The sequence below is a fragment of the Alosa alosa genome, chromosome 7 (genome assembly GCF_017589495.1).
Source record: "Alosa alosa isolate M-15738 ecotype Scorff River chromosome 7, AALO_Geno_1.1, whole genome shotgun sequence".
In the NCBI taxonomy this organism is placed as follows: domain Eukaryota; kingdom Metazoa; phylum Chordata; class Actinopteri; order Clupeiformes; family Clupeidae; genus Alosa; species Alosa alosa.
Genome location: NC_063195.1, coordinates 31,471,216 through 31,592,039, shown reverse-complemented (window position 1 = coordinate 31,592,039; position 120,824 = coordinate 31,471,216). Strand labels below are relative to the sequence as shown.

Sequence of the window (120,824 nt, the reverse complement as noted above, 5' to 3'; positions counted from 1 at the left end):
TAAGAAGTGCTTTGTACAAACAGAGCCGATAGTATTATAGCCCCAATGCGAAGAGTATAATCTGTGCTGTATTGGACATTTTAATCAGCATAAAATCAAAACCAAAAACGCTAAACAATACATTTCCTAGGCATATTTGCCAAGCTGAGTGAAAGCATATTGATTAACCACATAATGGCTGATTAAAGATGAAAATTAATGGAAATCTTTCGGCTTAGTGATCTTGACCTTCTCTTCATGAATCTCTTTTAATCAACCATCCTCGCTCTCTTCCTCTGCAGTCATTATTGACTCCCATCCATCAATATGAATGGACTCCTCTCATATGGTCTGTGTGAGGTAATGTATATGAAGAGTTCAGATGCAAAACCCTCTAAATCCGTCTGACCACATTTCTTTTAAATGAGCATTTAAAATCCGGTTCCTATAGGTTTTTGCATAGAAATCGATATTTCAGACCAGGAAGAGAGTGTTATTTGATGTGTTTTGAAGTTAAATTATTTGATTAACGTATACTATGTGAGGAGAGCATTCACTCACCATCTTTATCTCATTTTTGACGTAGGTGGCATTTAGAGGCTTTTGCATCTGAACCCTTCATATGCTCAAGTACATGGAGAAACAAGCAAGCAGACCCCACTATCTCCCCAGTCAGTGGGTGCAGCCATTGTCAGAGCAGCAAACACATCACTTTAATTAATCTCCATCTGTAATTAACGTGTTATCGTCACTTTTCTGGGAGACCATTGAGTCGGGCCTGTGTTCTTGTTAGCCAAGGCGGTGGCACACTGAGGCTGGGAAAGGCATCTCGTGGTGAGTGTTCCCTTCTCTCATGTGCTCTCCATTCAAAATGAGCTGTTGAATCAGTTAAAGAGCCACTTTTCATCAAAATACATGCAAATGCAAGAGTTGCTGGCCTACTGCTTGTCAAGGCCATGCAAGGCCACTCCAATTATGAGCAAGAGAACACACGATCACCTCAATTATAAATACTGCTATCACGCTGTCTTCATTGCTTTCAACAGAATCTAAAGAGCACTGGGTGGCCTACAGTCCTCCTAGACTCATGCCGGGTTTGTGCACAACAGGACATAGTCCAGTACGCCGACATATTGCCATGAATAGACTGGTAGGAAAAGCTCCAACCCGCTGACCCCAAGGCAACAGAGAGAATACTGGGAGAGGATAACAACCTCATTAGCTGGAGTTTTATTATTCTGATCATTTTCTACTTCAATATGCTTCATTTTCTCAGATGTATTAAAGGTGCTCTGTGGAGTTCTGTAGCTATAGAGAACATTTTATTTAATAACATTTCAATAATTTGGAACACTAGAGGATTACAATATTTCAAAACCTGTATAAACTGGACTGATTTGAACACTGAATATACATATACACATATAAATTATAAATAATCCATCTCCTACTCCATCCCCTACTCTTGCAACTTTAGTGGATGTAAATGAGTGTGTGCATGTGTGTGTTTGCTTTTGTGTATGTGTGCTTCTCTGTGTGTGTTCGCTTGTGAGTGTGTGTGTGTGTGTGGGGGGGTAATGGAGTGTTTGTGTGAGTGTGTGTGTGTGTGTGGGGGGGGGGTAATAGAGTGTTTGTGTGTGTGCTTGTGCCTGCTTGCCCACATGTGTGCTTTTATGTGTGTGTGGGTGTACATGCTTGTGTTTGTGTGTGTGTGTGTGTGTGTGTTTATGTGTGTGTTTGCGTGTGTGTTTATGTATGTGTACCTGTGTGTGTGTGTGCATGTATCTTTATTTGTGTTTGTGTGTGTGTTTATGACTGTGTGTGTGTGCGTAGTACAATCATGAAATGTACACATACTACATTACATTACATTACATTTGGCTGACGCATTTTTAACCAAAGCAACTAACAACATGGTAAATAGTTTAAGTTTTAAAGCAATTCTCTCAACAATTTTAGGACAATTTAAAAACGGTAGAGTACAGTAAGAATAAGTGCATCAGTGAGTGCTGTTTTTAAACAGTTGAGTGTCAGTTCAAGACAGGTGGTAAGTGCTAGGATCAGCAAGACTTGTTGTAAGTAGTGCTATGAGAGGAGATGTTCTCTAAAGAGCTGGGTTTTCAGGAGTTTTTTGAAAATGGAGAGGGATGTCCCTGCCCTTGTAGGAGCTGGCAGTGTGTTCTACCAACGAGGAACAACAGATGAGAAAAGTTTGGATTGTCCTGAGCAAACTGGTGGTATAGCTAGACGTCGTTCGCTTGAGGAGCGCAGCGGTCTGGAGGTATGTCTGTATGAGGGCATTCAAATAGGTGGGAGCAGAACCAGAGACTACTTTGTAGGCAAGCGTTAGAGCCATGAATTTGATGCAAGCCGTCATAGGTAGCCAGTGTAGCTGGATGAGCAGCGGGGTAACGTGCACTTTTGGGTTGGTTGTAGACCAAGCGCTGGAGGTGAAGGTGATGTGCCTTCATCCATGTAGGCTGTCCAGATTTTGCTCATGAGCGATGGCAAAAGAGTTGAGTTTATTTATCGTTATCAGTTTCAACTGCTTGATCGTTTTGTTATATTCATTGGTGCAAACAACAAGCCAGAGATGCGCCGTACTACAGAACACTGTCTTCAATAACACGGGACAGTAACCATATGGATATCAAGGGTGTTTTGTGTACATGATATAAGATTAACAAGTTAGAAGAATAAGAAGAGTGTCCTGTTAATCCACAAGTATTCTGAATTAGGCCTAGTGTAGGCGGAATGCACATTGATTGTCCATCCAATTCAATGGGACATTCTGTTGCATTCTGAGGAGTCTTTTTAATAATGTAATTAATAATGTAATTAATGAATGGGTTTGACTTACCTCTGAGCTCAACTTCACTGCTTTATCTTATCAATGTTACTGTACACAATTTATTTGCTTGAACATTGTAATCATATATCATGTACACAAAAAGACAATACATTAATAAAACAAATAGGTAATTTAAGTGTTAACTGTACTTTTGAAAAAAGCATTTATTGATAATACTGTCTGTCGTGTGTGGCGCAAAAATATGGCCCTTTCGGACCAAAGTCTACAGTTCTGTGCAAAGTGCTTATCATAATGCTATGCTGTACTATATTGTACTGTACTGTGTGGATTTTATATTGAGGCATATACTAGTGTAACCTATGCCAATGCCATTTATGAACTGTAATGCAAACATACTTACAGTAAATGAGAAACAGTAGGCTAACCACCAAGAATTAGACCGGAATTCATGATGTACAGTATCCTAGCCTGGGTTTTCCCATGCTGCCTTACGTGCGCGATTTTATTCAATGAGATGTGGTCTGACGTTAGCCAGGCTAGATGTATCCTGTTTGTAGATTGAATTCAAGATGTATGCAATTATATCTAGTTTTTGTATCTTTTTATATTTTATATTCTTTGCATTGTAACCAGCACTCAGTAACATGTCTTGGACTAGTCTTGATTCCATTGGATGACACTGTAACATGACTGGACTTGATTCTGAACACTGTGGTGGAGGCACCCTTTTTATAGAGATGTCTGTGACTTATGGTATGGGATTTGTTAGAGGAGGACTTTCCTTCCTTCTTCAACTTTTCCCGTACTTCAGGGCTTCGACTTCTTCATGTCTTCACTTTAAAGATGTAACATATGAGATGTAACCTGAACTGTGAAGAGACTAATAAGACACAAGGGAATGGTGAGGGAAGTCATTGAGAATATGATTGTGAGTTTTGAATGAAAGATGCGTCTGCTAAACATACCGCTGCTGCTATGCTTTGCTGCACTTCACAATTGCTTTGCTTTACAACACACCTCAGGCATAAGGCAAGCTTTTGTATGCAACATAATCAACTTTTGACATATAACTTTTGTTTGACATATAACTTTTGTATGACATTTGTATGACATATAACTTTTGTATGACATAACTTTTGTATGCAACATAATCAACTTTTGACATATAACTTTTGTTTGACATATAACTTTTGTATGACATTTGTATGACATATAACTTTTGTATGACATAACTTTTGTATGCAACATAATCAACTTTTGACATATAACTTTTGTATGATATATAACTTTTGTGTGCAACATATCAACTTTTGACATGTAATTTTGGTATGCAATATAATCACTTGTTGGTAGGTAAAGTTAAAGTGTTCAGATATGTTATGTAACCATGTATGAATATGGCACATAAAGTCATGCAGGTATACATGCAGGTGACTACTGCTTACTAATGTTACCACACGTAGGTGGGCTGTTTATAATGTCTCCATCTAATAAACCACAAAAGAACACTAGGTGCTTAGACAGACAATGTCTTGGGGGAGCAGTACCCAGAAAAACAGGTGGGGCAGAACCAGACATGTACATCCTGTCGGGTGGGGGGTCAGAACACGGTCAACCACCTGACTGTCGGAAAGTTGAGTAAAAATAAAATTAAAATGAAATAACAAAAGCTACCAATCAGGAGTGGGAATGGGGAACCAAACCATATATAGCTATGGGTGGCCACATAAATAGAGTTTGATAGGGGTTTGATAGCAGCCTTGTATGTTCCTTTGGCTCAAGTAAAGTGTGTTGAGGGGATTAATATTATGGATTACTGTGCTTTTCTTTATGTAAATTTTATCTGTATTTTTGAATTTATAATTTTTACTTTTTACTTTTATACCTTTTATATATTGGACACAAAAAAATCAATAAAACTACTTCCAGTGGGGAAGGGATAAAGACATTTTCTTTTGTCTGGGTGTCCCCTCCTGTTTTTCCCCTCCTGGTGTGCATGAAGGAAACCTACTCTCTCCTTTGGATATACATTCAAGTCCTTGTGAAATTATTGTGTAAGAAATATACAACAGAGTTCTGCTGGAATTTGGGGAATCTGGAAAGAGGGGGTAAGTTTTGATTGTCCTTTTTTCCTTTCCTCTGTTTGACAGAGGGGGGAGCTCTGGCTACACGGTTTAATGGGGTTGGACTCTGATGTGACATGTTGGCTTATGTGTTAGGGGTTAAGGGTTAGGGGTTAATACTTGTATTATTGTGCTTTTTTATGTTAGAATATGGGCATAATGTGTATAATGTTCTTAGATTAGGGAGTAGTAGTTTTGACGTTTTGGTATCCCATAATCTGTTGGTGGATGCTATTCAGGAAACCAGATGATTCATTTCTTCACTTTCCTATCATCCGATCTATCCCCCTCCAACATGTTCCCGACTCTCATTGTACTTCTCTTTACTCTTTTGTTTCTCATCCTCGTCGAGAGGTTCCAGCGCGCCTGCGCAAAAGCAGCCATGCCAACTCTGGGTCTGGGAGAAGGATCCCCGCAAGATCATAGCCTACAGCGTAACATGAACTTAGTATTTTATATCTCTTCCTTAAACTCTTTTTTCCAATGGTGTGTTAGTACTTAGGTCATTTAAGTTCTTGTGACTCCTCCTTTTATTCTGAAATAAATATATTCATATATAAACTTTTCACTATACATAACCGTATGCTCTGATTCCCATTTAGGCTATGGGACAAGGGGAATAGAATAGAATAGAATCTATTTTAATGTCCCCATGGGGGAATTTGTCTTGGACTCAGCACAGCATAACCCAGTGATAGACAACTTAGATAATTAGCTTTAATATGTTTGTTTATTTGCATTGGATTTTATTCAAATACAAAGAAATTTGATGTGAGAGTATGGTCTTTGTCATTTTCTGTCCTTCAGTTTATGAGTATGGTGTATGGTTGATGGTTTTACAAATGTATTTGTGCTAATGTAACATCTTAAGTCTGTTTCTGTTTATCTGGATGTTTAGCCTCAACACGCCCTTGAATTAATCAGTGCCCCACTAGGGCCACCCTTGTTAAAAAAAAAACTTTTAGAATCGCTACTGAGGTGATGATTGCTGAAAAAAAAACACATTCAATTGCTGACTGCGCCTTTAATGTTTGATTCTGTTTACTGACTGATCCGTTTGGGACCAAAATTACATCAGTCTGACCTTGTTGCTTGGTTTTCACTCTGACATACACCATCAACTGTGATGTGTGCCCCTCTTAATGTCCAGTAAATTAATTTAGGCACAGGTACTTCAATCAAGTTGTAGAAGCATCTCAAGGACCATTGATAGAAGTAGGATGCACCAGAACTCAATTGCAAGTGTCACAACAAAGGGTCTGACTCTAAATACTTGTAAATTGAATATTTTAGTCTTTTAGTTTTTATAAATTCACAAAACACTCCAAACACCTGCTTTTTTGTGGAGTGTTGGAGTATTGTGTGTAGATTGATGAGGAAGAAAAAATAATTTAATCCATTTTAAGATGAGTATAAAACATAACAAAATGTGGAAAACTTGAAAGGGTCTGAATACTTTTCCGGTTGCACTGTATGTGTAGCCTAGAAATCTAGACGCACCCTAGCGACTAGTATAGCAACTCTCCGTTGGCTTGTGAGCTCGAAAAATTAAACTTCTATCAGGCCAATCAAATCGTGTATAGAGTCGTTAGGCGGGCTTAACATAATGATTGATGGCAGAGTTGCAACGGTTGGGCTTGAATTCCCTGCTACTTGAAAACAAATAAGATGGATGTTGCTGTTGGCGAACAGTGTGACACGAGTTAAGCTTTTATTAAGTTGGCAAAAGTTTGAACTAGCCAACTACCTCCGCTGGTGGGAAATGCATGGGACTCATAGCGCTGTCCTATTGCGTGCAGAGGGAATTTGAAAGACAACCGATTATCCCGCCCCTCGGACTGAGCACTGCGAACGGTGAGTGCCCAGACCCTACATTTTAATGTGGGTCTGGCTCGCCAGGCTACTGTATGTGTGCTTCTCTATGTGTGTTCGCTTGTGAGTGTATGTGTTGGGGTAATGGTGTGTTTGTGTGGTGTGTGTGTGTGTATGTGGGGGGGGGGGTGCGTGTGCCTGCTTGCCCACATGTGTTTTTATGTGTGTGTAGATGTACATGTTTGTGTGTGTACGCTGTGTGTGTGTGTGAGACTGTGTGTGTGTATGTGTGTGTGTGTGTGTGTGTGTGTGTGTGTGTGTGTGTGTGTGTGTGTGTGTGTGTGTGTGTGTGTGTGTGTGTGTGTGTGTGTGTGTGTGTGTGCGCGCGCGCGCGCAGTGTACAGTCACGAAATGTACACATATATTCATTTATTGTATGGTCCTACACTTCAAATTATTTAATTTTGTGCAGTTTTGAACGTCAGCCAAAGATACCTGCGATTACAATGCCTCATTTTTGCTTTTTCATTTTTAACTAGGTCCAATGAATGAACTCAACTGACAACAGGTAAATCCACTGATTCGGTCATTGAGGCTCTCTATGAAAACAAACGTCTTTCCAAAGTTTATTTTTGTATTCCAGGGTACAGTAGCCTATTTGCATATACCTAATGTCTTGACAATATCTTTTTCCCTACGGATTAGCCGTTTAAACTCGAGTTAAAAGACTGGCGCTGCTCTGAACTTTCCTGCCAGTAGGCTACTGGTTTATGACGTCAGCCGCTACACCTCTGTAGTGGCAACCGGGTGATTCATTCATTCATCTTTAGATTACAATAACAATGAAATAACTAGAGATATAGTATAATAATTGTGGTAAATAAAATAAAACTAATAATATGATAACCTACATAACATTATAAAGGAGGAAAAATAAAAATACATAAAATATTAATATAGAGATGTAGCGGCTGACGTCATAAACCAGTACTGGCAGGAGCGACGCCAGTCTTTTCAATGGCACAAATGATTAAAATGTTTATGTTCATGTTTATGGTGTTCATGTTTATGGTGCATTACTTTAACAGCAAAATCTATGCACTGTACCTTTAAATAACCATCCGACGTCTCTTTTGATGGGTCAGAGGAAAATGAAAATTAACCGGGAAACGAAAGTGAATGTTTTTAAGAGGAAGCAGATTTTGAAAAGAAGTTGTTAGCTCTGCCTTCATTTTATATTGTGATTATAGAAATTCTTTGCAAAGATAGGCTTACGTCAATCAGCATGTCCAAAGACTCAGAGCAAGTTCATGATTTATTTATTTTTTTCATTTTGGTAACTTTGAAATGAGATTTGATTTAAATGTCCAGATGGTGTGAAAGTATAACAAGAAACAAGACAAGTATGATACCCATATACATAAGAAGACTTTGATTGATGAAAAAGATTTGTGAAAGACAGTAGGCTATCAAACCCTACTATCTAGGCTATCACAGAATTTAAAGTCAGATAACACAGACTATGATTTGCAACGACTAGGGATCTTGTATGGTCACTAGAGTAGCCACCCAGAAGCTTGTAGTTCTTAGTGTTAACATTTTTAATGCCTGATTCGAAACAAAAAATCTCTATAGGAAAAGGAATGGAGTTCAAATTGCTTTGGCTCTCCCGTTTGCTAAGTTGGGAAATGTTTCATACTTTGTGCATATTTTAAGTAGCCTATACATATGTAAGACTACCATTCTTTTCCACAGGAGGTCCTTCCAAGTAGGCCTACACTCTCTTGATGTCGAATGCCTCCAATCAGTTAGGCATTCTGGATTCAGTGTTAAAAATGAACCTGGACTTTGCCATGAAAGATCTAGAGGCCTAACCTGACCCTAGCCAGATGAATTTCGTTCCGCTTAGCTCCGCCTAGCTTCACGCACATCCATCTGGGACCTCTTCCATTGAGAGTGATTTCTGCAACCGATTTTATGGTACAGCCAATCAGGACGCAGGGCGGGAGTTTCATAGATGTGACATAGCGTAGAAGCGACTGTGAGACTGTTATCAGCGTTACGGGTTGGCTTCGATGTGAGTGGTTGAAGTAGCACGTCATTAGATGACGGACAAGTGGCTTATTCAATCATATGCAAGCATGTTTTGATTAGGCCCAGCCTTCTGAAGCAACACTTCAATGGATCGGTTCCAGATGGATGAGTAGAGCTAGGCGGAGCGAAATTCATCTGGCTAGGGTCCGGTTACTAGAGGCCCATGTCCAAAAAGAAAGATGCTACATTACAGGTGGAAGGAGAGCAAACTCTTATCAAGATCAATGCATTTTTTATATTTGCAAAGTGGTGTGGAATGACAATAATGATCTCAAACTGCTTCAGAAAATCAGAGTGAATGAGGCCCAGCTGACAATTGCAGTCACACTTTGTTGGACACTGTTGCAGGGATGAAATTAAGAGTTGCATGAAGCAGGCACGTGAGAAACTGGCCTCTAAAAAAGAAGGTCTTGCCGATGTGGAGCGGAAGATCATATGTGGAGAGCTGCACCTCACCTATGTTACTTTGAACCCCTCCACTACCATTGAGATCCGACCTGATCGAAGAGTAAAAATTAGCAATGTCTATCTGAACGACGTCCTGAGAGTGATGCACCAAATGGAGAAGTCTGGGGAGATGTCCCCAGGAATGTTGGCCTGCTTCCAGCACCTGATAGCTTCTAGACCTAAAGCTAAATGTGCGGGCGCTGTCCAGGTCTTGCTCATGAGTGATGGCAAAAGAGTTGAGTTTCTATATCGTGATGACCTTCAACTGCTTGATTGTTTTGTTATATTCACTGGTGCTAACAACAAGCCAGAGATGCGCCATATACGACAGAACACTGTCTTCAATAACATGGGACAGTAACCATATGAATATCAAGGGTGTTTTTGTGTACATGGTATAAGATTAGCCAGTTAGAAGAATAAGAAGAGTTAATTGTTAATTATTAGGACGTTAAGATTGACCATCCAATTCAATGGGACATTCTGTTGCATTCTGAGGAGCCTTTTTAATAATGTAATTAATGAATGGGTTTGACTTACTTCTGAGCTCAACTTCACTGCTTTATCTCACAATGTTACGCAATTTATTTTCTTGAACATTGTAATCTTTGTCAAATATTTAGTAATGTTCTAGTTGTTTTATTATTATTTTGTCCTTTAAAAGTTATATTTAGGACATTCTCCTTCATGAATCTGCATGTAACATAGATATTGTGTGTTAAATAAACGCACTAATGTCTGGTCTGAATGCTCATAGAGCCGTGTTTTTATTTATTATCTCCCCACCAAAGCCTGAGAGGCCTCACACCACATTTTGTATGTCCCTTCCCTCTCTCCTGATCTCACTCACAACTATTGTAAATGGCTTGCACCCTTTACCCTGGACACAGTACCTGTGGATTAGTTTACTATCCATAGCGCAGAACTCCCCAAAGAACTCCCCAACGCGCAGCGGAGCCCACTGCGCGTTGGGAAGTTCTTTGGGGAGTTCTGCACGTTGGGGAGTCCATTCATTCCATATAACAGGACACCTCGGTGGCCGTTATCCCTTACGTATCATACAAATAGTAGGCTATTGCACATTTGGCGTAAAGCAATTTGTGATTCTCGTGTGTGTGTGTGGGGGGGAGGGGGGGGGGGTTGCTGGGGCTGGTTCTCTGTAGACGGATAGTTGGAAATCACTTTCAGAGCGATTCTGAGAATGATTAAAAACTGGCAGCCATCAACTTTAGATATTCAGATGGGAAAGGCCCTTCATTCCTCACAGCCAGGGGAGTGCATGCGCACACAATGTGAGTAGTGATGGGCCAGATGTGGCCACTCAGCTGAGCAAGAAAGCATTCCAATTACTTCATCATTCACCCTTATTTAGTATTCACAAATAAATCTGCCCTCATTACAGTGAGCAAAGAGCAAGCAGAGCAAGCAAGTTTGTTTGTTTATGTTTAAATGTATTAGCAGACGCTTTTGTCGAAGGACCACAAACAAAACACACCAGAGAGGAGCGTCCCCCTTCAGTATTCCCAGAAAAACACGTCTTTGTTTGTTTCCAGTTTTCGGAGCCTGTGCTGCCTACAGAGACGTTTTTTTTTTTTTTTTTTTTTACAGTGTAGGCTACTTACGTAATGGGCAGCTAGTGTTTGTGACGACATGATTGCTGAATGTGATAAAAAAAAAAAAAAAAAACATACAACTGCTGACTGCACCTTTAACATTTGATTCTGTTTACTTACTGATCTGTTTGGGACCAAAATTACATCAATCTGCACAGTTTTGAGAGAGACTAGAATACGCATTTACAGCATAAATCATAGCTTATAGGGTAAACTTCGCTACTTCATAGTAAATCACTCTTTTAAGCCATTAACTGGGCAAAAACCATCACATGGCTATGCTACTGTGGAGAGACACATGACTTCAACATGTCCTCAACAGTGATTTTCAAATACACACAGGAGAGATGTTAAATTCTTTGTGCTATAGGTAGGCATTTACAGTCAAAACCAAAATCACTAACAAATAAGTAACAAAAACATCACTAACAGTTCAGCCTTCAAGAGCATTTCACCAGGGTTTTCAAGCAGGCACCTTCCTTTATACAGTAGGCGTTTTATTGAATTAGGTCATGACACCTCCAAAAGGCTTAACACTGGTATCTGGTGTCCCAGACTCACCCCCCTCTACACTCATGATGGGTCCTCTTGAAGGTAAAAGTGTAAGTTAATTATGTAATGATATTCATTAATGTTTTTCCCAGTACATTTAAATTCAGCCTGTGAAAATACTCAATTATTCAACGTTTGTTTTTGATTTTATGCGTCACAAACGGAACACAGTTACGTGCCCCCTATAAAATTGTTTTTACGCGACGCAAACTGGACTGGGCTCCAGCCAGGCTAGGTTTAAACTCAACTCTTAATACATCTGAACACTAACAAATCTGAATGGCATGTTGCCAGAATTAAATTCTGTTCTGCTACCCCAGGCTGTCAGGACAGCACTGTATGAAACTGAAGATGTTATTACCTCAATATTACTTAATTTTTTTAGGGAAAGGTGAATTTATTCATGGAAAGGTGTGTGTGTGAGAGAGAGAGAGAGAGAGCGAGAGAGAGAGAAAGACAGAGAGGGAGAAAGAGAGAGTAAATGTTCAAGGTTCAGATGTGCCTTGAATGCAGCAAGCGAACGTCCTGATGAAAAAGGAGCATTTACGAGTCTTCTGGCCCGACGCAGACACAACAGGAGTAGCCTTATTAGATGGTGTACGAGAGGCTGGACTCTCTAAATGCCCAGCTGCCAAAGAGAGGAAAAATTCGCACCACACCGAACAACATCAGCTACAGAAACACCATCATCAACAACACCACCAATAATAGTATTAAAACTTACTTGAGTCAGAAAAGGCACTAGTGGGAGCCACCTTCTTGCTGCGTCTTTTTGGCATCTGAACGAGGAATGGGGAAACACATGAGCTGTGCTACCTGTATACCTCCACATGTGAATAACCACTATATTGTTATTGTGCTCAAAACAGGACATGTGGGAAAGGTAAAGGATCACAAAGCCATATCACTGCACCTTCATACTGAACCTCAGTTTGGGCCTCTTCCTGGTGGTTTGCCCAGATGCTGCTCCAGGCACAGGTTCAAGTGGCTCAGAGGGTGCAGCAGTCGGAGTTGATGGGGCAGAAGTTGCCTCTGTGTCACAATGAGGCAGCAGCTCTTTCCTCAATGCCGTGAGCAAGATGTTATCAAAGGACACATCCTGTGTCTCCACAGCTCTCTGCAGGATGGCCTCAGGTCCAAACTCCTTCAGAAGGAACTTGTCCATGCTTCTGTAAAAAGTCTGGATTTTGGTTTTGCTTTCATATGTCAGGAAGTTCGACGTTCCTGAGGCACTGCTGAACTCAAAGAGGACTTTCTGAATCAACTCTCGGGAGCAATCCGTCATATCGGCAGAGGCAGTTTGTTGATCCAGGATTTTGGCCAGCAGTCTAAGCATCAGAACTGTGACAAGACAGCCATAGTCACTGCTGTCTGGCACAGAGGTCCCGGTGGATGGACGTGCACTCATCTGCTGCTGCACAATGGGCCCAACTTCAGTTTGGTGCCTGGTCAGTTCCACGTGTAGGATATCCATGACCTGGTGAACCGATCACCCTGGTGAACAGATCTAGTGGGTCCCCAAGTTTCTGGGATGCGTAGTTCAGTGCCATGTCTGGCTCATGCCCTGCAGTGGCAGATTTGGTGCTTTGGCTCCTGGTGGATGTGGTAGCTCTGACGTCATCCACTGCATCAGACTGAGCAGAGTCAGACACCCTCAATTCTGAAAGAAATCTCTCGATGAATCCAGAGAACCGACCACCATTGTGATCCTGGCTGGTATGAAGCAGAGGGTGTCGAGTGGAGGAACGTTCCATAGCTGTGTCATCTACGTCTCTACCAGCTGATGACAGCATCCTGGATCTATCAGACAACCGGGAAGAAGATGACTTTTGACGTTTCTCCAGCTCGGAATCAACTATATCCATGACCTGGAAGGTCATCACTCGAGTGAACAGATTGGCCACATCTTTAAATTTGCACTCAGCTTTAGAGGGCACATGGGGGATACTTCTTCCTGCATCAGAAGATTGGAAGCTTTGAATCCTGAGAAGGGGAACTCTGGCCGAGGCAGCATCCTCACTGGCGTCCTGTACCATACCAGGAAGAAAATACGGTTGAAGCAAATCCTTGATGGCTGCTTCTGCGTAGGAATAAATCACGTGAGAGGCACTTAAAGTCCGCTTTGGAGTTCCTTTGGGCAAAGTCTCAGAATCTGATGTGCTTCCACTAGCAGCCACAGGAATGGATGTCTGGCTGACGTTCTCATTCTGAAGAACATCCTGAAGGTGACTGACAAGGTTCTTGGCGATCTTGTGGATATTCCCACTGGATACGAGCCTTTCCAGGATTGTGTTGATGCAAGTCGAGTCGTGGAATGTATTTCCATGTTGCGCATCTCTCATGGCTTCAGAGACGTTGGATACAATGTGCTCACCAGTGTGAGTGGAGAGTTTGGACACAGAGCGTAGAACAGCTGTCTCAGAGACCTCAGAGGTATGAGTTCTCCTCAAGGTAGCCAGGGCAGCTTTCGTCCTGTGCATCATTTCTCTCAAAGGGCCACTTGTCATTTCAGGTGATGCAGCAGAGCCACTTCTGATTGTACTGCTCTTATCCAGGAACTCCCCATTGGTGTCCACTGACCCAGCCAGTGACCTATGGTTTGGTACAGAAAACGGAGACGTTCAGTAATGTTACAAGTACGGTGATACGTTCATATTGTTCCTTTGAGGAATATGAAATCTGTCCACATTCATGCACACGAGTCGAAACCCAAGATATTTACTGTATTTATATATAAGTACAATGTATAATGAGGTATAGCAATGTTTGTGTATTAACCCAACTGTGATGAGGAAACTACTTGTTACTTCTCACACACAAGAATACATGGTTTCTATATGTCTTGTTGCTAGATTTTACCTTTCAATTGAGGTGAGGGAAAAGATGTTGAGGTTCTGCTGACTGGAGTTCCAGCATCCTTCGCCACGGAGATGTACGCAGGTACAATCACTATCATGGAGCTAAGACTCACTACCTTCAAGATGGCCATGCAGAGTTCAGAGAACTGAGTCCTTGTCATCTGCAGTCAGCAAAAAACATAATTAATAGCAACAAACAAAAACATACCAAACAAATCTTGTTGAATGTTGAATTTTAACCAGTAAACCAGTCTGAATGACAGGAACAGCAGTACATACAGGAGTGTTCAGCAGGCTGCTGAAATCCTCCCACTCCCTGCAGAAAACAAGAGGCAGAACAGAGAACATGTCAGTGTATCAGGCAATAATTAGTTTCAATCATCAACAATATTTTAGTTCAACCATCTGATGTTAATAATATCGAATAATATTGATAAAGCATAACTCACTCTTCAGAGAAACTCAGTATACACTCCTGAAAAGAAGAAAGGTGAGTCTCTTCCAAAAAGCCAGGGGCAGATCCTGAGCTGGAGCTATGACTGCGTCCTGATGAACACTGTTCATGCTGGGAGGGACCTGCTGGCCACGGAAATATAGAGATATACTTGAAATACAAGGAATAGATATTCCACCATATGTAGAGCACCATATGTTAATTTAGAAATAAAACCTGCTCCACTCTCACTTTCAACTTTATCACGAGCCTTTTTCATTTTTTGGAAGATGATCAAAACAGTTAGAAGAGTTAAAGTCTCAACCTGTTGTCACTGAAGGGACTAAGTAAATGATACATTTGTCTGAAATCGAGGGGACAGTGTTTTACTGTTTGTGATGTCATAATTGCAAAAGCTTACAGTAATGATGTCATAAAGCAAGTTGCCATTATCAACAGTTTCTGAGTTTATAGCAGCATGGACAAAGAAAAATATCCCCATGTCAAGTGGCACAGGCAAAAAACAAACTATATAAATGTTAATGTTCATGTTATTGGCAGACCATTTTGTCCAAAGCGACTGACTTATAACACTTGTAAGAAATTACTGTCCCTGACTTAACATGAGATTCATGGTAAAGGGTAATCTCCCAAATGGTGATCTTATCAAGATAACAAGCAAAAGGTGCATGCTCTGGCCTCACCCAGATACCTTGTGCCAGGAAGCAAACTGAGGTGTGAATAACACCAGCCAATTGCAGAATAGGCATGGGGGTAGGCCACAGAATCATCCCAGGCAAGGGGGAGAGATTAACTAAAATATTATATAGCCAAAAGTTGCCAGATCGATTTGCATTATAAGCCTAAATAATTTACATCAAGAGTGGAGGATGTACCTTGAAACAGTATGGCTAGAATTTTAGATGCTTATTGTTAGATGCTTAAGACCAACACTGCTGAATCTGGGTTTCACATCCTTTGTACTAGGCTACTCTACAGGAATACGGGCTGAATGCTGGATCAATCAAAAGAAACATCCTTTATGCCTGGCAATGGCAAGCCACTCAGCGTATGGTTGTTGAAAAAAGAAAATGAGATGATGAGTAGGCCTATCCTGCCAACTTTCTACTTTTGTTTCAGAAAATACACACGTTTAAAACAACCAAGGAGATAGTTTTAAGGACCGGAAAGGGACAAAAAAGTTTCAGATTTGTGATGATAATGAAATAATCAAAATAAACTCCAAAAGGGAATGTGTCATACAAATATTCATAAATCTAATCTTTATTTAATCTAAATACAATCCTACGTGGTGATCATTCAGTATGATAAAACATATATAAACAATAAGATATCAAAAAATGTAATTGAAAAAATGAATGAGATCGCAATCGCACACAAATCAAGACAATAGACTACTTCATTAAGTGTGCTTGCAAAGCAGCACACTTATTGTTCTTCTTAAGTTTTATTATTATTTTTCCCGTCTCCCTAATTTTTTGTCAGCCCTAGCGCCTAGGCCCTTTGAGACAGAGACACCGTTCCAACTTTAAAACGTCCGGTCAGTACCGGTGTAAGTTGGTCGCGAAGATGACGTCAGCTGGGCGTGCCGTTAAAGATCCGCCATATTGGATTGAACAGAAAGCGAAACTAAATTTTCACAGGTCACAAATTTGATCCGAACGCCACGAAACTTGACGTACATTATCCTTGGACCATGCCTCACAAAAGTTACCGGAAGGATTTTTGATTTTCAAAAGCGTTTGCCCGTCACAGCCAAACGAAATCGGCGGTTAAGCTCCGAAACAGGAAGTCGTCCATATCTCAGGAACACTGTCACATATCGATACCAAATTTTGTATATGAACTGGGGACTCCAGTGTGAGGGTGCATAAGCTAAAAAAAAAAATATTCCAAAAGTTTCCATCATTCTGCAAACCACCCACGCGTATTTCAAAACCCTCACCGTTCACCTTCTATCACAATGCCTTCCAAGTCTAATCAATGTCTCTGTGCAGCCACAATGTCTGCAGGCAACCTTGCCCAGTCATGAAATCCTTGCTCTGCCATGGGATAGTATGGACTTCCGAACTGATATAGCAAGGAAAACAGTAGCTATATATAGCTTACATAATAGAATTGTTTTCACATTGACGGTATTCAAATTAAATTTTTCATTATTGTTAAATATCATGATGGGAGAGTATTATTAAAAATGTTACAAGTATGCAAATGCATATGTTTACGGGCATTTAGGTTTTACTGTGTTGTTTTGTTGTAAAGACATGCAAGGCATTCTGGGCCGTAATGAACAGTGGTCGGCAGCACTCCATAGGCTACGTATTAATATGAATAGGTGTTTCTGTAAACCTAGGGATAATAAACAGCTATCTCTGTTACAAAAACGAGCTGGTAATCGCTCATTGAAGAGGGTACTATGATAAAAAGATTGTTTTCCTAAAAGCATGGAGTTGACGAAAAGAATAAACAATCAATGTCAACGTTAATGTTAAATAGCCTAGAACTATCTGAACGCTAGGTGGCAACGTTGTATTGCATTTCACTAGTGTAGCCTACTTGAAATACGGTGTGAGATTCCCAAGTAAGGAAGGTGCAAATATTATGTAATTTATCATGGGAAATTATTGGAAATGTTATTTCTTGTTTATTCTAATTGCAAACCACACACATCCATTCGGGAATCCTGCGTACACATTTAATACTGAAAGACTATCATTTCGTTTATTTGATGTTGCCTTAACAACACAGCCTTCAGAGCAAAGATTCTAGAACAGGGCGTCAGAGAGACACGTTTTGAGTTTGTGGCCAAGAACCTAAAATATCGGTTTCCATGTGCTGGATGGTGTCGTCCTTTATGAAAGTAAGTGTTTTATACAGTTAACGTTACAGACATAATGAGTCATGTTGTAGTGGTCAACATAAATGTGCCCCTTCTGTTATTAGAATGCTAAGCGGAGAAGCATGCTAAGCAGAGATTTAGTATCATTAATTTCTTGTGTGGCTAGCTATAGGGAGGAGGAGATGTAGTGCTACTGTATGTTGCTAATTGGGATTTATGTTGTTTAGCGTAATGCCATGGTCATTTGATATGAGATGCTTGCACTCGTAACTTAACATCCGCGATGTAACTTTAGGACATATATTATTTTTTTTACTAACAGTAATTCACGAAGCACTTTAGCCCTAAAAGTAGCACCTACGTCTGTGACTGCTTAAAAGAAGTGGCAAGGACTCCTAACGCGATGTTTTGAAATGCGTCTACTATTGTCTACAGGAGCTTCCAATCGCGAGGGAACTAGCATTGTAGGCATAACTAAGGGATGCAATAACACCACCAACAACCAAAACTAGCCTACTCATTGTCAACATGTACATGAAATGTAACGTTTAATGTGGATCAAATTAAAATGTTTTCTTTGCAAACGTAGGCATAGGCATATGGTGACAGATTAATTTATTAATGCTGCTGTGTGAATCACGGTAAGCGCGAATGAAGTGGCCACTTCTTAATGGGACCCACTGTATGGAAGTGGGATAAGTAAAATAGAGATGTTTTAAATAAGATAAGGTTAATCAGAATTCTACGATATGCCCGCTTGACAACGGCAGAGATAGAACTGGCCTTTGGCCATAGCAACCATCCATTTAGAACGACTGGCCTTCATAGCAACCAAAGATCTGAGCTGTGTTGCAATGTGAGGCAAAGTATAGAACGGTGATGAAACATACAGAGACAGGTCAAGAAATATAGTGCAATGTAGACAGTAGTATACAGTTGATTTACAGACGGTGGTTTAGAGTAATATGAAGTATTCCTTTATTCTGAGATAGGCTACATCAATAGGCTCTCAAAACAACCCCAGGCTCACAAAACAATCCCAAACAGACATACGGTCTTTATAGAGCAAATCCATATACATTATTTGTCAAATAAACCAGTAAAACATAATTTGTGGGATGGAATATATAACATTCACACTCATAGCTCATATTTTTTTTAAAATAAATCAGTGAAAAAGTATCTGACAAACAAGTAGCTTTTTTAATGCCTTGGTCATATTTCATAATTTCAATTCCTCTGTAGGTTACCTGATAGCCCAGTTTGAGAGGCGCAAGACACGTGACATTATTTATTTTTGCAGCCAATCACTGCTGTCATTTTATTTTATTGATTTGATCTCAGTCATAGAAGCTAAATTCGAAGGCAGGCCAAAGGTAAAATCCAACGAATCACATTCAACCCGCAAGCCAATAGTTGAATAGCCCTCTCCTAGAGCTTTTGGGATATTGCCACTGCTCCAACACTGAAAGGCACCGTTACAATGCCTGGATCAAGCCAGGTTCAGCATAGCGTATGCCACTGTCTGCTCACGTTGCTGACCGGACCAGGGCAAGCACATTTTCGCAGTTCCCGCCGGAAATGCAGTCTAGTTCATTTTTATAATCGCACTCATAAGAAGGTAAATACTCCACTCCTGTGGTCATACACCGTAACTTCATGTAGTAGTACGTCACATGTTAATGGATAGTCATTCTACATCCCGAATGCTGCCATGCCACGAGTGAAACATAAAGCATGCAGGAGACATAAATGTAAATAACAAATACGATTGGTTATCTGCATGTGGGTCAGTAAATACAAGGGTTTAGGCAGAGAGGTTGAAGCGAGGTTTAGGGAGGGCATAAAACCATGTTCGCCTGAACGAAATAGATGACATGGCATGGTCATATTATTTGCTGCTACCATTTGCACGAGGTCGAGTCTACACACCAGAGAAACTTTCTGCATGGGTAACACAATGGTCTGCTTGGATGGAGTATTCCAGCTAAATTCTGCTACCTTTCTGCTATCCATACCAGGTGCAGTTAAAAGTTCTTGTTTTGCCTGAGAAAAGGCATGCAGGACAATTTGATTTGGTTTCAGTGTCGGCTAACAGCACCGATGTGGTGGCTAATGCTAGCTTCGGCTGTGACGACCTCTTGTTCTTCAGAATTAACATTACACCCTGTACTTTCGTCGTCTTTGTAAATTTCTTCTACCAACCTTTGTGGTTGTTGATTAACGTTAAGGAAACGCTGTATATCCATAGCCTAATTCTCTCAGTCTAGATCTTTAGTTGTTTACATTAAGCTACCTAGGGCTACTGTCAAATTGACATCCAGCACAATTCACGTTTTAACTGGATCAGTTTTGACAAACCAATCATCCATTTACTATAGCAGCTAGGGCCTGTTCGAAAAGTTCACTGACAAGGAGATGTTTGCCTTTAAGTTCCCACCGCCCAGGTCTGATTTTGAAGAGAAATTGTGGCTTAGTTCTGCCTCTATTTTTAAACCGAGATTGTATTTCAGAATTTCTTTGCACACATCACACATGACTTCAACATGTCCTTATCAGTGATTTTTAAATAATACACACAGGAAAGATGTTGGATTCTTCGTGCTATAGGGTAGACTGAGTAGTTGAGACACTTTTTGCCCACACAAAATCAAACAAAAAATAGATACTGAAAAGAAGTGATTTTCCACACAACATTCCACATGCCATTTCCTTAGCTTGTAAACTAAAATATTATCAATCAATAATACCCATAAGTAGTTTATATTTTCCACAATTAGCTCATAAACATAAGGTGCATTTTTTGTCTTGACTGTGTCTCAACTGTATGGAGTACAGTTGAGACACCTACAGTTGAGACACCCATCTTTAATGATGTATACAGTAGTTAACTAACCGTTAGTTGGAAAGTTGAATAAATAAAAACATAGCAATTGGAAAGTGTTTGTAGTTAAAATTCACCCATTTCATTTAAATTAGCGTTGGTAAAAAGGAATACATCATGAACAAAATGTGACACAGGAACAGATATGGCGAACAGTAGCCTACAAATGGAATGTTCAAGTAATAACACAATCCAATGTGTGTCTCAATTGTCCCCCGCTGACCACCTCACACATTTCTCTAGATTTTGCAACGACCTTACATGACACAATGCCATAGAATATGCCAGTTTTTAGGACACAGAATAATGTTTGTAATGATACCAGTTATGTTTAACAGTAACATAAGTGTAATGAGCTATTCATTGTCGAAGGTGCATGGTGAAGTGAAATTCTTACTTTGGAAAAAAAAAAATGCCGATATCCTTGGATGGGAGATACTTGTGTCGTTCAAATTTTCCATGATCAAAGAGGGCACTAATACGCATGTGCATAGCAAAAATCACAACTTGGGCTTGCAAGCAAGATATTTAAGGTGTCTCAACTGTACTCAGTCTACCTAGGTAGGAGATCTATAACCAAACCTATTTACCATCAAAACCAAAATCACTAACAAATCACAAATCTGTAACAAAAACATCACCAACAGAACAGCCTTCAAGAGCATTTCACCAGGGTTTTCAAGGAGGCACCTTCCTTCATAAACATTTTATTGAATTAGGCCACAACACCTCCAAAAGGCTTAACAGTGGTATCTGGCGTCCCAGACCCCATCCGCACTCATGATGGGTCCTCTTGAAGTTAAAAGTATAAGTTCATTATTTCATTTTATGTATTCCTGTTTTCCCCTGTAAATTTAAATTAAGCCTGTGAAAATACTCAATTATTCAATGTTTGTTTTGTTTTTATGCGTCACAAACGGAACACAGTTACGTGCCCCCTATAAAATTGTTTTTACGCGACGCAAACTGGACTGGGCTCCAGCCAGGCTGGGTTTAAACTCAACTCTTAATACATCTGAACACTAACAAATCTGAATGGCATGTTGCCAGAATTAAATTCTGTTCTGCTATACCAGGCTGTCAGGACAGCACTGTATGAAACTGAAGATGTTATTACCTCAATATTACTTAATTTTTAAAGTGAACAAAGAAAGAGTGGAATTTATTTAGGGGAAGGAGAATTTATTCATGGAAAGGTGTGTGTGTGTGAGAGAGAGAGAGAGAGAGAGAGAAAGAGAGAGAGAGAGAAAGACAGAGAGGGAGAAAGAGAGAGTAAATGTTCAAGGTTCAGATGTGCCTTGAATGCAGCAAGCGAACATCCTGATGAAAAAGGAGCATTTACGAGTCTTCTGGCCCGACGCAGACACAACAGGAGTAGCCTTATTAGATGGTGTACGAGAGGCTGGACTCTCTAAATGCCCAGCTGCCAAAGAGAGGAAAAATTCGCACAACACCGAACAACATCAGCTACAGAAACACCATCATCAACAACACCACCAATAATAGTATTAAAACTTACTTGAGTCAGAAAAGGCACTAGTGGGAGCCACCTTCTTGCTGCGTCTTTTTGGCATCTGAACGAGGAATGGGGAAACACATGAGCTGTGCTACCTGTATACCTCCACATGTGAATAACCACTATATTGTTATTGTGCTCAAAACAGGACACGTGAGAAAAGGTAAAGGATCACAAAGCCATATCACTGCACCTTCATACTGAACCTCAGTTTGGGCCTCTTTCTGGTGGTTTGCCCAGATGCTGCTCCAGGCACAGGTTCAAGTGGCTCAGAGGGTGCAGCAGTCGGAGTTGATGGGGCAGAAGTTGCCTCTGTGTCACAATGAGGCAGCAGCTCTTTCCTCAATGCCGTGAGCCTCAGGTCCAAACTCCTTCAGAAGGAACTTGTCCATGCTTCTGTACAAAGTCTGGATCTTGGTGTTGCTTTCATATGTCAGGAAGTTCGGCGTTCCTGAGGCACTGCTGAACTCAGAGAGGACTTTCTGAATCAACTCTCGGGAGCAATCCGTCATATCGGCAGAGGCAGTTTGTTGATCCATGATTTTGGCCAGCAGTCTGAGCATCAGAACTGTGACAAGACAGCCATAGTCACTGCTGTCTGGCACAGAGGTCCCGGTAGATGGACGTGCACTCATCTGCTGCTGCACAATGGGCCCAACTTCAGTTTGGTGCCTGGTCAGTTCCACGTGGAGGATATCCATGACCTGGTGAACCATAACCCTGGTGAACAGATCTAGTGGGATAGTTTCTGGGATGCGTAGTTCAGTGCCATGTCTGGCTCATGGCCTGCAGTGGCAGATTTGGCGCTTTGGCTCCTGGTAGAGGATGTGGTGGCTCTGACGTCATCCACTGCATCAGACTGAGCAGAGTGAATAGATTGGCCACATCTTTAAATTTGCACTCAGCTTTAGAGGGCACATGGGGGATACTTCTTCCTGCATCAGAAGATTGGAAGCTTTGAATCCTGAGAAGGGGAACTCTGGCCGAGGCAACATCCTCACTGGCGTCCTGTACCATACCAGGAAGAAAATACGGTTGAAGCAAATCCTTGATGGCTGCTTCTGCGTAGGAGTAAATCACGTGAGAGGCACTTAAAGTCCGCTTTGGAGTTCCTTTTGGCAAAGTCTCAGAATCTGATGTGCTTCCACTAGCAGCCACAGGAATGGATGTCTGGCTGACGTTCTCATTCTGAAGAACATCCTGAAAGTGACTGAACAAGGTTCTTGGCGATCTTGTGGATATTCCCACTGGATACGAGCCTTTTCAGGATTGTGTTGATGCAAGTCGAGTCGTGGAATGTATTTCCATGTTGCGCATCTCTCATGGCTTCAGAGACGTTGGATACGATGTGCTCACCAGTGTGAGTGGAGAGTATGGACACAGAGCGTAGAACAGCTGTCTCAGAGACCTCAGAGGTATGAGTTCTCCTTAAGGTAGCCAGGGCAGCTTTCATCCTGTGCATCATTTCTCTCAAAGGGCCACTTGTCATTTCAGGTGATGCAGCAGAGCCACTTCTGACTGTACTGCTCTTATCCAGGAACTCCCCATCGGTGTCCACTGACCCAGCCAGTGACCTATGGTTTGGTACAGACAACAGAGACGTTCAGTAATGTTACAAGTACGGTGATACGTTCATATTGTTCATTTGAGGAATATAAAATCTGTCAAAATTCATGCACATGAGTCTAACCCAAGATATTTACTGTATTTATATATAAGTACTATGTATAATGAGGTATAGCAATGTTTTTGTATTAACCCAACTGTGATGAGGAAACTACTTGTTACGCGAAAATTCAATTTTAATTTCAATTTATTCTGCTTATACAGTAGAGCGCCAAAACATTACACATGTATCATGGTGCTTTACAGAATGTCGGCAATCAGAGAAAAAGGAAAGAAAGGAAGAAAAGAAAAGAAAGAGAGAGGCCCATGGGTAACAGGGGCGAGGAAAAACTCCCTAGAATTGGAGATACATATAGGAAGAAACCTCGAGCAGATCCACGACTCAAGGGCCTGTAAGGTCTGTATACATGACAAATGCATATGATTGTCAGGTGTAGAGATATGGTGTTAAAAAGCACGTGGTAACCAATTGCACCAAGTCTGGCTTTGACAGATAGCAACGCGAATCCGACGCCATGGATAGCCCCGCCCCACATCCGTGGCATAAAGGATGATGCTGCGCTGCCTCTCATCAGATGACATTCGGCTTCGCTGGATTGGGCGCACCATCAATACTCTGGCGCGAGCTTCGACCCGTCATCGCTCGCTTTCATTTAACTGCCTGCAGGAGGACACATCCAGTAGCCCACCGGATCAGCCTCCGCCGGGCGTGATTGTTGACGTTTCGGTCAGTTAACGAGCTGTTAGACGAAGCTACCAGAAGCTTTCCAGCTTACTGGCTAAGAAGCCGGCCGATCCCAAGAGGAAGCGGTCTACGTGACCATCGGCTCTCTAGTCCAGGTTCCCCGGCTGCCAGCCCATTGGACTAGCACCTGAGTGTCTCCCCGCTAAAGAGGAGGAGACTCGAATTAGGTGGGGAGCGCTCCACCTCCCCGGTTTCAACGGGAATTCCAGCACCGTTCTTTGTGCTGAGAAAAGAAAGCCCGTCCTCCCCAAGCCAGAGCGCGCTCGTGGGGGGAGACTTGGGAATGTTCAGTGCACAGGCAGTGTCACCACACCGTTCGCACTACACCACTCACACATTCTCAATAAAGGCTACGGCCATGGTGTGTTTGAACATAAAGAATCAAATACCAGAACATATGAGGCTACGGCCAAGTGCAGCGCATATGAGGGCTCTCACTCCGCACGCTCATACAGGCACTCAGGGGCTGACGGCAGGGTGACTGGCTCAACACGTTGCAGCGTGGAAAGCCACGTCCGTCCCCGAGTGGGTGGTCAAGACAATCGAGAGGCTACCGCCTACAGTTCGGTATAAGGCCCCCGCGTTTCAACGGTATAGTCTTTTCTCAAACGGAAGAGGGCTCAGGCCACTTCCTAGAGGAGGAAATCAACTCTCTTTTGTTAACGGGAGCAATTCGGGAGGTTCCCCCATGCGAAGGGAATCAGGGATATTATTCCCGATATTTTTTAATTCCGAAGAAAGACGGCTCGCTCCGTCCTATTCTGGACCTGAGGGTGTTAAACAAACATTTGAGACGATATCATTTCAGGATATTAATGTTCAACACTCTATCACGCTCAATACAAAAAAACTATTTACATCGATCGATTTGACAGACGCTTTTCACCAAATTGACGTCTATCCCCCACACAGGAAGTTTCTACGCTTTGCTTATTAAGGCGAATGCTACGAATTCACAGTTCTCCCATTTGGGCTTGCCCTCAGCCCCAAAACATTTTGCCTGTGTGTAGAAGCGGGGTTAGCCCCCCTACGCATGCCTGGGATAATAATATTAACATATCTGGACGACTGGCTCATTCTGGCCAGCTCCAAGGACCAGATGTTTCGGGACACACAACGGGTGCGGGTGCACTTAAACTCCCTAGGCTTCATGGTAAACTATGCCAAGAGCAACTTCACTCCCGCCCAGAATGTCACTTTCATAGGACTGGAGCTGAACTCAGTTGCCATGCTCACGCTCTCTCATGAACTGCCTCACACTGTTCAGAGAGGGAGCGAGGGTAAAGTTTCGCACATGCCTGAGACTACAGGGCCTCATGGCTTCCGCCATACAGGTCTTGCCATTGGGGCTGCTGAGAATGAGGGAATTCATGAAATGGATTGCATCTGTCCACCTCGATCCCATGTGCGATCTCCGCCGAGATGTGAAAGTGTCGCGCAAATGCACTGCAAAGGCAAATGCAATGCCCTGCGCCATTGGAAATCCGCGGAGTTTTATTCCCACGGCACTCCCCTCGGGGCAGTGACCGCGAGGAAAGTTGTAACGACAGACGCGCATCCCTGAGGGGTTGGGGTGCGACCCAGGAGGTAGTAGAACTGGTGTGGACGAGATACGGCAGAGCAGCCGTAGATCTCTTCGCCTCGCGTGAAAACGCCCATTGTCCTTTGTACTTCTCGCTTCGGGACAAGAACGCGCCTCTCGGCGTAGATGCACTAGCCCACCCGTGGCCCAGAGTGCTCCTCTATGCCTTCCCCACTCTGAGTCTGATTATTCCCACTCTCACCCGAGTGAAAGAACAGGGGCTTACGATGATTCTGATAGCACCCAGATGGCACAAAGCCCCGTGGACGGTGGAGATAACCTCCCTGCTGTGTGCGCACCTGATGGCGCTCCCATTACGTTCGGACCTGCTATCACAGGCGAACAGGGAAATTTACCACAACCATCCAGATCGGGTGGCGCTCTGGGCTTGAGAGACTGAACCTGACTGCGCTGGGATTACCGCCCAACGGCGTGGCTACCATCCAGAGCGCAAGGGCTTTCTCCACTAGGTCTCTGTATGACTATAAGTGGCGAGTCTTTGAAAAGTAGTGTGACGTGCGTCATCTAGTGCCATATCAGTGCTCTGTCTCAGACATTCTCAGCTTTTTACAAGACCTTAAGGAGGAGGGGAAATCCTTCTCCACCATTAAGGTGTATTTGGCGGCTATATCAGCGTGTCACTTTGGTTTCAATGATGACACGGTGGGTCAGCACCCGTTAGTACGCAGGTACATGAAGGGGGTGCGACGCTCGTTGCCAATCTCGAAAAAGCTCATCCCGTCATGGGATCTCCCTTTGGTTTTGGATGCGCTGTCACGGCAGCCCTTTGAGCCTATTGGGGATATAAGCTTGAAATTGCTGTCGCTCAAGACAGCCCTATTGCTTGCGCTAGCCTCGGCTAAACGTGTTAGTGACTTGCATGCATTTTCGGTGCACGCCTCATGCCTTCAGTTCTCTTCTAATGGGGATAAGGTTTTTCTCAAACCTAACCCGACCTTTGTACCGAAATGCTTCCCTACGTTCTCTTGCGAGGTGTTGGGAGCTCATAGCCTTTCACCCGCCCCCTTTTGCATCAGCGGAAGAGCAAAGGTTAAACACTTTATGCCCCGTTCGAGCCTTGAGAACATACATGGACAGGACTAATGGCTTCTACATACCTGACGCACCCGACCGGTAGCGCGACAATGTGACGTCAAAATGACGTAGATCTCTCTGGCGCGCCAGGGTTTTGGCCGTGTAGCACGGGTACAATTTTTTTTTTTTTTTTTTTCAGACGAGCGCGACAAGGCGGAAACCGGAAGATGGACTAGTTCGAGGGCAAGCGAGTTGCAGTGTTTTGTTACAGTCGTGAATTTTTAATAGTTTGCTGGATAAGTTAACAAAGTTACCAGTGAGAGTTGCAACACATGGAATTAAGAGGAAAGAATAGAAACGATTTATTTTCAAACAAAGGATATCTATTAAGGCCTGAACAAAATCTCTTTCCACTTCAGGAAATTACACAAACTCAGCCAGCTGCTAGCTAGCTAGCCAGCTAACTAAACTGTTTAAATTATTAAAATTTCCCTCGGGATGACTAAAGTACCTATCTATATATCCATCTATCTATCTATCTATCTACCTGTGCACACACCTTGGAAACTACATGATAATGATGATGGTAGTTGTGAATAGTAGCAACCAAAGTCTGAAGTACCCATAGACAGTAAAAGAAATGGACGAACAGACTCCGTCGTTTTCAATGGGAGGGCACTGAGTCAAATAGAACGATTTTTCAGTTGGTCCCCCAAGTACTGCGCAGACTCACACTTAACTTTGTGACGTTAGCCATCGAACTGAATCTTGTAACTCATATGATAGATAAACAGAAATTCTTCTCACACTTCCTTCGCCTTCAAAGTCATCAAAGTTAAACATTTATTTATGTATTATTATTAATATCATCCTCACCAAGTCGTGTTAATGTTGAAGCTACCATACATGATCATCTTCAAAAACAGTCAACAAAACAAAAAGTTATAGCCTTGAAGCTAATCTTCTTTCCACTTTTCGACCTCACGGTCAATCCATCGAAAACCTCTGTAATGATTAGTGCCGTTTTTAAAAAAAAAATAGGTTTACTTTTTATTATTATTAGGTTGCCTCTGTGTAATGCTTTACCTTAACACATTCGGTGTATGCTAGGTTTTGCTTATGAGTTACCGTCATAGACAGTAAGGTGGACTGAGCTTCTTATCCAAACAATACGGTTATCTCCCTAACGGGCGAAAAGAAAGATTACGTCAAAGCTAGCTTCCCTCCAACCGAACAAGCTAACCATTCTTCTTATGGGTAACCAACGTTACGGACGAGGTAGTGGAGTCTGTTTTGCCTTTGTAGTGTTTATGTGGATTACACAGAAGCTACAATATCGGCACAGGATATATGTTATATGAAGTTATGGTATTTCAAAAAATCCTAGAATGAATGGACTTCTATGGGAGTTAGCAGAGAGGTGGTCCCTCCAGCCTACGTCGATTCTTCTACTTCCGGGTGTAGCCCTATGGGAATTTAGGCTATTTCCTAAAACTACTATTTTCATTTTGGTTATTTTCTTTATAATGCACATTTCATGTTGTTAAGAATGTGTTAAAAATGTTTACATGTACTAAAAAATTAAGTTAATTAAAAAAATGACTTACCTGGAAGAAAGATCCAATCAGGAGTGGGGTTAGAGGTCACGAGGAAGAAGGAAGGAGACCGGGAAAAGAGAGAGACACGAGTGAGAACTGCGCTGTGTACTGCCACCTTAGAAATTGGTGAAACACCAAGTTAATAAGTGTGATAGTAAATGTACCTGCATACTACACAAAGAGTGAGTTACATACATTTGGATAAGTTTGCAGTGTAATAGTTTATGGTTTTGAAGAACTTCGGTTAGAGTTCTCAACGAGGAGAAAGAGTGGACGGCTAGTCAGCGCGATCTAGCTACAAAGACTTTGCCAGCGAAGTAGCCTGCTTTCGGTTGCCCTTTTGTGCATCGTCTGAAGAAGCACTTATCTCCAGAACCATCCCCTACTAAGCTGTTGGAAGGCGTCTTCAACCACCCGCAGACGCCAGCTCAGCGTTAAGGCTGGCGTGGACAACCGACAACGACCAGCACTACCGCAGCAGTGAGTTTTCTTTGTTTGCTGCGCAGTGGCTTTAGCGACCATTTTGTTTGAGGTCTCGGCGGCCCCAAGCCCGCGATACAGGCCTGCAACGTGTCCTCCCTCCTATGACTGTCTGGGTATTCATTCTATTTGCCGGCTTAGCTTTAACTGTATGTGATTTAATGTGTTGTTTGCAGAAGTAGCCATTGGATTGAACTGTGTTTTTGAATTGCACTTATATTTTAACTGTATGTGCGTACTATATTTTTTCAGTAAATAGTTTAAACGTATTTTTGTTGAAGACTTGCATTACATTGGGTTTACGATCTTTATGATTTTGATCCTTAAGGTAAGATAATATTATTGAGTTAAAATTAGCCTGGTTTAAAGTAAAAGTGTTAAATGCTGATTGAGAAGTGACATTTCAGTTGATGCTTATTGCACTTATTGTATTGATAGCCATTTAAAAAGGTTAATGTTTAGTTAACTAAGTGAGATAGCTGCAGACCTTTAGTGCTTTTCTTTAACTTAGCGCTAAAGACACTGTATTGATATTTACATTAGGTTGCCAGCTACCATTAGGGTAGGTATTAAAATAGCTGTAAATGCTAACAAACAAATAATAATTAGGGAAGTACTTTAGAGCATTAATTAAGCTTAGAGAGAGAGATCTCTCACCACATAGGAATTCGGGGAGCGCACTCCACATTAATAGCCAGACACGCTAGGGGGCGCTACATAAAATGGGGGCTCGTCCGGGATGGATTAATTAATGCAATTAACTAATTTGTAAATTGATGCTAATAGCTGTTAGCAGTAGCAGTTAAAATTTTGTTCGTTTCTCAAAGTGTTGAAGTTTACTGAGAAGCTAAATACTGATACTGATTATAGGTTAACATATGCTTTAGCGGTTAGCATTAGCCTCAGAATTTATTAGCTTCTTTAAGAAAGAAAAAAAAAAATTTGTAGAGAAAACCTAAAAGCCTAACAGAAAATGGAGCCTCAGAATAGCACTGTAGAACTAGTTAAAGAGCTCAAAGACTGGTGCAAAAGAGAAGAATTGGATGAAGACCATGCTGTGATGGTGATGATTCTAGAAGAAGTGGAAAACGCATTGATTGAAGAAACAATGGGAACAATCAAAGCTTTAGGCCGAGTGCGAGTGAGAGGACGTACTCTCAGTTTGAAGCTGAATCGTCTTACAGTGCTATGCGAGTGCAAAGAGCGGGTTGACCCCACTAAAGTTCCTTCTGAAGTGGTGCCAGATGGCAAAACAGAGAAATGGAGGATAGTTATTGCTTCGGAAAGTCCTGTTTCTGGCGGGAGTGTTCCTCTAAGCCCGTTAACTAGTTTGTTGGGAGAACCACCGGAGGGTGGCTCAGTAGAGTCTATTATTCGTGCGGTAGGGGATTTGTTGACTAAGATGGGGAAACCATCAGGTGAGAACAGCAGTTACCGTCGTCTGAGAGTGTTCTCAGGTACTTTGCCAATTCCAGTTGGAGAAGAGTCTCTTGAGCATTGGCTAGAGCATGCGCGTCTGATGGTCGAGGAGAGCGAGTGTTCTACTAAGGAGAAACGACGGCGTATCATGGAAAGTCTGAAAGGTCCTGCGTTAGCTATTGTAAAGGCTGTGCGGATTGGTGATCCGGAGGTTAGTCCTGCTCTATGCTTAGAAGCCATTGAGAGTGCTTTTGGGTCTGCTGAGACGGGTGAAGACCTGTATTTTGCCTTTAGGTTGCTACAGCAGCAGCCAAAGGAGAAGTTGTCTGATTTTCTTAGGCGTGTAGAGTTGTCGTTGACCAAGGTAGTTCGTCGCGGAGGTCTCCCTACAGGCCGTGCTGACCGTGCTCGAGTGGAGCAGCTGCTGAGAGGTGCTGTCCACTCCGATATGATGCTTGTCCAACTCAAACTCAGGGAAAGGAAGGAAAACCCTCCATCATTCTTGGAACTGCTGAGTGAGATCAGGAGTGAAGAAGAGTATGAGTCTTCTAGGATGAAGCTGAACACCTCTGTCCAGAGAGTTCATACAAACCCTACTACAGACAGTAGACAGGATGATGTTGATAGTTTGAGAACAGAAATTAAAGAACTCAAGTCAATGTTCACTGCCATGAGTACGTTGCCTAGCCAGGTTGTAGCAGATAGCAAAGGATCTGTGTCAATGACAAAGATGCCCACCCCCGAGACAGGTGGGGATAAGGAAGTAGATGTTTTAAGAAAACAGGTGAAGAACCTACAGAAGCAAATGGCCGGCCATAAGCTTAAAGTCTCTGAATCCACTACTTCAGTTCTTAGAGTAGAGCCATCAAGACAAGCCCATAGTGATAATAGAAAGCAACCATCTAACGACTCAGATGGGAACTTTTGTTATCGCTGTGGTGAAAACGGCCATTACTCTGTCAAATGCCAGAATGCAGAGAATCAGGGCAAAGTGATTCAAAAGCTGATACAGTCTCTAAAGAAAGCAAAACAGGGTGGTCCATCTTCCCAAGCATCAGGCGGTCATCACACCGTGTGCTCAGCTAAGAAAAGTGAAGTAACCACCCTTAAAAGAGGCATTCCTCAAGGACTGATCGGCCCCTGTTCAATCATTCCAGTGAAGATAAATGGCCAGCACTGTGATGCGCTTCTGGATAGCGGTTCTCAAATCACAATCATCTTTGAGACCTGGTATAAGCACCACTTACCTGATGTCCCAATCCAGCCAGTGTCAGGGTTGGCTATATGGGGTTTAAGTGACACCAGTTACCCCTACCTGGGATATGTTGTAGTGGAGATGGAATTTTCAGAAAAGGTCACAGGTGCAAAGGAGACTCTTTCCGTTCTTGCTCTGATTTGCCCAAGTCCCAAAAGTCCTGAAAAGACCCCTGTGATCTTAGGCACAAATGCCAACCTGTTCCAGCGACTGTCCCAGCTCTGCCGAGAGACCACAGGGGTGGACATTGCACAGACTCTTGGCATAAAGACAAAGAATACCATCGTTCACACCGACCAACCAACCACTGAGAGTGAAGAGGATGAAGTGGCATGTGTGAAGTGGATGGGTCCAGGCTCTCTAACCTTACCTCCGGGTGGTGAATGCTGCGCCATCTGTGAAGTAGAGTTGAAGAGGCCTCTGGGTAAAGACATGTTGATGGTTGAGGCATCACCCACCGCTCCATTACCATCTGGAGTACTGCTACAGCCTATGGTCATGCCGAGTACCTCAGTGGATGATCACCTCACTGTCCTCATCCAGAATGAGTCTATGAAAAACAGTCATTCCAGTTGGAACTGTCGTAGGCCAGCTGTGTCACGCTGATCCAGTCGTTCCATCTCTGAAAGTTGACACTGAGGCTGTGACTGTGCCAACAGAGTTAGACCCTCAACTTATCCAGTTTGGCGACTCGCCCATACCACACCAATGGAAAGCGCGACTCCGTCAAAAGTTATGTGAGCGAGCAAGCGTATTCTCATTGCACGAGTGGGATGCCGGCCTGGCAAAGGTGGAACATCATATCAGGATGACTGACGCAAAGCCATTCAGAGAACGTTCAAGACGTTTAGCTCCAGCGGATATTGATGATGTTCGTCAGCACTTGCAAGAGTTGTTAAAGGCTGGTATAATTAAGGAGTCACGTAGCCAGTACGCATCACCAATTGTGATAGCCAGAAAGAAAACTGGGCGTATCAGAATGTGCATTGACTATAGGACCCTAAATAGGCGTACAATTCCAGACCAGTACACGACTCCTCGCATAGATGATGCGTTAGATTGTTTAACTGGGAGCAAATGGTTTTCCGTTCTCGACTTACGCAGCGGGTACTACCAGATCGCCATGGCAGAGGAGGACAAAGAAAAAACTGCCTTCATTTGTCCCCTCGGATTTTTTCAATTCGAAAGAATGCCTCAAGGCATAACAGGAGCCCCTGCAGCGTTCCAAAGACTTATGGAGAAAGCTGTCGTGATATGAATCTCCTTCAGGTGTTAGTTTATTTAGGCGATCTCATAGTCTTTGGGCGTTCATTAGAAGAACATGAAGAACGCCTCCTGCGGGTGTTAGATAGGCTGGAAGAGGTTGGGCTAAAACTATCCCTTGACAAGTGTCAATTTTGTCAACCCAGGGTTAAGTATGTGGGTCACATAGTGTCCGCTGATGGTGTTGCTACTGACCCTGAGAAGCTAGAGGCAGTCGCTAGGTGGCCTAGGCCCACAGATCTTAAATAAACTCTTGGTCGTTTCTAGGTTTCTGTGGGTATTATAGGCAGCTTTATAGCAAACTATTCTGCGATCGTTAGGCCCCTCACAGAGCTGACAAAGGGCTATGCCCCCCACCCAGCATGGAAGGAAACAAGCCCCCCAGACAAGACCAAGACCTACTTTAAAGACTCAGAACCATTTAATGACCGATGGGATCAGTCCTGCACTGACACATTCAATCGTATCATTCAGTGTCTGCTCAATGCACCTGTACTGGCATTTGCTGATGCCAATAAGCCATATGTCCTACACACAGGCGCCAAGTTTTCAAAGGGCACCGGTGCGTACTCTATCAGGAACATCCAGAAGGGTTGAGACCGTGGCGTTTGCCAGCAGAAAGTTGAGCTCTCCTGAACAACGATACCCTGTACATCAGCTAGAGTTCCTTGCGTTGAAATGGGCTGTCGTTGATAAATTTCACGACTACCTCTATGGAGCGAAGTTCACCGTACGCACCGACAATAACCCGTTGACTTATGTACTTACCACGGCCAAACTCAATGCAACAGGTCATCGTTGGCTGGCAGCCCTGGCCACCTATGACTTCGATGTAAAGTATAGGCCTGGAAAAGCAAACATTGATGCTGACTTGCTGTCTCGCAACTTACATGAAGGTGGGGAGTGGGATGGCATGTCTCAGAACATAGTGAAGTCCATATGTCGGCGGGTGGAAGTGGACGTATCCCCAAATTCGTCCCCCAGGTATGTGGAACAATTAGGAGCTTCGCCAGCATGTATTCCGGAAGTGTATGCCTTTTCGTCTCAGTTGCTCCAGTGAGCTGAGGTGTAACTATCAAAAGCGGACTTGATGACTGCTCAGAAGAGGGATGCTGTGATCAGACGTGTGATTGAGGCAGTGAAACAGGGAGTCTGGCCTAGCAACAAAGATTTAGACACCGAGATGCTACTGATGAAGAGGGAAGTTGGCAGACTACTGATGAGAGATGGACTTCTGTACAGGGCAAGCAAGAAAGCTGCAGAGGAGGCACTACAGCTTGTGCTGCCTGCTGAGTTCAGAGAAGTGGTGTTGCACTCTCTTCATGACGACATGGGCCACTTAGGCGTGGAGAGGGTAACTCAACTCCTAAGAGCAAGATTCTACTGGCCCAAAATGGCTCATGAGGCAGAGAAATATGTCTTGGGAACTGTGGACTGTGCATCACTTTCGCCAAAACACCTGCCAAGAAAGCCGCCTCCTTACACCAAATCACCAGCAGTGGTCCTATGGATCTCGTGTGTATTGACTTTTGTCAATGGAACCCGATTCCAGAGGCATTAGTAACGTCCTGGTTGTGACCGATCACTATACCAGATATGCTCAAGCCTTTCCTGCAAAGAATCAGAAAGCCCTGACGGTAGCTAAGATCCTAGTCGAAAAGTATTTTGTTCACTATGGCTTACCTGTTAGGATTCATTCTGATCAGGGAAGAGATTTTGAGTCGAGACTGATAAAGAGAGCTGTTGACTACCTTGGGCATCACGAAATCACGAGCGACTCCATTATCACCCGCAAGGGGACCCCAACGGGCGGTTTAACCGCACGCTGCTCTCTATGTTGGCTACGTTAGGCCAAGAGAAGAAGAGGTCCTGGAGTCAGCATGTAGCCTCCTTAGTGCATGCATACAACAGCACAAAAAAAAAGTGATGCGACGGGATACTCTCCTTACTACTTAATGTTGGGTAGGGAAGCTAGACTACCGGTAGACCTGTCTTCCGAGACATCCAAAGATGGAACTGAGGGAGAAATCATTTCCAGTATGTCGAAAGCCTGAAGCGTGACCTGCAACGAGCCTATCAACTTGCTAGTCAAGTGGCTGACAAGACCCACTTGAGGAACAAGAGAGCCTATGATCAAAGGTCAGTTTTCAGAACATACAGGAAGGAGACCCGTGTTCTTCTAAAGAATCTTGGACTAAAAGGAAACACAAACTGGAAAGTCGATGGAGTTCCATACCCCATGTAGTAGTAGGAAAGATGCCGAACTTACCTGTATTCCGTGTGAGACCTGAAGGAGGCAGAGGCGATAAGAACCATCCATCGTGACCACATCTTACCTATTGGGCAATCTGTGAGGATCCCAGTGGAGCAAGCATGTGAAGAAACCCCTTTAAGACCTAGAACACGTTCAACCTGAACAAGACAAAGACAACCGATTGTGAGTCAAAGAAGAAGTTCCAGAGCTGACGGATTCCTCATCTGATGTGGAGTGTGGCCATTCCCATAGGTCATACCAGGAGTATCTGGAACGTCTGCTGAAAGAAAGATGAAGTGTCGGATAGAGTCTCCGTGAGTTCACAGTATGAAGGCGCCATAGAACCAAGTCCTGTGCAGTCAGCTGAAGTGCTGGAGTCCGACATACAAGATGACGAAAAGGTCGAGCTGTGGCAGATCGGGATCCTTATGATTCGAAACAGACCTGGATGCTGGAAGAAATCCTGTCCACGCACCTAAAGAAAAACTGAGCTGTAAACCAAAAGTTAATAGAATTTACTTAGACCAAGAATAACTGAGAAAAGACAAATAAAACCTGTGTTTAGACTTACTTTATGACGAACCTGGAAGGCAAGTGAGCAACCAATAACAATAGTTCATAGAGGCATTATCATTAAGTTAGGTAAAAACTAAGTTGGGAAAAAGTCCACAGTGTATATAAAAAAGGTTTAATACTTTAAATAGGATCTAGAGTTAAGGTGTTCTAGTGTCTAATGAGGACATTTAGACATTTAGTAAGGGGAGGATGTAGCCCTATGGGAATTTAGGCTATTTCCTAAAACTACTATTTTCATTTTGGTTTTTTTCTTTATAATGCACATTTCATGTTGTTAAGAATGTGTTAAAATGTTTACATGTACTAAAAATTAAGTTAATTAAAAAAATGACTTACCTGGAAGAAAGATCCAATCAGGAGTCGGGGTTAGAGGTCACGAGGAAGAAGGAAGGAGGGCCGGGGAAGGAGGCCGGGGAAGAGACACGACAGTGAGAACTGCGCTGTGTACTGCCACCTTAGAAATTGGTAAAACACCAAGTTAATAAGTGTGATAGTAAATGTACCTGCATACTACACAAAAGTGAGTTACATACATTTGGATAAGTTTGCAGTGTAATAGTTTATGGTTTTGAAGAACTCGGTTAGAGTTCTCAACGAGGAGAAAAGAGTGGACGGCTAGTCAGCACGATCTAGCTACAAAAGACTTTGCCAGCTGAGTAGCCTGCTCGGTTGCCCTTTTGTGCATCGTCTGAAGAAGCACTTATCTCCAGAACCATCCCCTGCTAAGCTGTTGGAAGACGTCTTCAACCACCGCGATCGCCAGCTCCAGCGTTGCAGCGGCGTGGACAACGACAATGACCAGCACTACTGCAGCAGTGAGTTTTCTTTGTTTGCTGCGCAGTGGGCCAAGCGACCATTTTGTTTGAGGTCTCTACGCCCCAAGCCACGATACAGGCCTGCAACGTGTCCTCCCTCCTATGACTGTCTGGGTATTCATTCTATTTGCCGGCTTAGCTTTAACTGTATGTGATTTAATGTGTTGTTTGCATAAGTAGCCATTGGATTGAACTGTGTTTTTGAATTGCACTTATATTTTAACTGTATGTGCGTACTATATTTTTTTCAGTAAATAGTTTAAGTATTTTTTTTGTTGAAGACTTGCATTACATTGGGTTTATGATCTTTTATGATTTTGATCCTTAAGGTAAGATAATATTATTGAGTTAAAATTAGCCTGGTTTAAAGTAAAAGTGTTAAATGCTGATTGAGAAGTGACATTTCAGTTGATGCTTATTGCACTTATTGTATTGATAGCCATTTAAAAAGTTAATGTTTAGTTAACTAAGTGAGAGAGCTGCAGACCTTTAGTGCTTTTCTTTAACTTAGCGCTAAAGACACTGTATTGATATTTACATTAGGTTGCCAGCTACCATTAGGGTAGGTATTAAAATAGCTGTAAATGCTAACAAACAAATAATAATTAGGGAAGTACTTTAGAGCATTAATTAAGCTTTTAGAGAGAGAGATCTCTCACCACATAGGGAATTGGGGCGACTCCACATTAATAGCCAGACACGCTTAGGGGCTACATAAAATGGGGTCGTCGGGATGGATTAATTAATGCAATTAACTAATTTGTAAATTGATGCTAATAGCTGTTAGCAGTAGCAGTTAAAATTTTGTTTGTTTCTCAAAGTGTTGAAGTTTACTGAGAAGCTAAATACTGATACTGATTATAGGTTAACATATGCTTTTAGCGTTAGCATTAGCCTCAGAATTTATTAGCTTTTAAGAAAGAAAAAAAAATTTGTAGAGAAACCTAAAAGCCTAACAGAAAATGGAGCCTCAGAATAGCACTGTAGAACTAGTTAAAAGAGCTCAAAGACTGGTGCAAAAAGAGAAGAATTGATGAAGACCATGCTGTGATGGTGATGATTCTAGAAGAAGTGGAAAACGCATTGATTGAAGAAACAATGGGAACAATCAAAGCTTTAGGCCGAAAAGGAAGGAGAGGACTGTCAGTTTGAAGCTGAATCGCCTTACAGTGCTATGCGCGAGTAAAGAGCGGGTTGACCCCACTAAAGTTCCTTCTGAAGTGGTGCCAGATGGCAAAACAGAGAAATGGAGGATAGTTATTGCTTCGAAAGTCCTGTTTCTGGCGGAGTGTTCCTCTAAAGCCCGTTAACTAGTTTGTTGGGAGAACCACCGAGGGTGGCTCAGTAGAGTCTATTATTCGCGCGTAGGGGATTTGTTGACTAAGATGGGGAAACCATCAGGTGAGAACAGCAGTTACCGCCGCCTGAGAGTGTTCTCAGGTACTTTGCCAATTCCAGTTGGAGAAGAGTCTCTTGAGCATTGGCTAGAGCATGCGCTGGGCCTGATGGTCGAGGAGAGCGGGAGTGTTCTACTAAGGAGAAACGACGGCGTGATCATGGAAAGTCTGAAAGGTCCTCGTTAGCTGTAAAGGCACAGCGGATTGGTGATCCGGAGGTTAGTCCTGCTCTATGCTTTAGAAGCCATTGAGAGTGCTTTTGGGTCTGCTGAGACGGTGAAGACCTGTACATTTTGCCTTTAGGTTGCTACAGCAGCAGCCAAAGGAGAAGTTGTCTGATTTTCTTAGGCGTAGAGTTGTCGCTGACCAAGGTAGTTCGTCCGGGAGGTCTCCCTACAGGGCGGCTGACCGCGTTCGAGTGGAGCAGCTGCTGAGAGGTGCTGTCCACTCCGATGATGCTTGTCCAACTCAAACTCAGGGAAAGGAAGGAAAACCTCCATCATTCTTGGAACTGCTGAGTGAGATCAGGAGTGAAGAAGAGTATGAGTCTTCTAGGATGAAGCTGAACACCTCCTGTCCAGAGAGTTCATACAAACCCTACTACAGACAGTAGACAGGATGATGTTGATAGTTTGAGAACAGAAATTAAAGAACTCAAGTCAATGTTCACTGCCATGAGTACGCTTGTTCAGCCAGGTTGTAGCAGATAGCAAAGGATCTGTGTCAACGACAAAGATGCCCACCCCCGAGACAGGTGGGGATAAGGAAGTAGATGTTTTAAGAAAACAGGTGAAGAACCTACAGAAGCAAATGGCCCGCCATGCTTAAAGTCTCTGAATCCACTACTTCAGTTCTTAGAGTAGAGCCATCAAGACAAGCCCATAGTGATAATAGAAAGCAACCATCTAACGACTCAGATGGGAACTTTTGTTATCGCTGTGGTGAAAACGGCCATTACTCTGTCAAATGCCAGAATGCAGAGAATCAGGGCAAAGTGATTCAAAAGCTGATACAGTCTCTAAAGAAAGCAAAACAGGGTGGTCCATCTTCCCAAGCATCAGGCGGTCATCACACCGTGTGCTCAGCTAAGAAAAGTGAAGTAACCACCCTTAAAAGAGGCATTCCTCAAGGACTGATCGGCCCCTGTTCAATCATTCCAGTGAAGATAAATGGCCAGCACTGTGATGCGCTTCTGGATAGCGGTTCTCAAATCACAATCATCTTTGAGACCTGGTATAAGCACCACTTACCTGATGTCCCAATCCAGCCAGTGTCAGGGTTGGCTATATGGGGTTTAAGTGACACCAGTTACCCCTACCTGGGATATGTTGTAGTGGAGATGGAATTTTCAGAAAAGGTCACAGGTGCAAAGGAGACTCTTTCCGTTCTTGCTCTGATTTGCCCAAGTCCCAAAAGTCCTGAAAAGACCCCTGTGATCTTAGGCACAAATGCCAACCTGTTCCAGCGACTGTCCCAGCTCTGCCGAGAGACCACAGGGGTGGACATTGCACAGACTCTTGGCATAAAGACAAAGAATACCATCGTTCACACCGACCAACCAACCACTGAGAGTGAAGAGGATGAAGTGGCATGTGTGAAGTGGATGGGTCCAGGCTCTCTAACCCCACCGGTGGTGAATGCTGCGCCATCTGTGAAGTAGAGTTGAAGAGGCCTCTGGGTAAAGACATGTTGATGGTTGAGGCATCACCCACCGCTCCATTACCATCTGGAGTACTGCTACAGCCTATGGTCATGCCGAGTACCTCAGTGGATGATCACCTCACTGTCCTCAGTCTATGAAAAACACAGTCATTCCAGTTGGAACTGTCGTAGGCCAGCTGTGTCACGCTGATCCAGTCGTTCCATCTCTGAAAGTTGACACTGAGGCTGTGACTGTGCCAACAGAGTTAGACCCTCAACTTATCCAGTTTGGCGACTCGCCCATACCACACCAATGGAAAGCGCGACTCCGTCAAAAGTTATGTGAGCGAGCAAGCGTATTCTCATTGCACGAGTGGGATGTCGGCCTGGCAAAGGAGGTGGAACATCATATCAGGATGACTGACGCAAAGCCATTCAGAGAACGTTCAAGACGTTTAGCTCCAGCGGATATTGATGATGTTCGTCAGCACTTGCAAGAGTTGTTAAAGGCTGGTATAATTAAGGAGTCACGTAGCCAGTACGCATCACCAATTGTGATAGCCAGAAAGAAAACTGGGCGTATCAGAATGTGCATTGACTATAGGACCCTAAATAGGCGTACAATTCCAGACCAGTACACGACTCCTCGCATAGATGATGCGTTAGATTGTTTAACTGGGAGCAAATGGTTTTCCGTTCTCGACTTACGCAGCGGGTACTACCAGATCGCCATGGCAGAGGAGGACAAAGAAAAAACTGCCTTCATTTGTCCCCTCGGATTTTTTCAATTCGAAAGAATGCCTCAAGGCATAACAGGAGCCCCTGCAACGTTCCAAAGACTTATGGAGAAAGCTGTCGGCGATATGAATCTCCTTCAGGTGTTAGTTTATTTAGACGATCTCATAGTCTTTGGACGTTCATTAGAAGAACATGAAGAACGCCTCCTGCGGGTGTTAGATAGGCTGGAAGAGGTTGGGCTAAAACTATCCCTTGACAAGTGTCAATTTTGTCAACCCAGGGTTAAGTATGTGGGTCACATAGTGTCCGCTGATGGTGTTGCTACTGACCCTGAGAAGCTAGAGGCAGTCGCTAGGTGGCCTAGGCCCACAGATCTTAAATCGCTGCGGTCGTTTCTAGGTTTCTGTGGGTATTATAGACGCTTTATAGCAAACTATTCTGCGATCGTTAGGCCCCTCACAGAGCTGACAAAGGGCTATGCCCCCACCCAGCATGGAAGGAAACAAGCCCCAGACAAGACCAAGACCTACTTTAAAGACTCAGAACCATTTAATGACCGATGGGATCAGTCCTGCACAGACACATTCAATCGTATCATTCAGTGTCTGCTCAATGCACCTGTACTGGCATTTGCTGATGCCAATAAGCCATATGTCCTACACACAGACGCAAGTTTCAAAGGGCTCGGTGCCGTACTCTATCAGGAACATCCAGAAGGGTTGAGACCCGTGGCGTTTGCCAGCAGAAAGTTGAGCTCTCCTGAACAACGATACCCTGTACATCAGCTAGAGTTCCTTGCGTTGAAATGGGCTGTCGTTGATAAATTCCACGACTACCTCTATGGTTTTAAGTTCACCGACGCACCGACAATAACAGAATTGACTTATGTACTTACCACGGCCAAACTCAACGCGACAGGTCATCGTTGGCTGGCAGCCCTGGCCACCTATGACTTCGATGTAAAGTATAGGCCTGGAAAAGCAAACATTGATGCTGACTTGCTGTCTCGCAACTTACATGAAGGTGGGGAGTGGGATGGCATGTCTCAGAACATAGTGAAGTCCATATGTCGGCGGGTGGAAGTGGACGTATCCCCAAATTCGTCCCCCAGGTATGTGGAACAATTAGAGCCGCCAGCATGTATTCGAAGTATATGCCTTTTTCGCCTCAGTTACACCTCAGCTCACTGGAGCAACTATCAAAAGCGGACTTGATGACTGCTCAGAAGAGGGATGCTGTGATCAGACGTGTGATTGAGGCAGTGAAACAGGGAGTCTGGCCTAGCAACAAAGATTTAGACACCGAGATGCTACTGATGAAGAGGGAAGTTGGCAGACTACTGATGAGAGATGGACTTCTGTACAGGGCAAGCAAGAAAGCTGCAGAGGAGGCACTACAGCTTGTGCTGCCTGCTGAGTTCAGAGAAGTGGTGTTGCACTCTCTTCATGACGACATGGGCCACTTAGGCGTGGAGAGGGTAACTCAACTCCTAAGAGCAAGATTCTACTGGCCCAAAATGGCTCATGAGGCAGAGAAATATGTGCGGAACTGTGGACTGTGCATCACTCGCAAAACACCTGCCAAGAAAGCCGCCTCCTTACACCAAATCACCAGCAGTGGTCCTATGGATCTCGTGTGTATTGACTTTTGTCAATGGAACCCGATTCCAGAGGCATTAGTAACGTCCTGGTTGTGACCGATCACTATACCAGATATGCTCAAGCCTTTCCTGCAAAGAATCAGAAAGCCCTGACGGTAGCTAAGATCCTAGTCGAAAAGTATTTTGTTCACTATGGCTTACCTGTTAGGATTCATTCTGATCAGGGAAGAGATTTTGAGTCGAGACTGATAAGAGAGCTGTTGACTACCTTGGGCATACGGAAATCACGAACGACTCCGTATCACCCGCAAGGGGACCCCCAACCGGAGCGGTTCAACCGCACGCTGCTCTCTATGTTGGCTACGTTAGGCCAAGAGAAGAAGAGGTCCTGGAGTCAGCATGTAGCCTCCTTAGTGCATGCATACAACAGCACAAAAAGTGATGCGACGGGATACTCTCCTTACTACTTAATGTTCGGTAGGGAAGCTAGACTACCGGTAGACCTGTGCTTCGAGACATCCAAAGATGGAACTGAGGAGAGAAATCATTTCCAGTATGTCGAAGCCTGAAACGTGACCCGCAACGAGCCTATCAACTTGCTAGTCAAGCGGCTGACAAGACCCACTTGAGGAACAAGAGAGCCTATGATCAAAAGGTCAGTTTTCAGAACATACAGGAAGGAGACCGTGTTCTTCTAAAGAATCTTGGACTAAAAGGGAAACACAAACTGGAAAGTCGATGGAGTTCCATACCCCATGTAGTAGTAGGAAAGATGCCGAACTTACCTGTATTCCGTGTGAGACCTGAAGGAGGCAGAGGCGGAGTAAGAACCATCCATCGTGACCACATCTTACCTATTGGGCAATCTGTGAGGATCCCAGTGGAGCAAGCATGTGAAGAAACCCCTTTAAGACCTAGAACACGTTCAACCCGAACAAGACAAAGACAACCGATTGTGAGTCAAAGAGAAGAAGTTCCAGAGCTGACGGATTCCTCATCTGATGTGGAGTGTGGCCATTCCCATAGGTCATACCGGGAGTATCTGGAACGTCTGCTGAAGAGGCGAGAAGTGTCGGATAGAGTCTCCGTGAGTTCACAGTATGAAGACGCCATAGAACCAAGTCCTGTGCAGTCAGCTGAAGTGCTGAGTCCGACATACAAGATGACGTAAGAAGGTCGAAGCTGTGGCAGATTCGATCCTTATGATTCAAACAGACCTGGATGCTGGAAGAAATCCTGTCCACGCACCTAAAAAAAACTGAGCTGTAAACCAAAAGTTAATAGGGTACTTAGACCAAGAATAACTGAGAAAAAGACAAATAAAACCTGTGTTTAGACTTACTTATGACCTAACCTGGAAAGGCAAGTGAGCAACCAATAACAATAGTTCATAGAGGCATTATCATTAAGTTAGGGTAAAAACTAAGTTGGGTAAAAAAAGTCCACAGTGTATATAAAAGGTTTAATACTTTTAAATAGGATCTAGAGTTAAGGTGTTCTAGTGTCTAATGAGGACATTTAGACATTTAGTAAGGGGAGGATGTAGCCCTATGGGAATTTAGGCTATTTCCTAAAACTACTATTTTCATTTTGGTTATTTTCTTTATAATGCACATTTCATGTTATTAAGAATGTGTTACAAATGTTTACATGTACTAAAAATTAAGTTAATTAAAAATGACTTACCTGGAAGAAAGATCCAATCAGGAGTCGGGGTTAGAGGTCACGAGGAAGAAGGAAGGAGACCGGGGAAAAGAGAGAGACACGAGTGAGAACTGCGCTGTGTACTGCCACCTTAGAAATTGGTGAAACACCAAGTTAATAAGTGTGATAGTAAATGTACCTGCATACTACACAAAGAGTGAGTTACATACATTTGGATAAGTTTGCAGTGTAATAGTTTATGGTTTTGAAGAACTCGGTTAGAGTTCTCAACGAGGAGAAAGAGTGGACGGCTAGTCAGCACGATCTAGCTACAAAGACTTTGCCAGCGAGTAGCCTGCTCGGTTGCCCTTTTGTGCATCGTCTGAAGAAGCACTTATCTCCAGAACCATCCCCTACTAAGCTGTTGGAAGACGTCTTCAACCACCCGCATCGCCAGCTCCGCATTGCCGCGGCGTGGACAACGACAACGACCAGCACTACCGCAGCAGTGAGTTTTCTTTGTTTGCTGCGCAGTGGCGCCAAGCGACCATTTTGTTTGAGGTCTCTACGCTCCCAAGCCACGATACAGGCCTGCAACGTGTCCTCCCTCCTATGACTGTCTGGGTATTCATTCTATTTGCCGGCTTAGCTTTAACTGTATGTGATTTAATGTGTTGTTTGCATAAGTAGCCATTGGATTGAACTGTGTTTTTGAATTGCACTTATATTTTAACTGTATAAAAGTACTATATTTTTTTCAGTAAATAGTTTAAACGTATTTTTTGTTGAAGACTTGCATTACATTGGGTTTATGATCTTTATGATTTTGATCCTTAAGGTAAGATAATATTATTGAGTTAAAATTAGCCTGGTTTTAAAGTAAAAGTGTTAAATGCTGATTGAGAAGTGACATTTCAGTTGATGCTTATTGCACTTATTGTATTGATAGCCATTTAAAAAAGTTAAGGTTTAGTTAACTAAGTGAGATGCAGACCTTTAGTGCTTTTCTTTAACTTAGCTTTTAAAGACACTGTATTGATATTTACATTAGGTTGCCAGCTACCATTAGGGTAGGTATTAAAATAGCTGTAAATGCTAACAAACAAATAATAATTAGGGAAGTACTTTAGAGCATTAATTAAGCTTAGAGAGAGAGATCTCTCACCACATAGGAATTCGGGGAGCGCACTCCACATTAATAGCCAGACACGCTAGGGGGCGCTACACGGGAATTCGCCTGCCCCCTTGGAAGTACCATCACAGAGGCTAGCTACTGGTGTTTCTTACTGCAGCTTCTTCTGCTGTGTAAGTAGTTAATGTTAGTCTTTTCACAACAGCGACACCTCTGTTCAGGAGAATATTGCAACTAGTGTTGCGACCACCACGCGCGAGTATAAATGGTTACGGCGCTTCTGTGACGTCACATTGGTGCGCTACTGGTCGGGTGCGTCGAGTATGTGGGACGTTTAAGAGTTTTAGGCAGAGCGACCAACTCTTTGTCTCCTGGGCCCCCCTGCGCACGGGAAAACCACGGGAAAACCAGCCTTATCGCACTGGCTTGTCGACGCCATAGCGGGAGCGTACGATTCGAAGGGGCTACAGCCCCTCAGCCTCGGGCCTGAGAGCTCACTCTACGTGGGGGATGGTGGCTTCATGGGCGGTGTTTCAAGGGATATCAGTGCAACAGGTGTGTTCCACAGCTAGTTGGACTAGTCCAGACACCTTTGTGAAATTCTACCGGCTGGATGTTACTAGAACGCCGGTTTCTCATTCAGTCCTGAGCGTTGGATCTGCGTGAGTCGCATCACTACGTTCGTTACACTACTGTCACTTCCCTCACGGCGTAGCCCTGCTCGGGCAATCTCTAGTCGATGTGGGCTACATAGCCGATAACACTTATAATCGTATTCATAACCATAAACACATTCCCTGGTCATGCTGTCCGCTGAGTGGGGTTATATTGTGATTGTGCGTATAACTTTGGATGTGTCTGGCACCACTGCGCTGAGGGGACACCCTGGCGTGGAGACCATCCAAGGCTGACAGTGTCACGGTAGGCAAATGGGCAATCGGGGAGCTGTCCAGATCTCTCCCTTAGGTGGATCTCGAACACGAGATGATGAAAGAGAACTAAAGGTTATACTGGGTAACCGCAGTTCTCTGAAACATCGAGTGGAGAGATCCACCGAGTAAGCCCCACTTGCTTCACGAGAAGCGAATTTTCTACTGATGAGAGGCAGCGCAGCATCATCCTTTATACCACGGATGCAGGGCGGGGCTATCCGTGGCGTCGGATTCGCGCTGCCAAAGCCAGACTTGGTGCAATTGGTTGCTTCTGCAGAGGTCGGGTACGGATGTCCCTCCCTTAGGTGGATCTCTCCACTCGATGTTTCAGAGAACTGGGGTTACCCAGTATAACCTTTAGATTCTGATACTATACCAGGCGCTGTTAAAAGTTCTTTTTTTGCCTGAAAAAAGACGTGCAGGAAAAGTTTTCAGGACAATTTGATTTGGTTTCTTAATGCCGAGATCCCCAGTTACCTAGGGCTACTTCTGTCAATCACGTTTTAACTGGATCAGTTTTGACAAACCAATCAAATCCATTTACTATTATTATGACCGCTGCAGTTTAACATAGACAGTGGCATGGGCGGGCGCCATAGGTTTAGTCAGAGTTTTTTCTTCCGTTTTTTTTTTATTTTTCGCATGTGTAATTTTCCGTCAAGGATTCCCGGGACACTGAAAGACCGGGGTGCACGAAACTTGGTGGGCATGTAGCCCCACAAGGATAGCATGGAACCATTGTTTTTAATTTTGATCCATCACCCCCCCGCCGGACTGGACCAGGACTGGACCCACGAAAGGAGGGTAGGGTGGACAGTTTTCTGTGAAAATCTCGAGAATTGTAGGGCCTAGGAGGACCACCGCCTTTTTTTTGTATGTTGGTCTTAAGGGTCCATGTCAAACCATCCCATAACCACTCATTTCATGTATAGCGCCACCTAGTTAAAATGAAAAAGCAACAGAAAATGAGATGTTGTAAGGTATCTCTGACCTGACATGGTGAAAACTGCACGAAATTGGAAGTGTAGGATCATTATGACATTCTCTGAATGCACGCCAAGTTTCGTGGACTTTCGTTCATGGGGGGCCATAGAATAAATTAATTTATGTGTACATTTAGTGACTGTACACCAACATAGTTTTCTGTGAATATCTTGAGAACCGTAGGGCCTAGGATGACCAATTGTTTGCGTATGTTTGCCTCCAGGGGCCATGTTAACCCATTCCATATGCACACATGTGCATAAACAGATACACATGCACACACATACAGGGGCGCCTTAATGGACAAGTTCGGTATTTTACACTAAAAAGCCCGTTTTCAGATAGTTTATGATTAAATAGAATGTTTAAGATTGAAATTTGGACACATGCTGCTGTCCTGAGTATTTTCGGTTTCTTTGGTAGCACCCCCCCACCTCCACAACGCTCCATAGGTGCACTGGAAAAATCTTTCTAAAACGCATTAAACTTTCGTTTACAAAGACGTGAAACTCACCGAGTGGTCAGGGGTGTTTACTGATATGCTCACACAAAAATCGCTGCAAAAGATGCTTTCCAAACTAGCTATTTTTCCAAATGCCTCACACCTGTACATTCTTCCGTTGAGAGCTTGAATAATAGACACTCCAGCCCATACTGAACTTGTGCCCTCGGAACCAAATCTGACAGCAAGCAGCTTTGGAGTTTTGGAAGTAGGCTGCAGGCAGGCAGCTGGTGGATACATAACTGGCATGCGTAAGGTACTGTAATGGTAAGGTAAAAGCAACGACCGAAATGCAGTGTTTAAACATGCGTATGAAACGTATTAAATATGCAAACACAGATCCGGTATAAACACTGACCCCACAAAAAAATATCTCCCGTTTTTGGAAAGCTAAATGTTGACAGGTATGCTGTACTGCATGACATGTTTTCCTTTGCATGAATGTTAAAATGAGGTCCTGACTCACCATGGTTGTTAAAGATCCCATTTGCACTTTTTGCAAAGAGTAGGTGGTTCCCTGATTTGTGTGGCCTTGTATCATCCTCCCAGTGTGTAATTGGTTCATTCACTCCTTCACTCTCAACCTGAAACTAGTGTGTGGTGAACATTCTGGCACATAATGGCTGTTGTGCATCACTCAGATGAGTGCTTGTTATGAATCCAATAAAATATGAAAATGGAAACACAACATAAGAAAGGCCCAGGAGTCAGGAATAAGAAAAATATAAATGTTAATTTATTTTGGACGAACTGAGACTTCAGCAACGATGCCAATGCTTCGAAAGCACAGTAATAAATAACTAAAAACAGATTCTAGCAAGCTTCCTAACCTTCTAATAGTTTTAAGCAAATACTATCTTACCTCCTTGAAATAAAAATGCGTGAGTCTTCCGCACGGCTTACCTTATACACTAACATCCAGCTATTCTAACGTGGGAAAACAAACAAAAAAATTCACCGGCCCGTCACCAGTTACAATGGTCAGTTTCGAAAAACGAGGAAAAGAAAAGACAATTTGTGAGCAGAGTAGCGGAACGGCGAGAATAGAATCTGTATCTGAATCGGTCTGTAAACAGCGTGTGATCCGAGATCGAGCTGCGGCCATGTTGGAAAAGGCGGCTTTTATAGGCAGGCCCACTCGCAGACGCCAGCACACCTGCACACAATAAGGGGTAATGACAGGTAGAGAGAATGCAGGTAGAGGGTGAGACTAGAACAGCCAAGTAGGCTACACAAGGGCACGTAACAGTGCTACACATTGGTGGTGCTTAGTGAGATTCCGCCTCTCCTGTGAAGCACTTTGAGAGTCAAGAAAAGTGCTATAAACTGTAATATGTTGTTACATTAACCCTTATCACCCCACCCTACCCTATACTGTGTGTGTGTATATATATATATATATACTTTATATTTGATGTTTGTTAACATTGTTAAATGAAGGTGATTCACTAGTCCCCTACAGTCTTTTGAAGGAAGGAACCAGTTCTGTATGCATTATTGTAACAGATAGGCTAGGATATTGGTAAAGTAGTTGAATAGCACACACATGCACAAACACACATACACACCCACACACTCTCACACACATGCACCCACACATACAAACATACAAACACACACACACACACACAAAACTAACTTACATGCAGGCACACACACTCAATAAACACACACAGAAGCACACATATACTGTACACAAAAACAACCACACACTCTGCACACTCAATTACAAACACAAAACATTGTTGTTTCTTTTTAAGTAAAAAAAAAAGGCCCATGGGTAACAGGGGCGAGGAAAAACTCCCTAGAATTGGAAGTATAAGTAAGTTAGTAAGTATATACTCTTTTGATCCTGTGAGGGAATTTTGGTCTCTGCATTTACCCCAATCTGTAAATTAGTGAATCACACTCAGCACACAGTGAACACACAGTGAGGTAAAGCACACTAATCCCGACGCAGTGAGCTGCCTGCTACAGCGGCGCTCGGGGAGTGGTGAGGGGTTAGGTGCCTTGCTCAAGGGCAGTGGCGATTCTAGACATTTTTAACAAGGGTGGCACTAGTGAGGCACTGATTAATTCAAGGGTGGCATGAGGCAAAACATCCAGATAAACAGGCTCAAGATGTGAATTTAGCACAAATACATTAGGGAAACCAGACACAAACACCATACTCATAAATTGAAGGACAAAAAACACAAATACCTTACTCTCACATAAAATGTCTTTATGTGCCATAGGAGGAGTTCCATAGATATACTGACACGGGGAGAGGTTTAATGAGGCGATTTATCATTTTGTGCAATTTCATTCTTAATATCTTAACAAGAGGGAATTTGCACTAATATTCAGGGAATTTCGCATGTACTGTAGATTACCTTTTTTTACGCAAATGCATAATTGCAACGTTACCTACCTTAACAGAGCAAGCAGGGCTCGCCTTCTGTCTAACTCAGCTAAGTGACTTAAACAATGGCTACCTGCATATCACTTCACTACTTGACAGTACCCTGCATCAGGGCCAGCCCTAGGTAGCACTGCAGCCAACAGGATGTAGCACTGTAGCTGCCTGGCTGCTCTAGCTGTTGGCAGGGATGGGCAAAAATACATCAATGTATTTTAAAATAAAATATCAAATACCCTAATTTTAAATGTATCAAAATAAACTATAACATGCATAGCCACACCATGTATCAAAATCAACTGTATTTTTCTATTGGGAAAGTACCAAAAATACTCAAACAGTGTTTGAGTTTTTCAGTTTTTCTCTGCCTACGAGACATGCCATAACCTGCAAACAGTCAACAGATCAACTATGCTGACCTGCCTGTTACATCTCATAGCCTAAACAGAGATGCACTCAAAAAGTCACAACTGAACTTGTCAAGCGGTACAAAGAGGAGACAAGTCTCTGACATCGTCAATGCATCGATGCATGCCCAGATTGAACAATGTTGCAGAGCAACCACATAACTAGTTCCATGTGTTCCGATTGGATGATTAAAGTTCTCAAGAAACTGATCATTAAAATTCTCAAGAAACTTGAGGCTGATATGAAGGAGTGTATTGTGTGTGTGAGCAAGTCTGGGCAAATTATTAATTAAATGAAATGTTCAACGTTTTGCTTTAGGCAATACATGGGGCAACTTGTTGCAGGGCAGCCACATGGTTCCATGTGTTCGAATTGGATGACTTAAGTTATCAAGAAACTTGAGGTTGGTATGAGGGAGTGTATTGTGTGTGTGAGCAACCTACATGTTACTTATCTGCCTGAACCTCAATATTCTGATCACAACAACTCTGGGCAAATTTCAAGTCAGCACCAGTGCTGCATTCATTGTTTTGCACTTTTATAATCACATCACCAAGTGGGTTATTGGTTTTACCAAAAATATTTGGCAGTATTTTTAAACTACAAACCTATAAGGTATTTTGATACAAAACCACAGCTGCCCCCAAGACTATGCTGTCAATTCGTGGGACATCTGACATGGACATATGTAAAATGCATGATTTACATGCAAACAAGTAGCCTATGGTAACGTTTGCAAAATAGCAAAATGTCCATATGAAGAACAGGACCTTCGATATATGGCCACAAGAATGAGTGTAACATAAAACAATGATCGTTTTAATGTTAGAATCCTTATTAATGCCAAAATGTTACATTAATGAGTCCCTCTGTGTGCTTACAGGTCTTGACTATTTTCCGGGGGAGTGGCTTGGGGCAGCGAAGAGCAGTGAAAGGCAGGGAGTTATTGGAGTTGTTGGCTTTCATCCACATGAGCCAAAAACACATGTTTGGCTTTTTTTCGGTCAAGAAGGCACTGACTTCAATGATGACTCCACATTTCTACTACATAAATGACCCAATTTAAATACACATTCATCTTCCCAGCGGTGAAATGCTCCTTTAAAACACAGCCCTGTGGTGCTCCTGTGTTGAGGGTAAGGGATGAAGAGGTGTGGCTATCCACCCTCACCACTTGGGGTCTAGCATGTCAAGAAATTGAAAATCCACTTACAGACATCTATACTGTAGATGTCAGTGCAACATGTTGGTACAGTTGACTGGGCTAAAGAAAGATTGAATAACTCTGTGAACACTGGAGGAAATTGATCTGCGCAGGTCTTGAATACTCGTCCAGGCATGCTGGTATTCACGCTTTGGAATGCTTTAGCTACTTTCAATTTGAAACACTGCATGGGGGAAGATTTTGAAAAGAAGTTGTGGCGTAGTTAGCTCTGCCTCAGTTTTATGTGACTATAGAAATTCTTTGCAAAGATAGGTTTACGTCAATCAGCATGTCCAAAGACTCAGAGTAAGTTCACGATTTATTTATTTTGGTAACTTTGAAATGGGATTTGATTTAAATGTCCACATGGTGTGAAAGTGTAAGAAGAAACAAGAAAAGTAGCCTAGGCCTAGGCTATGATACTCAGATACATCAGAAGACTTTGGAAAGATTTGTGAAAGACTACAGTATGCTCTAACACTGACACATCTAAAGACAGTCACAGGATTTAAAGTCAGATTACACAGACTATGATTTGCAACAACTAGGAATCTTTCACTGTCATTAGTGTGGCCACCCGGAAGCTTGTAGTTGATAGTTACATTTTAATTCCTGATTCGAAAGGGAAAATGAACAGAGTTCTCCAGTTTGCTAAGATAGGAAAATGTTTCATACATTGTGCATCATCTACTGTAAGTAGCCTGTACATATTTATGTAAGAGACTACCATTCTTTCCCACAGGAGGTCCTTCCGAGTCCAGTCTCTTGATGTTGAAAGCCTCCAGTCAGTTAAGACTGAGTTAGGCATTCTGGATTCAGTCTTAAAAATGAACCTGGACTTCGCCATGAAAGCTCTAGAGGCCATGCCCATGTCCAAAAAGGAAGATGCTGCACTACAGGTGGAAGGAGAGCAAACTCTTATCAAGATCAAAGCATTTCCAACTTCCTGGGGCTTTCCTGTGTTCCATTATGTGGTGTGGAATGACAATAATGATCTCAAACTGCTTCAGAAAATCAGAGTGAGGGAGGCCCCGCTGACAACTGAAAACATTTGTGAGTCACACTTTGTTGGACATTGCTGCAGGGATGAATTTAAGAGTTGCATGAAGCAGGCACATGAGAAAATGGCCCATGAGAAAATGGCCTCTAAAAAAGATGGTCTTGCCAATGTGGAGTTGAAGATCATATGTGGAGAACTGCACCTCACCTATGTTACTTCGGCCAACTCCTCCACTGCCATTGAGATCCGGCCTGATCGAAGAGTAAGAATTGAGAATGACTTTCTCAGTGACGTCCTGAGAGTGATGCACCAAATGGAGAAGTCTGGGGAGATGTCCCCAGGAATGTTGGCCTGCTTCCAGCACCTGATAGCTTCCAGCCCTAAAGCTAAACATAAGGGCGCTGTCCAGATCTTGCTCATGAGCGATGGCAAAAGAGTTGAATTTCTTCATCATAATCACTTGGCAGTGCTTGATCGTTTTGTTATATTCATTGGTGCCAACAACAAGCCAGAGATGCGCCGTACTACAGAACACTGTCTTCAATAACATGGGACAGTAACCATATGGATATCAAGGGTGTTTTTGTGTACATGGTATAAGATTAGCAAGTTAGAAGAACAAGAAGAGTGTCCTGTTAATCCACAAGTATTCTGAATTAGGCCTAGTGTAGGCGGAATGCACATTGATTGTCCATCCAATTCAATGGGACATTCTGTTGCATTCTGAGGAGCCTTTTTAATAATGTAATTAATGAATGGGTTTGACTTACTTCTGAGCTCAACTTCACTGCTTTATCTTACAATGTTACGCAATTTATTTTCTTGAACATTGTAATCTTTGTCAAATATTTAGTAATGTTCTAGTTGTTTTATTATTATTTTGTCCTTTAAAAGTTATATTTAGGACATTCTCCTTCATGAATCTGCATGTAACATAGATATTGTGTGTTAAATAAACGCACTAATGTCTGGTCTGAATGCTCATAGAGCCGTGTTTTTATTTATTATCTCCCCACCAAAGCCTGAGAGGCCTCACACCACATTTTGTATGTCCCTTCCCTCTCTCCTGATCTCACTCACAACTATTGTAAATGGCTTGCACCCTTTACCCTGGACACAGTACCTGTGGATTAGTTTACTATCCATAGCGCAGAACTCCCCAAAGAACTCCCAAACGCGCAGCGGAGCCCACTGCGCATTGGGGAGTTCTTTGGGGAGTTCTGCGCGTTGGGGAGTCCATTAATTCCATATAACAGGACACCTCGGCGGCCGTTATCCCTTACGTATCATACAAATAGTAGGCTATTGCACATTTGGCGTAAAGCAATTTGTGATTCTCGTGTGTGTGTGTGGGGGGGAGGGGGTTGCTGGGGCTGGTTCTCTGTAGACGGATAGTTGGAAATCACTTTCAGAGCGATTCTGAGAATGATTAAAAACTGGCAGCCATCAACTTTAGATATTCAGATGGGAAAGGCCCTTCATTCCTCACAGCCAGGGGAGTGCATGCGCACACAGTGTGAGTAGTGATGGGCCAGATGTGACCACTCAGCTGAGCAAGAAAGCATTCCAATTACTTCATCATTCACCCTTATTTAGTCTTCACAAATAAATCTGCCCTCATTAAAGTGAGCAAAGAGCAAGCAGAGCAAGCAAGTTTGTTTGTTTATGTTTAAATGTATTAGCAGACGCTTTTGTCCAAAAGACTATACCAGGGCTTAAAATTCATTTTTCAAAACGGGGGGGAATTCCCCCCTTAGGTTATTCATGTAGGGGGGTTTTACACAATTTGGGGGGGAGGGGGGTCGATTCTGATACCAAGTCAAGAATTGCGATTTCAATACTTCGATACTTTTTAAAAAAAAGTGTTTGATTTTGGGGCCCCCACCACTCTGACGTCATCAGTAATATATACTGTAGTGGGATCATTCACAACAGTGGACATCCTAGATTCTGCTTGACTCTCTCCACACACACAAACACACACTGAAAATGATAGCTTATGTGATATGTTTCTATCATATATTTTTGAATTCATATAGAGTGTATTTATTTAATAATGCATTTTTTAAAGTATAGCATTTTACTAGTAATTACTACTAGCTAAACATATTTAGTAATTTGAATGCCTCATATTGACGTTTAACCTATAACACTTAGGCATATCTTTAATGTGGTGTGTAGGTCCAATTGAGTGCACATTGGTGATGAGTAGGTGTAATTGAGTGCCTGTCACTTTAAGAAAATACCTGAGAGTAATTCTATGGAGTAATTAGCCCCCCTTCAACCTGACGGTTTTAGGCTGTAGTCGCTAGTGAATAAAAGTTGTGCATAGTGCGGTATGTGTATGCAAATCATTATGTTTTCTATGTCATTAGATACAATAAATGTTGACATGTCGAAGACAATCTTTCTGGGATCAAGTATTGACGTGACCTGAGCTAGCAGGATAGTTACCAAGGAGCTCTTTCCAGATGTAAAAGTTTGCCATGGTAGCGTAGCCTATTTGCATAAGCGCAAAGTGGTTCTCTCTCTCTCTCTCTCTCTCTCTCTCTCTCTCTCTCTCTCTCTCTGTGTGTGTGTGCGTCTGCATGAGGCTATGTTCAATTCAACTCGGTAGTTGATCAGTCCGGTCAATAGCACCGCATTCACGCCACTTAATGATTAGGCTATATTAACGTCATCAGACAGGCTGTAAAAGTGTATGCGGTAATTTCTCGCATTATGATGGCTAGACTTGAACAAATTATGCGCAATACCCGCAATCCCGCAGTGAAATTTAAGCCCTGTATACATTATATTTTTAACGAAGGACCACAAACAAAACACACCAGAGAGGAGCCTCCCCCTTCAGTATTCCCAGAAAAACACGTCTTTGTTTGTTTCCAGTTTTCGGAGCCTGTGCTGCCTACAGAGACGTTTTTTTTTTACAGTGTAGGCTACTCACGTAATGGGCAGCTAGTGTTTGTGACGACATGATTGCTGAATGTGATAAAAAAAAAAAAAAAAAAAAACATACTGCTGACTGCACCTTTAACATTTGATTCTGTTTACTTACTGATCTGTTTGGGACCAAAATTACACCAAGCTGCACAGTTTTGAGAGAGACTAGAATACGCATTTACAGCATAAATCATAGCTTATAGGGTAAACTTCGCTACTTCATAGTAAATCACTCTTTTCAGCCATTAACTGGGCAAAAACCATCACATGGCTATGCTACTGTGGAGAGACACATGACTTCAACATGTCCTCAACAGTGATTTTCAAATCAGGAGAGATGTTAAATTCTTTGTGCTATAGGTAGGCATTTACAGTCAAAACCAAAATCACTAACAAATCACAAATAAGTAACAAAAACATCACTAACAGAACAGCCTTCAAGAGCATTTCACCAGGGTTTTCAAGCAGGCACATTCCTTTATACAGTAGGCGTTTTATTGAATTAGGTCATGAAACCTCCAAAAGGCTTAACACTGGTATCTGGTGTCCCAGACTCACCCCCCTCTACACTCATGATGGGTCCTCTTGAAGGTAAAAGTGTAAGTTAATTATGTAATGATATTCATTAATGTTTTCCCCTGTAAATTTAAATTCAGCCTGTGAAAATACTCAATTATTCAATGTTTGTTTTTGTTTTTATGCGTCACAAACGGAACGCAGTTACGTGCCCCCTATAAAATTGTTTTTACGCAACGCAAACTGGACTGGGCTCCAGCCAGGCTGGGTTTAAACTCAACTCTTAATACAAATCTGAATGGGATGTTGCCAGAATTAAATTCTGTTCTGCTACGCCAGGCTGTCAGGACAGCACTGTATGAAACTGAAGATGTTATTACCTCAATATAACAGTGGAATTTATTTAGGGAAAGGTGAATTTATTCATGGAAAGGTGTGTGTGAGAGAGAGAGAGAGAGAGAAAGACAGAGAGGGAGAAAGAGAGAGTAAATGTTCAAGGTTCAGATGTGCCTTGAATGCAGCAAGCGAACATCCTGATGAAAAAGGAGCGTTTATGAGTCTTCTGGCCCGACGCAGACACAACAGGAGTAGCCTTATTAGATGGTGTACGAGAGGCTTAACTCTCTACATGCCCAGCTGCCAAAGAGAGGAAGAATTCGCACCACACCGAACAACATCAGCTACAGAAACAACATCATCAACAACACCACCAATAATAGTATTAAAACTTACTTGAGTCAGAAAAGGCACGAGTGGGAGCCAACTTCATGCTGCGTCTTTTTGGCATCTGAACGAGGAATGGGGAAACACATGAGCTGTGCTACCTGTATACCTCCACATGTGAATAACCACTATATTGTTATTGTGCTCAAAACAGGACATGTGGGAAAGGTAAAGGATCACAAAGCCATATCACTGCACCTTCATACTGAACCTCAGTTTGGGCCTCTTCCTGGTGGTTTGCCCAGATGCTGCTCCAGGCACAGGTTCAAGTGGCTCAGCAGTCAGAGTTGATGGGGCAGAAGTTGCCTCTGTGTCACAATGAGGCAGCAGCTCTTTCCTCAATGCCGTGAGCAAGATGTTATCAAAGGAGACATTCTGTGTCTCCACAGCTCTCTGCAGGATGGCCTCAGGTCCAAACTCCTTCAGAAGGAACTTGTCCATGCTTCTGTACAAAGTCTGGATCTTGGTGTTGCTTTCATATGTCAGGAAGTTCGGCGTTCCTGAGGCACTGCTGAACTCAGAGAGGACTTTCTGAATCAACTCTCGGGAGGAATCCGTCATATCGGCAGAGGCAGTTTGTTGATCCAGGATTTTGGCCAGCAGTCTGAGCATCAGAACTGTGACAAAACAGCCACAGTCACTGCTGTCTGGCACAGAGGTCCCGGTGGATGTACGTCCTAAACTCATCTGCTGCTGCACAATGGGGCCAACTTCAGTTTGGTGCCTGGCCAGTTCCACGTGGAGGATATCCATGACCTGGTGAACTATAACCCTGGTGAACAGATCTAGTGGGTCCCCAAGTTTCTGGGATGCGTAGTTCAGTGCCATGTCTGGCTCATGGCCTGCAGTGGCAGATTTGGTGCTTTGGCTCCTGGTAGAGGATGTGGTAGCTCTGACGTCATCCACTGCATCAGACTGAGCAGAGTCAGACACCCTCAATTCTGAAAGAAACCTCTCGATGAATCCAGAGAACCGACCACCATTGTGATCCTGGCTGGTATGAAGCAGAGGGTGTCGAGTGGAGGAACGTTCCATAGCTGTGTCATCTACGTCTCTACCAGCTGATGACAGCATCCTGGATCTATCAGACAACCGGGAAGAAGATGACTTTTGACGTTTCTCCAGCTCGGAATCAACTATATCCATGACCTGGAAGGTCATCACTCGAGTGAACAGATTGGCCACATCACTAAATTTGTACTCAGCTTCAGAGGGCACATGGGGGATACTTCTTCCTGCATCAGAAGATTGGAAGCTTTGAATCCTGAGAAGGGGAACTCTGGCCGAGGCAGCATCCTCACTGGCGTCCTGTACCATACCAGGAAGAAAATACGGTTGAAGCAAATCCTTGATGGCTTCTTCTGCGTAGAAGTAAATCACGTGAGAGGCACTTAAAGTCCGCTTTGGAGTTCCTTTTGGCAAAGTCTCAGAATCTGATGTGCTTCCACTAGCAGCCACAGGAATGGATGTCTGGCTGACGTTCTCATTCTGAAGAACATCCTGAAGGTGACTGACAAGGTTCTTGGCGATCTTGTGGATATTCCCACTGGATACGAGCCTTTCCAGGATTGTGTTGATGCAAGTCGAGTCGTGGAATGTATTTCCATGTTGCGCATCTCTCATGGCTTCAGAGACGTTGGATACAATGTGCTCACCAGTGTGAGTGGAGAGTTTGGACACAGAGCGTAGAACAGCTGTCTCAGAGACCTCAGAGGAATGAGTTCTCCTCAAGGTAGCCAGGGCAGCTTTCATCCTGTACATAATTTCTCTCAAAGGGCCACTTGTCATTTCAGGTAATGCAGCAGAGCCACTTCTGATTGTACTGCTCTTATCCAGGAACTCCCCATCGGTGTCCACTGACCCAGCCAGTGACCTATGGTTTGGTATAGACAACGGAGACGTTCAGTGATGTTACAAGTACGGTGATACGTTCATATTGTTCATTTGAGGAATATAAAATCTGTCCACATTCATGCACACGAGTCGAAACCCAAGATATTTACTGTATTTATATATAAGTACAATGTATAATGAGGTATAGCAATGTTTGTGTATTAACCCAACTGTGATGAGGAAACTACTTGTTACTTCTCACACACAAGAATACATGGTTTCTATATGTCGTGTTGCTAGATTATACCTTTCAATTGAGGTGAGGGAAAAGGTTGTGGATGTTGAGGTTCTGCTGACTGGAGTTCCAGCATCCTTCGCCATGAAGACGTACGCAGGTACAATCACTGTCATGGAGCTAAGACTCACTACCTTCAAGATGGCCATGCAGAGTTCGGAGAACTGAGTCCTTGTCATCTGCAGTCAGCAAAAAACATAGTTAATAGCAACAAACAAAAACATACCAAACAAATCTTGAATGTTGAATTTTAACCAGTAAACCTGTCTGAATGAAACAGGAATAGCAGTACATACAGGAGTGTTCAGCAGGCTGCTGAAATCCTCCCACTCCCTGCAGAAAACAAGAGGCAGAACAGAGAACATGTCAGTGTATCAGGCAATAATTAGTTTCATTCATCAACAATATTTTAGTCCAGCCATCTGATGTTAATAATATCGAATAATATTGATAAAGCATAACTCACTCTTCAGAGAAACTCAGTATACACTCCTGAAAAGAAGAAAGGTGAGTCTCTTCCAAAAAGCCAGGGGCAGATCCTGAGCTGGAGCTATGACTGCGTCCTGATGAACACTGTTCATGCTGGGAGGGACCTGCTGGCCACGGAAATATAGCGATATACTTGAAATACAAGGAATAGATACTTAAAATAGCATATTTCTTTATGTGAAACGGAGCACCATATGATAATTTAGAAATAAAACCTACCTGTTCCACTCTCACTTTCAACTTTATCGCGAGCCTTTTTCATTTTTTGGAAGATGATCAAAACAGTTAGAAGAGTTAAAGTCTCAACCTGTTGCCACTGAAGAGACTAAGTAAATGATACATTTGTCTGAAATCGAGGGGACAGTGTTTTACTGTTTGTGATGTCATAATTGCAAAGGCTTACAGTAATGATGTCATAAAGCAAGTTGCCATTATCAACAGTTTATAGCAGCATGGACAATGAAAAAGATCCCCATGTCAAGTGGCACAGGCAAAACACAAACTATATAAATGTTAATGTTCATGTTATCGGCAGACCATTTTGTCCAAAGCGACTGACTTATAACACTTGTAAGAAATTACTGTCCCTGACTTAACATGAGATTCATGGTAAAGGATAATCTCCCAAATGGTGATCTTATCAAGATAACAAGCAAAAGGTGCTCTGGCCTCACCCAGATACCTTGGGCCAGGAAGCAAACTGAGGTGTGAATAACACCAGCCAATTGCAGAATAGGCATGGGGGAAGGCCACAGAATCATCCCAGGCAAGGGGGAGAGATTAACTAAAATATTATATAGCCAAAAGTTGCCAGATCGATTTGCATTATAAGCCTAAATAATTTACATCAAGAGTGGAGGATGTAGGCTACCTTGAAACTGTATGGCTAGAATTTTAGATGCTTATTGTTAGATGCTTAAGACCAACACTGCTGAATCTGGGTTTCACATCCTTTGTACTAGGCTACTCTACTGGAATACGGGCTGAATGCTGGATCAATCAAAAGAAACATCCTTTATGCCTGGCAATGGCAAGCCACTCAGCGTATGGTTGCTGAAAAAAGAAAATGAGATGATGAGTATCCTGCCAACTATCTACTTTTGTTTCAGTGGAAATGCATGGATTCCAGTTTCTTCCAGTAGCAGCAACTGGAATCCATGCATTTCCACTGAATTATTTTTGGAATCTGATCCCTTATCATACCTGTTCATTCTTACTTTCGTTGCTTTCGACTTATCGCGTGACTAAATTCAAGATGGCTGCAAACGCTAAACTTTGTGAAGATACTGTCTGTATAAATCGTCTTGTAAGTAAACTACCAGTGCTTTTCAAAGTTCTCAATGTCTCGCTTTTTAAATGTCAGGGCCCTCGGAAGTCTACCAATGAAGTGTGGAGATACATTGAGCCTCGTAAATGGGTGTAAAACAGTGATTTACTTGCATGGCTAGTCGATGCGAAGCACCACTATTGAAAAAGCTGTTGGTAGCATCGGCTAACTAAGCGCCAGATTTTTGGAGTGCAGGGGACAAGCCGAGATGGGCTATGAGACATACGTTCACACTCGGTATCATGTTTCAATACACTTTAGGTCAATATCACACCGAAATTCTCCTTTAATGGCTAGTCATTCTACATCGCGAATGCTGCCATGCCACGAGTGAAACATAAAGCATGCAGGAGACATAAATGTAAATAACAAATACGATTGGTTATCTGCATTTGGGTCAGTAAATACAAGGGTTTAGGCAGAGAGGTTGAAGCGAGGTTTAGGGAGGGCATAAAACCTGGTTCGCCTGAATGAAATAGATGTCATGACATGGTCATATTATTAGCTGCTACCATTTGCACGAGGTCGAGTCTACACACCAGAGAAACTTTCTGCATGGGTAGCAGAATGGTCTGCTTGGATGGAGTATTCCAGCCAAATTCTGCTACCTTTCTGCTACCCATACCAGGCGCAGTTAAAAGTTCTTGTTTTGCCTGAGAAAAGGCATGCAGGACAATTTGATTTGGTTTCTCAATGCCGAGATCCCCAGTTGCAGTGTCGGCTAACAGCACTGATGTGGTGGCTAATGCTAGCTTCGGCTGTGACGACCTCTTGTTCTTCAGAATTAACATTACACCCTGTACTTTCGTCGTCTTTGTACATTTCTTCTACCAACCTTTGTGGTCGTTGATTAACGTTAAGGAAACGCCGTACTGTATATCCATAGCCTAATTCTCTCAGTCTAGATCTTTAGTTGTTTACATTAAGCTACCTAGGGCTACTGTCAAATTGACATCCAGCACAATTCACGTTTTAACTGGATCAGTTTTGACAAACCAATCATCCATTTACTATAGCAGCTAGGGCCTGTCACATGCACGCCAGGCCTTGTACAGGGCAGGAATGAATCCACTTTATTTCCGGTTCAACACTATAGGTCAAGTATGCATGGCAACGGTATACTTTAGATCAACACGTGACATCTCCCTTTTTAAAAGACATGCCCACAAATTATAAAGTTTTCAACATATTTAACAACAAGTATTATTTGTCATCACTACTAAGTTGCATATACTTAGTCCCAGTTACCTCTCACTGTACTTAGTAACTTATAGTGCATACTATTTATCAAACCCATTCTATAAACATAATGAACCAAAATATGTCTTGGCAAATCCCTAACCTCAGAACTTGCGTGAAATCATAACATCTTTTAAGTCAACAGTTAAGTATATGTGTAGATTAACTGGTCTAAAGTCACTGACTTGAATATTAATCACAGTGCTAAGACTTGAACATACATCTACTAACACATGTACAATATTTCAGCTTCTCTTGTGCATAACATAGTCATCAAATCTCTTTGGTAAACATCTTGTCCTGGCTGGGCGCTCACAGACTGACACTGGCAGCTGTGATGATGCCCTGGTGGTCTCAGTATTTGTAGGGGGCACTGGTGTCTCCATCTGCTCTGTAGGTGTGCAGTCTGGGTCACCAATGTCCGGTGTCACTTGAAGTGCTGATTTGTCAGGACAGGTGAATTCTGTTGCGTCGGTAGGTGGTTCCATTTTCTGTCATGACTGTGTATGATCGAGGGGTGGTATGAGGTTGTACCACAACTGCTCGGTTCCACACACGGCCTTGTCTGATACGGCAGCTTTCACCAGGTTGCAGGGAAGGCAGTTCTCTCTTTTCCCGGTTGTAGTAGTGTGCCATCTGTTGTTGTCGAGCCACCAACTCATCTCTACCTTGGACTATGGCTTGAGGCATCAGCTTACGTGAGGTTACAGGCAAGATAGTCTTGAGACGGCGTCCCATAAGCAATTGCGCTGGAGTGACTTGGAGTCCGCTAATAGGACTGTCTCGGAGATCAAGCAGGCACTTGTAGATGTCCTTGCCATCCTCTGCTGCTTTTCTCATTAGCTGTTTTATTGTTTGCACAAACCTCTCACTCTGTCCATTAGACTGAGGATATGTAGGACTTGACATCACCAGGTTAAAGTTCCAGTCTGTGGCAAACTGGCGCAAAGCATGACTGGCATATGGCATATTGTCACTCACCAGCATGTCCGGCACTCCATGCCTGGCAAAGAGAGACTTCAGCTTGTTGATGACCTCTTGGTTCTCAGACTCACCACTTCGGGGTACTTAGAGAAGTAATCAACGACGAGTAGGTGATCTGTTCCATTAAAGGTGAATATGTCAGAGCCCAGCTTAGCCCATGGACGGTCTGGTACTTCATGTGGCAACATTGGCTCCTGGGTGTTGCTTCTGTGAAATTTTGCACACACACTGCAACAAGCAATTGCATCTTGAATGTCTCTAGACATCCCAGGCCAATACATAATAGCTCTGGCTCTGGTTTTGCACTTCTCAATGCCTATATGAGTGTCATGTAGGGCGGAAATAATTTCCTGTCGCAGAGACTCTGGGATTACTACTCTGTCTCCTACAAACACAAGTCCATGTTCAAAGTATACTTCGTCTCTCACCTGCCAAAACTGTTGCACTAGGGGAGGTACACTTGCCTTGAGGGTGGAGAGTCGGGTCACTGGCTGATGCTTGCTAGATCTTTTCAATTCTTTGGCTACTCATAGGTAGTACTTCAGTAATGCTGTGTACCCGTAGCTGTTGTGTATCCTCTGTGTTGGAAGACGTAGCATCACTGGTCAAATACGCTCAGCTTAAGGTATCCGCAATGTACATATGTTTTCCAGGATGGTACTTCACATCGATGTTGTATTTTAGTAGACGTAACAACATTTGCTGGAGCCTTGGCGAAGCCTTGTGCAGTGGCTTTCTGGTAATCATCTCGAGCGGGCGGTGGTCTGACTGTACTGTCACTGGTCTGCCATACACATACTGGTTGAACTTTTCAGTTGAGAAACAGATTGCCAGCAGCTCCTTTTCAGTTTGTGAGTAATTTTGTTCCGATGTGGTCAATGAACGAGATGCATTTGCAATGGGATGACCATCCTGCAGCAAACAGGCTCCTAGACCGGTTGATGACGCGTCACACTATATCACAGTGTCTTTGGTTATGTCAAAGAACTTGAGCACTGGCTTGCTGCTGATAAGTGTCTTCAACATCTTGAGAGCTGCTGCATGCTGCGGTTCCCATGTCCATGCTGTATCTTTCTTGAGTAGACTACGCAGTGGCGTTGTAATTGTTGACAGATTAGGTATGAACTGTGACAAGTAATTGATCATGCCCATGATCCTTAGAAGATCCTCTTTTGAAGTTGGGTCAGGCATGTCAGTTATGGCTGTCACTTTTGACTCGTCAGGCTTCAGACCTTCCTTGCTGATCACATGGCCCATGTACACGAGTTCAGACCTCTTGAATTTGATCTTTTCTTTGTTGAACTTGCAGCCCATGGATTTAGCTCACTGCATCACATCATGTAATGTCTTGTCATGTTGTTTCTCATCTAGTGAGGCGACAATCAAATCATCTGCTATAATGTGCACATCTGGAATGTCCCCAAAAACCATCTGGTTTCTTCGTTGTAGGACTTCACTGGCACTTGATATTCCGAATGGCATTCGCTGGAAGGAATATCGTCCAAAGGGAGTGTTGAATGTGCACAGGTCTGCGCTGGCTTCAGTAAGTGGAACTTGCCAGGATGAGCTTGTCTGATCAAGCACATTGAACATTATTTTCCCTGACATCTGGCTGATCACATCAGAGCTGGTTGGGATCATGAAATGTTCCCTTCTAATGGCGCGATTCAGGTCTTTAGGGTCAAGGCATAGACGAAGTGAGCCATCTTTCTTTTCTACTACCACAAGACTGTTGACCCAGTCTGTGGGTTTTGATGTTTACGGATGACACCGGTTGCTTCCATATCATCAAGATTGTCTTTGAGACGCTTATGAAGACTCAGAGGCACTCTGCGCGGTGGGTGAATTACAGGTGACGCATTAGGCTTCAACTTAATGACATATGGTTCTGTGAATTTTCCAAGACCACTAAACACATCAGGGTACTGTGCAATCAGATCTTCTTGAGTTAGTGATTTTTCAATGTTGTCCACTCTTTGAATGAGTTGAAGACCAGAGCATGCTTGACAACCTAAGATAGTTGGTCCATTTTCAGTAGTGAGGAAAAAGTCATAGCTTGCTTGAGCACCCTTGCGTGTTGTGCATTTCAGATTAACTTTTCCTATGTGCTCTATGCTGTGCTTTCCATATCCTGACAGTCTAGCTGTAGACTTGTAAACAGGGATGCTGGTGTATCCTGTTAGCTGTTTTATTGTTTGCACAAACCTCTCACTCTGTCCTTAGACTGAGGATATGTAGCACTTGCTGCTATCAACACCCGTAAGGCAACAGGTCCAGACAACATCCCAGGTCGTGCGCTGAAGGACTGCGCAGGGGAGCTTAAGGATGTCTTCACAGACATCTTTAACACTTCCCTGAAGCAAGCCATCGTCCCATCATGTTTCAAAGCTGCCACCATCATACCTGTGCCGAAGAAAACTGCTCCATCCTGCTTCAATGACTACCGCCCTGTGGCACTGACACCCATCATCATGAAGTGCTTTGAGCGGCTTGTCATGTCACATATCAAAGCCATTCTCCCCCCCACCCTGGACCCCTTCCAGTTTGCATACCGAGCCAAGCGGTCTACAGAGGATGCAATCTGCTCTGCCCTCCACCCAGCCCTCACCCACCTGGAATAAAGAGACTCATATGTGAGATTGCTGTTTATAGACTTCAGTTCTGCATTCAACACCATAATACCACAACAACTCATCTGCAAACTCGACAAACTGGGACTCAGTACCTACCTCTGCAACTGGCTACTGGACTTCCTCTGTCAGAGGCCCCAAGTAGTACGTGTTGGCAACAATACCTCAAGCAGCATCACACTGAGCACAGGGGCCCCCCAAGGCTGCGTGCTCAGTCCGCTGCTCTTCACCCTGCTGACGATGACTGCACTGCAACCTACAGCAACAATCACATAGTGAAATTTGCTGACGACACAACTCTGGTGGGTCTCATCACCAAGCTGACGAGACTCAATACAGGTTGGAGGTCGACCATCTGACCACGTGGTGCAGGGACAACAACCTCCTGCTGAACGTCAGCAAGACCAAAGAGATTGTTGTTGACTTTCGGAGAGGTCACACCCAACACCTGCCACTGACCATCGACGGTGCTGTGGTGGAGAGAGCGAGCAGCACCAAATTCCTGGGGTGCACATCAGCGAAGACCTCTCCTGGACCACCAACACTGCATCACTGGCTTAAGAGAGCTCTCAGCGCCGCCTGTACTTCCTAAGGAAACTCAGGCGAGCAAGTGCTCCACCAGCCATCATGACCACATTCTACCGAGGCACCATTGAGAGCATCCTCTCCAGCTGTATCGCTGTGTGGGCCGGAAGCTGCACTGAATACAACAGGAAAGCCCTGCAGCATAGTGAACACAGCTGGAAGGATCATTGGTGCTTCACTCCCTCCCCTGAAGGACATTTACACCACCCACCTCACCCGCAAGCATGCACCAAAATTGTGAGTGATGCAAGTCACCCCCGCTCACAATCTGTTTGATCTACTGCCCTCTGGGAAGAGGTACAGAAGCCTGCGTTCTCGCGACTACCAGACTCACCAACAGCTTCATACACCAAGCTGTAAGGATGCTGAACTCTCTCCCTCCTCTCCCCCCCTCCACCCTCAGCTACATAACATCCTGGACATTGGACCCACAATGGCCGCCTGCACTACTCCACTTGCACACTTGAACACTTGCACACTTGTACACTTTACAACTTGGTGTTGTTGTCCTGAAAACACAACACTTCTGCTGCTCTTACATAACTTGCACCACTATGCCACTTTCTTCATTACTCAGGTCAAACAGAACTACCCAAGCCTCTTATTGGCCTGACTTTGCACTAGTTTTTTATTGACTGTCTATGCACAATTTCAACAAAATTTTGCTGCTCTTATTTTTTCATTATTATATGTGCCCTCTTATTTACTTATTTACTTACTTTTTTGTTTACTTGAATGTTATGTTTGTCTGTGGACTTAAAATTGGTAAAATATGTCTTGTCTTCACCGTGGGATAGTGAGAAACGTAATTTCGATCTCTTTGTATGTCTGGAACATGTGAAGAAATTGACAATAAAGCTGACTTTGACTTTGACTTTGACTTTGATGTAGGACTTGTTTTAATCCCACTTCTGACACCATGTCACATGCACGCCAGGCCTTGTACAGGGCAGGAATGAATCCACTTTATTTCCGGTTCAACACTATAGGTCAAGTATGCATGGCAACGGTATACTTTAGATCAACACGTGACAAGGCCTGTTCGAAAAGTTCACTCACAAGGAGATGTTTGCCTTTAAGTTCCCACCGCCCAGGTCTGATTTTGAAGAGAAATTGTGGCTTAGTTCTGCCTCTATTTTTAAACCGAGATTGTATTTCAGAATTTCTTTGCACACATCACACATGACTTCAACATGTCCTCATCAGTGATTTTTAAATAATACACACTGGAAAGATGTTAGATTCTTCGTGCTATAGGGTAGACTGAGTACAGTTGAGACACTTTTTGCCCACACAAAATCAAACAAAAAATAGATACTGAAAAGAAGTGATTTTCCACACAACATTCCACATGCCATTTCCTTAGCTTGTAAACTAAAATATTATCAATCAATAATACCCATAAGTAGTTTATATTTTCCACAATTAGCTCATGAACATAAGGTGCATTTTTTGTCTTGACTGTGTCTCAACTGTATGGAGTACAGTTGAGACACCTACAGTTAAGACACCCATCTTTAATGATGTATAGTTAACTAACCTTTAGTTGGAAAGTTGAATAAATAAAAACATAGCAATTGCAAAGTGTTTGTAGTTAAAATTCACCCATTTCATTTAAATTAGCGTTGGTAAAAAGGAATACATCATGAACAAAATGTGACACAGGAACAGATATGGCGAACAGCCTACAAATGAAATGTTCAAGTAATAACACAATCCAATGTGTGTCTCAATAATCCCCCACTGACCACCTCACACATTTCTCTAGATTTTGCAACGACCTTACATGACACAATGCCATAGAATATGCCAGTTTTTAGGACACAGAATAATGTTTGTAATGATACCAGTTACGTTTAACAGTAACATAAGTGTAATGAGCTATTCATTGTCGAAGGTGCATGGTTAAGTGAAATTCTTACTTTGGAAAAAAAAAATTGCCGATATCCTTGGAGGAGAGATACTTGTGTCGTTCAAATTTTCCATGATCAAAGAGGGCACTAATACGCATGTGCATAGCAAAAATCACAACTTGGGCTTGGGCTGTGCAAGCAAGATATTTAAGGTGTCTCAACTGTACACATGTCTCAACTGTACTCAGTCTACCTAGGTAGGAGATCTATAACCAAACCTATTTACCATCAAAACCAGAATCACTAACAAATCACAAATCAGTAGCAAAAACATCACCAACAGAACAGAATTCTGTTCTGCTATGCCAGGCTGTCAGGACAGCACTGTATGAAACTGAAGATGTTATTACCTCAATATTACTTAATTTTTCAAGTGAACAAAGAAACAGTGGAATTTATTTAGGGAAAGGTGAATTTATTCATGGAAAGGTATGTGTGTGAGAGAGAGAGAGAGAGACAGAGAGGGAGAAAGAGAGAGAGTAAATGTTCAAGGTTCAGATGTGCCTTGAATGCAGCAAGCGAACATCCTGATGAAAAAGGAGCGTTTACGAGTCTTCTGGCCCGACGCAGACACAACAGGAGTAGCCTTATTAGATGGTGTACGAGAGGCTAGACTCTCCACATGCCCAGCTGCTGAAGAGAGGAAAAATGAGCACTAAACTGAACAACATCAGCTACAGAAACACCATCATCAACAACACCACCAATAATAGTTTTAAAACTTACTTGAGTCAGAAAAGGCACTAGTGGGAGCCACCTTCTTGCTGCGTCTTTTTGGCATCTGAACGAGGAATGGGGAAACACATGAGCTGTGCTACCTGTATACCTCCACATGTGAATAACCACTATATTGTTATTGTGCTCAAAACAGGACACGTGGGAAAGGTAAAGGATCACAAAGCCATATCACTGCACCTTCATACTGAACCTCAGTTTGGGCCTCTTCCTGGTGGTTTGCCCAGATGCTGCTCCAGGCACAGGTTCAAGTGGCTCAGAGGGTGCAGCAGTCGGAGTTGATGGGGCAGAAGTTGCCTCTGTGTCACAATGAGGCAGCAGCTCTTTCCTCAATGCCGTGAGCAAGATGTTATCAAAGGAGACATTCTGTGTCTCCACAGCTCTTTGCAGGATGGCCTCAGGTCCAAACTCCTTCAGAAGGAACTTGTCCATACTTCTGTACAAAGTCTGGATCTTGGTGTTGCTTTCATATGTCAGGAAGTTCGGCGTTCCTGAGGCACTGCTGAACTCAGAGAGGACTTTCTGAATCAACTCTCGGGAGCAATCCGTCATATCGGCAGAGGCAGTTTGTTGATCCATGATTTTTGCCAGCAGTCTGAGCATCAGAACTGTGACAAAACAGCCATAGTCACTGCTGTCTGGCACAGAGGTCCCGGTGGATGGACGTCCTGCACTCTGATGCTGCACAATGGGGTCAACTTCAGTTTGGTGCCTGGTCAGTTCCACGTGGAGGATATCCATGACCTGGTGAACCATAACCCTGGTGAACAGATCTAGTGGGTCCCCAAGTTTCTGGGATGCGTAGTTCAGTGCCATGTCTGGCTCATGACCTGCAGTGGCAGATTTGGCACTTTGGCTCCTGGTAGAGGATGTGGTGGCTCTGACGTCATCCACTGCACCAGACTGAGCAGAGTCAGAATATCTCAATTCTGAAAGAAACCTCTTTCAGAGAACCGACCGCCATAGTGATCAGGGCTGGTATGAAGCAGAGGGGGTCGAGTGGAGGAACGTTCCATAGCTGTGTCGTCTACGTCTCCACCAGCTGATGACAGCATCCTGGATCTATCAGACAACCGGGAAGAAGATGACTTTTGACGTTTCTCCAGCTCGGAATCAACTATATACATGACCTGGAAGGTCATCACTCGAGTCAACAGATTGGCCACATCTTTAAATTTGCACTCAGCTTCAGAGGGCACATGGGGGATACTTCTTCCTGCATCAGAAGATTGGAAGCTTTGAATCCTGAGAAGGGGAACTCTGGCCGAGGCAACATCCTCACTGGCGCTCTGAACCATACCAGGAAGAAAATACGGTTGAAGCAAATCCTTGATGGCTTCTTCTGCGTATGAGTAAACCATGTGAGAGGCACTTAAAGTCCGCTTTGGAGTTCCATTTGGCAAAGTCTCAGAATCTGATGTGCTTCCACTAGCAGCCACAGGAATGGATGTCCGGCTGACGTTCTCATTCATGAGGACATCCTGAAGGTGACTGACAAGGTTCTTGGCGATCTTGTGGATATTCCCACTGGATACGAGCCTTTCCAGGATTGTGTTGATGCAAGTCGAGTCGTGGAATGTATTTCCATGTTGCGCATCTCTCATGGCTTCAGAGACGTTGGATACGATGTGCTCACCAGTATGAGTGGAGAATTTGGACACAGAGTGTAAAACAGCTGTCACAGAGACCTCAGAGGTATGAGTTCTCCTCAAGGTAGCCAGGGCAGCTTTCATCCTGTGCATCATTTCTCTCAAAGGGCCACTTGTCATTTCAGGTGATGCAGCAGAGCCACTTCTGATTGAACTGCTCTTATCCAGGAACTCCCCATCGGTGTCCATTGACCCAGCCAGTGACCTAAGGTTTGGTACAGACAACGGAGACCTTCAGTAATGTTACAAGTACGGTGATACGTTCATATTGTTCATTTGAGGAATATAAAATCTGCCCACATTCATGCACACGAGTCGAAACCCAAGATATTTACTGTATTTATATATAAGTACAATGTATAATGAGGTATAGCAATGTTTGTGTATTAACCCAACTGTGATGAGGAAACTACTTGTTACTTCTCACACACAAGAATACATGGTTTCTATATGTCTTGTTGCTAGATTATACCTTTCAATTGAGGTGAGGGAAAAGGTTGTGGATGTTGAGGTTCTGCTGACTGGAGTTCCAGCATCCTTCGCCACGGAGACGTACGCAGGTACAATCACTGTCATGGAGCTAAGACTCACTACCTTCAAGATGGCCATGCAGAGTTCGGAGAACTGAGTCCTTGTCATCTGCAGTCAGCAAAAAACCATAGTTAATAGCAACAAACAAAAACATACCAAACAAATCTTGTTGAATGTTGAATTTTAACCAGTAAACCAGTCTGAATGAAACAGGAACAGCAGTACATACATGTTCAGCAGGCTGCTGAAATCCTCCCACTCCCTGCAGAAAACAAGAGGCAGAACAGAGAACATGTCAGTGTATCAGGCAATAATTAGTTTCAATCATCAACAATATTTTAGTTCAGCCATCTGATGTTAATAATATCGAATAATATTGATAAAGCATAACTCACTCTTCAGAGAAACTCAGTATACACTCCTGAAAAGAAGAAAGGTGAGTCTCTTCCAAAAAGCCAGGGGCAGATCCTGAGCTGGAGCTATGACTGCGTCCTGATGAACACTGTTCATGCTGGGAGGGACCTGCTGGCCACAGAAATATAGAGACATACTTGAAATACAAGGAATAGATACTTAAAATAGCATATTTCTTTATGTGAAACGGAGCACCATATGTTAATTCAGAAATAAAACCTACCTGTTCCACTCTCACTTTCAACTTTATCACGAGCCTTTTTCATTTTTTGGAAGATGATCAAAACAGTTAGAAGAGTTAAAGTATCAACCTGTTGCCACTGAAGAGACTAAGTAAATGATTCATTTGTCTGAAATCGAGGGGACAGTGTTTTACTGTTTGTGATGTCATAATTACAAAATGGCTCATGCTTACATCACAAAGCTTACAATATATATTATAATATATTTATATGATGTCATAAAGCAAGTTGCCATTATCAACAGTTTCTGAGTTTATAGCAGCATGGACAATGAAAAAGATCCCCATGTCAAGTGGCACAGGCAAAACACAAACTATATAAATGTTAATGTTCATGTTATTGGCAGACCATTTTGTCCAAAGCGACTGACTTATAACACTTGTAAGAAATTACTGTCCCTGACTTAACATGAGATTCATGGTAAAGGATAATCTCCCAAATGGTGATCTTATCAAGATAACAAGCAAAAGGTGCATGCTCTGGCCTCACCTAGATACCTTGGGCCAGGAAGGAAATTGAGGTCTGAATAACACCAACCAATTGCAGATAGGCATGGGGAGACACCACTGGGAACCATCCTAAGCAAAGGGACAGAGAATCTTAAATGTCATAGGATAACCAAAGGTTGCCAGACCTCAATTCATTTACATTTAGAGTACATTAAGGAGGTACTTTGAAATGCTTATTGTTCTTATTACGGACAGCAAGAGGTCGACATGACGCCATACATTCCCAGCTTCCTCCACCCTGTAAGAGAGTGGGCCCGTCCTGTTAATCACAGCCACTTTGTTCTCCCAGTCCTTGACTATGAGCTCTTCATGCCTTTTAAGCGCTGAATGTCACCTGCAGGGCAAGTTGGTGGCCAACCCCCATTGCATACGGGCAGACTCTGGCCAGCGGGGGGTCTCATTGGGTCCAATCTTTTAACGGGGTGCATGTAATGGGAGCTGTCTGAAGCTGCTGCATCTAACACACCAGCTCAAGAGGAGTGGGGTCTGGTGCAATGTGAGCCAGCGGTAATGTCACACAGTTAAGAGTATAGCCCTCTTCTTATAGCATCATCTTCAGTTCCATTAGCAGTTAAGAGTATAGCCGCGTCTTCTTAGCATCGTCTTCAGTTCCATTAGCAGTTCAGAGTATAGCCCCTTATTAGACATTCTCTGGTATAGCCCTCTTCCTAGCATCATCTTCAGTTCCATTACCAGCAAAATAAAAGTTCAGCTGCCCTGCATACCTGCTCCATTGTTCCGTGTTGGAATCAAAAGGTTTGATTTTTTCGTTACTGGTTACACTCACATGAATATGGCTGGATTTTGTCTCCTCAGCACAAAGATGAACTGTTTTTTTATCGGTCCATTAAAGGTCATGGAGATTCAGCTTTTAAGTCTGTAAAAGTCAGGGAAAAGTCAAGGAATTTCACATTTGACTTAGAGTGGGAACTCTGTTCAGGGCCATATACAAATCACCTTAGCCTTTGACTAAATAGCATATTTTGCAAGAGTAGAATAATTGGTCCAACTGTTCCTGATGTTATAGCATCAAATATTTTGAAAGCTGGCTGCCGTGACCACTCACATCACAGAACACTGACTTTGTTAACAATTGATGGCAAGGCATTCAACTTGTCATGAAATGGTTAAGGAACTATTTTTACTGCAAGGTAATTTCATTCACTTTAGAGAAGGCAGTAGGGAAAAAAATCACCCCGGGGTGGGAGGGGGAAAAAACATGGGAGGAAGCAAATGGAAACAAGGGGGAGCTGAGCTCGACGTGATCACCAGCTCCATCCCTCTGCTCCTGCTCCCTCTTCAAGGGAAATGTAATGGAGTCATCTGTGGTGCCTACACGGCCTTCAGCAGCCACAAGGCTCACACCGGCCACAATCTCCCAACAAGCTCCTTTATAGATGACCTGCATTTCCCCATTCCCCTCCTCTCTGCCTCTTCCCTTTATGAAATTGGAAGCTTATGAAGACAAATGCCCTCTTTCCGTTATCCCATGCGTCGCTTCTGAGCTGCACTGACAGGAAATCCCCAGGAAGTCTCCCCTGTGCAGGCATATGTCATGTCTTAAAAAGCTTCCTGGTATCATGGGCCTCAAGCAGAGAGTGATGGTCGTCACAGGCTTCATGGTGGCTCTCAGCTTGACATTCACCATGCATCAAAGCACAAAAAATAAAGGGAGGAGACTGAAACAATTTGCGAATGCTGCTATCCTTCTCTATTTGTGATGCAATACATCACATCCTGTGGGAGAGAACATGCTGGGTGCTTGTTGCAAGGCGTGCCCAGTCCGACGTCTACTGTTCATTGCCTCCACCTCATGTGTGATACCCTTCCTGCACTCTAAGCATGTGCTTTATTACACACCCAAATGAAGACAAAAAAGCTCTGGGCGACAGGCAGTACATTTTACTTAGAGAGGCACCTTGAGCTACTTACAGAACCAGCGACCATGACATTCTTCCCACAGCTGAGGTAATTAATAGAGGTCCTTGCAGGGCTACTGAATGAGAACTCTTACTAGGACTAAAATGTGGTTTAATGGAGTCTGGTTTCAGATGAGACGCCCTCTCTCTGTGCACTGAACAGAGTAGAGTAGTAGTGCTCTTTTGAAGGGAGGGCAACAGAATTAACATTTAAGGCCTTTGGAGTGTCGTTGGAGTGCATAGACTTTGGCAAGGACAGAGATTGAGAATAGAAGTGTAAGCCTGAATGAACACTGCTCTATGCACTGTACAGTGTGTCTGTTGGAAACAGTCTTGAGTATTTTAGAGACGTGATTTGGAGCCTGCCTAACAAAATAGTTCTACATTCAGTTCAGCATAAAGCATATCTGAAGATCGCTCCAAGTGTCTAACCTGGTGCATAATATTATGTGTGATTAATATACAATAGAGCTTAAATATTACATTCTGAACATGAATATTTAAAAATGTGATTAATCACCTGGGAGTAACACTAGCAATAAGGTAGACCCCACTGATGAAAGATTATCCAAATAATTAGCGAACTTCGTTTCTGTCTTGATTAATCATCTCACAGAGACTGCCACTCAGGAACACTCAGTGCTGGCTGAGGTTCACACAGAGGGAACATAGCAACTGATCACTTAGCTTGTACACAAGCACACTCACACACATGCTGGTTCAAGGTAGCAGATGTACGTGGCTGTACCTGCTGGCGATCCCCTGAGGAGCGGCTAATTGGAACAGGATTGGGTGGGATTAGCTGCCGCTGTAATACCTTCACAGCCGCAACAGAGGACTTGAGAACCCCTTGGAGGGTTAGCCACGTAGGTCCAACAGTAGCCCACCGCCAAGCAGGGTAGCAGCCAGTGAGGACTTGTTCTTATGTACGCACAGCGGCGAATGCACAATTAGGTTAGTTGTAGTCTGGCAGGCTCAGTGTGCACTACCCCCCCCCCCCAACAAATACACACACACACCACCACCACCAAGCTCTGGACTGATAAAGCAGAGACAAATTGCTCTCCTGTTGTGACAACATTGTTACTCTACCACTGACAGTGCCATCAGTCGAACAGTCTCACTGGCCAAGCGTGACCGCGGTGCCTCTTTATATCTTTGAGTTTGGAGTTTGGTGAAATAATGTTTTTCAGCCCTTTCTATGGCCATAGCAATTACCCTACTGCGACATTCTGAGAGTCGATGTGTAGCTTTGCGGGCTGTGCGCTCGCTAACAGGCATCGACTTTTCTTTGCCTGTCAGCATGGGTGTTTATTTTTCTCCATGGCACAGCAAACTAATAGCAAATAATCACAGACTTAAAAGACCTGCAGAGCTGGAGGAGACGTAGATGGCTGCAAGAAGAAAATGAACAATGTACACAGAGACCTGCTGGAGACTCATGTGTTTTTTCCCCTGGCATTCAGGTTTTAAATGGACTGCCAGTGGCGACAGTTTCAAAATGGATTTAACTTTCTGCTGGGCTTCTGTTTGTGTATCCAGACCGTGCAGAGCAAATTGGTTCGTGCCATCACATGGTTTGCTAAGGATAAGTTGGTGACAAAAAAAATGACAAGAAAAGCAAAGAAGTAGACGTATTTAAGATAGCAATGCAACATTAGTCAATTGCATTAAGTTATAATGCAAACACAAGCAATACAAAATGGCTGTAATAGCTTTTAGTTCTGTGACAAAGTAGGAAAGAGTAACAACGTAGGATTAATAACCGACATTTTAAAACATCATATTGAATATCCTATCCATGAAAAACAACCCTACATCTATTTCTTTACAAGAGTCAAATTAATCCTTTATATGCAACATGCAACTATTTCAAAGAATGGTCTCTGGTTTTATCAGTGCTTGATGACCTCATTTCAAATCTTGTTCAACAAAGATGAAATTTCACTGTGCTATCAAATCCCTTTTCTTGTGAGAGGCTTTGTAAGATATCCCAAGATAAAAAAAAAATACAATTCTCTTAAGAGAGCATAGACAGAAAGCACATCTGAGGATTTCAAAAGAGGTGTTCTTCAAGTCATAAGTCATGAATTAATACTTGGCTTGTCTGCTGCAGAGGAGCGGTTGCATATGTTACAGATGAAATTGCAATAACAAAAGGGAAGAATAACATTTTGTGTCCTCTGCTTGATGAAAACCCAAAACAAACCAAAGCATACATCTGTAAAGTCATACGTAATTCCACAGAACAGTGTTTGTATAGAACACAAGAAGCTGCTGTGTCATTACTACATGTAATATGCACAGCAGGTAGAATGGCCAGAGGCTGACAGAGATTGATTGATGTTTCCACTACAGAAGTCAGACAGGGGATCTGTCAGCATCTGCCAGTCCAGTGCCGTCCGTTAGCGTATGACGGTGACTGATGCGTGCGCGCTAGAACATGGTGTGATTACCACCCACAGGGAGCAAAATGGCCATCCTCTGTGTCTGCACCTGTCAATCAAGACATGTTTCCCACCGTGGCCACCGAAGAAACCTTTTTACAGTAGAAGCAATTTCCAGGGCTTGCAAAGTCGTACATGTCAAAGATATCTAGGCACATTCTGTGACACATAGATATCGGATATCGTTACAGTAGAAAAGAAGTATAAAAGCATTTTTTTTACAATAACAGTAAAATTATGGGTCTTTTAATAAGAACTTAATAACTGTAAAACAATACAAATGTCTTTTGAAAAGTGTAACCTGGCCTAATCAGTCGAGCAAATATAATGAACTGTAAGTTAGAGTTTGCCTTTTCCCTTCTTTTTAAGCAAGTGAAGGGATTTTTTTTCAGTCCGTGGCAGAGAAATGGTCACTCAGAATTCTGCCTGTTTCCCCTTGGTTGTCACTGTGGTGTGACCATTCCTCTCATCTTCCAATGTCTGCCTCCTGCCACCAATATGCCAGCCTCATTGGTGTTGTGGATGATCAGGAGCTGAAAAGACGGGGTAATCATCGTGGGCCGAGCTTGTTTTGTTAGCTTGAGCCTTCCTGGCTCGGACTCCTGACAGCTTTGCGGTGCCAATCCGCTTTGATGCACATCGCGAGGAGCAGGGGTGAGGAGGAGACAAAACCCCAGCCATCACGCCGGATCTGCAGTGTCACATTGAAGTGCGGCTTTATTGACAGAGGGAAAGGCGGAGCAGGGGGACAGGGTGAATAGGCATCCTACAGCGTTGTCAATCAAGGCCCCTCGGGCTGAGATTCTATGCATTTATAACCTTTTGAAATCAATGGTGTCAGGTGAAGTCGCACGGTTACAATGGAGTATCCCCACAGCATAACAAGCAGTGCCGCATAAGAGCACAGTACACAAGGGAGATATTTCTAAACATTGAAAAGATTTTGGTCAAGATTTTGATCCCAAATACTGTACTTGCTAATTCCTAAAATGGGATTATGATTAGACCTAGTCCTAAAATAAACCTTTTATTGTAACAATATCTATGTTTATGGTCATAGAGGGTCTTCTAAAATAGGTCAATAACTTGTCAATAACTGGAAATTTCCAATTGAAAACATGTTGACAGCGACAGGGAGAATCAGGAAGTGGGGCTCAATGTGGTCACCTTCATTTCTGGGCAGAAATGGGAAAGTGACACCTGACCTGTAGACACTCAATCATTTATGGTCCGAAGAGGAAGGGGTGGTCATAAGAGCGCCCCATGGAGTGGAGGAGGCATTGGTGGGGGACGGGGGCAGAGGTGCAATATGGGAAAGAATAAACAAGAGGACCTCGTATCCCCCATTTATCTGCCCTTTAACCTTCACTGATGTGCCTCCACTCTCTCAGTGGCTACAGGTGCCAATGAACTGACCCTCAGGATCAGTCAGTAGCATCCGTGCAAATACCAAACAAACAAACAAACAGACAAGGCTTGCTCCACTTTGGTGTGGCACTTCTGATGCTCCCAGATGGGAGCAGGTGAGCCATTTTAAATATGTCTGTTGGGGAAAAAAAGCAACAAAAAAAAAACAGGTCCCAGGCACTCAGTCAGACATAAAAAGAGGAGAAGGAATGAATTATGTCTGATGGATACCAGCCAGTCTGCACAAAATGTGAAGCTTTTGTTAAGGAATGAAAAGAGTCACCAAATCGCTGTGTTGGGGTGAGTGGTACTTCTAGTGTTTTCCATGCACCGAATACTGTTCACTAGATCGCACCATGGTTCAAAGACTTCTGAACCAAACTGGTTCAAGAACCTGTTGTCTGTTGGTTAAAAATGCTAACAGAGAATGCCTTCGCACACTGTTGCATAATATGCTAAATGAGGCCTTTGAGACATCAACCAGCCACAACCACCCAATAATAACCACCAGCCACAGAGGAACACAGACAGTGTTGCCATGGAAGCACTCTAAGACAGTATAAGATGTATTTAAGAGGTACAGCGGGCAAAAGGTCGCAAGCTGTGTCGCTGAGGTGCTCAGACAAAGGCAGAAAAAAATATCTCAAGATGAGAGTCTCATCTAGCATGAGTTCACAACCACGACTGTGGATTATTATGACCGCCGGCAGCTTAAGGGCGGTCATATAGGTTTAGTCAGATTTTTTTTTTTTTTTTTTTTTTTTCGCATGTCCAAATTTCCGTCAATGATTCCCGGGACACTGAAAGACCGGGGTAGACAAAACTTGGTGGGCATGTAACCCCATATGGATAGCATGGAACCATCGTTTTTCGTTTTGATCTGTAGCCCCCACGCTGGACTGCACCCCCCGAAAGGAGGGTAGGGCAGACACAGTTTTCTGTGAATATCTCGAGAACCGTAAGGTTTAGGAGGACCATTATTTTTGTATGTTGATATCAAGGGGCCATGTCAACGCATTCCATAACCACTCATTTCATGTATAGCGCCACCTAGTTAAACACAAAAAGTAAAAATGAGGTGGTGTAATTGAAGGTATCTGTGACCTAACATAGTCAAAACTGCACGAAATTGGAAGTGTAGGATCATTATGACACCCTCTGTATGCACGCCAAGTTTTGTGGAATTCCGTTCATGGGGGCCACACAATAAATTAATTTATGTTACTATACACCAACTGGCCTGTAGGTGGCCGGAGACAGTTTTCTGTGAATATCTCGAGAACCGTGGGGCCTAGGAGGTCCACCTTTTTTTTTTGTATGTTGGTCTTAAGGGGCATGTCAACCCATCCCATTACCACTTATTTCATGTATAGCGCCACCTAGTTAAAAATTAAAAAGCATAAAATTAGGTGTTTTCATCTCAATATCTCTGGCTGACAAGGTCAAAACTGCACAAAATTAAAAGTTTAGGATCATTATGACACCCTCTGAATGCATGCCAAGTTTTGTGTACTTTCGTTCATGGGGGCCTTACAATAAAATAATTTATGTGTACATTTAGTGACGTACACCAACAAGGATTCGGGACACTGAAAGACCGGGGTACACAAAACTTGGTGAGCATGTACCCCCATATGGATAGCATGGAACCGTCATTTTTCGTTTTCATCTGCAGCCCCCGCTGGACTGGACCCCCGAAGGAGGGTAGGGCAGACACAGTTCTCTGTGAATCTTTTATGGTATGTTGGTCTCAAGGGCCCACATAAACCTGACTCATAATCACTCATTTGTGATTTGCCCTCCCCGTAAAAAATGAAAATCAGTAGGATAAAAAGAAAGCCAAAATAAATATTCATCATCATCATCATGGCTGCATTTTCAGTATTGGCGAGAAGTAGTCGTTTGTCCACTAGATGGCGATCGTTGCAGTGAGGCGTAATTTTGTTGGAAGTTAAAGGGGTTGGAAAAACAATGGACGCTTCATACAAGGACTGTAATTTACCGCCTTTAACATCTAATAAGGATAGGACGATGTTCACATGAAGTGTAATTCCCATTTCTTCTTGAAGCCGAAATAAATCTGAGGATGTTTATCGGACATGCTTTGTTTTTACTGCAGGAATGCGTTAATCTTGTAATATCAATAAGGACCTAGGTAATGTTACCGTTAAGCGTTGGTTGAGTGATGGAGGCATTTGATTTATTGCATTTGTAGAAAACTATAAATGCGGTTATACCAAGCAAATGTATAGCAGCACTGTTTGTATCTTTTCGACTGTCATTTATTGCCGCGGCTACAAAATCATTCTGTGCAATGGAAGATTTTACCAACGTTACACCCGGTCTGATGCAGTTTTGCCTATACATGCGTGAGACTGAGAATTTTCTGTTTATTTTGTTTTAAGTGCGTGCAGGGTGTGAGAGGGGAATCGATGTGCTTTGATTACAGCTTGGTAGTTGTAGTCTGTGAAATTAAAAGCACGTGTGTGTGAAGTATCCAAACAATGACACCTTCATTTCATTATGGCTGTTTTAGCAAAACACCTTAAGCTACTGTGTAGTAGGTCCCATTTAGAAGTGGCTACTTCATTTGCGCTTTCCTTGACTCATGGAGCTCGCGTGAATGTTATTACAACTTTTCGCCACGATATGACAGTTTAAGTCCGCTTGATACTGTAAGGCGAAGCCATTGGTTTCCAAAGGAGATTTTATTTGTGTCGCCAGGATAGCCTATTGACAATTTATGTTGTCAATAGGCCTACCTTATAATCCTACCTGTAGCTTAGGGAAGCTAACAACTTTCTATTAGGATCTAGTTTGTTAGTTACCGTTTTGTCATAACTCCCTGATGCATTTTTGCATTTAGAATAGCCAGAGCGTGTATATCTCAATCGAACATTAAACAATATCGGGTGCCTATGGACTAGGCTGGGTGAACCCAGCCTGATCTGCCCGCTATTTATTTTTGATTTCTTAAAAGATTGAGCTTGGTCTGATGAAAGCCAGACTAGCCATGGACCTCAGTTAAACAATGCAAGGGAACATGAATCAGCCTATATTTGCACTAACAATAACGGACAAAAGCTCTTCAACTTTGGCCCGTTAAAATGTGTATGAACAGTCTAGCGACGCATTTCATCAAGGCCCATTTGGACATGTCAGTTATTTGCACCACTGGTTAGATGTAAAACAGCACTTCGTTTCAGACTAGGCTACTGTTACTTAATTTGTGCATTAACAATAACGTTTCAGACTACTGTTACTTAATTTGTGCATTGACAATAAAGTATTACATGAACTAAAGATGACTAAAATCTTATGTAGAAGAAGAAACATTCACAAAAAATCCATCCATCCAAAATGACCTTTGTTTTTGATAGCTGTTGAAAACGGCATGGAACTGACAGAGATGTTTTTGTTTAAAAATACATAAAAAATAAATAAATAAATAACATTATGCTGATACCTTTTGCTTTTCCCAAATACAATGTAGCCTACAGGTGTAAGTGACCTTTCATCAATCCAGTTGCAATGGATGAACTGTGATGAACTGCCCTACTTGTGATTGTTTAGAGATTTTAAAGGTTTTATAACAATTCTACATCTTCTTTGGCTATTCTACAATCTATTCACCTTTTCAGCACCAGTAGGGTACTTTCTGTGCAGCCGCACACACACACTCAGGCATGCCAAACAAGCATACACAAAAGTTTCAAGAGTGGGGGATGGAGTAAAATATGGAGACAAATTGAAGTGTGATTTATTTTCGCGGAACGGATGTACAGGACTGAGCGGCGGTCATATTTTGTACCGCTATGCGGTACATCTAGTTAATATTATGTTACTAATGGCAGTTTCTCCCTGTAGGCGTCACTTTAATGACAGTGCTGGCTGGAGCTGAGGTAATTGGCTAGACACAGTGGCTTTGCCTGTACTGTAGTGGTCATGTAATTGTCTAATGGTGTTGGAGTGGACCTGATTGATCATGCTGCCAGGTTGAGCACCTATGTACAAGCACCTATCATCACCTTATGATAATTAAGTCAAAAGCACTCTAGGTGAGGTCTGAGGCGCGAGATGGAAGGCTCATAAATCTGTCCCATCCAGCTGTGAACAATGCAAAGGGAAGAAATAAACAAATTCACACCGCTGGGTAGCCTGCATGCATCTCCACACCACTGGGTAGCCTGCATGGATCTCCACACCGCTGGGTAGCCTGCATGCATCTCCACACCGCTGGGTAGCCTGCATGCATCTCCACACCACTGGGTAGCCTGCATGCATCTCCACACCACTGGGTAGCCTGCACTGGGTAGCCAGCATGCATCTCCACACCGCTGGGTAGCCTGCATGCATCTCCACACCGCTGGGTAGCCTGCATGCATCTCAACACCACTGGGTAGCCTGCATGCATCTCCACACCACTGGGTAGCCTGCATGCATCTCCACACCACTGGGTAGCCTGCACTGGGTAGCCTGCATGCATCTCCACACCGCTGGGTAGCCTGCATGCATCTCCACACCGCTGGGTAGCCTGCATGCATCTCCACACCACTGGGTAGCCTGCATGCATCTCAACACCACTGGGTAGCCTGCATGCATCTTCAGCATAAAGTAGACAGTGATGTGAAGTAGTGATGGATTTTCACACAGATTTTTGCTTTTTCATACACTCTCCTTTACCTATGATACACCTGAGGATAAATTGTTGAAATATTCTTCAGATGTTAATATTTTACTATAGTTGTTAGGTAGGGAACTGAAGGTTTAATTATCAAATAGTTAGGAATAGCCTTTAGGTATGGTATGACCACCATTTGATGTTGCTACCTGCTACGCAAAGAACACATTTGTCATGTTCATGTCATTGTCATGCCCTTGGTTACTCAATCAGTGTTTAACAATGTAAAAACACACAGTCTGAACTGCTTGAACATCTGTGTGTGGTGTGTGTGTGTCTGTCTGTGGCTGTCTGCATGAACATTTGTGTTTGTCTGTACAAACAATGGCTCAGTGCATGTGTGAGTGTGTGTGTGTGTTTGTTTATAATGTAGGAGTCTGCTCAGTCTTATGCATGTTAATGTATTTACTTGGAGTCAACATACCCCACTTTACTGTCTGACTACACCACCTCCTGCTAATTATACTGTCTGACTACACCACCTCCTGCTAATTATCGGCTAATTATCGGTATACCACAGAAATGGCCTTAGCTAGTCTGTGGACTTTGTGTATGTGTCTTCTTTGTGCATTCACCTTCTGTATGTAATAGTAGCCTGACACCCCTGAAAGGCTAATCAGAAGATTGCAGCGCAGGGCGGAGGAAGCTGTCAGCAATGCGTATTCGTTTCCCTGCGGACAGCAGGACAGACTGTCCATTAGGACCCAGACAAAGGTGCTTGATAAGTATGATCTAAACGAGAATGGTGTGGTGATGAACGCCGTGGGAATCTCTCATGATCGTGTCCAGTGGGGAGATTTGGTGCCTCTCCGAGTGCCTCCAGAGCGTCCATGAGTAATCAGATCCCAGGGAGCTCGTAGATGTTCGCAATCAATGGTGATGGGAGCTGATGGATTCACTGAATGCCCCGTAATCAGCTGTCAGGCAGTCAGGTGTAGCCTACGCATCTATCTTTTTTTACACTCTCATACATGCACGCATGTGCAATCAAACAGACACACACACACACACACACACACACACACACACATTAAAAGAATATGTGCACAGAGTTTGCTAGGTACTCAGCATATGTAGCGGTTTAGCATTTGAGCTTTATTATTATGACCGGGCCAAGCAGCTAAGCGGGCGTCATATTGGTTTAGTCAGATTTGTTTTTTTTTTTCTTGTTGTTTTTTTTACTTTTTCGCATGCCCAAATTTCCGTCAATGATTCCGGGACACTGAAAGACCGGGGTACACCGAAAACTTGGTGGGCATGTAACCCCACATGGATAGCATGGAACCATCGTTTTTCGTTTTGATCTGTAGCCCCCGCTGGACTGGACCCCGAAAGGAGGGTAGGGCAGACACAGTTTTCTGTGAATATCTCGAAAACCGTAGGGTTTAGGAGGACCATTTATTTTTGTATGTTGATCTCAAGGGGCCATGTCAACCCATTCCATAACCACTCATTTCATGTATAGCGCCACCTAGTTAAACACAAAAAGTAAAAATGAGGTGTTGTAATTGAAGGTATCTGTGACCTAACATAGTTAAAACTGCACGAAATTGGAATTGTAGGATCATTATGACACCCTCTGTATGCACGCCAAGTTTTGTGGAATTCCGTTCATGGGGGGCCACACAATAAATTAATTTATGTTACTATACACCAACTGGCCTGTAGGTGGCCGGAGACAGTTTTCTGTGAATATCTCGAGAACCGTAGGGCCTAGGAGGTCCACCTTTTTATGTATGTTGGTCTTAGGGGGCATGTCAACCCATCCCATTACCACTTATTTCATGTATAGCGCCACCTAGTTAAAAATTAAAAGCAAAAATTAGGTGTTTTCATCACAATATCTCTGGCTGACAAGGTCAAAACTGCACGAAATTAAAAGTGTAGGATCATTATGACACCCTCCGAATGCATGCCAAGTTTTGTGTACTTTCGTTCATGGGGGGCCTTACAATAAAATAATTTATGTGTACATTTAGTGACGTACACCAACAAGGATTCCCGGGACACTGAAAGACCGGGGTACACAAAACTTGGTGGGCATGTACCCCCACATGGATAGCATGGAACCGTCATTTTTTTTTTGATCTGTAGCCCCCCCCCCCCCCGCTGGACTGGACCCCCGAAAGGAGGGTAGGGCAGACACAGTTCTCTGTGAATATCTTGAGAACTGTAGGGCCTAGGATGACCAATTTTTTCCGTATGTTTGCCTCCAGGGGTCATGTTAACCCACCAACCCCCCCCGCCCCCGTGCTGGGCCCCCCGAACCGCAAAAAAAAACAGTTTTTCCTAAATAACTACCTGAACCGTGGCACTGAGGATGAAAAATCGTTTATGGTATGTTGGTATCAAGGGCCCACATCAACCTGGCTCATAATCACTCAATTGTGATTTGCACCCCCACCCCCCCGGTAAAAAATGAAAATGCAATATTATTCTGCTTTAATCGCCCCTATCTTCAGTTAAGATGTTCAGAACTGCACCAAATTTTATGTGTATGATTGACCTGGCATTCTCTGGGGGTATGCCAAGTTTCGTAGAATTTCATCCATGGGGGGGTCTAAAAAAATTAGGTTATGTGTACATTTAGTGACTGTGCACTCATTGGCCTGTAAATGGCGGTGCACACATATACACATGCACACACACAGGCACCCACATACTATCTGTATTAGAACGGCCGATACATAATTACAAATTCAGTAGGATTAAAAGAAAGCCAAAATATTCATCATCATGGCTGCATTTTCAGTATTGGCGATAAGTAGTCGTTTGTCCACTAGATGGTGCATCGTTGCAGTGAGACGTCATTTTGTTGGAAGTTAAAAGTGGGTTGGAAAAACAATGGACGCTTCCTACAAGGACTGTAATTTACCGCAGCGAACATCTAATAAGGATAGGACGATGTTCACATGAAGTGTAATTCCCATTTCTTCTTGTAGCGAAATAAATCTGAGGATGTTTATCGGACATGCTTGGTTTTTACTGCAGAATAACGTTAATCTTGTAATATCAATAAGGACCTAGGTAATGTTACCGTTAAGCGTTGGTTGAGTGATGGAGGCCAATTTGATTGATTGCATTTGTAGAAAACTATAAATGCGGTTATACCAAGCAAATTGATAGCAGCACTGTTTGTATCTTTCGACTGTCATTTATTGCACGTGCTACAAAATCATTCTGTGCAATGAAAGATTTACCAACGTTACACCGGTCTGATACAGTTTTGCCTATACATGCGTGAGACTGAGACGCCTGTTTATTTTGTTTTAAGTGCGTGCAGGGTGTGAGAGGGGAATCGATGTGCTTTGATTCCAGCTTGGTAGTTGTAGTCTGTGAAATTAAAAAGCACGTGTGTGTGAAGTATCCAAACAATGACACCTTCATTTCATTATGGCTGCTTTAGCAACACACCTTTAAGCTACTGTGTAGTGGGTCCCATTTAGAAGTGGCTACTTCATTCGCGCTTTCCTTGACTCATGGAGCTGCGTGAATGTTATTACAACTTTTCGCCACGATATGGCAGTTTAAGTCCGCTTGATACTGTAAGGCGTAAGCCATTGGTTTCCAAAGGAGATTTTATTTGTGTCGCCAGCATAGCCTATTGACAATTTGTAAATAGGCCTACCTTATAATCCTACCTGTAGCTTAGGGAAGCTAATTTATTTTCGCGGAACGGATGTACAGGACTGAGCGGCGGTCATATTTTGTACCGCTATGCGGTACATCTAGTTTACACAGTCACTGTCATTGTCACAACACACACTCCTAACTACACACACATACACACACACACACACACACACACACACACACACACACACACACTTTAAACTCTCATGACTTTGTGTAGGATTGTTGTGAGGCGACCAAAACAGGACTCCCCCATCCCTCTGCACAAGTCTCTACTTGGCTTTGCTTCAAGCTATTTTATTATGACACACAACCAGAGCTGAGTTTTATTATCTCCATAAAAGGAGGGATGAAGACGGGGAGTCGCTAATGCCTCACTACATCATCCAGACAAAGTAAAGGCGGCTCTGTGGGAAATGTATAAGGCATAATGGGGGCACAGATCCCATGACTTTATCAAGACACAATGCTCCAACACAATGCAGGAGCACGGGGCAAAATTGGCTAAGCTGCATCTGTGCTCCTCGGACACTGTGTTTTGTCTGGTACTGCCGCCACTACACATAAGGAAATCCCAGTCCTGACTGTGCTCATTTGTGGTACCCCCTGATGGGGGAACAAGCTACCAAATGCTATCAGAGCAGGAGCATCTCTCTCCGTCTTAAAGAATCTCTGGAAGAGTGATCTCTTCTCAGAGCGTCTCCTGCCCTGATACCCTAGACCTGCACTGTTCCTGTCCTTCTTTACCTAGTCTGATATATTGTGTACAGTTGAAAGTCCAAAGTTTTTGTACACCTTCTCTGTTCTTAGTAATCTTAGAGTGATATTAAGATAATCACATCATCACACCTTGAACATCAGAAGGATTTATGCATTCAAAAACATTGCAGCATATGTTTATCTAACCCTATTACCTCCATAAATCCTCTGTGGGAAAAGTGCTGCTTTTTGCCTGTCTCTAAAATGGATGCCCAACCTCTTCCTTGTGATTGCAGATGCTCAGCTCAGGCTATGTCTCTCTGTCTCTCTCTCTGTCTCTCTCTCTCTCTCTCTCTCTCTCCACCCCCTGGGCAGCTCATCTGCTGAAGCCAGTTCCATCCTATTAGGCAGCAGCTCTCAGGCGATGCTAACAGCTAGCTCCGGAGCGCAGCGCACAGCAGCAGTGCAGGGGGAGGCGTTCTGGCGCTTGAGCTGTATTGGGATGCTGTGCTGTGCAGCCGTGCAGGCAGCCCAATCTGGACAGGGAGCAGTCAGGCAGGGAGGACTGCTGAAGTGTCACTGCTATATCCTCGTCCACACCACCAGTGCACCACCTTTCCCCAGTTCCCTTTCCCACTGACACACACGCACACACACACACACACACACACACACACACACACACACACGCACACATACACTCACGCACGCACACACACACACACTGTGAGGCCATTTTGTCAGTAAGGGTGTCCAGATTGAATTGGAATAAGGTTGTGATCCCCCTGAATGCATGGTTACTTAGACATTATCAATAGATAACCTTTGATCTTATTTGGCTTTAAAGTGTTTTAACCTTTGCTACCTTTTAGACAGTGTATTGAATACGCACCTGCACCTGTCTGTATGGTAACATCTGTACAATGTCACTGTTAGGTCTTGCCGACATAACACAGATTTTCTAGCACAAGATGCAGGCAAACTGTCAGTGCAGAGCTTTATATTTCTTTATACTGGAGCCAGCTGCAAATAGGTCGGATGAAGCTCTAAGGGATATGTCAGTCAGCAGCACATCAAATTTGCCATATCGTACGCTGTGGAACAGCAAATTTAGTCGAATGGTTGGCTTAAGAACAAAGAAAATATAGGCCTTCTTCGTGAAGAAATGCATATGCAATTATTGGTAGATAGGAAGATGTTACTGAATAATGATTGTTCCCAGAGTGTGGTGTGGTGGTACATAAATAATATCCCTTATCTTCACATCAGAGAAAAGCAGTGGATAATTATATCATCTTTGGTGGAGCTACTGTCCTCATTATGCTATATTAAATTATATTCAACATAACATAATGCATTTTTTCACACTTTCATACTTGAGGACGTAATTTGACAATTGAGCACATTTCCACATCACACCAGATTTGTATGAATTTCATGTTACTGTTTTCCCAAACAGACCAAGAACTTGATTGGATCTGAGGAGATCTCTTCGGTGTTCTACACTATATCTTTCAGTGCAACTGCTGTTATACTGTATTATCTGACCTGTTCACCCAAGCTAATTGCTTCATCTCTGCTGAACTGCATCAGTTTTCACTAAGGACCAGACTTAATTCTAATAGACTTAATGTGATAACACTTTACATCCAATATGTGTTGCAAGCACTTTTCCAAGTTCCTTGTTTGAATGAAGGGCCACAATATTAACTGAATTGTATGTGGCCCTTGGCCACAACAAAATGCTTTGGTGGAAGGTTTCTTCATACTGTGCAGTCTGAGGTTTCCACCAACTGCAGTTAGCAGCAAATGAGCTCACCCCTCTCCACTATCACATCCTTACCTCTAAAACAGCATCGCCTCTCTCAGGGGTTTAGCAAACCTACAGGGTTCCTTGAATATTGTCCACTTTGGCACTTCCCCTAATTCTATACTTCTGAAAATTAATATGTGGAAATGTCAGTTGCAATGAACAAAGCGGGTACCGCAATTTACATATTTCTATATTCAGAATTTCATGAAGAAAGAAAGAAATGGCAGAAGAAAAAAATGGCAGCGATTTAACTAAATACTGCGTATGTATCCCTTTGCCCACAGTTTAGTGATTTAACTAAATACTGCGTATGTATCCCTTTGCCCACAGTTTAGTGATTTAACTAAATACTGCGTATGTATCCCTTTGCCCACAGTTTAGTGATTTAACTAAATACTGCGTATGTATCCCTTTGCCCACAGTTTAGTGATTTAACTAAATACTGCGTATGTATCCCTTTGCCCACAGTTTAGTGATTTAACTAAATACTGCGTATATATCCCTTTGCCCACAGTTTAGTGATTGCTGAGCTCATAAATAGCTGAAGCAAATGAAGGGTTTGGTTCCAAAACACTATAAATCCATTTTTGAAAACATTAATAAGTCATATTATTTAACTGTGTATTTCAGGTACGTGCACAGCCTTGTACATGTGTAGGCCTACGTGTGTGTGAGAATAGATGTGTGATGTGCCTGCTGGAGACGCTCTGAAGACAGATAAGATGCCACACTTCTCCCTCTTCTCCTCCATCAGGCACTGAGGCTTATCTTTTGCCCAGTCTATGCCTCAGATATTTGAAATGGCTCTTCCCTCAAATCACACCTCTACTCTACCCATCCTCCCACTCTGCACAGGGAGGCAATTTACTCACCCTTGATATTCATTTTCCTCCCTTTCCCTCCAATTTGCTCAATTGCCACTTCTCCTTGCATTCATCCGTGCTGTGTCATGTGCCCCAACACCAATCCTGTCAGTCAGGGAAGGCTCCCCCTCTGCACATGAAACAGCTGACCACTTGTTTTACCAGCCGTGGTCATTAGTGTATGAATGTGTAGGACTGACCTAATTCAGCTCCATTAATGTTAGGAATGGTGCCAAGCTGTAGGGTCGTGATGTGAACCAGCGGGTCCCCATGGTAACAGACAACCGCCCAGTAGTGCCATACTGCGCTGGGCGCGGTTAATGTCGTAGCGTGCTGTGATGTGTTTATCTTTTAGCCATTACTGTGGCAACTCACGTGGCTCTGATATCACTATCCCGCTCTCATTCTTTGACCTTCCCCTTTGCTGTCCCTCAGCTTCAAAACATTTCAGCAGAATGGCGGCCAGCGAGGCATATCAGTTAATGACTGACCCTCCATTAAAAGTAAACTGCTCAATAAACTCTGGCCTGGAGGACTGTGTTCTGATGGAGTGAGGCGGGGGGGCACAGCTGCCCCGGTAGGAGCGTCCACTCCACTGCAGTGAGGCACTCAGAGATCACAGACACACACCCGCGCGCAGATGGGCGAGACAACCTAGCGTGGGTGGCGGAACAGACAGGCGGTGAAAAATCTCATTTATTTTTATGAAAAGCCATCCTGTGGCTAACCAGCCGGCAGCCTGTGGCGGGGGTTGATGGAGGTAGGGTGGTGTGTGTCTGTGTGTGTGGGGGGTGGAAGTGAGATCAGCGTAGGGACAGCGAATCTTTTTAAGCCCTTCGCTAACAGCCCTTTCAATTTAGAAGCCCTCATGTCTCCCCCCTTCAGGTTGGCACTTTTGATTACGGAGGTGATGCATTATGGTGACCTACCGCCGCCACCGCCAGGAACCTCGCAACTAATCGCCTCTTTGATGAAGCGTCTCCTGGCTCGGCCGTGGGCTAATGTAGGCTACCCTGAGCATGAGCAGCAACTGGCTGTTTAGCAAATTACAGCTTTTGTTTTGCCCGTCATCTAACCGCAGCAACGGGTCTGATCGGGCGCAGTGGGGCCCGGCCGCTTATTTGATTTTTCCCGGATAAAACGCTCCCCACCCCGCCCCTGGTCCACCACACATTAGTCAAAAGGCTCTAACGCGAAAATAACAAGGACTTGTTTTTTTTGTCTTCTCACTGTCAGAGTCAAGTGTCATCAAATCAGTCCAGGCTGGATGGCAAGGAAGGGCTAGGTGCTCGTCAATCATATATCCAATTATGGCGCTCGAGTTAAGTGTGCCGGTGGGTGCGGAGACCTGCGGAGCTGATGACTGGCTCTGAGGTCTTTTTAATGAAATAATGAGGCATGATGTCTATTTGTTGATTACACAGTGCCTCCGTGCCTTGTGTCTAGTGCACACTCAGTCCAGCCCACGCAAACACATACGTTCTGAGACACGAATAGAGATACACACCTCATAATCAAACACGCAGAAACAAAAAGTTGAGTCTTTGTCAATGTGCAAAACAAGTGCTGCCATCAATCACAATAATATGGTTTCAATGTTGACCACTTTGTCTTGATGAGCAGCAAACAAATATAATTTTCTTTTCGAGTAATCGAGTTTCATCATCAAGCAATTGAGGTCCTTCTATTAAAAAGTAATCATCCACTAAGTGTAATTTTCCATTCAGTGATCACTTGTATTTAATTCTCTCTTTCAACATTGCATTTTGTATTCTGTTTGGAGATTGCTTAGAGGGTTTATTTTTGTCTTGAGAGACAGCAACAACAGACCATTTGTAACTGCTAATGTAGGAAATCATTGACAAACATGACATATTGACAAGATGTTTTTACATTAAAATTGTTCTCGTTTGCCGTCAGCTACTACTGAAGTCCTCCCCCTCTCTGCACTGTGTGACTTAAGCACAAAATAATTGAGCAAAGGGGTTAATACAGTTTGACCATAGTGAAATTTTTGTTGCTGATTACAGATCCCAGGAGAGTTTCAGAAATAATTCTTCTCCTCTCACAGCTTGATGTAAAACAGCTTAGATTATGGATTCTTAGAATTGCTTGCAGCAAATTTGACGCTACAGAGAAATCCGTTCACAGCATTTCGCAAAGTCGCAAACAGACACAAAAAAGAGAAAATACAGCACTGCATTAAATAAAATCGGTCAGCCAGTCAACAAAGGTCAAACAAGGGTCAACTGTCAGCAGGCATCCTGTGAGCTGCAGGCGATGAACTCACCGCACACTTTGCCTTTCCCACGCATGCAGCCCTGAAGAAATCCCCATAACAACAAAACAATCTACTTATGCTAATCGTGGCCCTCCCTAATTAAATGTTAATTTGAGAGTAACATGCAATTCACATAGATCTCTCCTGTGTCTTGAGGGCACTGTGTGCGTGTGTGTGTTTGTGTGTGTGTGTGTGTGTGTGTTTGTGTGTGTGTGTGTGTGTGTGTGTGTGTGTGTGTGTGTCTGCGTGTGTTGGTGCACTCAAATCCTTTTGGCAAGAGCAGCCTCTCTAGAATGCACTGCGCACAGGCACGTCAGGCTGCCGAATTCAGGTGGAGTTGCGTCCCAGAGGCACGGCAGAGATCACCTCCATGATCGCATCCTGGACCTCCACTCCCCTGCCCACCCTCCCTCCGCCGCCACCTGAGCCCTCCCAGGCCGATCTGACCTGGGCTGGGGATGGAGGCTCCACACACACCCAACACCGCTTCCCCACCTCCCCAACCCACTCCACCCAGGGCTCCACTGGGCCCGCTGCATTATTCAGCACCGTGCCGATAAGGAGGCCGCCCTGCCCTGTCTGAGAGCCTGTGATACAGCTTAACCTTCACCGACAAAGAGGCCACTGAGGCGGGGGAGTGCACCCGAGGGAGGACCCCCCCCCCGGCTCACCGCCCAGCCGCTACCTCCCTCCTGCACACAATAGAAGGGCATGGTGGCACGGGTGACTGCGAATGAGGGCACAGCCTCTGGCCGGGGGTGGAGTGGGTGGGAGTGGTGGTGCGGGAGGGTTTGGGACTCGGAATGCTGTTGCCATGCTTACTCTGACTGCCGCAGGTTTCTTAGTCAGATGCCACAGGACAGACAGAAGGAGTGCTGAGACAAAGACAGACAGAGACAGCCGTGCACTCCACATACAGTATACATGTTACTGTGTACCTAGAGTGGACATGCATCCTCAGACATGTCATTGTGCGCTTCTCTGGCTTTTACTCAGAATTGCACAGGTTATGTCAGGGCTTTCTTTACTTGCTGCCTTCATATGTATCTTGAGCAAAACTCAGTCAACCTATTTTTTTTAGCAGGGAGTTCTTCTCAAAAGCTGATATTTGTGGTGTAGTCCAGACTGAGTCCTTGTGTCCCCCATCAGGATTTGCTCCATCAGCACAACCTTCACAGTTTGGTCTCGAGCAACATCAGCAGGATCATCGCAGAGGGCAAAAAACAAAACAATCGTCTTTTTCCAAGAGCGTTGGAAAAAAGCGTGCCACGCCGTTTTCTTTCTGTCTTTGCACCACACTATCCACACTTTGACCCTTCCCTTCCCTGTTGGCCTGGCCTCTGACCCCCCTCCACCCTCCTGACTGCCCCGACGGAGCAACCCTGGGGCTCGGGCAGAGACGTGTGCAGTCCCAGGTTAACAATGTCCTCCGCCCTCCGCCTCTAATGCGAGCTAATTAAGAGGCGCTGACAAACAGTGCGGCTTGGTGATGGGCACCTGGCCAGAGTGGAGCCTTCTCTCAGGAAGCTTTGATGGGAGTAATTAGACCTGATCAAAGCAGAGGATTACGCCTGAGTGATCCCGGGCCTCTGCTGGTGAGATACACACACACACACACACACACACACACACACACACACACACACACACACACACACACAGGAAAGTAGGGCAGGAGGGAAAGTGTTTTTGGCATTGCCTTCTAACTTCACAAGTATGGCAAGTTATATGTTTTTATAATATGGTAATAACTTAGTAATAACTCTCACAAGAAACAAAACGATACGAACGATAACTATTAGGGATTTTCAAAACACATATGTCTTCCTAAAGGCAGAAATACTTACGTCATTTCACCTTGATAAAGCAATAACAGGAATGACTGTAAAATGTATTTGAAAAGGTTAATTAATTATGGGGGAAAAGCATTCACCGAGGAACATTAGAACAACAAGCAAACATGGTAATGAAAACAATGAGGTCACATTTGTTTGAGGGCAAATATAATGTGACCTCAATTGCCATGAGCCAGACATTAAGTCACACAGGACATGGGTAATATTCTCAGTATCAGAGCAATCAGTGGAAATATATGATTGCATGCAACATGTGCACACCCTTAACCCTGGCTCCTGTGCCTTTAGGTGAGGACTTTTTTGATAAATTGACTTCATTAATGAACATCAAAGCTGGCAGGGCGAAATACTGCATGCTGTATATGTGAGCAAGTAATGTAATGTAGGTCTCCATTTCCTTGGGCTCATTGATCAAGATTACATTACATTTTGCAGAGATTCAAGGTAATAATTACCTTTAAAGTCATTCATTTGGAAGGTCACTGCTTTCTTCCAGTTATATTCCAGTCGAAGGTGGACTAGGTGTCCAATATCGTCCGCCATAAAACTATATGAACATACTGCAGAGCATTTTATGACATAATCTTTGTGAACTTTACCCATTTTATGTGGCACTATATCTCGTTTTATGGTAGAACTTTATAGACAGAAAGTGGAGAACTTAAACTAGAGTAGGCCGTAGAGGCCTCACCGCCGCATGCTCACCACACGATAGCCTTGGACACTTTTAATCGCATCCTGTTGCATTATGCATAATGCCTGATTACGCATTGTTTCACTCTACAATGTTTTGTACAGAAGCGGCTTTGTTTGAAAGTGTCTTCTAAATACCTGCTGAGTTTAATATCACACCTCACATCTTTGAGCAAAACCTTGAAATTACAATTATTTTGGGATATTATCTAACAGACATTAGAACACTGTTCTGTATATTACCATTTTATCAACTCAGGATGCTGTAGTATTCGTTATAATCAAATTCTGCATGTTTTAATCATGACAGGCAGTCGGTATCATTTTTAATACAATTATCTTTGCTATAAATGATAACAGTAGATTTAGCCCTGATTGATAGCTGGTAATATGTCACTTGTCACAAGTATATTAAAATGCTCTGCCTTTATCCATTTAATCTGGATAAACTGAAGGTGCTGAAACAGATCTGTCTCTGAGCCAAGTTACACACGAGTGTGATTCAACCCCACGGCACAGAGTCTCACCACACACTCACACCCCTCTGCTTCACCCTCTTTAATCGCCCTCCTCTGTCACAGCAGCAACAACAACATGATCTCAACCCAACCACACTGCGTCTGTTCCTCTTCCATCTCCTCACGTCGACAGGCTGTCAGGAGGCGCCATGGCGGCACAATCTCAATCTCAATGTCTCCCTATCACCATGCAGAGAGAGGGGAGGGCAGTGACAGTGAGACTGGAGGATGATATCTTTCCAGCTCTCTCAGAGATAGCAGAGGCTTTTACGTCCAGCGTCAGATCTGGCACCAGACCAGGCCCGGGGTCGCTCCAGAATCCCTGTCTCTCTCCTTTTGTGGGTTTTGATCACACAAAATTGTGTTTGTTTGCCAAGGCTGTCTTGAAATTCCGCTCGGGGCCTCTTTCACTGTCGAGCGGTAGCTCTTCTCTTTGCCGACTGTTAACACATGCATCGCTTGTTTGCCGTAACCCTTGCCACAGCCAGCTATTAAGTTGGAGACTTAGGAGATGCTGCTGTGGCGTGAGTGCAGGGCTTCATACATGCTGAATCAATAACTCGACACAAAGATGGATCCACAGACTCTGGGCTTTCTCGTTGGTTTTTACAGTGCCGTGAGGGATGTGTCATAGAGGGAGCTTTAGGCTCACAGCCCATCAACGCCACTGAGCCAGACACGTACAATTCAAACAGATGCCCAACTTCAAATAGTATTTCAATCACAGCCGGCCCTGCAATCCATTGCCGTGCTTCCGATGTTTGTAGGCAATTTCCTCTGAGCCCCCTGAGAAGAAACTGACACTGCCCACTTCTCCATAACTTTTCAAAGACAGCATCCTCGGCCAGGACTGGCCTCTTGGGGCCAAGTCATTATTTTCTTGGCAGGGTGTGTGTGTGTAGACCCTGCCTCCTGCCTCCTCCTCCTCCTCTCCACCTCTTTCAATCTCTCTTTATTTCTCTCTTTCCCTCCTCTGCTCCCTCGCTCTCCCTCCCTTCTGTCCCTGTGGTGTTCGGCGCTGATAGCCTGAGAAGAAAGGTCCTGTTAATCACATGATGAAGAAGCCACTCGTCGGCACAAAGGCAGAGAGGGCTGAGCTGGACTGGGCTGGGCTGGGCTGGACTGGGCTGGGCTGAGGAGGGTGGGTAATGAAGCTCACTAAATGTTTTGGTCTCCCTCGCTCCATCATGTCGTCCAACAACGACCTTGCTCAGATTGGACAAGTCACTGCACTCTGATTCATGGTGTGACCGACTCTCTTTCTCTTTCCCTCTCTAGGTCTCTAACTATATCTCTCCCTCCCCTATTTCAGATTCTGTATTTTTTCACTCTCTTTCTCTTGCCTTCTCTCTCTCTTGCCTCTCTCTCTCTCTTTCTTTTGCCTTCTCTCTCTCTCTTGCTCTCTTTCTCTTGCCTTCTCTCTCTCTCTCTCTCTCTTTCTCTTGCCTTCTCTCTCTCTTTCTCTTGCCTTCTCTCCCTCTCTCTCTCTCTCTCTCTCTCTCTCCTTCTCTCTCTCTCTCTCTCTCTTTCCTTATGCACTTTTCCTTTTCTCTCTCCCTTCCCCCTCTGTCTCTTTCTACAGAATGTTAAAAATGTTAGTGGATAGTAATTGGTCAAGGCCTATGGCTAGAAAGTGTTGTGGCTGCTTTTGGCCTTACTAAAGAAATAGGCCTTAATTAAAGCTCTTTACGGCTTATAGCTATAGCTTGTAGAGGTAAATTGAATCTTTAAGTAAATTGAAGCTAGTCCTTTTAATATTGGGGTACATAGACCTCTGTCAAATCACTCTCCTTACAAAAGCTGTGAGTATATCTTCCTATCCTTTGTCTCTCAGTCGTATTAAATGTTTTTGAGTTAGAATGTGTGAGCTGTTAGAGCTGTTGATACCATTTCTGATACCTGTCTTTGTCTGCTCTTACATTTGACCCAAATACTGTAGCCACTGCATTACACTGAATTAACTAATGTATGGGTTTTGAGAGGGTAGAGTATGTGCCTTATTCAGTAGCACAGTTGTTGGCAAGACAAAACAACAGTTAGCTTCACTGACATTACTTAATAGTTAGCAGTTAGCTTCACTGACATTACTAAATAGCTAGCAGTTCACTTCACTGACATTACTAGCTAGCAGATAGCTTCACTGACATTACTAAATAGCTAGCTGTTAGCTTCACTGACATTACTAAATAGTTAGCTGTTAGCTTCACTGACATTACTAAATAGTTAGCAGGGTTGTCAAGAGAGAGGGAGGGAAAGAAGGAGAGAAAGGCAGAGAGAGAGAGAGAGAGAGAGAGTCTTGTGTTGCTTGTTGCTTTAGTGGGGGTCACAGGGAGTCAGGGCGGCTCATTTGAGAGCAGCTGGGAGAGTGATGGAGGGATAAACACCTTCTCTCTCTTTCCTCCGAACGCTGTGCTCACACCTCCACTGAGTGCCACGTTTATCTTCTCCTCCACGCTTGCCTGGGCACAGGCTAACACGTAAATCGTCATGGTAATGAATGTGGTATAAACACAAACACACACACACACGCACACACACATACACACACACACACACACCTTCATGAAACACAAACACACACAGCACCTGTGTACCCTCTACCTCTCCTCTCTCCATCCGCCCTGCTATCTCTTTTCCCTTTCACTGTGTCTTACCTTCAAACACACACACACACAAACACACTTCTGTCCCTTCACTTACACAACATTTCACACTCAAAGGCACACCATTTTTACGCTCAGACACACACACACACACACACACACACTCACACACACACACATATACACTTGGACACATGGACAAGGACTCTCCTTCATCATCTCTTTCCTGCTCATCCCTCACTCTGATCTGATGCCTCAGTTAGTTATGCAGATTTAGTGCACAGCCTATTTTCAGGCACCTCATCACACACACACACACACACACACACACACACACAGACTTGCTGTTGTCTGCCGTTAATGGCCGTTTGGTGTTTAAACGTGTGAAAGCTCTCCGTGGACGGAGTCTGAGTGCGAGAGCGAGAACGAACTCAAGTGTGTGCGATGGAACATCTGTAGACGAGGCTGGCTCCGCATTCATCTTCCCTGCGCATCTCTCGCTCTCTCTCTCTCTCTGTGTAATTGAAAGCATAATTGCATGAATTATTTAGTGTCGTGTGCGAAGAGGAAGAAAGATTACGCCTTACGGCGATGAGGCATTACCACAGGCCCCTTCCTCGGGTGTCCACAAACAACAAATAAAAACAATGAATTCTGAGCGATACGCATCAGTGACGTATTACACCCAGGGTCTCTGACACCCCTAAACAATAATACAGTCTAAATGAAGATTGAAAAGTCACAGTATGGGTGCCTCTGTAGGACAAACATCAATCTAACCTAACCGTAATCCTTTTATGGCCTCCAATAGGCGTTTGATCCCTCTGAAAGAACACTCTCAGACAGAAGAAGCAGTGGTAGTAGCCCTTATCTCCATTTAAATCCCTCCCGTCTTAGACATGTCATAAGCACAGCCATTAGGGAGAGAAAGGGGGGGATGAAGGAAAAACAGAGGTGAAAGAAAGTAAATTTTTGCCCGGAGGAGAGTGTGTGTGTGTGTGTGTGTGTGTGTGTGGGGTGATGGGGGTGATGGAGAGCTCTCGGCGGCCGGGAGACTGGAGACAGCTTGAGGAGCTAATCAAAGCTGGCTCCCCTAAGGGAGAGGCTTAGCAGGGGCCGCCACCGTCGCCAAGACTCCACTCAAGATCAAGATCAAGACCGCACCACACCACAGCGACTATTCATTTCAGTGCCATGAATTATTGAAAGGGAGAGCTGGGTGTGTGTAGGCGGTGACGGTGGTGTGTGTGTGTTGGGGTGTTGTATGGGGGGGGGGGGTGGGAGTCGTGAGTGAAAAGCAGTCAATAGTCAATAGTGTGTGTGTGTGTGTGTGTGTGTGTGTGTGTGTGTGTGTGTGTGTGTGTGTGTGTGTGTGTGTACATGACGTGCATATTTGATATTTGTACTGTACATATGTGAGGCTGGGTGCACATGAGAATGAGCTTGAGTCCTCCCACGCTTGCTGCACAGGCTGCCTCCCCCAGATGATGTGTACATTGAACACCCCGCCCGCCACTCTGCTCAGTGCTGGGTGGGGGACTAATGCACCCTGAAATCGCCATCGGTGCCAGGCGACTCCCCGTCGGACACCTCAACACCCACCCACCCCCTAATCCCCCGGCTCCAGGTGAGATGGAGGAGCTCAGCACCGTGAAGGAATGACATTAGACTTTCAAATAGGGCTGTAGCATTCCACCGGAGGGGCAATGGAGCCCACAGCACGATGATTCGGTTCCCACGGAAAATACTGTATAAACTCCCGAGCCGAGGAAGGAGGGTCGCCCTCTGTTATTCTACTTGTGATGTCCTCACTCCATTTTCTTGGCTTTCAGTGTTTATATAAACACATGTGAGAGCTGCAGTGCAGAGACAACTCCATTATGTTCTGGAACTATCAGAACCAAGAGAATGGCCACGCCCCCCTCTTAACTATCAGAACCAAGAGAATGGCCACGCCCCCCTCTTAACTATCAGAACCAAGAGAATGGCAACGCCCCCCTCTTAACTATCAGAACCAAGAGAATTGCCCCCTCTTTCTGAGAGGCAATCAGTGTATGTGCAGCTTCTGTTATCAAGTATCTCATTTTATGCTGATGCAGGCAACACTACATGTCCTTTGTGTACGATCCTGTCTGTACTGCTTCTGAATGCTAAATACAAGCCAGTGTTGCTGAAAGCTGTATAATATTATTTAGGATTAAGTATATATATATATACACTTCTACCAAGAGAATGAGACAGATAAAAAGAGATACCAAAAGCATAAATGAGAGAGAGCAAGAGCGAGGGAGAAAATGAAAGAGAGAGGAGAGAGAGGGAGGCCTCTGGCCTCTGACCAGTGGGGTGGAGGAGAGTTTAAATTGGCTGGAGCGTGGCCTCGTCTCTGACTGTAAGCGGGCCCTCTGAAGGCCATTAGCGATTGGCTGAGGCGGTTTCCCGGGCGCAATGAATATTTCACTTTCTCCCTCCGCCCGCCCGCGTCCTGCTGAGGAGGACAGAAAAAGCTTAATTTTCGCTGCCCGCGTCTCCAGAACCCCCGCTGCTGTGATCCTCCTCCTCCTCCTCCTCCTCCTCCTCCTCGGGGCGAGGCCCTCCTCTGTTCCCTCCCCTCACCTCCAGCAGCTGGAGGAGGCGCTCTAATTGGAGCGGAACGTGGCCCAGCAGCGGCTTACGGGCCGGGGGCCTCTGGCTCGGCCGCTCCAATTAAAAAAAACGAGAAGCATGCAGCCCCGTCAGCACAGCAGCGTGTGAAGGAGGAGGGAGTCTGCCTGTGGAATATTACTTACAGCCGCCTGTAGCTTACCTGCTGTTGACTCCAGGTAGACATGACCGAGCTGTCCCCTAACCCCAACCCCCAACCCCACACACACACATACATACACATGATCCATCAGCTGCAGCATCAGGACTCTGGACACCATGTCTAAGCTGCTCTACCAAACATCACACACTGGACCATCCTCTCTCTCTCTCTCTCCCTCTTTCATTCATTCTCTCTCTCTCACACCCTCTCTCTTGTTCATTTGTTTTTCTCTTTCTCTCCCCTCTCTCTCTCTCTCTCTTTCTCTCTCAGTGGACTGCTTCTCCATCAGTGTCAGGGCTCTGTAATGGTCAATCCATTTCTTGCCAGAGGCCCACACCGTATTTCTTTGTTAGTGATAAGAAAAGGGGCAAAGTAAAGGGCACTGGGCCTGATGGTAATACATCTCCTTCCTGCCACTGCTCCCAGGCCATCTCTTCATATTATTATTTTTATTATTATTATTTAGTCTGATTGTGGCTTTCTTACTGTATGTACCCGTACACAGGGTAAAATTGCAGGTTAAACTGGCTTTTCATGGTGTGCATTCAGCACAAAGCTTATTTTCTGTCTTTAGAGCCATGATTGCACTGGTGATTTGAATAATGTCTGCCTTTCACTGAGCCACTGGTCCATGAGTTGGACTCTTGGGATTTGTTGAGTGGATCATGCAGTAACTCCCTCGCTGAAGTCAGACTGCAGACATGCCAAGTGAACAGTAGATGGCAGAAATGTCTGTCTTTCTTTAGCTGTCTTTCAATTTCAGTTTATCTCTCTCTCCATCTCTCTCTCTCCTTCTCTGTCTCTCTCTCACACACACACACACACAGACACACAAACACACACACACACATGCACTCTCTCTTTCCTGCCTTCTTTTCACAGGTTTATCTGACTATCCGCCTTCTATCTTACTAAAGTAGCACTAATGATCTATTGAACCTCCACCTCCACTTTTAATGACACATCTGTGTGTCTGACCAGTGTGTTCTCTGCTGTTCTCACGTCCCCAACATGTTCAAGTGACTAGTTAGCAAGAGATGTTTGAATCAATCCCACCATGCCTTTCATACGATGATGTGATTTGTGACCATCAAGGCAATCAGTGTTTGATCCGAGGCATGCTGAAAATACACGACAGTTCCCACTTACATCGCTGACAGCTCCTACTTGCGTATCTCTGACCAGCCGAACATGATGTCTTTGATACACTTACAACCTGTGAAACTCCATTACATGGCTTAAATGGAAGAAATCGCAGGCTGGAGAGATAGCCTGTTATGCTGCTGGCGGCGTAGTGGAGGTGGTTCGCCTGGCCCTTTTTGACAGTGCCATTTGCATAAGAGTCAAATCTTAAAACCTGCCTCGGTCCAATTACGCGTTCAGATGAGGGCTTTCCAATCTTACAGCCCAGTGCCCACCCATCTCTCAGTCCATTTCATTGTATTTGACTTCATTAAGCGGCAGTTGGCTATACTTGCTTCAATATTGAGCCTTGCACTTGAGCAGTGCCTGTTGGCAGAGTGAATGAATCATATATTTTTTTTGCCAGTTTAAACACTGTGTAGCTCAGGCTCAGTCACCAGCGGGCCATTAAGCTCTCTGTGTGTCTTACATTCAGGATTGTTTACTTAAGAAATGGACTGTGGCCTCATTTTAAAGCGAGAGTGGACCATGTTGACTGCGTGGGGACTGATGTGCTGTAGGCTCTGTGTGCACAGCATGTGGAGGCTCTGAGTCATCATGAAGAATAGATTAGAATTAGTTAGAGTTTAACTGCCGTATTTCCTGCAGCATCGTCTCTATCAGCAGTCAATATATAAACTCCCAGGCTATAAACCAGGCAGTTAAATGTTGATGATCTCATGAAGAGATTGTATCCTCTCACAGATAAAGTGACTTGACCAGTCAAACCTCTTCAATTTGTTTAATTACAACAGCCCACCCATTGGCACCTACTCATCTTTCAAGTAGCCGAGCCCCACGCACTGTTACACAACAGCTTCAATAGCCTCCTCTAACGGAATTACAATTCACTCAATGGGTTCTTACCATCAAATGTGTTAACATAGGCAGTTGTCCACCTGGATGCATTTGTGCACTAGTTTCAAAATCAATGGTACACAATAGGCCCCTTTAACAGAGTGTGTAACCTATTATATTACTTACTCTTGCCTCATCTGTGTCTAACAGAACCTTCATTGGATTTATCAGGGAATCAGATTACCATACCGGGGTCCATTGTTTGATGACATGACAATGTTGATTGCTGTTGGATTGGGGGTAATTAGTTTTGAAGGTGTTTCCCTGATCACCTAATAAACATAGCACACTAGCGTGCGCAAACGCACGGCCCGCGTATTAACAGGAGTCAAAAGTAATTAACAGATAGATATTCCCTGAACGTCCTGTTCTACTCTAGCATGAGCGGATAGAGCTGTGGTGTGCCGCAGTGCCGGGTACAGCCTTTGAGCTGGACATTTCTCCCCCTTGGTCTCTAATTAAAATACCCCTTCCTGTGTAATTCCAACTGTGAGTAGGAGAATCCTGGAAAGAGAAGCCAAAGCAGAACAAAAGACCTGAGTGGTAGTGTGTGCATGTGTGTGCATATGTGTGTGTGTGTGTGTGCATGTGTGCGTGCGTGCGTGTGTGTGTGTGCATGTGTGCGTGCGCGCGTGTGTGTGTGTGTGTTGTGTGAGAGGCATAGGGATGCTAGGTTGCCGCCACCAGGACTATTTTTAAACACACTGTTTGTGGCCTCCTCTCCAGGTTGCCAAGGCAACGGTGTCATTGTTAGAGATAGAGAGGAGAAGAGGAGAATCTCTCCAAGACAGAAAAGAGGAAAAGTTTAAGCGATTGCTAGTCATTGCTGGAAGCCATAATACAAGTCCAAGGCTCTTTCATTTACCAGTGATGGGATAAAGTCCAGGTTAAAGAAAGCACACAATGTTCAACAGTTCCCAGACAAGGTGGAGATGGAACCTTTAGAGATGGGTCTAGATGGAACCAGTGTGCTTACTCCTGCAGATACAAACATCTGACTAGCACTACTATGGAAGAATATTAGACTCAAAAGTTTTGTACGTGTGTATCACGTTTTGAAACTGTAGAAATTATTTGTAACTGTAAAAATTATCTGTACAAGTAATTGTCAATATCACAAATATGCCCTACAGTTACAAATCTAAATGGTACGGATCGGTTTTACAGCTACAAATCATCCTACAGTTAAAAATATTTTACAATTACAAATATATTCTACAATTACACATCAATATTCTACGCACAAAAAGCTGCTCTACAGTTAGAAATCTTTTCTACAGGTGTACAGACTTTTGCACCACCTTAGGGATGAGAAGTGTCTCATATGTATTGTGTGTGTGTGTAACAGGATTTGTAACTGTAAAAATGATTTGTGATTTAACAAAAAAATAACACAAACAATTTTAAGTATTACTCATATGTCGTTCACTTACAAATATATTCCACAGGTATGAAATATTCCACAGTTGCTGTCTTTCAATTACGAAACTATTCTGCCATTACAAATCTCTGCTGCTCGCACAAGTATTTTCTACAAGTATACAAATAATTTTGAGACTGTTCTGGCGCTTCCTGTTGAATAGCCAATGGCGATCCTCAGGTTTGGCTAGCCAACCATGAATCTCAGTTCACTAACCAATCACAGAGCAGGAGCAGCGCCGTCGTCGTGGCCATAGACATAATATACATAGACGCCGCATCGACCGCTACTCCTTACTAGCGCTGACGAGATTTGGAGCCGCCATCTTGGACCGGTCATCCACTCCACTCAGTGTAATCTGTTTGGCCGGTGAGATGAGCTGTCAGCGCACTTAATTAAGGAACGGGCTCCGATGCTAGTTTCCTATAATCCTTGAGGTACATAGTTAATACAGCCAGTGTACCTGATACACGGGGCAAGTCGTTAACAAAATGTTTCCCCTCTCTATCGGCAGTTATCTGTCGGCTGTTCCTAGGTAGTTAAGTTATCAATTTATTTACATTTCAAATGGGCGACTTCAGCTATGTTAATTACAGTCATCGTTTTACATTTCTGATGGTTTGTTAACTTTGATAATTTGCCAACTGTACCTGTGCAGATAAGCTACTACAAATACAATCATGCTTTTCCAGAATGCTCTCTTTCTACATAGTGTTTCAGTGTGCATGTAAATATGCATCGTTGTTTTTGTCTATTCATGTAGCCTAAGCCAGTGTTTCTCAAAGTGTGGTTCGCGAGCTGGCATGCTAAAATATAATAGCCCTATAGATGATTTGTTTGCGATGTTGAACAACTTTTATGTAAATCCAAACAGTTCTGTAACACTGCCTATGTAAGATACGCCAGTTTAAATCATGAATCCTCTGACAATAAGCAAGGTAATAAGCAATGAGTAGGCCTACTATTTTTTTTGTTTAGCTAGGTGGTCTGTGAGGTTTTTTTATTTATTGGTTAAGTGGTCCTTGTTCTGAAACACTGATGTAATATCTCTTATCAAGGGCCTTCAAGATCACTCCACTGGATCACTGGACCATTATTTACATCAGCATGGAGAACATGTAGCCTACCACTGAATAGAAAATACATCTCCTTCCCTCCTATATTTGTTCTTTAAAATGTGTTTCTTAGGTCTATTGTATTCTAGTCTTTGAACACCATTATTGTAGACTTCTCCCCTGTCCTGTCTGATAAATTTAAAATTGCATTTTTAAATATTATTCCCTAATGCTGGGATATGTGAACTTTAATAAATAATTGTATTCATTAGGCTTACGTTTTTATCCAAAGCAACTTAGACATCAATTCTTACCAGAGCCAGTTTCTCAGAGCAAGTTGGGGATAGGTTCCTTGTGGCAGCTGAGAAACAAAATCACAACTTTTCTGGCTACTGCATATGGTGCACACATTGTAGTTAAATATACAACTAGGAAAAATAGCAATCGTCATACAGTTTCTCATTGCATAGTTTATTCATTGAACAACTGGAACTCTGGTCACCGTCTGAAACACTGAAATTGTTGACTATACTGCATTGAACTTGCAGAAAACAACACTAGATCAAGCCAAAACCATAATTGCTTTATTTCAGCGCTGCATTCATAGCTTCTTTGAAGGTGTCATACATTCTTGTCCCTAGGGGGAGTTTCAAAGTACAGTCGGCATTGCCCCTGCCAACAGACCATCCCGTCCAGAAGACCACCAGGTCTTTCAATGTCTCTAAAGAAACTGTAAGAATTAAAAGACAATATCAGAAAATACTTTTAGTAGTAGTTTGTTTGTTATACAATGCTAGCCTGGTTAGCGCTTCGGACTTGTAACCGGAGGGTTGCCGGTTTGAGTCCTGACCAGTAGGCACGGCTGAAGTGCCCTTGACCAGGCACCTAACCCCTCACTGTTCCCCGAGCGCCGCTGTTGTTGCAGGCAGCTCACTGTGCCTGGATTAGTGTGTGCTTCACCTCACTGTGTGCTTAGTGTGTTTCACTAATTCACGGATTGGGATACATGCATAGATCAAATTTCCCTCAAGGGATCAAAAGAGTATATATACTTGTACTATATACTTATAATACCACAAGAAAATAATATTTGTGATTTACTGAACAAAGTTATAACATTTCATACATCTGTGATTCCTGGGAGCTAACAAATGTGGAGGGCACTGTAAGCTATATTACTGAATAGAGTGTATGGCAAATGTAGTCATCACAATCACAAAAGATACTTTTGAAAAAATACTTTCACATATTTTTCAGTCTGCGATTGGTTCAAGTACAGAGCTCTCATCAAATCCAAATCACTCTGATCAGCCAGGTTTCAAAATCTGAGGGGGGATCTTAGGAAATATTTGTCATACCACTTACAGCATTATTGTCTGAGGTAGGGCATTGTCTGAGGTAGGCAACGTATTGTCTGAGGTAGGCACGGCAACGTATTGTCTGAGGTAGGCTGTGACACGGCAGTCTTCCATTTCATCTTCGTCAACCTCCGCCTCATCTGGTCAAACCACTCTTTTCAAAATCATCTGCAACAAAAACAGTGTGCCCTGTTTGGAATACTATTGTGCACTGTACCATAGTCATGATGTACTTTATTCTGTCAGTTGTTTTCCTCCATTTACAAATGTACCTTTGCAAAAAGAATGTGAGAGGATGTGTCATGCTTGCCATGTTTAAATTGCCATGCTTGAACATTAATACCTTAGGATCCATCAGAGATGAGACATCTTGTGGGAACAGAACTCTAGCCAGTTCTGGCCGTTCTGTTATCATTGGGAGCACCCCAGTATCCTGTAGCCCTCTTTTAAGGCCTGCTTTTCCCGTCTGCCTATGACCTGTTAAACGTATCATAACAACAATATTTTAACCTTATGAAGAACACCTACCCTCCTTCCCCCAACATTCTAAATCCCATATTGCTATGAAGCATAGTTATGTTATACACCATTTGGAAGCTTGGACACTTGGGAATCCATACATCATAACCTTTTTCATGTCATCTGTATAGTGCTTTTGATTTTACTCATTTTGAGTAGGCCTAAACTGTTCGCCAAAGGCCATCATCTCTGACCCCAGGTTGATAAAAACAAAAGCAAGCTCTGATTTAGCCTAGTCTACTGTATGACTTCAACGAGGTGATCTTCAGTTTCGTTCTGCTTACAGTATCTCACAGCCACTGCAACGCCTTTGAATGCACTCCGCTGCCCTGTTTACAAATGCTACAGTGGACTTAAACTGCCACCTTGTGGCGATAAGTTGTAATACATTTCACACAGCTGCATGAATCACAGAAAACGCGAAAGAAGTGGCCACTTCTGAATGGGACCCACTGTATGTGGTAACAGTCAATATTTTTTTTCAAATGTGCTTCATAAACATACAATCCTGCACTGTGAAAACAAAAAACATCTTAATTATACATCTCCCTTCACCCAAATACAATAATGAAGGTGAAAGGAAGTTATTAAGCCTTAATGGTGCTTCCTAAAGGGGGTATTGTCAAACCTGCTACTAAAATTACAGCATGAAGAAAGTCAAGGACACGCATGCCAGCTTCCACTCATCCCAGTATTAGATGACTGGTCTTAAATGAAAATGTATTGGCTGTGTTATTTCTTTTTTTGTGGGATGTCCAATTTATATGTAGAAATGCACATTTGCAAAGGTGACTTAGAAACGTTGTCGTAAAAGAGGCTCTCCTTTTGATTTTGCACTGCCAATGTGTCTCTTGTGAGAAAAATAGTGAGGATTACTGGTGTAGGTCCATGATTTATTTTATAATTAATTAATGATTATAAGCATGAGGCTCTGCCGTCTCCTCTTGTTTTAAATATATATAAATCAACACTTAATACTATTTTTACAGTACAAAACAACTGTATTCTGGTATCTAATAGTTTGTGAGGGGGAAAATATGTAAAAACTGTCAGTGAAGTTTATTTTAGCAGGACAGCAGGACTCAATGGCACCTTCTGAAAGTATTCTGAAAACAGGGGTAATGCAAACAGACAAACAAACAGACTTTGCTTACCTCTTCTGGAAATGGCATGTGAGTACTCAGTGAACTAGGCTCAACTCACTGGTACAGAGGAACTCTAAATAGTCCAGGTCCAGAGGCTGCCTTTGAAGAGCCTGTTCCAGTCTGGTTTTCAGCCTCTCTAATAACCTATCAGTGTAGAGAGTAACTATAAATTTATCATAGATAATGATCTATCACTGACAGGAACCAACAAAAACGTTTGAAAATAAACTGACTTTTTAAGATAGAATAGTAGTGATTTCTCTTTAACTTTTACAAAATATAAAACATACACATCCGAGGATGTTGTTTTAAGTAGGAATACTGCCGCCAACAAGTTCAAAAGGTATGCTTTTTGAAACTCACATTGGGCTTACCGACCTATTTTCATAGACAGTAAAATATATTTTATGACCCACCTGTGCTTCAGAAGGAGGCAGCAACTGGGGATCCATAAGAAACTGCTTACACAGAAGAAATAGATACATAGACAGATTAATATGATTGTCTACCAATGCCCAGCACTGTATTTCTGTATTATTTATTTTGTACCTTATGATCAGTCATGAAGAACCATCAGAAAATGCCAACATAGCCTAGCTGATGTTGACACCAGTTGGTATGTTTTGTCACACATATCAATGGATACTTATTATTAACTTCTAACTAACTCCCTCCTAACTAACAGCAATCTGTTGAGCATCAAACCTACTACGGTTTTTCTGCAGTAAAGAGTTTCTGTTGCCTACTATAAGAGTTCATCAAGTCCAAAGTAGCACCTCACAATCTGGAGGTAGACCTGGTATACGAGGCCTAATGGTTAGCACACCTCTTGATAATAATGCTAGCCGCCTGCCTCGTTTTGCTGAGCCTACCTTATGACCGACTAACAAACTCCCTTAAAACTTTGACCGCATTTGTTACAAACTTGAAACAAAATGTCTTCAAAAGTATGTTGAGTGTTGTTATTTATTTCCATCCACACACTACATTTCCGTTAGCACTTGTATGCTGCTTAAACTGACAGACTGATTGAGTGGGATTTGGCTAACTAGCGGTAGCTTGCTATATATAATAGTTATTTGTCTGTTGCCCACATTAGTTGCCATTGATTGATCTCACCTCGTTGCCCCGTATATCAGGTACACTGGCTGTATTAACCAGGAATAGTGGACATAGAACATGTCTGTGTGGTGTAGCCTACAAACATACCTCAAGGAATACAGGAAACTAGCGTGCTCCAAACGTAGACTCCAGGTTTGGTTGCACCCACAGACAACGACGGCGCTGCTCCTGCTCTGTGATTGGTTAGTGAACTGAGATTCATGGTTGGCTAGCCAAACCTGAGGATCGCCATTGGCTATTCAACAGGAGGCGCCAGAACAGTCTCAAAATGATTTGTATACTTGTAGAAAAGACTTGTGCGAGCAGCAGAGATTTGTAATGGCAGAATAGTTTCGTAATTGAAAGACAGCAACTGTGGAATATTTCATACCTGTGGAATATATTTGTAAGTGAACGACATATGAGTAATACTTAAAATTGTTCGTGTTATTTTTTTGTTAAATCACAAATCATTTTTACAGTTACAAATCCTGTTAAACACACACACAATACATATGAGACACTCTTCATCCCAAAGGTGGTGCAAAAGTCTGTACACCTGTAGAAAAGATTTGTAACTGTAGAGCAGCTTTTTGTGCGTAGAATGTTGATGTGTAATTGTATATTTGTAATTGTAAAATATTTTTAACTGTAGGATGATACCCCTAGAATAGATTTGTAAGTGTAGCGCATATTTGTGATATTGACAATTACTTGTACAGATCATTTTTACAGTTACAAATAATTTCTACAGTTTCAAAACGTGATACACACGTACAAAACTTTTGAGTCTAATATTCTTCCATACACTCCCTCCTCTGGAAACCTTGAGTAAAATTTGCATTGTATCATTGTAGGCAACTTGTAACTTCTGCATGCTGGATTCTTTGTAAGAAGACCACAGATGGGCAGTATAGAGTGGTGTGCAGTAAGCTTTGAACAGAGCCACTTTGACTTGACTGGAACAGTAGCTAAACTTATGTGCTATGGTGTTTGCCTGTGCATATAACTTACAACACTGTCTGTATATGTCATCATCATCATTCATATCATCTGTAATAAAATGACCAAGATATTTCATCTTTTTTGCAGACCTCAAGACAATTATTGGCTAATTTGAACACAGGGAAATTAAGCCATTTATCCTGTTTCGTTCTGCATATTAAAACAGCACTTTTGCTGGAATTATATTTTATGTCAAATTCCACCCCATAGTCAGAGCATATATTAAGAAGCTCCTGCTGCCCAGCACTACTTGGACTAAGAGTTACAAGGTCATCTGCATACATAACATGATTCACCAGCATGCCACCAATCATACAGCCAGTGTTGCAACCATTCAGTCTCCTAGACAGTTCATCCATATATAAATTAAATAAGACAGGGGACAAAATTCCTCCCTGCCTGACACCATTGGACACTCTAAAGGTGGCAGATATGCAACCCCCCCATTTGATGTGCATCTGCTGGTGGCCATACCAATAGGCAAGAACCCTCACAATATACCCAGGCACTCCCCCTTGCTTTAGCTTAATAAAGAACTGTTTGTGATTCACTCGATCAAACGCTTTAGAGGCATCAGTAAAACACATGAGAACAGTGGAATTTTTAGCCTTATACAAATTCACAATTTCCTTAAGAGCATAAATACACATGTCTGTGCCATGTTTTGGCTTAAATCATTTGGAGCATTTGGAGATGGGTCTAGATGGAACCTTTGGCACTTCTGGATGCATCATCGTCAAGTCCAGAAGAATTTGTATTTTTTGGACAACAAAAACTACTCACTGCACCTTTAAGAAGATAGAGGGAATACTTTAGCCTTTAGAGAATCTCTTGAACATTTTTATTATAACCATTTTTTTTCTACCCATCAGTGCACCTGGTCACAGCAGCTGAGTTGTGGCCCACGTTCTAATAGCGCCAGCAGAGCCGTTTGTGAGAAATGGCAGCGTGGACCTTCCTTAAGTACTTAAAGGTGCGATTTGTAGGATTGTTACCAAACGTTCTGTAGGCCAAAATCAAAACACTGGTGAACGTTCTCAAGACTACCAGACGCGAGCCTCTTCTGGGTTGCCAGATGTAATGAAGACTTAGCTAACGTTCGTTGACCTGCAGCTGCTTTAACGTTTCTCCAACCATGACCCAGCTACACATTACGAAAACAGTGAGAACAAAAAATACCTCTCTAACCAGCGTTACATATTTAGCTGAAGTTAGCGATGCAGATTTAGCCTAGGCTACCTGTTGTGGAGAAATATGGCCAGCTCTGCGTCAGACTTGATATTCTTCGTTTGATGAAGACGTCACCATCTAAGGAAGCTCCTCCGATGTCCACTTAATGTGTTTCTTGTTTTAATTTTGGAAATTTGCCTGCCTCTCGTAGGCGTTCATGACTACAACTGACAACTGTTGACAGTTGGCCTTTGCTAATTTGGCAACCCAAATAGGAGGACGCGCTAGCCCATTACTAATACGCTATTCTAGAATTAATCGTTCAAAACATAAACGAAAATTCCAAGAGATTCTGCCCCGTAACTCATTTTTTTCATGGGTTTTACAGGGTTTTACGGGTTAGAGTAATGTTGTCAAATAAGCCATTACTTCAATTCATCGTGTTTCCTTACTCTCTGACAACATATGGTGATAATTTTTGGAATGGTTACAGTTTATTTTCCATTATTTCCTACATACTGGACCTTTAATGTGGGAGGAGGGAAAATGGCAAACACAAGGATTAATTTCCTTCACAGCAATTTAGGCAGGTTAATGGCCTTGATCTGGGAGTAGTTTCCTTGGCTTTTCTAATCCAGTGCAAATCCACCCTGTTCTCCCTTCTGTGCTCATTGGTGTGTGTGTGTGTGTGTGTGAGAGAGTGTGTGTGTGTGTTTGTGGTGTACATTTTGTGTGCATGTGTGTTTATCTGATTGCTTCACATTATTTTATTGAATTATTCAGAGAGGCTACCTTTCAGTGGAGAAATACATATGTTCAGTCTAGTCTTGTATGTCTTTAAGCGTGTCTATACGTGTCCATAAACGTGATGTGAGGGAAGAAGATTGAAAGAGAGAAAGAGAGAGAGAGAGAGAGAGGGAGGGAGGAAGGGAACGAGTGAGACCAATTGTTATCACAGTATCTGGCAGATCTATCTGTAATATTGACTGGTGTCTCACGGTCGCTGAAGCCCACATTGATCAAATCTGTGGAGCTGAGTGTCATGGTGACCATCACCCCCAACCCCTCCCCTCTCCTCACCCTCACCTCGCCTGGTTTCTCCAGCCGCCAGCCAGAGTTATTATGCACACAGCACATAGGCAGATTATGCACATACGCACATGTACACACAAACTATCTCTGCACATACATGCACATACACTACACATACACACATACTGTACATTATGCATACATAAGACACACACAAACACACACACGACACACACACACACACACACATAAATACAGCGTTTCTGATCTTATCAGGCTATTCAGGACATTCACTGTCATACTGTACATGCTGGTGTTGCTAAGAGAAAAACACACACATATACACACATGCACACACACACACACACATTAAGAGGAGACTTCCTCCTCCTCCTTATCCTCCTCTTCCTCCCTCACCTCCTCCTCCTCCTCTTCTAACTGCCAGAAGCTGCTGTCTCACCCAGTCCATGGTCCTGGCTGCAGCCGCCAAATTACTTGTATTCTGTCATTGTCTGTCAAACAAAACACCTCATCTCACCACAATGAATGTTCCTGTCACTGCAAGAAATGCTCCATTTGGGAGAATCATGGAAAAAAGACAAAACAGCGCGGATGGAGAAATAACTCCCTCGGTCATAAATGTGTTTGTATTATTAATGTGTTGACCTGACATTTAAACTGCGATAAGAGGCAAACAGTTTTATCAGTGAGTGAGTCAGGGCTCATGTTCCTTCCTGTTAGTGTGGGAGCGGAGAGGAGAGGAGTAGAGGAGGAGAGAGGAGAAGAGAGGAGGAGAAGAGAGGAGCATCACTGCGGTGAGCTGATTGTTTTGAGAGTTGTTTTTAAAGTTCATTTGGATGGATGAGACCGATAAGACAGAAAAAGAACTCCTAAAACTAGTGTTAGTGTCACTGCTACTGAAAGGGTAAGAAAGTAATATGTGTGTGTGTGTGTGTGTGTGTTTGGGGTTGGTAAATAAGAGAGTTATCTGATAGCTCACTCCAATCTGATTCCCCCTGAATGCTAATCATGCGGTGGCATTTGCTTATCTAAGGAAAGAGGGAGGCCATTTTAAGGCTGCCTTTTTTGGCATTTAAACCGAACCTAGCTTCTCATTTGTCTCCATAGCTCCAGTGCCCGACAGACAGTAATCCGTTAAATGGAGTCTTGATGAAGCATCTCTTCTCTCTCTCATTCTTTCTCTTCTTGGCTCTCTCCATCTCGGATCAGAAGGGTGTTGTCTTTGTGGAGGGCTATCTGATATGACATGGCAGAGACAGCAGGACGCTCTTTGATCCACCCCCTGCTCTCCCCATCTCTCTCTCTCTCTTCTTCTCTTCCACTGTTCTTTCCAAAGCGCTGATCATTGCTTTTCTCATTAGCGCAACAGGCCAGCAGAGATAAATGTCATTCTTTGATGGCTGTGAATTACAGTGTTTGTATTTGTCCCGTTGTTTCTTTATTGTGGGGTGACTGTTACGCCTGTGCACCCATGCTTAGCAAGGATTTGTTTAATGACATCTTTCATTATTCACACCAGTACTTATTCCATTAAAATCCCAAGTTTAGCATCACAATAAGACAAACTGATATTCAGTCATTTACATTACAAGGCTTGAAGGATATTTATAGGACATTTAAAACGAGTGACTTTCTTGACTATTAAACAAAACCGATAAAGAAGCAAAGCATTCACACTGGCATGCATTCACACATTCACACAAGCTTGTTACAAATATACACACATGCTTATATTCACAATAAACACTGAAGATTATGTTCAAAGCATAAATACAAACTTGCATTGTAAATATGCACACAAGCTTACATTTCAATCATACTGTTTATGATCTTACTTTCAAACATACACACAAGCTTATATATAAACACCAATATACAAGCGTACATACTGTATACGCACCCATATAAAGCACATATACACACCAATATACAAGCGTACATATACACACTCATATACAAGCTTACATATACACACCCATATACAAGCTTACATATACACACCAATATACAAGCTTATATATACACACCCATATACAAGCTTACATACAGTATACACACCCGTATACAAGCTTATATATACACACCCATATACAAGCGTACATATACACACCAATATACAAGCTTACATATAAACACCAATATACAAGCTTATACACACCCATATACAAGCGTACATATACACACCCATATACAAGCTTATATATAAACACCAATATACAAGCTTACATATACATACCCATATAGAAGCTTATACACCCATATACAAGCTTACATATACACACCCATATACAAGCTTACATATAAACACCAATATACAAGCTTACTGTACATATACACACCCATATACAAGCTTATACACCCATATACAAGCTTATATATACACACACCAATATACAAACTTACATATAAACACCGATATACAAGCGTACATATAAACACCAATATACAAGCTTACATATACATTACACACCCATACACAAGCTTACATACAAAGCATCTGCCTTTGAAAAACAATCAGCGTTGTGTGTTTGAGGTCAGAATGGCGTGTGCCAGAGAGGAGTCATAATGATGAAGTGTGTGTGTGTGTGTGTGGCCAGACTCTAATTAGTGTTCTGGATGGATGTTCATGAGTCCTGCGCTCACGGCTGTGCCCCCTCAGGCATCACCACAGAGGTGATCGAAGGCTCCGCAGCATCCTTTTCAAACCGCACATTCTCCAGTGTGTCCACCAATAATAAGATGCCATCCATCAGGACGATGGCAAATTCTGCTTCGCCCTGGTCCCTACTCTCCCCATTTTGTGTGGACTCATCTCTGTAGTGTCCTTGTTTAAAGCCCGCATGAGCTGACTAAGGCTTTGAGGGAACCAGGTGAAGATGGGGACCCGTGGACTAATGACTTTAATCAGACTCCCAATGAGTGTTGAGGCCCCTGTAAATGGCAGGCTAGTAGGGAGAGAGTTTAGAAGCCGGCAGCCAGCCTGGCACAGGAGAAGCTGCAGGTAGTGCTGGTGGTGGTGGTGGTGGTGTTTTCCTCTCTCTATCGTGCTGAGCTCAGCAGTTCTGCTGGTCTTGCTGTTCTAAATGAGATGCTCTGTGCTGGCTGCTGCTCCCAGTGCACCCCTCGGAGCGAAAGAGTGACCCTGAAGGAAAGGATGGATGGAGGGATGAGAGGGAGGAGAGAAGAGGAGAGGAGGGGAACAGAAACAACTCTGGTGATCAGAGAGGAGAAATAGTCTCCAAACAACCCCCGCCCATCAAACCCAACCCCTTCGCCCCCCTCAGGCGCGGCCATTACGGGCCACCCACACGGCGGTGGTGTAGATCTGTAAATGATGGCCAACGCTCTGGATCGGACGTCGAGAAAAATCACAGTGGCTGTTCAGAGACATCCTTAGCTCTGCAGTTTTTATTTTTATTTTAACGTCGCTCTGCTCTGCTGTGGTGGCGGGGTGGGGGTGGGGGTGGGGGTGGGGGTGCGGGTGGGGGAGTGCAGGGGGTGGATGGTATTGGTTTGTTTTATTCAAGACTCCAAAATCCAAAATCCAAAACTTTCTGTCCCCCCGGAGATCTCTGTGTTTGTCTCTGTGTGCCGCGTCAGCACATCCGTGTTTATTAGAAAACTCCAGAATCCCAGATGGAAACTTGTCTATTCCATAAGCTCCTATTGGTTTGTTGTGTTCACGTCATAACATTCTCATATCAGTAGATTTTGGTATTAAAAGAAGTCGTTTTAAAGGCATGTGTATATTAGCTCACAGAACATCAATATGGTGATGTGATGTCAGAGATTAGTGAGTGATTCTGTCTGATGTGTCCAATGAAGTGTTCTCTTTGGACACTTCCAGAATATTCTGTGCATCTGACCGTCTGCTCAATATCACTTATTGGTGATTAAAAGCCCTTGACAAGCCCAAACAATGTGCTTTTGTCACTACAAGGATCAACAATATGAAAGGTTTAAAGAATAAAGAAACCCTGAAGAATATCTTTATTCTTATGCCTCCACCCACACCCGGGATTGCTGATCATCTGTCTGTGCGTGCGTGGTTCTGTCCATAACACCTCAGTGTTTGTTTGCACAATGTCTCCCAAGCATGTTGAGGAGTCATCAAACCTGCCACAGTTAATCAGCATAAAGAATACAGGCAAGACGAACTGATTTGGTACTCAAGGTTGCAGGGTTGACTATCAAGGTCGCATGGAGCCATCGGGGTCATGTTTGCACAATATCTCCTGGGCACATCGATGGATACAGTAAATACCTAGCACAGCTCATCCTTATAAAGATCTGTTGATGAAGTACTTAGGGGCACAGGGTCTAAGGTCAAGGTCACCTGGGGTCGTATAGAAAATATGCAGAGTTGCCTGTCAAAGTTGCATGGGGTCATAAATAAGCTATTACTCTAACATCACGGTTCACACCACCATTGCCATGTTTACTCAAGGATGCTCAAGGTCATGGGGTCTGAGGTTAAGATAAAGTTCTGTTCAGGGAAAAGAGTGCAGCGGCTGGTGGTAGCATACCAATCAATGCTTCACATCGAGTTCCATTTCATTTATGTCAACTTTCATACAGTGGGGAGTGCTTCGATTTGGCCAGCTTCCCTCGCGACTTTAATTTGTATTTTTCCAGTGACGCTGCAACGACGCTGCAACAACCCAAACAACCGGCAGATGTCTCAAGTGAGCAGGGTGTCTCTTAAAAAGAAATGGAGCCTGGAAAACCTTACACAGACTTCACTACAGACTTTAGCAGACTGGTTTAGAAATAATTTAATAGCCAGAAATATGCCTGCCCTAATAAAGAAATATTTGGTTAACTACGAGTGAATCCCGTTTGCAGCCGTAGAAGAAACGCAGGACAAATTAAATATTCTGGTTTTCTCCGAGTGCAACGATGATAGACAGACATCATTTGGACAAAATATAGAGCATATTAACCTCCGTTGCTCAGCCAAATGCCTTCCTGTTACGTCCTGTAATCACGGATCAACGATTTTTGATGGTCACTTTTGAAACTTCTGAAGTTTACTTCATTAGGGACTGTTCGTTATTTATTTAAGGGGCTACCGGAGGAGTTTTGGGAGCATTAGTCAAAAAAGACGTGACCCTCCTTCTTTTTTTCTATGACCCTCCAAAGTGATTATGAAAAAAACACATGACCCTCCCCTTCAATTTATTGATGCCTTCTGTAGGCTACTGGGTCAATTTGGGAGCTTGCATGCTACCACTCCTTCCTTAAAATGCCTTGAAAAGGCTGTCGTTTGCACAATTTCATAAATAATCACCAGGACCGAAACATAGCCTACCTTTCAACCTTTTCACCCTTTTCTTGCATAAAATCATGCGATAGCCTATTGACAGTGCATTTTAATAGTAGCCTAAAGGCTACACCAGCTTGTCTTTAAGAGGGGAAATTGTATAGCCTATAACATTAGCTGAGTCACATATTTGGCCATAAGCCGTTTAGGCTATCACGAAACCAAACTACAAAGGCGAACACTTTAACAGGGGGAATTAATTGGGCATGAATCATGCTGAACGCTATTTGTCAATAAGTTGAAACACACATGACATTCAAACTATTGATACGTTGTGCACTATGGACACTGGTCTGTAGGCTACCATTGTAAGATCCACTCTGATATTTATGATGCAGTGCACAGTCTGACAACTCTGATATTGATGGCTTTTCAGCACTGACAACTATAGAAACTAAAACTAGACACACACACACACACAGACACACACACACACACACACACACACACTTCAGGCGATCATAAGAACTAAACTGAATACATTATCCATACTGAAATTGATATCCATATGGACTTGGCATTGATTCTTGAATGACTCGTGTGTTTGGGTGTTTTAAAGTAAGTGCCAAATAGACAAAAAAGTTCCTCCTCTGCACAACTCTTGGTTTATGCTGCTGTTGCACATTTAATCACCCAAAACAGGTGCTCTTCAGGTCAAACAGGCAAACCTCCGTGTGACGGATAACATCTAAAGTTCAGACTGACTGGCAAGTAGTAGCTGACCTGACCTCCCTGTTGTTGTCTCACAAGACCAAGAGTGACCCTCTTCTCAATGCATATCATGTGAAACTGGCAGCATCCACTTTTTCAGTAAAGCTTTTACATTAACAGTTCATAAGAGCTTGTCTTGTCACATTAAACCTCTATCGACTGAGCATTGGTTCACGGGTCAGACAAGCTCAACGTTTACTGTAACCCGATCTCCGGTGATTGGCAGATACAGTACACCTTTACTCTCCAGATATCTCCATGTTGATGACAATTAGTAAGGGCTAGCAATAGTAATCACTGCTGCCTGATTCATCCTCTCCATCACCCAGTTTAAACTGTGACATGAAGACTCCAGGAAAGGAAGAGTGAACAGTGACAAAGCAGATCTGAGACCCTCCACTCCTTTATTCTCCCTCTCTCTCTCTCCCCACTTCTTTCCTCCCATTGGCTGAGTGTGTAGGTCGGGGCGAGCTAATAAGAGGAGGCCCTGCTGCCTCCCCGTCCAGCACCGAGCCCTTAGGGGGGTTTGATGAGTCACTAACACAGCAATCTCCTATTAATTTCTCGGCAGGAAAATTCAATCTTGTAAATGTATTCTACAAGTGTGATAACGTTTAGAGGGTGGCTGGGTTACTGGTGTGTGTGTGTAGTGGTGTGTGTGTGTGTGTGTGTGTGTGTGTATGTTGGATGGACACACATTGGTATTCTCCCCCATGTGTCTTCTTGCTCTGTAGTGGCTGTTAATCCCCCCCAGCCCAACACACACACACTCTCTCTCTCTCTCTCTCAAACACACACACACACACATACACTGGCTGTAGCCTCTGTGCCTGTCTGCCGCACTCTGAATTGATTCAGATTTGAGCACTGAATATTTTAGTCATTATTACACTATTGTGGTCCTGTGAATGCTGTGAACTTACTCAGGAGAGACACACTGGGACACTCATAATGAATGTGGCTCTAAATGCAGGAGTGCCGTGTGTGGCATCCCAGAGTGAGGCTTCTGCCCATGCTGCTGATATGAAGGAGATAGTGAGAGAGAGAGAGAGAGATAAAACAAATATTGGGACCAGTTACACACAAATATTTGTGTGTCATACTAAACCTGCATATTTTAGCTTGCATATAGTGAAGCTTGTGCCTGATTTGATGCGGGTTGACACGCACACACATACACACACACACACACCAATATACCCACCCACTCAAAACACTACCTCTTAAACAAACTTTGCCTTTGCCTGACACGTGCTCTGTTCTCCTGGTCTGCATCCGGTTCTCCTGGGGAATCTGCCTGGCTGCCGCTGGTGTTCTAATTAAGCAGGAGGCCGTGGGTCGACAGGGAGGAGGAGAGACGGAGGGAGCAAACCAGGAGGAGGAGGAGGAGGCGGAGGAGGAGGAGGAGGCGCAGCTGTGGTGACACCATCAGCATGCCAGGCAGCTGCTCACACCCCCTCAGCCTGGAGCCGCACAAACACTCCTGTTATTAATAATACAAATTCATCTCGCGGAAAGGTGTGTGTGTGTGTTTGTGTGAGTGTGTATATGTGTGTGTGTGTGTATGCGTTTGTGTGTGGAGGTGTTTACGGCAGGTGCTGCACGTTTGTCTCGGTAGAATTTTCAAAGCCGGTAGGAATTTGGAGGATTTTTTCCCCTCCAAAACTCATTTCACAAAGAAATTCATTTAGCTTCCTCTCAAGTCACAGCCCTGGTGTTGATGCTGATGCAAACCAGCTTAGTATACAAAAAGTCTTCCTGTCATGGTGCTTTTACAGACAGCCATTTTAAAACTTTTGCCCTGTAGAAGACAACGTACTATAATGCGATGAAAGTTCCATGAAACACACCATGCCTGTATCTGTCTGTCTGTTTGTCTGTCTGGGCCCACATTTTCAGAACTGGAATATTTTATTATTTTCACATAATAACGTTCGACTTATTTTTGATCAGACTTGTCGTCACTCTGCTGCTTCAGAGAGCCGTGATGTGGTGTAGCTGCCCACTGTGAAACCCGAGCACAATCGTCCGTCTGGACTATTCTCTCCACTGATCTCAGAAAAAAAATGCCTGCAGTTGGAAAAGTTACTAGAGAGGCATTTTAAAAAGTAAAGGTGACTTCCTACAGATTTCCTACAGGGTTCAATTAACACAATGTCTGTAATTACATAACACAAGAGAGGTTGTTGGTTGTTGACAGAGTAGACTGTGCGACCTACATCGACGGCCCATTCCCAAACATTACTTATCGCTTTGGATAAAAGTGCTTGATAAGTGCCACTCACCTTTGGCTTTATAATAGTGTTTGTAGCTTGTAGGAGAGGGAGGACTTGGACGCCTGGAGGATCTGTTCTCATTCACTCCCTATTAAGGGCTCAGTCACTCTCCAGCACCGCGCTAGCCAACCGCGTGTTTACTTACCGCTCATTAACAACAAAAGGCACGGCTTCCTGTCTGAGTGTTCCGTCACAGCAGCACATAATGTTGAACAGTTAGGGGTGGTGGTGGTGGTGGGGGGGTGGTGGTACACCCTCTGCATCTGCTGCTGTTTCACACCAGCCTCCGCGCGACACCATTACCCTCTGCCGCATTCCAGAGAGTCTCATCAGCTGGAAGGTGTCAGCTGGTGGGCGTGTGCACGCCCACAAATCTCCGCACGGTGGCTAATGCTCAGCCGTACAACTCCAGTCCATCCGATTGTCACCCGCTAACTGCTATCACAGGAGCAGCAGGTGTGCAGACCACATCCAGGGGACCGTATTTCAAGGGGAATTACATGCCATTAAAGCGTAGGTGCTGCTCCCTTATGAATACAGACATGTGCAGCTGGGGTTGTAGCTAGCCCGTAGATTGGCTCTCAAAAAATACAGACATGTGCAGCTGGGGTTGTAGCTAGCCCGTAGATTGGCTCTCAAAAACTACAAGTGTTCAGGTAACCAC

General features: G+C 43.4%; 4 protein-coding genes and 1 long non-coding RNA gene across 17 annotated transcripts; all 5 read right to left on the bottom strand.

The window, feature by feature from the left end:
• Nucleotides 1-11,843: 11,843 nt before the first annotated feature.
• LOC125297169 lies at nucleotides 11,844-15,063 on the bottom strand. Of its 3 annotated transcripts, none has more exons than XR_007193970.1 (7): nucleotides 14,976-15,058; nucleotides 14,740-14,869; nucleotides 14,570-14,606; nucleotides 14,292-14,451; nucleotides 12,346-14,024; nucleotides 12,157-12,211; nucleotides 11,844-12,060 (listed from the first exon to the last, which is right to left on the bottom strand). XR_007193970.1 is itself a non-coding variant. In XM_048247330.1 (7 exons), the coding sequence occupies exons 5-7, from the start codon at nucleotides 12,904-12,906 to the stop codon at nucleotides 11,918-11,920; spliced, it is 759 nt and encodes a 252-aa protein (XP_048103287.1). In that variant the 5' UTR covers nucleotides 12,907-14,024; nucleotides 14,292-14,451; nucleotides 14,570-14,606; nucleotides 14,740-14,866; nucleotides 14,976-15,063; the 3' UTR covers nucleotides 11,844-11,917. The 3 variants fall into 3 exon arrangements, 1 of the variants encoding a protein (XP_048103287.1); XM_048247330.1 differs by having other exon boundaries at nucleotides 14,740-14,866; nucleotides 14,976-15,063; XR_007193971.1 differs by lacking the exon at nucleotides 11,844-12,060 and having other exon boundaries at nucleotides 12,067-12,211; nucleotides 14,740-14,866; nucleotides 14,976-15,063.
• A 6,646-nt stretch (nucleotides 15,064-21,709) lies between these two features.
• Nucleotides 21,710-59,321, bottom strand: LOC125297166. Of its 5 annotated transcripts, none has more exons than XM_048247314.1 (7): nucleotides 59,245-59,321; nucleotides 58,988-59,117; nucleotides 58,818-58,854; nucleotides 58,534-58,700; nucleotides 56,592-58,266; nucleotides 21,987-22,041; nucleotides 21,710-21,890 (listed from the first exon to the last, which is right to left on the bottom strand). In XM_048247314.1, the coding sequence occupies exons 1-7, from the start codon at nucleotides 59,270-59,272 to the stop codon at nucleotides 21,748-21,750; spliced, it is 2,235 nt and encodes a 744-aa protein (XP_048103271.1). In that variant the 5' UTR covers nucleotides 59,273-59,321; the 3' UTR covers nucleotides 21,710-21,747. The 5 variants fall into 5 exon arrangements, with proteins under 5 accessions (XP_048103271.1, XP_048103273.1, XP_048103269.1 ...); XM_048247316.1 differs by having other exon boundaries at nucleotides 58,988-59,114; XM_048247312.1 differs by having other exon boundaries at nucleotides 59,230-59,320.
• Nucleotides 59,322-68,114: 8,793 nt separating this feature from the next.
• Nucleotides 68,115-69,239, bottom strand: LOC125297170. 3 transcript variants are annotated; one of them, XM_048247331.1, is made up of 3 exons: nucleotides 68,604-69,239; nucleotides 68,415-68,469; nucleotides 68,115-68,321 (listed from the first exon to the last, which is right to left on the bottom strand). In XM_048247331.1, exons 1-3 carry the CDS (start codon nucleotides 69,237-69,239, stop codon nucleotides 68,176-68,178), a joined length of 837 nt encoding a protein of 278 aa, XP_048103288.1. In that variant the 3' UTR covers nucleotides 68,115-68,175. The 3 variants fall into 3 exon arrangements, with proteins under 3 accessions (XP_048103288.1, XP_048103289.1, XP_048103290.1); XM_048247332.1 differs by having other exon boundaries at nucleotides 68,617-69,239; XM_048247333.1 differs by having other exon boundaries at nucleotides 68,115-68,318; nucleotides 68,617-69,239.
• Nucleotides 68,476-71,332, bottom strand: LOC125297168. 4 transcript variants are annotated; one of them, XM_048247324.1, is made up of 4 exons: nucleotides 71,241-71,332; nucleotides 70,999-71,128; nucleotides 70,833-70,865; nucleotides 68,476-70,277 (listed from the first exon to the last, which is right to left on the bottom strand). In XM_048247324.1, exons 1-4 carry the CDS (start codon nucleotides 71,281-71,283, stop codon nucleotides 69,347-69,349), a joined length of 1,137 nt encoding a protein of 378 aa, XP_048103281.1. In that variant the 5' UTR covers nucleotides 71,284-71,332; the 3' UTR covers nucleotides 68,476-69,346. The 4 variants fall into 4 exon arrangements, with proteins under 4 accessions (XP_048103281.1, XP_048103284.1, XP_048103285.1 ...); XM_048247327.1 differs by having other exon boundaries at nucleotides 69,347-70,277; nucleotides 70,999-71,125; XM_048247328.1 differs by having other exon boundaries at nucleotides 69,347-70,277; nucleotides 71,256-71,332.
• Nucleotides 71,333-105,907: 34,575 nt separating this feature from the next.
• LOC125297965 lies at nucleotides 105,908-108,881 on the bottom strand. Of its 2 annotated transcripts, XR_007194134.1 has the most exons (5): nucleotides 108,731-108,881; nucleotides 107,938-107,979; nucleotides 107,531-107,665; nucleotides 106,201-106,334; nucleotides 105,908-106,025 (listed from the first exon to the last, which is right to left on the bottom strand). It is a non-coding gene; the product is annotated as an uncharacterized LOC125297965 (long non-coding RNA). The 2 variants fall into 2 exon arrangements; XR_007194133.1 differs by lacking the exon at nucleotides 108,731-108,881 and having other exon boundaries at nucleotides 107,938-108,171.
• Between the last annotated feature and the right edge of the window lie 11,943 nt (nucleotides 108,882-120,824).

Coding starts and splice junctions, on each gene's coding strand:
- LOC125297169 (XM_048247330.1), bottom strand. CDS start 12,906: ATGGATATCCTACACGTGGAACTGACCAGGCACCAAACTGAAGTTGGG. Junction 12,212..12,345: donor AACTGAGGTTCAGTATGAAG/GTGCAGTGATAT, acceptor TTCCTCGTTCAG/ATGCCAAAAAGACGCAGCAA. Junction 12,061..12,156: donor TAGTGCCTTTTCTGACTCAA/GTAAGTTTTAAT, acceptor TCTCTTTGGCAG/CTGGGCATTTAGAGAGTCCA.
- LOC125297166 (XM_048247312.1), bottom strand. CDS start 59,272: ATGAAAAAGGCTCGCGATAAAGTTGAAAGTGAGAGTGGAACAG. Junction 58,855..58,987: donor ATACTGAGTTTCTCTGAAGA/GTGAGTTATGCT, acceptor TGTTTTCTGCAG/GGAGTGGGAGGATTTCAGCA. Junction 58,267..58,533: donor TCCCTCACCTCAATTGAAAG/GTATAATCTAGC, acceptor ACCAAACCATAG/GTCACTGGCTGGGTCAGTGG.
- LOC125297170 (XM_048247331.1), bottom strand. CDS start 69,239: ATGGCACTGAACTACGCATCCCAGAAACTTGGGGACCCACTAGATCTG. Junction 68,470..68,603: donor AACTGAGGTTCAGTATGAAG/GTGCAGTGATAT, acceptor TTCCTCGTTCAG/ATGCCAAAAAGACGCAGCAA. Junction 68,322..68,414: donor TAGTGCCTTTTCTGACTCAA/GTAAGTTTTAAA, acceptor TCCTCTCTTCAG/CAGCTGGGCATGTGGAGAGT.
- LOC125297168 (XM_048247324.1), bottom strand. CDS start 71,283: ATGAAAAAGGCTCGTGATAAAGTTGAAAGTGAGAGTGGAACAG. Junction 71,129..71,240: donor TGAAAGTGAGAGTGGAACAG/GTAGGTTTTATT, acceptor TTCTGTGGCCAG/CAGGTCCCTCCCAGCATGAA. Junction 70,278..70,832: donor TTCAGCAGCCTGCTGAACAT/GTATGTACTGCT, acceptor ACCAAACCTTAG/GTCACTGGCTGGGTCAATGG.